Below are 122,733 nucleotides of genomic sequence, written 5' to 3'. Positions count from 1 at the left end.
CTTTCTTTCTTTCTTTCTTTCTTTCTCTCTCTCTCTCTCTCTCTCTCTCTCTCTCTCTCTCTCTCTCTCTTTCTTTCTTTCTTTCTTTCTTTCAGACAGAGTCTTGCTCTGTTGCCCAGGCTAAAGTGCAGTAGCACGATCTCTGCTCACTGCAACCTCTGTCTCCTGGGTTGAAGCAATTCTCCTGTCTCAGCCTCCTAAGTAGCTGGGATTACAGGCACCCACCACCATACCCAGCTACTTTTTGTACTTTTGGTAGAGATGGGGTTTTGCCACATTGGCCAGATTATCTCAAACTCCTGACCTCGGGTGATCCTCCCGCCTTGGCCTCCCAAAGTGCTGGCATCTCAACTTTTCATTATCAGAAGAGAGTACTAATTAAAATCACAGAGCTGAGATCAGTCGTTATTATTCATTACTATAATTGAACAGTCTTCCATTTATTTTCATTTGAAGAATTGAGACAGCATAGTTCTTTGTATTGATGCTTGTTAATCTGGGGATAATCACTGTCTAGCCTCGGGTGGTTAGATTTAGCACAACTGATTAATTTTAATAGTAATAATGTATTGTTTTTTGAAAGAATAGTTTCTGATATGGCTTCTATTGCTGAAAATTTGATGGAAATCAGAACTCATTATACTCTTTCCTTTTAGTTGCTAACGATCTGTTGACAGGAGTAGAAAAACTAGTATTACAATTATGCAGATACCTTCTATGCTAATGGATAGGGAAGCTAAGAAAGTTGTTCAAGGACACAGCTCTGTCTTCTGCTCTTCATGCTCTGAATCTCATAAGGCAATGATGAAATGCAAGTGCGATAACAAGGCATTTACCTTTTCTAGTTTCTGTGGAGCCTTGTAAGGTCTAAATAAATGTGGTGGAATTTAAATCTTGTTTGATATTCGAAACTCACTGGAAAGCACGTAGCAAAAGTGATTTTTTTATAGGACATTAGTATTATTGTGTGTTATTTTTTAAAACCATCTTTCAGCTACTTTACCATGGAAATAATGAGAGCGAATCCAGCATTAAAGTTTGAATTGTTTTTTTACAAGACCAGGTTTAAGTTTGGTCATTGCTTGCCAAGCTGCATTCAAAATTAATGTATAGTTATAAAACAAAATTTATTACTTCAGAACAAAATCCTGGTGTGCAAAGATTTCTGATAAATTGGCACAGGCTATCTTTTACTTCCCTTTCAAGCGGGTAAGCATCTGCCTGGAGGAACTGGTACAGTTAGCAGGAGGCTAAGGATAGGCCGAGGCTGGCACACCTGTAATGGATATGAAAGCGATCCATTCCTAGTTCCACCTGAAGCATATTCTCATAAAAACAAACACACCCTCAGCTCCACATTTTCATGATTTTCAGCAGAACGACCAACTTTAAAAAATAATAACATATATAATAACATTTATGTCCAATAAAAGTCACTTTCTCTACAGGCTTTCCAGTGAGTTTTGAAGATTAAACAAAATTTAAATTCTCTCACATTTATTTGGAGCTTACTATTTGCCATGCAACACTAGAAAAGTCATCTTATAGGGCAACTGAGGTGGAAGTTGCTTGCAAATGCAGTATCTTGTTTAATCATTATGGACTTTTCTTTGAAGAAGGGAGGTATTATCCTTACTTTGCAGGTGAGTACATTGGGGCTCAGAGTGTTTAAATAATATGCCCAAAGACATACAGCTTGTTAAACGTGAGAGACAGATTGGAATCCACATCTTTTGACTCCAAACCCAATCATCCTTCCAATACACATTTGAAAGAGCGAATTTGTAATTTGGGGTGTTTTTATGAACTATATCAGTAGAAATCCACAATACAGGAATATTCCCAAATAGAGCTGAATAAAGACTCAACAAAGATATGCTCATTTTTCTGCAGAATGAAGGAACATTCTATGGAAAACTAGATCCTCTTCACAGGGCAAAAATTTCACTAATATTTCACTAAGCCTCTAAGATGCATCAAGAGCAATATAGCAATATTGCAAAAATCCTAGGATGACCAGTTTTTATAACACTTAAATATTAGGAGCACTCTTAGCTACTATAATGTACAATCTGTTCTCATATCAGAGCCGGTGATAGACATTCGGCGACAAGCAAATGTAGTGATAGCCCTGGTGACAGACAGAATCTTGGTCTCCTGACTCCTTGTTCAGGAACTTTTTTAGTTTCAATCCTCAAATGTCAGTTTTGCATGTAGAAGAAATGCAGGTGTCCTGATGTGATTGAGCTGTAGAGAATCTGTGGTGGCAGAAAACTTTATCGCTATAAAACAAAAAGATTTCTTAGAAGGAAATAGATGATGAAAGCCCCTTATTTGACATCTTTCTCAGAAATATGAAATGGAAAAAAAAGTAGTTACAGCTCTTTTGAGTAGTTCTTTCTTTTGGTTTAGCCAAACGATGTGTAGCCAAAAATCTTTTTCTTGTTCTCAATTTCTCTTGAGCCATTACTGTAAATGACAGTAGTGTGTAATTTTCCTTTCCTCCAATTTCTTCCACACTGTAATCAAAGGTCCTTAAGTACCTGTTAGGTATAGGAATCTTATTTGCTAGAAGAAATAAATGAATTAAAATGTGTAACATACTCTTTTTTTGAATAGCATTAGCATATTCTTAAAAACATTGACCATTTGCCTTATTTTGCATAGAAATTATCTGAAATCTTTTATTGCTGTTTTAGCTTTGTGCTTGTAAATTTAGGTTAGTTTTATAGTCACGTGACCTGCTTTACTGTTCCTGTTTCTAGGCTAAGTGAATTCCTTTTTCTTTTTTAATATTTATGGAGATAAAATGACTGATAGGGAGCTTTAAGGATAAAGCTTCTTGGACATACAAACTGGTTTTTTATATATTAAGAGTGATTTAGACTGAATATTAAAGATATTATTAGAAAAACATAACCAAGATTTTATACTAAAAATGTTATAGTTCTTTACATTTCGTTCTTACCAATAACAGCAAGGATCTCAAAAAGGTTGTCCATTATCATCCACATATTGGCAATAAGTATCTCAAGCTTTGGAAATTACAAAAAGCCATGAGAATTGCTAATAGTAAATCAAAACTTTTTAAAGAGCATTGTGTTTTATTTGTTCACACCGATTTTTTTAAATAGAATTTTAATACCTTTGGGGAGGATATTTCTTCACTTACTCACCACAGCCCCTACCACCACTTGTCACCAATTTATGTCAGCTTCCTAACTCTGCAGGCATTTTCCCACTCTTGACTGAATCTGTTGCTCTTTTTCATCCCCTACTCAGTCAAATCACAGCAGGAACAAACCCATTCGTTCAGTGAAACACACAGACTGGCACTCAAGGCATGCTGAATGCTCACAGCTAAGGACATTCACTTATTTCTGACTCTAAAAGTTAAGTGGTAGATTTACCTAGGATCATCTTTGTTTATTCCCCTACACTATTTATGACAATTTTACTTTTTTGCCATTACATATTTAAATAAAATGTATATAAGCCGGTAATACATGAGTACCAAAGGTTAAAAAATCATTGTTTCAATACAAGCTAGTTTTAGCATCTTGGAAACATCTAGTAAAGGTTAAGTTATCAAATTTGAATTGGATATTGGTGAGGGCGAATATAAAAAAAAAGTAGTTGATTATCATAAAAACCTAAAAGCATTATGTTTTCAGATTGCTTTGTGTCTTAAAATTTTTGCTCCTTTGTAAAGAAACCAAAACTAGAATTCACCGAGGATTTATTGTGGGCCAGAAGACACATGTGGACAACCATTAATAGATCTCTCCTTAGAAAACAGCGCTTAGCAATGATGTTCACCTATATATTTTCAGTGACATTAAATTAATATGGTATTAATGTATTATTCTTCATGAGTCCCAGCTTTAGCCAATATTTTGATTAACTGACTGCCTACCTGTAGGCCTCTTATGTGATCAATAAGAAAGATTTCGCCGGGCGCGGTGGCTCAAGCCTGTAATCCTAGCACTTTGGGAGGCCGAGACGGGTGGATCACAAGGTCAGGAGATCGAGACCACCCTGGCTAATACGGTGAAACCCCGTCTCTACTAAAGAATACAAAAAACTAGCCGGGCGACGAGGCGGGCGTCTGTAGTCCCAGCTACTTGGGAGGCGGAGGCAGGAGAATGGCGTAAACCTGGGAGGAGGAGCTTGCAGTGAGCTGAGATCCGGCCACCGCACTCCAGCCTGGGCGAGAGAGCCAGACTCCGTCTCAAAAAAAAAAAAAAAAAAAGAAAGAAAGATTTCATGTATTCTTAAATGGTATAATGTCATTTTTAAAAAATTAATATAAGTGCTTTTATATCTGTAAGCATGTGAATGTACATATATATGGTTTTCAACCTATTACTTTATAGAATCTTCATTACTTATTATATATGGATACAAGGATAGTAATTTTCATGATGGTTTAATACCTGATGAGAACATTTCATCCTAAATGAATTGAACCTGGTTAACAGTTAACGTTAATTTAGTAAAGATAGTAAAATGAAACAGTTTCCAGGTAGGTGTTATGAGTTGCAAATTGCATGACCCAGAAAGAAACACATTTTATATAAATAAATATGCCTTGTCAGCTTCTAGTCCTTTCTAGCTTAAGTAAAGTTTTCATGCCTTTGATTGTATGTCAATTACATTTGGATACCTCTCAATGTGTAACGTAGACTTGACTAACATAAATGTAAACAATAGTACAATAATTCGTTGGTAATTTTTAATAAAACATTCTCAAGGTCTGTAAAACCTATTTGAGCAAACTTTGACTATCACGGGTAGTACTAACATCTTGCCCTTGAATCTGACTTTAGAAATCCAAGTATTTTAAAAGCTGTCACTAGAAATGTCGAAAAGCTCATAAAACTTTGTTTACTTCCAAGAGTAAGTTTATCTTCAAAGTTAGGTTATTTTGGAACTATGGGTTGTGTGAACTTCTGCTTAAACAATCAATAGCTTATGATTTTCACTGATGTGCTGAAATGCATCCAAGAATAGAGAACATCTTTTGGCTAAGTTAAACAGAAAGCAACAGCTGCTTCTTTAGCAGTATAGGAATTCCTAAAAAAAGAGGAAAAGAACGAGGAGGGAAGAGAAAGCAGAAGTAATCAAATGATGGAAACAAAGACATGTGTTTGCTTTTAGCTTCAGAGAATGCTCAGTCAGTTGGGTACTCTTACTTCTATGGGTTTTTTGTTTGTTTGTTTGTTTGTTTGTTTGTTTGTTTGTTTTTGAGACGGAGTTTCAGTCTTGTTGCCCAGACTGGAGTGCAATGGCGTGATCTCAGCTCACTGCAACCTCTGCCTCCCAGGTTCAAGTCATTCTCCTGCCTCAGCCTCCCCAGTAGCTGGGATTACGGGTGCACACCACCACACCCAGCTAATTTTTATAGTTTTAGTAGAGATGGGGTTTCTCCATTTTGGTCAGGCTAGTTGAAATCCTGACCTCAGGTGATCCACCGTCTCGGCCTCCCAAAGTTCTGGGATTACAGGCGTGAGCCACTATGCCTGGCCACTTCTATGGTTTTTAATTGTAAATCTTTTTGTTCTCAGAAATTATATGTGGCTATAGCTAGGGAAAGTAGTGCACACCTGTAGTCCCAACTACTCAGGAGCCTGAGGGAGGAGAATTGCTTGAGCCCAGGGGTTCAGAACTATGGTGCACTATAATGGTGCCTGTGAACAACCACTGAACTCTAGCTTGGGCAATATAGTGAGACATTGTCTCAAAAGAAAGAGACAGAGAGAGAGGGAGGGAGAAGAAGAGGGACAGGGAGAAGGAGGAAGGAAGGGAGGGAGGGAAGAAGAAAGGAAGGAAGGAAAGTAGGAAGGAAGTAAGGAAGGAAAATAAACTATTGGAAATTAAAATTATGCCCAGGATATTGACTTTTCTGATTATCACTGGTTAATATTTTTACTTCCTAAATAGAATAATAACAAATGTAAAATTCTAGCCTGGGAAAAGCCAATTTAGGAAGGAAGTACAATGTTCAGTAAACTAATTAATGTCTTTGAGACAATTTCCATCTTGTCTGTTTCCAGTGCCTCCAAGATACTATTTGTCAATTTTAAACTGTACAATATTAAGTCTGGAGATTTCCTTTGGCACATGCCATTTTTGGGGTGTTTACCACCAGAGTTCAAATAATACAATGCCATTGCCTAAGAAATATAGTTTTATGAGGTTGTATCTGTAATGTAAAAATTGTGTAGGTTAGTTTTAAAATATATTAATATTAAAATAGATCAGCATCTAATTTTATTTTATTTCAAACTTAAAATTTCATCTGTATAATTTTCAATTATGGAACAACAATAGAAGATCATGACTACAGGTCAGATGGTTTGGTGTCTAATCCTAGATCAGTCATTAATTAGCCAAGTCATTGGCTCTGTTCTCTGGACTTCTGTTTCCTCTATTGTAAAGTGATGGCATTATAATTGTTAGCGTGTTCTCCACAGTGTCAGATTCTGTGATTCCCTGATACTCCAAGACTCCATGTGTAATTTCACATATGCTTGGAAATTAGTATTTTAAAGGTAATTTTTGAAATAGTGAAAGAATATAAGACAGTTTAAAAACCTTACTACAAATTTGTTTATTAATTAAACATTTAAGACTTCATGTTTCAGAGATGAGCACTTACTGCAGTCACTCTATCAGATGGCTATCACTTGGTTTCCTCTTCAACATATTTGCAGAATTGTGTAATATCTCCAGCGTGCCATATAAACAAGACGCGCAGTTGTGCAATTTTGCATATTTAAAAGATAGCTGCACTAGTTGGTGGTCCAATTCCTTCCACAGTCCGGAAAGGCATTTGCTTTCATCTAGTAACTAGCTACCATGGTGGTAACAGATGATTTTTAAACAGCTGTCACAAGCTGAAAACAACACAAAACAAAACAAAAAGCCACCCTCCCACACTATGTATAGCCAGCTTGCCAATAGCTGAAATGAATCTTTCCTGGAGCATTTTAACAAATCTTTTTTTTTTTTTTTTTTTTTGTTTTGGTTGTTGTTATAATTAAACAGAGAGGCATGAAACTCAGACAAACTGGCTTCATGTTTCCCATGTGCCTAACTCCTAAATGTTCTAATGGGGTCACAGCAATTGGTGGCTTCCAGATGTATTTAAAATGTGTTCATTGCCTGCAGGAATTGGCTTTTAAAGCATACACAAATCTTCAAATTCTTCAATCTCAAGATTCTACTGTAAGTCCCATGAGGTACTATGTAGTCTGTATAATGTTTGTCCACAGTTTGGTGTTTAAGTTGCACCAAACTTAAGTGCAACTTAATAATAAATTTAAAAAAATGAGAAACAAATTCTGTCACAAGTACAGTTTCTTTTCTCTCTTTTTTCCGTTGTCCCATTACCACTTTCCTTGTTGCCCTGAAAATCATAGAAATAATCAATAACTCCTATTGGAGAAAAAGCTGTCATGAGCATTCTTCCTAGAAGAAAGCTGCTGGCGTCCTGGGCTCAGTAGGCACTCCTGGATAACTCATTCCTAGACTGGGGTTAATTAAACTACAAACATGTCAGTCTGACAACTTTAACCGTTCATGCTGTGCGTATTAGAATGTCTTGCTTTCTTTTACTTGCTCCTGGACAATTTCTCCCTGTCATGAGATTCTTCCTTAACTCACTGAGCCTGTGTTTACACCTAGTGTTTTACCTTTCATTGAAACTAGGCAGAAGGCAGGCTTGTGGTCTGTCTTCTCACGTCTGGCAGGGCTGAAAAGAAGACATGAGAATAAAAACATGGCTTTTGATGAAAAATGCATTTAACAGGTGGTTTTCTCCTTCGGTGACTGACATAGTTAACTTCCCTTGAGGTACATCTGAGACTCATGTCCTTCATATTTTTTTCTTTTAGATTCCATGTGGACGGCTCATAAACAAAAATGAGAAACAGGACGATAAACTGGTAATGTTCACCAATCAATCTGAAGATTCTGAAAGGTAATAACAGTTTATTTGGAGATTATATGCTTCTGATACTAATATTCTAATTAGAGCACTTCTGCTTTGCAACAATGGTAGTGTATTAAGAGTAGAAGTAGAAGCTGTCTGGATGGAGCTGTATAGAATAGAAAAGGAAAAGATGACGGGTCACAGTACGGCCCATCTATCCGAACATATTTTCTTTTATTGCTATCCACAGGGCAAAAGTCATGGTAGGTTATGAAGATTATTTGATTTTTAACGTATTTGTAAATTTCCATTGACAAGCCTTGGTAGATGGTTTCTCTGTAATTGCACAAATTTGTCTCCTAGGAAACAACTGTATTCCACCAGTAAGGTGAAGGAGTAGCTTTATCTTTTCTCCTGATTTGCTTAATCCTTAGCTCACCTGAAGGAATTTGAGAAGTTTACTAAGTTCCTTATGAAAAAAACATCCCTTACTTAGGCACTTTCCACATTCTATCAGTCTTTCAATGTTTTTTTTTTAAAGCCTCATTCTATTTGTTGGTTCATAGAGTTATTCTTTTTTTTTTTTTTTTTTTTTTTTTTTGGCACCTTTTACATAAAAGATTTTTTGCTTGCTCCTTGCAGAAGGGGAATCAGATTCAGCCCCTGTCCTCAAGCTGCTTGAAGTTTAGAAGTGAAAAGTCATGCATCATATATGGTAGGATGTTCTGCCTCATGAAAGAGGCACAGATAAACTGTTCTTAGAAATCGGAGGAAAGTGAGATTTCCAGAGATTGGGATAGAAATACATGAAGTGCTTTAACCTAATTTCTGGCAAAGAGAAACTGGGGAGAAAGATGGAAAAACAGAAGGAAAGGCTATTCCAAGCTGAAGGCAGAATGTGTGCAAAGATGTGGTGGAAGTATAGTCATGTATTTGTGTCTGGATCAACTAACGGTTTGTTTTGGCTTCCGCAGGTGGTGTGTAGTGAAAAGGAAACTCAGTTTATACTCTGTCTTGAGTGAGAGACTAAATAGCTGAGAATTTATTCTACAGGCCAATATTTCTGTTTATAAAGACAAAACTTCTATTTTATGATACCTTTCAAGTGAAAGATAATTTAAATAAATAATAATAATAAAGTTCTTAGGCCAGTGGTTCTTAAACTAGAGTTCTCAGATCCTGTGTGTCTGGAGTCATATTCTCAGATTGCCTATGAGAATCTTTTCATTAAAAGAGGCCCATCTGTACTTTCAATATGAAAATCATGACTGGACAAGGGGTAACCTTAAGAATTTTGAACCAAGGATTTCCAATAGGCTACTCTAGCAATAGTGTTAAAAATTAATTGGAAAAGCAAAAGATCTGAAGTTCAAATAAATATAGCAATATTAGTTTCTCCCATTCACCTCAATTACATTCAGTATCTTTAACAAGCATTTTAGCCTTTAATTGTATGTAATTTAGCATTTTCCTGTGCACTATACTTTATTATTCTATAACTGTGCTGGGTGTGTAAGTCTCTCCTTGTCAATATGATTTTGCCTACCTCAACGGAAAGACTTGACATGCAGCAGAATATTCCCCCCGAAGACTGTGGGTCTACAATAAGCATTGATCTATTTTATATACATTTTAATAAAATATTAGTAAAATTGAAATGTACATCACAGGAGTCATTTGAGGATGAAGTTATTATATTGACAACCTCTAAGAGACTATAGGCATTACAGAAACAAAAAATATATGATGTGATGTTGAACAACTTCTACGAAAGATGATACCCATCCTCCTTTGGTAGCAGAAGCATATGCTTGGCAAAATTTCACCATGTAGAAAAGGAAGAAAGGAAGGGAGGAATAAAGAAAGGAAGGGAGAAATCTATTATTTCTAAGACGTAGGGGCTATCCTCACCCCACCACCTCTCCACATGCACAAGCCATTTCCTTCCACGTGGAGAATTCTGGGACTTTGTGTGAGCTCCTGAGTCCCATTCTCTTGCCTCCTCTCCACAGCCAGCAATGCATTTTACTGTTTAGTTCTATTTACTGATGATGAAAATTATGTAGAATTTAGTAGCTAACATTTTTTCTACAGTGGTTAAAATTTTGTATTTTGAATAGAGAGGGTTAGTTAGGTTCTTTGATAGTAATCTAAAATGTTCAGAAGATGGTTTTCAAGTTGCCTTCTAGGGTGTATATACCCGGAAGTGCAGAATGAAGGATAAGGGATGAGGCAGTGAGGCAGTGGCCGCAGTCCATGTCTTTGCCTGAGGGAAGTGGGAAAGAAGAATAAAGAAGAGAGGTGAGAGCAAACAGGGCAGGAAGAGAATAGTGAGCACCTGAGTCATCTTTCCCTCTATCACTCCTGAACTGACTCCTTCCTCATTGAAGTGCTTTAGGGCCTACGTATTGATATTATGGTTGCCACACCAGGCTTCCTTTCAAAGGAAAATAAAGGAGTGGAAGAAATAATTTTGATTGTCAGTGTGGGGGATTATCAAAGTAAACATGATGTTTTATAGTTTTTATATTTCCCTTTAACACAGTTTTGAAACATATTGTTATTATAAAAGCAATCCCTCTCAACATGTATGATCCTGGGGTCATCCTTTTTTCGAAGTACTCTTGTAATACTAGTTCCTCATTTTAATTTTTCTAAAGCAAGTGCTTTCCTGTCCTAACAATTATTGTAAGAAGAATGTCTTTTATTTAAAAAAAAAAAAAAGGATCATGCATTCAGAAAATTATAATTATAACATCGCCAGAAAAACTACTATAATTCATTTTAGCCTGAAGTAGACCTCATCTCAAAAGAATGAGATGAATTTGTGTTCTCATGAAGTGACCCTTTTACCTGGCATTAAACTCATTCACAACTGCAGTCACTGAACCTAATATTAAACAGGATCTAATGCCATCCGTTGTTCATGCCTTCTGGTAACGATATAGTGGATTTCAGATGTACTTAAGGAGCTCTGTGTCTTTCTTCATATTCAAACCATTCAAATGTCTTTATGTAAAGCATTGGTGGACATTAAGAAAATTAAACAATACTTCTGTCTTTTTTTCTCCATGTGAGTAGCATACTCTCTTCCAGATGCAACACTGAGCAGCCAAACAGCTGCTGGCTATTAAAAGTCCCTTAAAGTTCTATTTTTTTTTTTTTTTTTTGTCTCATAAAAGGAAGAGAAGTGTAGGAATGTTTATGGAGTGACAGGCAGAGGTTTTACTTGTACTATGTATGTGGTAAACGAAAACTAAAATGATCTCTTTTATGATATCATGGGCATTTTTACAATTCTTTTGGCCTCTTTATTTTTAACCTCCTTCTTAGCTGACTCTAAATTTAACTGTTCTGAAAGGCAGAAGAAAGAACCATTTATACAGTTACTGTAAGCTAAGGTTATCTCATACCTTTTCATAAAGACAGACATCCCTGAAAATGTATCTTCTGTCCATTCATATTGTTTTGTTAGGTACAAGAGAATCTTATAGTTTGAAGAGCTAAATAAAAGTATTTTTCTTTTCACTAAATAAGCAGCAACACTGATGAATAAGTATTTTTTAATGACACACAAAACATCACAGACCAATCATAATTTTTTTCATAAATTTTACTAATTTATTTATTTGCAATTCAAATTTGTTAGTTTTTCAGAAATTACATGTCTTCAAACTGATAAACATCAAAGTCCCATTGGGTCTCTGGACAATAGACTAAGTTTCTTCTCTTTCCACATTAAGAAAGCAGTCTCTCAATCTTATTTATTTATGTGTAGCATATTAGATGAAATTACGTTTTATTGGATGGATAAATTCACAGAGATTTGAGACAAGGAGCTTTGGGACAACTTGTGCTTTGAGCCAGGCTCATAAGGCACATTTCAGAAAAGCCTCTTCCATGCAAACACCACCCATGGGATAAACACAGATTTCCATATTCTGAGGCCTACCTTATACAGAAGGTCCAAGAACATATTTACAGTATACCTTTTGTTCTGTCTGCCTTTAATACTTTATGCTTGCATACACTCTTGGATTCAATGTAGAAATCACTTGTAAGGCTATTACTGTATGCTAGAAAGTCTTTGGGAGATGTTGTTGAAAAGAATACCAAATTAGAATTTTCCCAAGAATCAACTTAGCATTTTTCTGGGAAGTACTGGTACCAGCATAAAATTTGTGTGTCTAGAGATGCGAAATCACCCAGCTTTTTTTTTTTTTTTGAGACGGAGTCTTGCTCTGTCCCCCGAGCTGGAGTGCAGTGGCCAGATCTCAGCTCACTGCAAGCTCCGCCTCCCGGGTTTACGCCATTCTCCTGCCTCAGCCTCCGGAGTAGCTGGGACTACAGGCGCCCGCCACCTCGCCCGGCTAGTTTTTTGTATTTTTAGTAGAGACGGGGTTTCACCGTGTTAGCCAGGATGGTCTCGATCTCCTGACCTCGTGATCCGCCCGTCTCGGCCTCCCAAAGTGCTGGGATTACAGGCTTGAGCCACCGCGCTGGGCCCCGGGAAATCACCCAGCTTTTACCTCAGTGGAAATGTCTTTGATAAAAGCTGTGGTGGCACGGAGCTTGCTTGGAGGTCTGTACGAGGCCCCAGGCAGGCCACAGACAACCTGCAGCCAGCTGAATGAATTGTAAGTCTGTCCTTTCTGTGTGTGGCAACTCTAAGGACTTGCTCTCTTTTTGCAGAAGGCTTCAGAGTTTATGCTGAAGCCATCTCCTCCGAGTTGATAATTCAATATACAGACCCTCCATGGCAGTACATTCCATTTCTGTGGCTTAAATTTGAAGCAGTTTCAAAGCCAGTTAATGTAATAGAAGGTATTGCATTAGCAAAATTCTAGTTTTCAGGGCAATTTGAAAATAACAAATTCACAACTCTCTCTGCTACTCTGACAGGAATTTGTGTAAATGTACTAAGTGAAGAAATAATGGGAAAAATGAAGAGACTAGAGTTTGGAAAATTCAATTTGGCTTTGGTTTGAATCTTTTTGTTTTTATTGCTTCACATAAATTGAAAATTTAAATGTAATACCCTCAGTGAGTTGGGTTTTCATCTCTCATGGGCTTCCACTTGGGATAATACTTACGTCTCTTTTCAAATATAAGTTTAGAGAGTAGGCAGGTTATATTGAAGATTTGTTTCAAATACCTTTTTATTCCTCTTTTTGGTATTTTATATCATTTGCTAGTATTTATATTGACGTAAGACTCTAGCTATCACTTCATATTCTAAATATTCTGCTCTGTTAGTTAAATTGGATCATGATTATTTAAATCACACATCACCCCTCTTTCCAAGCCAACTGAACTAGAGAATCATTTTTCAGTTTCACATCTAGGAAATATTTCTATGCCAAGGGTATTTCTGCTTTCCAAGCCTAGTTATTTTCATTGTTCTAACCATAGAAGTTCCTTTATTTTCTTTATATTACCAGATCAGGGTTTTCATTTATGACAGAAAATACCAGCGTACTAAAATGCAAAATAATATTTATTTTAAGATCCAAATCATTTGATGATTTCTCTTTTTCGTTTCATTTTTTTGCTGTGCTACATCATACTTTGTTTTAGAACACAACAGCGGGACTGAATTGTGTCCCCCTAAATTCACATGTTGAACTCCTAACCTCCAATGTGACTACATTTGGAGATAGGGCCCTTAGGAAGCAATTAAGGTTAAGTGAAGTCATAAGAGTGGGGCTCTGGTACAATAGGATTAGTGACCTCATAAAAAGAGACCAGAGAGCTTGCTGTCTCTCTCCACATGTGCACAAAGAAGAGGTCATTTGAGCACACTGCAAGACTTGAAAAGAGGTCTTAGAATGAAACCTACCTGCTCACAAACTTCCCAGCCTTCAGAACTATGAGAAACAAATACCTGTTGTTTATACCTGGTCTATGCTGTTTCCTTATGGCAACTCAAGAAGACTAAGACACCTATTTGTGCAACAGGTATTTAATAAGGATTTTATTTGCTTTTCTTATTGATCTGTAATGATTTCAAAGACTGTGTGAAGAAATTGGGCTTAAGTGGCTATTAATATCTAATAGGCATCTGGAAGTCCAAGCAATATATTAGAAGATATTCCCTTAGGGGACCACCAATACTTCTATTATTTAAGATATCATTACTAAACCTGGTGCAATTTCAGCTATTAAAAAATGTGCCAGAGAACAAGGACTTATTTTATCTCTATGTAATAGTAATTTTTCCTTTCTTTATTATAAATTATAATTCATTAAAGGATGGTGAAGTACCTTTTCATCTGTGGGCTCAGGGTACCTCACACCTACCCTTTTGAACAAAGCTGATAGCAAAAGTTCTTATTTATTTAGAAGTGAGGATTATCCACTATCTCAATGACACCATTTAAAATCTGTATTGTAGTTAAGAGTGTGGTTGCTTGAGTCAGACTCCCTGAGTTCAAATCACACTTCTTAGGTAAGTCATTTAATCTAAAGCCTTAAAAATACTTCAAATTTTAACAGTTTTCTCTTTTATTAGAAGCAGTCATGTAAAATTCAGCATAACTCTATACATTACCAAAAAAATGTGCCACCAACTAGTTTTCTACAGTAAGAAATATACTATAAGAAGTACCTAGAATAGTTCTTGGCCTGTAGTAAATCTCCATAAATATTTGCTGAGTGAGTGAATAAAAGTTGCATAACTAAAATGATCAATAAAACATCACTAAAATAATATAATGGATATTTATCTTTTTCTATCTGGAATAAAAAATAGAAGATCTTGAATCTTCTGTATTTGTTTAATGGAGCTTCACAGGTACACACATGTGTGGTATTTGTCATAACTTTATTGGTCTGAGTTTACAAGGCTAACCTGGAGCCTAATTATTTCCTCTGGGTTCACTATTCCTTCTAGGAATAATGCTGCTTGTTTGAGTTCATTTAAGCATCCACTATACCCAGTGTGACTTCTTTTTTCTGACCACAAATGCGTAGTTTCTTCCCACAACTCTCCATGCCAACTATGTGTCCAATAATTCAATTCAATGTTGACACTACCAGAAGTTAGTACAGACCCCACAGGTTAAGGTCTCAGTCCCACAAGACAGCCCGCACTTCAGAGGCCAGTTACAAGTCCAGTGACCACCCGTACTTCTGACCAACATGCTACAAATTCAGAGGTTACCACAACCCCGTCCTCAGGTTTGGTAATTCATGAGAAGGATTCACAGAACTCAGGAAACACATGTTGCCAGTTTGTTATTAACATACAACTCAGGAACAGCCAGATGAAAAGAATCCAAAGGGTGAGCCATGAAGATGCTGTCACACAGCATCCTTGCCCTTAACAAACCTGCCATCCTCCCAGCACATCAATGTGTTATACCAACCAGGAAGCTTTCCAGATCTCCTTGCTCAAGAGTATTTATATCCATACAGAACCCAGTAGACTTAAGTTTTTTTATAAGAATATTTACATCCCAATGTCCAGCTCCCTCCCCTTCCTGGAGATCAGGGAATGGTTCCTACCTTCTAATCACAAATTTGGTCTTTCTGGGGGCCCCGCCCTGAAGCTCTCCATGGAGTGCACCCTGACAGACTTCATTAGCATAAACTTAGGTGTGGTCCAGAGGACTGTATAGTTAAAATAACAAGAGACAGTCATTCCTATCACTTAAGAAATTCCAAGGATATCAGAAGCTCTGTGCCAGGAAACAGAGACAGAGTATATTTTTTATTATATCACACCCACTTGTAACAGCCCAATGGATTCTCCTTGCCTGTTGCCTAGACAAAGCCAATTTATCATGACAGAGGAATTATAATAAAGAAAACATTTATTTCAGGCATGGCCAGCTGAATAAGAGACCAGTTTTACCCTTACTCAAATCAGTCTCCCTGAAAATTCAGGGATCAGGGCTAAGGATAATTTGATGGGTAGGGGATTGGGATGTGGGTAGTGCTGATTGGTTAGGTTGGAGATGAAATCATAGAGATTTGAAGCTGCCCTCTTGTGCTGAGTCAGTTCCTGGGTGGGGTCCACAAGACCAGATGAATCAGCTTATTGATCTGGGTGGCACCAGCTGACACATTTAGTTCAGGGTCTGTAAAATATCTCCTTTTGGGTTTTACAATGGTGATGTTATCCCTAGGAGCAACTGGGGAGGTTTCAAATCTTGATGTCTCTGGCTGCATGACTCCTAAACCATAATTTCTAATTTAGTGGATAATTTATTAGTCCTATAGAGGCAGTCTGGTCCCCAGGTAGAGGGGTGTTTGTTTTGGGAAAGTGTTGTATGTTAGTTCATATTCATGCTGCTGATAAAGACATACCTGAGACTGGGAAGAAAAAGAAGTTTAATTGGACTTACGGTTCCACATTACTGGAGAGGCCTCAGAATCATGGCGGGAGGTAAAAGGCATTTATTACATGGCAGCAGCAAGAGAAAATGAGGAAGATGCAAAAGCGGAAATCCCTGATACAACCGTCAGATTTCATGAGACTTACTTACTACCACAAGAACAGTATGGGGGAAACCACCCCCATCATTCAAACTATGTCCCACTGGGACGCTACCATAAGACATGGGAATTATGGGAGTAGAATTCAAGATAAGAGTTGGGTGGGGACACAGCCAAACCATATCAGGTTGTTATCATCTTTGTTTCAAAGTTAAACTATAAACTAAGTTCTTCCCAAAGTTTGGCCTATATCCAGGAGTGAACAAGGTCAGCTTGCAGGTTAGAAGCAAGATGGAGTCAGTTAGGTCAGATCTCTTTCACTGTCATAGATTTCTCAGTTATAATTTTTGTAAAGGCAGTTTCAAATTTTTGGTCTCCTTGTCTAAATTGCCCTCCTCTGTGTGGCTGCCATGCCCAAATCTGCAGGCTGGTTGTTTTTATTAACTAATACCTTAAGTCAATGTTAAAGTGTTAAATAAAGCATCTAAACATCACTGAAATTATGAACTAATACAGAGAGTAAGATTTAAAGATATATAGCATCTACATAGACTTTATTGCCTAATCTATTAACATACAGCTATTATAAATCATTCACTGACATATCCTGGTTTCTATGAAACTTTAATAGATTTAAACTTAACGGAATTTTCTTGATTTTCCTGGGACTTGTTAGTTGCTCTTTTTAATTTAGAAGTTTCTGCTTTACAACTGTCAACACTTAATGTCTATTTTATGCTTTGAGTAAAAATATGTCATTGATCATTGTTTTTTACTGATCTTGAGGCTTTTTTTCTGTACATCTGAACAATTCTCTGAATATTCAGGGTTCCTTCTTCTTTCTTCTTCAATTTCCAGTCATTAACAGCAACAAATAAACAGCAAATAAAACAAAACAAAGAACCCCAGATCACACATACTATATTTTCACTAATATGATCTTCCATGACTGTTTTCTTCCAATGAAAACATTTCCCTCTACCTGATCACATTTTTTTGCCTTAGCTCTTTGCCCTTTGGAGTCAATATTTGAACTTATTTCTATTTTACATTGAAAAGTTGGCCTTTCAATTCATGTACAACTCCCATGAATTCAAAATTAGATAACTCTGTACCCTCAGGAACTTAGTGCAAGAAATAAAACATGGCTGGGCTCAGTGGCTCACACCTGTAATCCTAGCACTTTGGGAGGCTGAGGCAGGTGGATCCCTTGAGTCCAAGAGTTTGAGACAAGCCTGTGCAACATGGTGAAACTCCATCTCTATTAAAAGACAAAAAAAAAGAAAAAATTAGCTGAGCATGGTGACACACACCTGTAGTCCCAGCTGCTGTTGTCTCAGTTACTCAGGAGGCTGAGGTGGGAGAATCTCTTGAGTCTGGAAGGCTGAGGCTGCAGTGAGCCGTGATTACACCACTACACCCCAGCCTGTGTGACAGAGGGAGACCTCAAGAAAGAAAAGACAAGACACACACACAAACACACACACTATATATATATATATACACAAATGTAATATCTTAACACCTTTAAATACATTTATATTTTAAAAGTCAGAGCAATAAATTTATGATAAAATTCCTATGAGGATAATGAATAATTTATAGATTATTTTTAAGGAACAAGTTGATTATCATCATATTTAACTTACCTGAGGATCAGGGAATAATAGCTTCTTCCTAATTGTGCTAAGGTGAGGATTAAATGAGATAACACATGAAGAGTGTTTAGCAAAAAGTTTATTTTGATTAAGACTTGCATATTCACCTACCTAATCAACATGTCTACTTGAGAAGTCTAAAAGATATCCCAAGTAAGGGTCTCCTAAGACTAGTCTAAGTTTGCTCTTCACTTGGTCTTCCCTGTCTGATATTGTTTGGCTATGTCTCCACCCAAATCTCACCTTGAATTGTAGTTCCCATAATTCCCAGATGTTGTGGGAGGCACCCAGTGGGAGGTAATTGAATCATGGGAGTAGTTACCCCCATGCTGTTCTCATGATTTTGAGTGAGTTCTCACGAGATCTGATGATTTTACAAGGGGCCTTTGCCCTTTGCTCTGCACTTCTTCCTGCCACCCTGAGAAGAAGGTGCTTTTCTTCCCCTTCGCCTTCTGCCATGATTGTTTAAGTTTCCTGAGGCATTTCCAGTCATGCAGGATTGTGAGTCGATTAAACCTCTTTCCTTTATAAATTACCCAGTCTCAGGTACTTCTTCATAGCAGCATGAGACAGACTAGTACACGGTCTCAATAAAGGGCAACTTTATTATTTCCAGTTTCTTAATCTGAAAGAACTTGGAGCCAGGCACCCTTGAGCTTTTTCTCTCTTTCCTTTTTCCCTCCTACTGGCTGAATTCAAATTACCCCCAGAATACCACCTTTTCTCTCCACATCCCTCACTACCATTCTGTCCAAACCACAAGTATCCCTAGTCCGCATAATTTCAAGAACTTATTAAATGGTCTCGGTACCTTTACCCATGTTTCCCTACAGGCTGTTCTAAAGCCACCAACAAGAGTGATCTTTCCAAACTATGTCATATCATATCCCTCCTTTGCTGAAAACCCCCATCCACTCAGAGTAAAATGCAAAGTTTTTACAATGCCCATGAGCTTCCTTGAGCTGGCTCCCTTTTACCTTTCCAGTGTAATCTGCTACAACTCCCCTTCTCACTTCCCCCACTCCAGCCTATTTTCCTTCTTGCTGTATGTTGGAAAAACCAAGCAAGCTCTAGCCTTAGAGATTTTGCACTGTCTACCTTTACAGGGTATGCTGTTTCCCCAAGAAGCCATGTGGCCCATACTACACCTCCTTCACACCTTGCTCAATTGTCACCTTTCAATAAGTTCCACCTTTGATCACTCCATTTAAAATTGCAATTCCCATCTCCCCAGCTAACACCTCATAACCCTGATTCCAATTACATTGCTCTATATTTCTTCTATGACACCTATTACCTGTTAAAATGCTAACTAGACACAGAACTTCTACAAATGGGAAAGGGAAAAGACACACATAATGAAAAACCAGTCAAGAACCAGAGCGAACAATTATAGAAGATAAAAGCAAATGAATAATGAACATATTGAAATATGATCAATATCACTGGTAATTAGGAAAATATAAATTAAAACAATGGAATTCTTTTGGTTGGCAAAAATATCAGTAACACCTAGGACTGACTTCAGTTGCAGGAAAATAAGAATTCTTACACATAGCTGACAGAAATGAAAATTATTGTAACCAATTTAGAAAATAACCAAGAAGCACTACTAAAAGTTTTAATGTCCATACCCTTGGAACTGACAATCTAACATTGGTAAATCTATTCTATATAAACAAAATACTAGTATGTAAGAATATATCTAGACAGGTATTTTTATTGTACCTTTATTGTAGTGACACCAAGAGGAAAACGTAATTAGAAACAACTTGCTATTCCATCATAGAGAAATGATTAAGTTGTGAACTCTGAAAATCTGAGACAGGTCTCAGTTAACTGAGAAAGTTTATTTTGCTAAGGTTGAGGATGCATGCCTTAGGAGGTCCTGATGACATAAGCCCAAGCTGGTCAGAGCAGCGTTTGATCGTATACATTTTAGGAAGATATGAGACATCAATCAATATATGTAAGACAAACATTGGTTCAGTCTGAAAAAGGCAGGACAACTTGAAGCAGGGAGGGAGCTTCCAGGGCATAGGTAAATAAGAGACAAATGGTTGCATTCTTTTGACTTTCTGGTTAGCCTCTCCAAATGAGGCAATCAGATATGCATTTATCTCCATGAACAAAGGGGTGACTTTGAATAGAATGGGAGGCAGGTTTGCCCTAAGCAGTTTTCAGCTTGACTTTGCCCTTTAGCTTCGTGATTTTGGGCCCTAAGATTTATTTTCCTTTCACGAAGTAAATTTGGTCCATTCATAATTTTGAAATATTATTTGGCTATTTAAAATGATTAGAGCAATATGTATGAACTGATGGAATATTCAGAGAGTTTTGCATAAATGCAAAATAACCAAATAATTAGCAGAGTTATATATAATACAATATTTTAATATTAAATATTTAATTTATAATATATATTTATAATTTAAAAAGAAACAAAAATATCTTGTGTATTAGTATATATGGGCCGGGCACGGTGGCTCAAGCCTGTAATCCCAGCACTTTGGGAGGCCGAGACGGGCGGATCACGAAGTCAGGAGATCGAGACCATCCTGGCTAACACGGTGAAACCCCGTCTCTACTAAAAACTACAAAAAACTAGCCGGGCGAGGTAGCGGCGCCTGTAGTCCCAGCTACTGGGAGGCTGAGGCAGGAGAATGGCGTGAACCCGGGAGGCGGAGCTTGCAGTGAGCTGAGATCAGGCCACAGCACTCCAGCCTGGGCCACAGAGCCAGACTCCGTCTCAAAAAAAAAATAAATAAATAAATAAATAAATAGTATATATATATACACACATATTGTATATATACTCTACTTATTTTTGTATAAACACAGAAAAATATGGAAGAGTGATGTTAATACTAATTATCAGAGTAGAGTGGAACTGAAGGAAGCATAAGAATATTATTAACTTTTTTGTGTTCTCTAGTGTTTGCTTGTTAAAATGGGTGTATTTCTATAATGTAAAATATCCATTAAAAAATAAACGGGCTATTATTTGAAAATACATGGTCCAATAACCTGATAAATAAGTTTATGTATTATATCAGATGACCTAGATTGTTTTGAATGTTTTATTTTAATAGGTTTTTGGGGAACAGGTGGTGTTTGGTTATATGAGTAATTCTTCAATGGTGAATTCTGAGATTTTGGTGCACTATCACCTGGGCAGTGTACACTGTACCCAATGTATAGTCTTTTATCCCTCACCCCTGTCCCATTCTTTCCCCTGAGTCCCCAAAGTCCATTGTATCATTCTTATGCATTTGGGTCCTCATAGCTTAACTCCCACTTATGCGTGAGAACATATGATGTTTGTTTTTCCATTCTTGAGTTACTTCACTTAGAATAATGGTCTCCAATTCTAGCCAGGCTGCTGCAAATGCCATTATTTTGTTTGTTTTTATGGCTGAATAGTATTTCATGGTATCTATCTATCTATCTATCCATCTATACCACATTTTCTTTATCCCCTCATTGATTGATAGGTATTTGGGCTGATTTCATATTTTTGCAATTGTGAATTGTGCTGCTATAAACATGCGTGTACTAGTATCTTTTTCATATAATGACTTCCTTTTCTCTGGGTAGATACCCAGTAGTAGGATTGCTGGATCAAATGGTAGACTACTTTTAATTCTTTAAGGAATATTCACACTGTTTTCCATAGTGGTTGTAGTAGTTTACATCCCAACAGCAGTGTAAAAGTGTTTCCTTTTCACCACATCCACGCCAACATCTATTATTTCTTGATTTTTTTATTGTGGCCATTCTTGCAGTAGTAAGGTGGTTTTGCATTTTGGTTTTAACTTGCATTTCCTTATAATTAGTGATATTGAGCATTGTTTCACATTTGCTGGTCATTTGTATATCTTCTTTTGATAATTATCTATTCATGTCTTTAGTCCACTTTTTGATGGGACTATCTGTTTTTTCTTGCTGATTTCTTTGAGTTCCTGGTAGATTCTGGATATTAGTCCTTTGTTTGATGCATAGATTGTGAAGATTTTCTCCCACTCTGTGGGTTGTCTGTTTACTCTGCTGATTATTTCTTTTGCTGTGCAGAAACTTTTTAGTTTAATTAAATCCTATCTATTTATCTTGTTTTTGTTGCATTTGGCTTTGGGTTCTTGGTCATGAAGTCTTTACCTAAGCCAATGTCCAGAAGGGTTTTTCCAATGTTATCTTCTAGAGTTTTTATGGTTTCAGGTCTTATATTTAAGTCTCTGATCCATCTTGAGTTGATTTTCATATAAGGTGAGAGATGAGGATCCAGTTTCACTCTTCTATATGTAGCTTGCCAAATATGCCAGCACCATTTGTTGAATAGGGAGCAACATTTGTTTATATTTTTGTTTGCATTGTGAAAGATCAGTTGACTAAATATTTGGCCTTATTTCTGGGTTTTCTATTCTGTTCCATTGGTCTATGTGCCTATTTTTATACCAGTACCATGCTGCTTTGGTCCGGTCACTATGGCGTTACAGTGTAGTTTGGAATCGGGTATTGTGATGCCTCCAGATTCATTCTTTTTGTTTAGCTTTGCTTTGGCTATGTGGGCTCTTTTTTTGGTTCCATATGAATTTTAGGATTTTTTTTTCTAGTTCTGTGAAAAATGATGGTGGTATTTTGATTTGAATTGCATTGAATTTGTAGATTGCTTTTGGTAGAATGGTTATTTTCACAATATTTATTCTACCCATCCATGAGCATGGGATATGTTTCCATTTGTTTGTGAGTTGACCTAGATTTTTATCTCAATACTTCAAAATAATGTGACATTTAAAATAAATTATATAACTTCAATATTGGAGTTTATCTAGGCAGTTTCTTTAATTTACATATAAGGTAAATGAGATCCTCATGTACTAATACATAGCAGATTCTTGGTATATAACTGTTGAATAAATGAATGTGTGTATTAATTAATGTACAAATGAATGAGCTAAATAATTGCCCAAATCATAGCTAGTTGGTTAATCTAGAATACAACTGTTCTGATTCCAGGTCCAGGGCTCTTTCCATCATGGCACAAGCCTGGAAGAATAACATGCAGACATGTATTGCGTGAAGCTAGATAGGCTTAGCTAGAAAAGTCTTACAAACATTCTAGCACCAAATTTGCCTAAGGCAATAATCATGATGCTCATGCTGTAGAACAATATTTATGTTTTCTTCTTAGAAAACCTATTGTCTTTTATTTTGGGAGTTTTGTTTGATTTTGAGACGTACGTACAACATAATGCTTAAAAACTAATTTTAAACACATGAGATACAAAACAATGCCTAGTAACCAGATGTTCCACCCTGGAGCCTACTGCTCTGTAAGAAGCCAGCCATTGACCACACGCCATCTTGCATGGAACGCCCTCATGGTTTCTGCAGTAAGTCCTTCTGCAGTCCTTCCAAGTACTAAATAAAGCATCCGTATGGCCACCCAGTTGCCCCCTTTCATGGAACATTTGATTAGCACGTTTTCTGGACTTTCCTCACACCTCAAAACTTTCTTTCCTGTCCCCTACTCATCCAGACTCATCAGAAGCATCCATTTACATAGCTTAGAGTCCATTCATAAATTAATCATGGTTATTGCAGCCACCAAAGTTCCCCCTTGACCTTCAACTCCTACTCTCCTCCCCAGCACACAGTTCCACTTTTGCTAATATGCAGAGTATCTTACCAAAAAGTGACCTTTACTTTCACTCTCACCAAGCAGATCCAAAAAGCCAGTTTCACTTTGTGACACTTCCCTCTGGGTTTATTTCTGCCCATGATAAGTGATTTTCCAGTACAGTTTTGTTTGTTCTCTTAACAGAGCCTGAACAGAGGACTTGAAATGGCCAGCTGAGCTGGGGTTCCAGAAATCTGCTGGATAAAAATGAACAAAAAGCTCTCTGAGGAAATTAAAACAAAAATAAACAACAACAAAGAATCTGTTGAGAAAAAGATAGCCAAGGTGCCTGATTGCTGGCAGTAATTCCGGGATCATTAACCCAATAGCTTTGGCAGTAGGTGTTTGCCACAGTTCTCTTTGAACTAGATGGTTCTATCATAGGAAAAGACAGCAGTTTGTTGGTGGTTACTAAAAGCACCATGGGAGCCCACTAGTCAGGGCATGTGTGCTCCGGGGTCTCTGTGAATCCAGAGACTGCCAGGGACCCCGCAGCTGCCAACTGTCAAAGCTCTGCGTAAAGTTGAAAAACGTTGCTCAGAAGTGTGGAAAACCCCCTCAGCCTGACAAGTTCTAACTAGGTACAGTTTTGAGACATTGTGTCTAAATAAAGTCTACGGAGGGCCCTACTATAAAGTTTTTGAGAAATCTTGGACTGTAAATATTCCTCTTCTTAGTGGATTATGCAAAAGGGAATTTATAATTTTGTAGCATCTCTGTGGAAACTCTTCTGCAGTTGTCTCAGTGAACCCATTGTTCAGCATTCTCAGGTGTGGCTGATGTTACCTATTTGGGTGAGAACCAAGGCAAGAGGAAGCTCCTTTAGCATGTCTGTGCCCATTTGGGGGCAGTAAAGGAACCCAGTGAAAGTGGTCACAGTGTTGCAACATACAAAAGAAAGAAATGCCAAATGCCATCACAATATTGACAGGTAAGGCCTCTGCCTCTGACCATGGTTTTTGAGGGGACACAGTTCCCAAGGCAATGCTAGCTTGTGTAGTGCCTTTGTGTAACTGAGAAAAAGCACTCTTTCTTCTGGGCATATGCAGCCCCACACGAGGGCTCTTGACTGGGCAAGTAGAGAATGGGCTGTGTCCCAGCCTTCGCTCCTAAGCCAGGTGCTCTTACACAACAACCTACACAACCGTCCTCAGGTACCTACCCTGACAAGTTACCTACTCTGATGTCACTTGAAAAGATTAGGCTTCCTTGGTTTCCTTTCTTATCTGAGGGTATCAAAAGAATGATGTCTTTCTTCTGGGCATTGTGAATTTGTGTTTACATGATCAGCTTTCTCTTCTCCAGGCCATTCTTCTCAGGCTGTTGAAGCTTGGTGCGCACACTATTCTTAATTCCAGTGAAGAACAGAGGAATTTGGAGATAAAGATCAATTCGGTGATAAGCTTAATCTCAGATCTCTCAGCTTGTCATGGGTTGAAATCTTTAATCAACGGTTCCCAGGCGTCACTTCCTCCTCCCATTCATTGATCCCTGCTCATAACCAGGGCCTTTGAAGTCCTTGTTTTTCCTGCCCATCTACCTCTGCCAGAAAGAGGTATTTCTGGGCTAGAAATGTAGTAAGATTATTTCTTATAGACCTCATGTCCGACTTCTTTTAAGTGAAAACTGCTGCCTAAGTAACAACTAGCTTTACAGGTATATCTTGAAGCTTAGTGTGCTATAGATATTACCGGTAGTTTACTAACAGTTTCCCGGCTCTAGCATCCATCCCTTCCTGGTTCCCTGTAGTTGTATGGCCACCATTTCTGTGAGTATGTCCCTGTTTCCCTAAATGCTCTGGTTTTGTTTTTTGTTTTGCTTTATTTTTTGTTTCGAATTATCTATCCGCTCTCTCTCCTTCCTTGCTCAGTGCTTTCAACTGCACCTGCCATGTCACATCTGAGTTTTCTCTAGTCCTTTTGTTTGTTTATTTGGTTTTAGGATTTCACTAAACTTCCTCTTAATTGTTTACAACTTTGTATCTCTGGCCATCGAAGAGGATCTATACCCTTTTCAAAGATCTCTTTTAAAGGTTTACACGTTAAAGGCAGTCTCTTTCTCATTACCCTCTCTAATTCTTCATTTTTATTTAAAAATTTTAAATACCTCAGAGCTATATGTATATTTTATGACAGCTCAGACCATCATTACTTTGAAAGAACAGCTTGTTCTCATAACATATTCCATAATTTTGTTAACACTCTCTTTGAACTTATATTTTCCAGACACATAAACCAACTTTTAAAAATTTTACCTTGAGGCAACCCATCTTCTTGATCATCTTCACTAGATCTTTCAAGTCATGTTTATTAAGGAACTTGAGGGTAAATTCACTATAAGTTTGTTTAGAGGCAAAATAATGCTACAATTTTTGTTGTTTTTAACAGAAACCTTGAAATATAAGCTCCATGAAAACAAGGATTTGTTTTCTGTTTTGTTCATTGACATAATATGCTAACCACCAAGAAATGCATCTGGCCCATAATAGGTGCTGAAGTGTTATTTGCCAAATTAATGATAAAATCTAGTCATCTAGAAATTTTGCACTGTAGGCTCTGTGAGAATGATTTCATAAGCAAACAATCTAAATGCTTTGTAAATCTCTTTGCAACAGAAAGTTTAGTCTATATATATCAAATCCATATGTTTTGGGTTATTTTCTTCTCTAAATGCAATTCTTTACAATGAAGGTCATGCTCTACTTTTCAGCCTATTCCTATAAATATGTGCATTTTCTCTGTAGCTTATTCGTTTTGCTTTAGCATTTTGGTTTGAAAAGTCCTAAAAATGTCATTGCTTACTTTCTTTTACAAGTAATTTCTAAAAGAAAAAAAAAAAAAACAAGAATGAAACTTCTCCTACTCAAGGTCCTTAAGAGAGAACAAATATTTATACTCACCCAGAAACATGTCTATTATCCGCATCCTCTAGTTCTTTTCTAGGATATATTTTTAAAAACATGACGAACATTTTCATATTTACCCAATGTTTAAAATTGCCTTTGCCTGTAATATTGGTGAATCTTTCACATGCGTATTTATTCAGTCAAGCAAGATTTGTCATTACAGAAACTTTTCTTTCCATAGCGCAAAACACTTGAATAGTAGTGAACTTACACCATGACATTCCACTGCTCACTGATAAGGACTTTGACTTTCTTATATGGCTCTCCTTATTAACAAGAATAATACCAACAATCTTCATTTCTCTTTCATGGTGGCTAATGTATTTTGAGGAGGATTTCTAAATTTGCCCCCAAATTTCTTCAGAATTCTTGGGTAATTCCCAGTTTTTTGTTTATGTTTAGTTTTCCAGCTAGGTTTGGAATAGATTTACATGTTAAAGATGATCTCTTTGTCATTACTCTCTTTGATTCATCATTTTTATTTAAAAAATTTAAATACTTCAAATGTGTATTTTAGCTTGAACTTAGCTTAGGTGTTTTCTGTTTTTTGGTTTTTTTTGACTTGTTTTTCCTGTTTATTTATTTGTTCAGCATTTGTTGAGCCTTTGCTAAATATTTATAGTTATCTTTGGTATTAATGTATATTACTAAGCAATTGTTAATTTTTTCATATTCAAAGCTGTATATACTTTATATCTCAGGTAATTTATAATTCCATTAAAAAAATGTGACAAATTCTTTGGTTTTTCCAAATCTCACTGGAATTTCACATTTAATTGTTATGATTTCTATTACATAGTCAACCACATACAATTACTTCCTATACCAATTCCAGAATTTTAGCTCTTTAGAACCAAATATTATATTCATCCATTTATTTTCTTTAAAAAAAAACCTATACTTTGTTAGCGGAAAAAACTAATTAAAAAGAGCTACCTCTACCATTATCACTAGTTGATCTGTCTTAATTCTTTACCTTTAGCAATTTACAAACAAAGGTTTAAAATGGATTTTTTTTTTTTTTTGATTATTTTTTTTTTTGAGACGGAGTCTCCCTCTGTCGCCGCCCAGGCTGGAGCGCAGTGGCCGGATCTCAGCTCACTGCAAGCTCCGCCTCCCGGGTTTATGCCATTCTCCTGCCTCAGCCTCCTGAGTAGCTGGGACTACAGGCGCCCGCCACCTCGCCCCGCTAGTTTTTTGTATTTTTTTTTTTTTTTTTTTTTAGTAGAGACGGGGTTTCACCGTGTTAGCCAGGATGGTCTCATCTCGATCTCTTGACCTCGTGATCCGCCCGTCTTGGCCTCCCAAAGTGCTGGGATTACAGGCTTGAGCCACCGCGCCCGGCCAGATCACATTATTAGTTTTACACACAAAAGCTATAAAAAGAAAGTATTGTGGATCTTGTCAATTTATTTCTGAGTACAGACAAGGGATCATTTATTCCTGAGTAAATGCAGTGATTAAGAGCTCACCTTGGGCAAATTACTTCGTCTCTGTGGGTCTCCGTTCCCTCAACTCTAAGAATACTGAGACAGTTTCCACCTGAAGAGGGCCTTCTGCAGCCCGAAAAAAATCAAGCGTATGGTGTTTAATGCAGGGCCTGGCTCCGTGAATCCTGCCATCACGGTGACTAGTCTGGGCAGGAGGTCTGTTTGTTTGTATGTATTTCTACAAGCATCAGCAAGGTGAGGGTAAATGTCATTTCTTTAGCAGAATGCTACTGTTTCCTATTTATGGTATCATCACTCACAAAACCAGTTCACTTCACTCCCTGCTGGTCACTGTTCTTACTGCTGAATGCTATCAGCCCTAGTCAGTTTGTTTCTGAAATGTCAGCTACAGTGAGACTTGCTGTTGCTGTCAAGTAATCTAACTTACCCAGTTTTAGGAATTTGTCTTTGAGCCCTTGTATAGCTGCATTACCACAAATACTAGATTTGATTTTATGTCAATCATATAAAGAGGATTATGAAGAACAACAAACAATTTTATTCCAAATAACTTTTAATTTCCTGGTCTCTCACATTGTCATGACCCTTGTTAATTCCCATCTGAATTCGATTGTTTGGCATGATATAATAAACAAAGAGAACCCAATGTTTTTGGCATTTCACCTGTGAAAAAATGGTCCACTCTCTATACTCAGAAATAAATAAACAAGATCTGTAATACTTGGGTTTTATAACTTTTCTAGCCAAAGGTAATGCTGTGAAATAATTCCATTTTAATCCATGTGATGCTGTCTGATGTCAAGGCTCATACCACTGTTGTTTAAAGAATAATTTTTAAAATTCCCTTATATGCACATTTCTTCCTTCTATAATCTCATCTAAAATTATGAGCATACAGACAGTTGATTTTGAAGGTGTATGGGGGTTACACAAAGAGGTTTTTAAAAAATATCTATTGACTTAATTGAGAACTTTTTTTTTTTTTTTTTTTTTTTTTTTTTTGCTTTTTGCCCAGGCTGCAGTGAAGTGGCATGACCTTGGCTCACTGCAACCTCTGCTTATGGGGTTCAAGCAATTCTCCTGCCTCAGCCTCCTGAGTAGTTGGGATTACAGCCACCCGCCACCATGCCAGACTTTTTGTAATTTTAGTAGATATAGAGTTTCGCCATTTTGACCAGGCTGGTCTCGAACTCCTGATCTCAAGTGATATACCTACCTTGGCCTCCCAGAGTTCTAGTATTGCAGGCGTGAGCCACTGCACCCTGCTGAGAAGAAGTGTGTGTGTGTGCACTTTTTTTTTTCCTGTTGTTCATGGATGTTAGCACTGACTCACATTTCCAAAGGCAGGCTTCTATAATCTGAGGATTCTAACTGAGCCTATTTGTTTATTATGAGAAGTCCACTGGGAAGTGAAATGCCAGCCATTAAAGAGAGCAAAGATGAAGACACTGAAGGTTTAGGGGTTTTTTTGTTTCATGTTTTTTACTATTTGAATTTTGAATATTATAGTGGGAGTATTTCATTTCATTTTCTAGAATCCTTGGGCTAGAACATGCCATCACAGTAATATGATGCACACAAAAGCTCTTCCTCCACATCCTTTTAGAAAAACAAAACAAAAACTAAATCATCTTAGTTGCTCCGGTTAGCACTAATTTTGTAAACCCCAAGAAAGATTTATTGGTCTGCATCTTAGTTCCTGCTACATAATGAAATGCTAATTTCATTTTTATAAAATAATTTCTACATTGAGCAAAAGATAATTTTAAGTATCAAATCAGATCTTATTTTGTAGGTTTAATATTTTAATTGCTTTTTTGCACTTATAAAATAATTTTAAACTTATCAAAAATTTTTACAAAGTGCACAAAAATATTTTTTTCCTCAGCCATTTGGAAATAAATTACCACTGGAAGTTTAAAGTCTGTTCTATGAGAAAGAAAAAAATTTAAAAAGGTACCACTGGATGATTTAGTATGCACGTCCTATCAACAAGGACATACCCCAAAATAACCATCAAAATCAGAAAATGAACATCGATACCGTATGACATCTAACCCTCAAACCCCATTCAGGTTTTGCCAATTATCCTATTAATATCCTTTGCATAAAAAAGGCTTCAATCCAGGATCTTACATTACATTTAGTTTTCATAAATTTTAGTCTCTTACAATCTAGGTCAGTTTCTCAGTCTTGGCTTAACTTTCATGACCTGACACTAGAAGATTATAGGCTTGATCTTCTCTAGAATGTCTCTCAATATTCTTTTGGCTAATGTTTCTTTGTAATTAGATTCAGATTTTATAATTTTGGCAAGAATATCATAGATGTGAAACTTTTTTAATGCATCTTAACATATGATCATAGTTTGGCTTTTTCTCATTACAGGTGATTTTAACCTTGATCATTTGATTAAAGTGGTACTTGCCAAGATTCCTCAATGTAACGTTATTCTTTTATATTTCCCCTAGTATTCACTACATACTTGGTGGTGCGAGTATGAAATTATGTAAAGATCCCATTTCTTATCAAATTTTCAGCCACCAGTTTTAGCATCTATTGATACTTCTTACTGAGATTATTACTATGATGGTTGTCAAATAATGATTTCCTAATGGGATAACGTTCTCTACACTTATCAGTAGGCATTCTCATGTAAACAAAAGCCTTTTCTTATCCTTATTTATGTTTATTTTAACATTTGCATCAGTATAGGTTAATAATTCCTACTTTATTTGATGAGTTATAATATAATTACATATTTTGATGTTGAAAGTATGCCATATTTGATCAATTCTTTGAATTCTTCCTAATTTCTGGCACAAAAAGAAATTCCAGGCTCATCAATTTCACATCCATATGAAGATCACAAAAGAAGAGAATGAATATGAATTTTTGCAATTTTTTCTAAAAATCAGCTTACATATGACAATGTACTGTCTCTTCTCATCTCTGATAGCATGTCCCAATCCTTTTGTATAGCTGATAAAGCAGAAGTCACTTTTGGTCAGAGCCCTTGCATTAGTTTTGTTAGAGATGATAGGAAATATTCTGAATCAAATCGTGATCAGTTGTTATTATGTATAGGGTAATTCTACATATATAAAATGAGAACTTTCTGAAAAGCTTCTACAGAGCATATAGGAGGAAAGTTATTGGATATAAGTCTATTATATAAATGTCAAACAATAATTGCAACTTAAAAACCAACTTTATTAAGGAAGAAATAATTGTGCTCACTTCAGCAGCACATATACTAAAATTGGAAGAATACAGAGGTGATTAGCACAGCCTACATGCAAGGATGCAATGCAAATTTGTGAAGCATTACATATTTTTTAAAAGGAAAATAAAAGAAATAATTTTTATTAAAAGTTTTAACATAAATGAGACAAAGGAAATGAGCTATAATTATTACTCACATGTACACCACACATTCTCTATACTCATACCCCCTCTCCTGAACTCAAAATTCAAAATGAAAACCTTGGGGAAAAGTGCAAGCAACCTCAGAAACGATTTTCGACCTGAACTGAGTGCAGAGTGCCCTCTAGAGGCATCATTAAATCAATGCAATCTTTCCAACGGCAGATGAGCTGAAGCTCCACAGAAGCTTTTCAAAAGCAGTTCTCGTCAAATAGGTAGAATTACCCTACACATAATAACTGATCATGATTTGTTTCAGCATATTTTGTACCATCTCAAACAAAACTAATGCAAAGGATCTGACAAAAAGTGGCTTGGGCTTTATCAGCTACACGAAAGGATTGGGAACGTGCCATCGGAGATGAGAAGGTACGTTAAGACTGTCCTATGACATTTTGTAAGCTGTTATGACGTCTTCCAAATATTTCACGCAGAAAGAATGTCTTCAATAATTTATTCCACTATTTCTTAACATTCCTTAACATCCACAGACAGTTCAGGCGTCGATTGAGATTGGCAAACTGCTGCAGCGGTCAGACTTGACTTGGCTCGGCATCTTTGTGTATGCACAGGCGCTCAAAAGATTCTGGTGAGGTAGAATCAAAACTTGTAATCATGTCTTGAAAGGAAATTCCAATACAGATGTGAAAAGAATGCACATTTAAACTTTTGTTTCAAATAAATGTCATTTAATGATCAAATAGAAAGATAATGCATTTCTATTATAAAATTTTTAGACAGCTCTAAAGTATATGGTATCTAAATGACTTAATATGCCAGATATAGTCATAAAAATTATGTCTTTCTCACCACCTTTGTTATAATTTCTGAAGAATTTGAATAAAATTATTTTTAGCAATGGCTGTGTCTTAAAGAAAAAAGTCCTTTCAAATATTTGTCCCAATGAAACTCAGCCTTAACAATATTGGTTTGAGTTAAGAGAATAATTTTAAGATAGTAGTGTTTTGTTATATGATAATAATCTTTACTTAAATACATAGTTAATAAATAACAGCAAGATACTAGGGAAAATTATTAGATATGACTCAAAATTTAGTCTTCTCATATTCCTAGAGAATGTCACAAGTTGGAATGGTACCTGTCTAAAATTCAGGTAGAGATTTGAGAGAAACATTTTGATGAGTTAAAGGACAACTATAGTTGACGTGGGATGTGGTTACATGAGGTGAATGTGTAAGATATAACTTATATACTCTACTTCATTTTGCAACATAGACACAACTGTAAAATACATCATTTAAATGTTCTTGTTGAAATGCCTACTTCCAAGAACATTAACAATAAAATACATAATTTTTCTGTGCATGTATAGCCAGTTTAACTTTGTTCTCCTCCAGGGGTTTATCGATAGATCCATCTGAGTGTATTTCTACTGTAGAACAGTGGTGCAAAAGCACTAACAGGTGATACAAATGTTAGATCAAGTGCCAACTTTTTCTTCACCTAAATATAGGGGCTCAGCCTTGATCATAAAGTTAATTAGGAGCTATGTTTCCTATTCTCTAAATCTTTGTGCACTCCTTATAGTCTCTGCTTCTTCAAGAAAATAGAGTTTCAAATAAATAAAAATAACCTTACTAATAGCATGCCATACTAAAATAATAACAATAACAGCAACAACAACAACAACAAAAACAAGGAAGCTTTTCTCTGTTGACCCATAATGCTATTAAGCTATGTTCTTCCTGTGTCCCTATCAGAGGGTAAATTTCGTGTAATTTTCAACTTTGGAATAAACGGTAGTGAGAATAGCAGTGTTTGACCCTCTTCTTAGTTTTGTCCTTTCTCTCTACTAGGGTCCTTGCTCTCTGGATAGAAGATCACATCTTAGCATAACTTGGTCTTTCAGGCTTACCTTAACCATGAAATCTAACGTGACATCATTTTTCTTTGAGCTTTTATGAAAAAACTCTCTGAGAGTTTGTTCGGGGAGTATTGAGCTCAACACTTACCTTTGGTTAAGGTTCTACCCTTATTCATATTTCTTTCGAGTATTGGCCTGACTATAGCTTTAATACCAGGGAACTTGGGAAGGACTTCCGAACTCCAGTATACCTCCAGATCTCTGCTCACTGACATTGACATTCTATGGCTTGTAACAGACAGGTGTGTCCCCTGTTACGCTACTCAACTGTTAAGACTTTGTGAGCCTCTTTTCCCAGAAGTGGATTTACTGAGGCTGAGAAGGAAAGACATAATATGGGTAACTTAGAGTGCATCTGAAGAAGACAGGGGACCAGCTTGCACAGTATTTTTTAATGGGAGCTTCTCCTCTTCTAATTCAGATCTAGTTATTCTTGTCAATTTACTCTCTTGTCAAATACTTAATAATCACTGTGAGGCTCTGAAAAATACAATGATTAGCAGGCTAAACCTGTCTCTGCCTTCATTAGGTTTATAATCCAAAGGACAGTCAAAAAGGCCGAGATATGCATGTTTCAGAATATCTTCTGTTAAAACACTGTGTTTTCAAAAGCTCTATATTCTGTTTTAGTCTGTCACTCTGTTTTGTGAATGAGATTGTTTCACCCATGCAGAGCAGTCCCAAGAAGAAGGCCAAACCTATGACAGCAGGATGCCTGTAGGAGGATGTGGTTTCTGTAGAACTCTGTTCACTCCTAACCTCTCACTGGGGCTAGCATCAGCACCTGAAGCCACGCTCTATCTCTACTCCAAACTGGCTCCTCTGCCTGCACAGTCCTCCTAGGCACAGCCACAAGAGGTTTGGATCAGGTTTGTGGCATAAGTATAGTGACCTGGCACATCACAAAAGCAGGGAGGAAATAAACAGGAAGCCAGCCAAGAATGCAGATTGAGGGCAATAATAGTGCCCAGGTTTATAAGAAACATCCCCCACCCCATTCTCTGGGCTTTTATTTCAGACATGCAAATACAATTCTTCGATATCTATTTAAATTTTTAAACCACATAGCCTTGGGTAAAACTTTAGAAATGTTCGTTCTTGTCTGAGGACAGTGTTACTTTCAAAATTCTCTGAGCAAACCCTCTCTCTCTACTACACTCTTAAGCCACAACTGTTAATATTTCCAATTACTAAAATAATTAAGACACCTGAACTCAGGCATCTAAAACACATATACACAGAGTAATTTATGAGTCATTTATTTCTTCCCAAAATCACCAGGAGCATACTTACTAATCATAATAACAAAAAGTAAAACCTAAAAATTACTGCTTGATTAGCATCTTTTAGACAACACTTCTCATTCTGGGTCACATGGATTCCTGATGTTTGAACATCTGTAAGCATTTCCATTATAGAAGAATCTACCGTCAATTCTTCCTTTTCTCGTATTTGAAGATGAGCTCTGTTCTCCAGGGTCTTTCCTGAAAATAATGGTTTATGACATAAGATCAAAGCAGAAAATGTGACTTTGGCAATGGACTGGGAAGAAATATGGCATTTGAGGTGGGCGAGTGTGTGGAGGAAGAAAGAACACTAACATCCTAAATTCTTATTCTGACTTTGCTGTCTATCACTTAGCCCCACTGAGCCTCATTTATTTGTTATGTTAATGCAGGAGGTCAATTAAATGATTTTCAAGTTATTTCTAAGATTGTGGTTATATGTTTTTTCTATTGAATGTAATTATTTTCCTCTTGAATTTATACTTCTTGCCAATACTAACGAGGCAACCATACCATGTAACCATAAAAACCAAGTCTCGTGATTTGGGTTGCATGCTCACCAGGCATCATTAGTGTCGACTTGAAAGTCAATGGTCTTAAAGTACTGATATCCAGGGGTGTTATGGTATAATTTACAAAAAGTTAAAAATATGACACACATGTAAACCTAAAATGAACCCTTGCCCAAGGTTTTATTCAATGCATTAATTAATAAGGTATCCTGAAACATAAGACAGCTCATTTCAGAAGCATTTGAGGAGCTGGGTATTTATAGGCAATTTAGTAGAGAAGTGTTAGAATAAGATGGTTAGATACAAAACTGCCAAACAAGGCAGTAAACCATAGCCTTTTAGATTATCTTCTCCACCAGATAAGATTCTACAAGTTAATGGTATTTATGCTTTAATCAATTAGTACAATTTAAATAAACAAAATTTAGATGAACTCATTAAACAATGTCATTCAACAACATATTGGACCCTTTAGATAATTTATTGGAGACTTCTGTACTGGAGTCCTTTGAACAAGTAACAAAAATATGGGGGCTCCAAATATAGCTGAAAATCATTGATCCCTTCCTGTGTCCTCTCTGGCTGCTCACAGAGACTACAGGGCAGATCGCTATTTCCCAATGTTAGTTTGGGAAAAACAGTTCACAATAATACATAACTCAGGGGAAAGTTTTTTGTTTTTTGTTTTTTAAGTTTCATTGTCAAATTGGTGAAACCTACTATCCTATTGATAAAATCTAATTCATATTAGTATCGTTTCTATTTAATTTCTCTGTTGATTTATTCTTGTGAGTGAAGGGCAGGAAGGAAGGAAATTTCTGTCCATGTAAGTTTAAAATAAGCTGTGAAGAAGCCAACACCCAATCGGTATTTACTGAATTTCATTTATTTCTGTCACCCTCACTTCAAACTCTTAGCCTAATAATATTGCCTCCATCATTCTCTGTTCATTTATAATTTAGTAAAGAGGCCCCCTTAAATCAAGATTTTAGTAATAGTATTTGGTTCAAAGAGTCATTGCTGAATTTTTATAACTCCTGCATTGTTAAAAAAAAAAAAAAAAAAAGGAAGGAAAGAAAACATAATAAAAGTGTACTCTTAGACCCAAAAAAGTAGTCACTAGTGCAAATAACTAAAGTTGGGTCAGGGCTTTTAAGCTTTTTAGAGGTCCAGAACTTGCTAGAGACCCTATCTTCAGGAAGAGACAATAAACACATAACACACATATTATTTTGTATTTAATTTGATTGAATCCCATCCATGGACTTAGATCAAAAATATAAGATAGACCTGATCCCTATATCTGATCTCCCAAGCCTCTCCGAATGTCTGACTTTACAAATCAGCTACATTTCAGTTGGAGGGACCTATAGTTGTTTTCTTTAGAACTAGAGCAGAAATGCCTGGCAAAATGGAAAACCTAAGACAAATTCTTTAGAAATAACACAGCCCTCCATGGTCCTGCTGCATTAACAATTGCTGAGATCACTAAGATCCCAGATGTAGAGTAAAAAAGTCACAAGCTTCAGCATGAACTCTTACCCTGCTCTTCACGAGTCAAGTGAGCTGGGAGAAGGTGTCTAGCCTCACTGCTTATCCTTATTGACGCTCAAGCTTCCTATCTGAAAAATATCTGTGAGTAAGAGGTAGGGCCCAGAGCAGAGATCATTGGAGCCATAACTCTCAATCAGTTGAGCAGATTCTTGGAACAGATCCCAAGGTGGGGACAACTATGTACCCATGGAACTAATGCAAGGATTATATAGGATCTGTTCTATTGGTGTTTAAAAGTTTGGTAGGGTGTTTTTTTTTGTTGTTTTACCCTAATGCAAACCTCAGGTCATAGTGTTGTATTATGAGCACAACACTGTTGGATGTGATTATTAAGTGATTTCAAGAAAAAAGGAGGATTTTTCAACTTTAATTCTGCCTCTCAATTGTCAGAATGTTGAGCTTTATAGGAAAAAATGAACTCTGGTAAGTACTTTCTTCTGTGAAATAAATCTAGGTCAAATTGAAATTTATGAAACATAATGAATTTCACTAATGTAAAATATTTTTATGTACAAATTCCTACATTAATTAAAGAATAACCTAAAAGGTTTCCTAAGAATGTTATAAAGCCCAAGTAGGTGACATAATTCTCATTTATTTGAAGTGTGACTAAACTTCTTGAGGATATTTTGAACCCAATGAACATTTTTTGTGCTTTTCTTTTCTTTATGGTGGTATACTAAATTTATGGCTCCTGCTTGCCAAACTTATTTGTTAGAATGTTTGGTAACTATTCCAGACCCTCAGAATAATAACAATAGTATCAATCAATGAGCATCTATGGCATGCCTGGCACTGTGCTAAGCATTGTACATATGGCATCACTAAGCCTACTGACAGCCTCACAGTATTACATTGTTTTTCTCTGTTTACAAAACAGTCCAAAAAGGTTCACAGATGCTAAAGGACTTACGCTAGATCCCACTGTTGTGTTCAACTCTAAAAGTGTGTTGATTTTCTACTGCATCACAATGCTTCTTTCAGAGGGTTCATATGCAAGTTCTGAGGCATATTCATTATAGTAACAGTGACAATGTCAATCATATTGGCAATGAGAAAAGACAGTAAGTGCAAGTCCTTACTGTGCTACAATCCCCGGAGCTCCACCTCTCCTGTGTCCTTTCCGTTCCCAGCTGGATACCTGTGTGCTCGAAACCTATCCTTCCCACAGTGGTCAACACTGACACCCACTCTCTCCATAGGTGTGACCAAAGCTCCCCAACGTGTGGTCACTTCCATATGGTTCTCTTTTTCTTTGCTGCCACTTCTCCTCTTTCTGTAGTGGTGAAAGTCAGTGAAGCTAGTCACCACGCTGAGTCTCACTGTGCACCAAGCCCAGAAAACCACTACCCTCATGAGGGCCCGTCCCTCTTTGGTTGTGGTCCTGAGGGATGTGTGCTGAGCTGGGCTCACATGAGAGGACGCAGGGTCCCAGTTCTGAGGCTGACCCTTCACCACTCTGTCCAAATGAAGTGGAAACAGTAACTGCTGGCTTCTAACATGCTTGCACTGAAGTTGAAACAATTTGAACAGTGATGACTGCTTGTGATTATTTCTGTGAAAAGTCAGTATCTTGCAATAATGGATATTCAATTATTGTTTAATATCAAAGAACACATATAATACAAGTAAAAAAGAACAAGGCAGCCTTGAGGACGATACCAGCTGAGCTTGAGTGTCCATTCTGAAGCTGCTGCTAGTGATTCCTTGCTTACTGATTTGTGTTTCGACTTTATCAGTCCCATGAGTTTGAGTTTATTTACACACATTTTAGATAAACTCTTAATTTATTGGTTAGATTTTAGTTAATAATTAGGTACTTTGAGTTAAATCTCATCCTGGTGTTATACTTACTCAATAACAGATCCTTATTGACGTCCTACTGTGTGCTAAGAGACCGAGCAGTAAATAAACACAGACAAAGGCCTTTCTTCTTTCCTGGGACATAGATGGGGCAAGGGAGAAGAAAAGTAAACAAATATGACATCAAAATAATAAAAAAATTCAAAGAAGAAAATAAAACAGAATTAAGGGACAATAGTGATGGGGTTGAGAAAGCTGGTTCAGATAGGTTAGTCAGCAGAGGCTTTCATGATAAGTGACATTTGAGCTCGCACTGAATGAAGTGGGAGAGCAAGTTTTGCAGAGGAAGAGCAAACGCCAAGGCCTGGAGTGGGAACTGCTTGGCATGTTCCATAAAGTTTGACGATGCAAACGTGTCTGGAGGAAAGACAGCAGGAAGGAAGAGAGTAGAAGGTGAGATTAGAAAACAAGAAAATGAGATCATTTGAGGACTTGTAGATCATGATGAGTTTTATCTTCAAATGATCTTGCCTGAGATCGAAGTGGCTCAGTAACTTTTCTGTCACAGAGGGATGTAGTACCAGAAAGTCTTGTGGTACTCGGCAGGCAAGTCTGGTTCAGAATAGGTCTGAAAGCTGCCTCAGGAGCTTAACATTTAGACTAGTCAAATTCTGTTGCTATGTGGGAATCTAATTAACCTGAAGGATTTAGGGCAGTTACCAAACACATTTTGTGACTTTCCTCCTCACAGGTTTGTGGAAAACCCTGAAGATAGGTCCAAACTCATTGTTATGCATAAGCAACCTTTTGCACCATGAAGGATTTACCGTAGACCCAGTAGCCCATATTTTACAATGGGATCATACATGGCACATGATGTACAGACATTTCACAGCCTGAAAGAAACAATATAAATATGAAAGTCAAGGTGCAATGTAGGGATTTTTGATTTTAGATAACAGAAACCAAGCAAAGCTAGCTTTAAACATAATGCGAGAGCATTCATTATAACGACATGGAGTGTTTCCCAGAATCCAAAGGTTGGAAGGTAGTCAGACCTTAGAAGTGGCTGATTCTAAACTAGAAAATTGTCAGGATTCTTTCCATCTTTCAGCTCCACATTTCTTTACCCATATGCTTCATTCTCAGTTCACTCCAGACACGGAGGAGAATCCCACTGGCCAAACTGAGATCAGTTGTTTACTCTTGGTCCAATCAGTTATAACCAAAAGGCGAGTTCAAGTCATACCAATGGAAACATGGCTGTCAGAGCCTACTCCTGTGAGCCACTCTCAGCGAAGGTGGCGGATTGAGCAGACAACCCGAGCAACCTCTGCCATACAGGCATTTGAATAGGCCGTTCATCTAGTTATTTATTTTATTTGGAGACAACTTTGAGAAGTACTCCCGCAAGAACTCCTCCCTCGATCCAAGGGGTTATTTTCAGGGGGTGAGATATGATGAGGCAGGCAAATAAATATATATATATTATATATAATACATATTTTTATATGTAATATATATTTTATATATAATATATATTTATATATATGTTATAAATAATATACATATAAAGAAAACATCACACAATTAATGCATTTTTCCTTGTGAGTTGTGTTTTTAATGAGAAAATTTCTCCATCATACCAACATCGTATAAAGCAGTAGTCCCCAACATTTTGGCACGAGGCACTGGTTTCATGGAAGACAGTTTTTTGGTGGACTGGGGCAGGGGTAGGAGGGTTTCAAGTACTTTACATTGATTGTGCACTGTATTGGTATTATTATTATATTGTAACATATAATGAAATAATTATATAACTCACCATAATGTAGAATCAGTGGGAGCCCTGAGCTTGTTTTTCTGCAACTAGATGGTCCCATCTGGGGGTGATGGGAAACAGTGACAGATTTTCAGGCATTCGATTCTCATAAGGAGCACACAACCTAGATCCCTCACATGTGCAGTTCACAATAAGGTTCACACAACCTAGACCCCTCACATGCGCAGTTCGCAATGGGGTTTGTGCTCCTATGAGAATCTAATGCCACTGCTGGTTTGACAGGAGGTGGAGCTCAGGTGGCAATGTGAGCCATGGGGAGGGGCTGTAAATACAGATGAAGCTTTGCTCACTTGCTTGCCTCTCACCTCCTGCTATGTGGCCCAGTTCCTAACAGACCCCAGACTGGCAGTGGGGTTGGGGACCCCTGGTATAAAGGAAAAATAAAAATTTGATTTGAGTAGGAAGCTCTGCTTTAAATCTTGGTGTTATCAGCTAATGGTCATGTGACTGTGAGCAACTCCCTCTGAGAAGCAGCTGGACTAGATTCTCCTAAGGGGGCTTCCAGATACTCTTCAGCTGTAATATATTATTTCCATTTGGTGGCAAGTAGCTGCTTAGGGATTTGTTTTCAGGTTAATTGAAGACATACAGCAAAAACGGTTGAGACGGACTGTAGAATTCTATAGGTCTGAGTTTGATCTTGGCCCTGCCGATGCTTCAGTTTGATTTCACTTAAGTTAGTTAACTTCCTAAACTCAAGTTTACTTACCGGTCTAATGCAGGGGATAGTGGCTACTTTAATAGGTTGCTGTGCACATTGGATAAGAAAATGCATGAAAGAACCTAGCTCACTGTGAGTGTTCGATTCAATTCTTGCCATTTTTCTCAGACTGAAAATTTCTAAACTTGTCCGTATCTTCCTTTGTGAGAGAAAATTAAACTCTAATGCTCTTTCAAAGTGCTCTCATGGCATGCACTAATGAAAACATAATGAGATCAGAGTTTGGCAGGTTGTAGAGAAGTATCATAATAAATAACACCTCCATGTCATCCATAAGCTCACTTTACACCTGAATAATTTTTAATTACCTTTGTATAACGTAACTTTCCCATGTCTTTCTGGGCAGATGTGAAAGCATGGAGCTGGACAAAAAAATCCAGGATCTGATTGAGAGAAATGCTTCTCCTCATCCAAAAGGGTTCACCCCACAGGCCATGACAACTCACAGAAATCTGTGTTCTCCGAAGGTAAGAAAACACCTTTTTTCTCCTTATCTCGATTATCCTTCAGCAGTTTATTCACCAAGAAGAATTTGCGGGGACAGTCCCCAAGTCATTTACAGTCAGTCATGTACTTCCTTGTCAGCTGAGAGGATAAAGTAAAGCAGTATAAAACTTCTCTCACACAGCCACTTCCTGTTACTAAAGAAATTCTTCAGTAGAAGAATTTGCTGGCACTTTCCAGTTTAAAGTGTCAAGGCAGCTGTGACTACAAGAAGGTGAGGAGATCATGCTACTAGAAAGAATGTTTAATGCAGGGATAACTCTTTTCTGGGAAGAAGTAACCCATTTTAAGTAAACCTGTTTAAATTGGGTTACCAAAATCAGCACAACTTATGTCAATGATTTTTTGTAGTCGTTTTTGTTTCATTTTGTATTTTTGTAAGAAAAAGCAAGATTTTACTGATTAAAGGAGTTGTTTGACTTTGAACTTCCACTTGTTTCAGGGTATTCGTCTCTGGTGCTTTATATAAGCAAATAAAATTCAAGGGTAGGCTCAAGCTAGGAATTTTACAGATGACTTTCTTGACATACATCCTATGACAACATGAACTCTTAAACTCTAGTCCTCCCAATTAAAAACGATTTTTCATGATTCTTACTAACAAAAAAAAAAAAAAAAATCTAATGTGAGTAGTTTGAGAGCATGGCTGGCATTTTAAAAAGTAATTTCTACTTCTTTTTAACAATAACATTAGTTCTTCTTTCTAAAGAAGTTCTTACTCAGTGTAGAAAATGTATATGGATAAACACAGAAAACTGTAAAAATCATGTAGAGACAGAGATAATGGAGCATGGGCTCCCTTAAACAAATATTTACTTTTATAACTAATTTGCATCCATAAATTTGTTTCTTTTTTCCTTTAAAGGAAATCCCAGAATTGTATAGGCCTCAGGCTTCACTAAACATAGAACTGCCTCTGAAACCACCAGTAGGCTCACCACCTATAGAGACCATCTCTTAGCATTTGGGATATCTCTGTGTTTTACAGACACACACACACACATACACACACACACCTGTCTTGTTAACTTACCCTTTTCACTTAATATGCTGTGGATACTCTTGTACCTCTTTTTTTCATTCATGTCATGAACAGTGTTGTGTGCTTTCTGCATTTAGTCACTTTTTCCTCTTTAAAAACTTACTTCTTCCTTAACGGGTTGCCTTTATGTTTGGAGTTACCGATGAATGTGTACTAATGGTTAAGAGGTCAAATAAGACCTCTTTCTTCTGTTTTCTTCTGCTCTTCTCATCCCAACTCCAAGCCCTCACATATACACCTCTAACTCTCAACTAGAAATTTATTCCTTCATGAAAATGTGTGCTTTTTCCAGCCACCTTCTTGTCTAACTCCAGAAGGAAATTTCATGGTGATAATATCAATTCCCTCTGGTACCCTCATCCTCATATCCTCTCATTATCATCCTCTAAGACCCATTTGCTCATGACTGACCTCCTTGCAATTCTGTTCATTCATCTTCTTGTCGTCCTTTAGATGATAAAAACCTCTTCTACATCCTTATTACCATCCTCTTAGCTACAGGTTATGTCTCCTTTTGGGACTTCACTGAAACTTGTGTCTCTCTCTCTAAGACATTGATTCTCCTATGACCTAATTGAGGAAATTTGCTTGTTCTCCTGCAGTTCACACTTCCAGGCAAAGGGCAGCAGATTCTTAGCTAATGTTTTCTATTTTCTTTGTGAAGTATGAGGTAAAGACATCTAAAGAGACTGAGAAGGTAAGAGGTGAGACCCAAGGCTTAAGAGAATTGGGGAAGATATGAAATGACTGTTGGAAGGCAGGGAGACAGAAGAGATAAGTAAAACTAAAATGAGTTGCAGAGTAGTAGTTAGGACCGAGTTGAGTTTGAAAACCACCACTGTATGATAAGACCAATCACTTAACAGTGTGGGGGTTCCTGTATCTCCAATCTCTCCATCACCTCTCACCAGCTCAAAATATGTACCATTTTCCTTCACTTCAAACATATATGAGACCTCATCTTCTTTTATGGGTAATGTTTGAACTCACTCTTATACAACATAGCCAAGCTCATTGATCACAGCATCCAAAACTTTCCCTCTCCTATCACACCATTAATAACCTCTATCTGGATCAATCCAAAGGTCATTTTGCATTTTACTTTTCACTTGTCTTCTTATTTGCATTTGACACTACTTAGTCTTTCAATTTTCTTAAAAAGTCTTACTCCATTGACATCTATAATATTAATCCCTAGACACCCTCACCACCCCTCCCTGCTTTTTTTCTCTGGTCTCTTCTTCTCACTCACCTTCACTGACTTCCCTTACGTCACCTACTTGTGCTACATTAGTATTACTCAAGGATCTGTCCTGGGCTCATTAAACTACAAAACATATGACAATGACTCCAGACACATGTACCTACTAAACATGGAGTGCTTTTCTACATGTACTTTCTTTCCACTCAGTCTTTCCTGAAGTGAATTCAATATATTTCCTGCTATATCTGCTTGTCATCCCTCCCCTCCCCCAGCCACCACACACACATTTTCTATGCTAGTGAATGAATCACTAGGCACCCAGTCATCCAAATTTGGGGGAATCCTCAATTCCTTCAGGGCCACCATGCTGCACGACTCAGGTGGCACCATTCACAGAATAGTGCCATCTTTCCTTCACTCTGGACCTTCCCTAAGAGAAGGTCTAATCTGCCTTCATTATATCTTTGGACTTTTTTCCTTTTCTTCGTTTTATCAACATAGATCTTACTGATGTACTTAAAACCTAAAAGTGCTTAAAACTTAAAAGTAGATCTCTTTACATATATCACTGAATCCAAATGCCTTTTCATCATATATACATTCCTCCAAGATATAGCTTCTGCCACATTTAGAACAAAACATTAGAAGAACGATGTAATACTTGTTGGGGTAAATACGTATTGGGGTAGATACTTTATTTTGTTTGCTACCTACAACAACACTTAAATATGACTGTCTTTATCCACATTTTCCAGATGAGGAAACTAAAGTTCATAGACATTTTAAAACATTGCCTAAATTCACAAAGTTGTATCAGGATAGAAAGCCAAGTTTGTACATATTTTTCCTGTAGTGTTTTAGTGTCTTCTATATATTCTGCTGCTTCCCAAAGTGCACCCTGTGTTCTAGCTACCAATAAGCCTTTAACAAACCGTGAAGTTTCCTCTGCTATCATTTCACATGCTGTTTACTCTTTCTGGAAATCCTCGCTTCCTTGCCCATTTGATGAACTGCCTTTTTTTTTTTTTTTTTTTTTTTATCCCAATTCAAACCTTTCTCATTTTGAAACCTTTTCACCCTCTCTAGTCCCACATGGCATTACTCAGCCCCCTCCCTGCTTTGTCCTACATCTTTATCTTCTTTATATGTCATTTATAGACTTCATAATTTTGCTTTTGTGATCACTTGTGTATCTAAATGTTTTCTCTCATATGAATTATGAGCGACTCATGGATTCCTTGATGATGGCGTATAAGTGTTCCATGAAGGTATAAAGTATCACAACATAGAATTTTCTAGAAATCACCAGTAGTAAACAACTTGCTTGGTTTCATGAGACATGGTAACACTGAATATACAATTGATTTATCCCTACAATTCCTTTACAAATAGTTCTCAGAGTCTGCGGGGGAGTACAAAATGTACACTCAAACTCAATCTCTCAGTTCTTGTATGGAAGCTGCCATTTGGTCTTACCCATCCTGGTGTCATGAAGTTATGGACTGCTGAAAGTTTTCAGGTGCTCAAACTCCTTGCTTCTCAAAGTTTGCTGTACTACTCTCAGGAGCACCGTTGGGTACCACTCACTATGCCAAGTGTGCTCAATGTGGAATATGTCTTCTGGAACTCCAAATGCAACCAAACACTATTGCTCTTGTGACCGAGGTGAAGAGACTTCTTCTTTTCTAACATTAGCTTGCACTTCCAGTGTTTGCCGGAGGGTCACAGTCCTTTCAGTTTGTCCTTGTTCGAGTTTTAGCTGCTGTCTATTGAGCACCTGCTCTTGGCCAGCATTTTGCAAAGTATTTCTATTCATTAGCCCATTTCATCTTTACCCGTCTATGGATGGGGAAACTGGAGTTCAATGCGGCTAAACAATTTTCTCATGATTGTACAGCTAAGGGGATTTAGATTCTGGACCTAATCTCAAATCTGTGTAATGAAAACAATTGCCCTGTACTTTCTACTTTTAATTTTCCCTCCCTCACTTCAGAGTTATTTGAAGACTAGACTAGAGCTCCAGCTGGTGTCAGGAACGATACTGTCATCAGGCTAACTCTTCCTCTTTGAGCTTAAAGCACCAAACTTGGATCAAGCCACTGTGACTTGATTCTCTCTCCTGGGTAAATTCTCCCAGAACAGCCCCCAGGAGTCTTCATTCTTTATCCCAATAGACCACTGGCATATCCTCCTCAGTTGTCCTCTGCAGGTGTTTCAAATATTTGATTCTTTGAGTAAACATGGCTTAGTTTCCAGGTGGAATCTCTGCTGAACTACTGTTTACACAATAGCACTCTGCAGAAAGAAATCCTATATTCAAAACAAAACAAAGACCTTCACATTTTTGCTGAGATATTGATAGAAAGGGAAATATATAAGAAAATTTCTATTTGATTAAGACAAGGGTGAGCCAATGACAGGGACTGAAGGAGACTTCTCTCGTTTTCACACTGAATGAAGTTAGCCTAAGAACAATAAGGTAGGTTCCCTTTCCAGGAGAAGGAAATTGGTTTCTTTATGACTTTATGGGATGTGAAGGGTGTGGCTGAATAAAAGAAATATTATTTAGTGAAAGAATCTGAGATATATGTCAAGTTCCCTTTTTGTTCAGCTACTATTGCCAAGAATATGTAAAGAAGGAGAATTACTATAAGAGAAATGAACAGACTGACTCACTGCTTTGAGGAAACAGAAAACCACTATTGATGAACATAAGGAACTCCATGAGCATGAAAGTATGCTTTTATATTCTGGGACAGTTGAAGAAGTAGAGAGTTAGTAATCAAAGGTCATTTAAAGTCTTGTAGGCAAAGGAAAAATAATTACGTAAGTGAGAATGACATTAAGGTTCCAATATGAATGTTAAATGAAAGCTATATATAACCAAGTTATTGTTCAAGTACTATGAGAAAATTATGAAAATAATATATGAACCTGCAGTCATATATCTTCAAATACAAAACAAAGGGACAGGATACTCGAATTGTATTTCTTGGGTAAACAAATACAGTTCCAATAATGCTTGAAAACAAGGATGAAACCTGGGAATGAAAGGGAAAAATGCCCAAATTTTAAGCAGATCCTGCCAGGATTGAATTTACCTAAAAGCCCCATCCTGTCTTTGGATTCCATTGCTTCTGATTTTAACTTAGAGGCAGAACTAGAAATGGGCTTTTAATTACTTTTGATACAAGTTCAGGGAGGAACTCCCAGTGGCTGGGGACAAATTCTAGACCTGGACACTCTTCCCAAGGTAAAAAGCCTTGAGAAATTGCTTTGGTTGATTCCGAGATTAATATATACTCATGACACTTCAAAAGATTGTGAGGGAAAATCTTCTTGCAAACTACCGTAAATTGACACATGTTTTCTGTAACCACGCTGTTGGGGAAAAAAAATCTGGCTTTCCTTTTCTTATTTCCCTTTTTTTGAAAGCTGTTTTCTTTTTTTTTTTTTTATCAAAATCTTATTTTCTTATCTGTACAATGGGTTGTGATAATTATACAAAGTGAGTGAAAGTGCACTCTGTAAATATAAAGTGCTAAATCAATACAACACTATCATCATCATCATCATCATCATCATCATCATCATCACAATGCTAGTAGGATGAGCTTGAGCTTCAAAATTTTCTTTAATGGTTTTCTCATACAATAACTGACTTCCTCTTTGAATCTCATTATCTAATTTCAAAGGTTGTAGCTGTGGAATGTTTTGGTCTATTTTTCTGCTAGAAAAAAAAATGTTGCATTGTTGTGTGAGGATCTGTTAAGCTTTCATTGGGAAATCTTTGGATACCTGGCTGAAAAGCTCTGCCTGCAAATTCTCAGGCAGTGAGGAACCTTTCAGCTCAGCTGCTGTACCTTATCGCATTTGAAACTCGTTACTGGCAACATAGGTGAAGTTATTTAAATGAACCATGTATATTTCTATTATCTGTAAAGCTTGGCTCTTAGTGTTTAGTCTTCTGATTCTGAAAGTTTTATAAACCCTCCAAATTAAACAGATTAGCGGATAAATAGGCCATGTTGTATTTCCCAAAATATCACCATAGAGTTAATTGGATCCCATGGTTAATTTATGACATATTTCTCCTTCCATTCATTACAAGGATTTTTAAAGGATTCCACTCTACATGAATATCAGGTATACATCCAGATAAGGAGATCTTGCTGCATATGCCCAGCTTGAACTCTATATTCTAATAAAGTACACCACCAGACATCCCAGGAAAACAGAGACATAGGTCTGTGAACTAAAATTGGATCCTAAGACCAAATAATTAAAACTCATAAATATTAAGGAGAGAAAATATTTCCCTAACTTTTGAAAGCCACACACCCGTTTGGCAGAAATTTCTATACGGAACAGAAGAAGCGGTGCAATGGGGATATAAACTGAGGCTCCATTCTTGTTGATAAATAAGACACACTTTTGAGTAGGATGCTTTCTATTTACTCAGAAGTCATCTGTTCTATCACTGGGAGAATTTGTCCCATGTTCCACAAAAGAAAGAGTTACAGAAAACTGGGAGATGCAGATTGTCTTTTGGAAGATGTAAGCGTAGTTAGAAGAGGATTCTCTCTGCCTCAGTGAACACAACAGTCCGGGCAGTTCCAGTTTGGGTTAATGGGGTGGGCGGGGGAGGAGACGACAACACTGGGGGGCTTGGTGGTGGAAGTAATCAAGACTTGAAGTGAAAAGTGGCATCTGTGTGGAAATTATAAATGTTAATTAGAAGAATATAAGTCTTCCTAGAACCCTACAAAGAGAAGAAAAAGCACTGGAGGTCTCAGGGTTTCTACTGAATGGACATTTAAAGCCAAAGGTATTATTCTTACTTTTGGAATTATCACTCCACCTTTGTCTTCTTCCAGACTTGCATGACTTCAGTAAGTAAATCTGAAGAAGTTTTGGATAGGTATTCCTTTTAATGTAAGAAGAAGAACAGCATAAGCCTGTGGGTTAGGAAATGTATAAACTCATGACAATGTTAAGGAAGCAAAATATTGGGCTTGGGAGATACCATAAATAACATGTTCATAAGAGTTGTTTAACAAATGTGTTCATGATGTTCTTGATCTGTTTAGCTTTGTGACAGGATGTGGATGTCTCCTAGAGACATCTCAACCCGAGCTGGGTTTTGGAATCTAATGCATCATAAGTCTTCTTTCTCAAGTAAGCCTTCTTATTTCTAGTTTGATTGAAAATATTTTTGAATGGGTATGGGAACAGTACTAGCAAAATGGACACTGTAAGCTCTTGCTGAAGAATGTTCATGTCATTCTCATGTCCTCCTTCTAGATGAAATGTAACAAAAACGCTTTTTACTTTATTTTGTACTTGTGGTGAGAGTGAGGCATAACTCACAAAGTATGTAAATATGTTTTCTTATGGGACTCTAGAATAAGAAGCAAAAAAATAAGATCAATTATTCCTTTTTTTCCCAGTGAAGAAGATAGCTATTCTGATTTCTTTTTAAAATAAATGTTTGTCATTAAAACTGAGTTAGCAAATGTTTGCAATTTTTTAGGTTAGCATATTGGGAGATTTTTTTTTGAGTCAGCCCTATTTTCAGACAAAACACTTCTGTTATGTGTTCTTTGTATCACCCATGTTTTGAGTACTCACCATTAGCTTTTCCATTTATCTGTGTCATCTTTATATGCACATGTTCTTTCTTAATTTTTTAAAATTTTGCTTATTATTATTATTATTTTAGAGACAGAGTCTTGCTCTGTCACCCAGCAGTCTTGCTCTGTCACCACTAGTGTAGTGGTGCGATCATGGCCCACTACAGCATCAACCTTTTGGGCTCATGCGATTCCTCCATCTCAGCCTCCCAAAGTGTTGGGATTATAGGTTTCAGTCACCATGCCTAGTCTCTGAATTTTTATAATTATAACTTGCGGTATTTAAAAATAGTGTCTAAATCTATAGATACAGTGTTGAAATATATTGCCTCAGGAAAAAGGTAGTTCTCTTTCACCTGAAGTATCCAAGCTAATCTGGACAACCCCTTGGCAGGAATGATGCAGAAAAGATTCCATCATCAATGGAGTGGTCCCCATTAATGTTCAGATTTTATATTCAGAAAACAGAAAATACAACTGAGATGTGCCTTTTGCTCATCTTCATATTCTAGTACTAAGCACAATACTTGGTCCACAGACAATAATCAATAAGTATTTAATATAAGAATGCATACATTGGCTGAGTGCCATGGCTCACACCTGTAATCCCAGCACTTTGGGAGGCAGAGGTGGGTGGATCACTTGTGGTCAGGAGTTGAGACAAGCTTGGCCACAGTGGTGAAACTCTCTCTCTACTAAAAATACAAAAAAATTAGCTGGGTGTGGTGGCGCACACCTGTAATCCCAGCTGCTTGGAAAGCTGAGGCAGGAGAATTGCTTAAACTCGGGAGGCAGAGGTTTCAGTGAGCCGAGATCTCACCATTGCACTCCAGCCTGGGCAACAAGCCAGACTCCATCTCAAAGAAAAAAGTGCATACATGAATGAAGGTGAACTCAACACATGAGCAAAGTACAAGAGAAAAACAGAATGATCTGCATTGCTATAAAATGATCAGCAGCTAATTTCCTTCCAGAGAAAAGAATTTTTTTAAAAAAACTCAAACACAGATCACAGTTTTAAAAGGCTGAATTTCTCTTTTCTAACCACTACAATTTTTAAAGACTGAATTTCTCTTTTCTGACCACTAATTTCTATTTTGGAAATGGAAATTAATCTCTAGGCAAGCAGTAGTGGGAATTTGTTAAGATTTTGTTTGGATACAACATCAAAGGTCAAGCTACCTCATATCTATCCTTCAAAAAATGCTTAATTCCTGTAAAACTTCCCTGAATCATATTCCTAATGGCTTGGGCCCCCGCATTGCTTTTCCATCATTGTTAAATGATGTCTCCTGCTATAATTTTTAGGTGTGTTATTTATGTCTACCAACATAGATCAAAGGTTCTTTGGGGGAAGTAAACCAGGAAGACTAAATGAACTCTGATATGGGTTCAGCCACCCATTTGTTACATCATAATTGTGAGCAAGTCATTTGCCATCTCTAAATTCAACTTTGTCCTCATTAACATTAAAGATGCCTCTTCTTACAGGGCTGTTATGAAGTTCAGATTGAAGCAAATAAAGTATTTTAAACCACATAACTCCTTAGTACAAAATAGTAATTTTATTTGTTTTCTAAACTAAATTTAGTTCCATTCTAGGAACTGTAGCTTGTCCTTCGGAAAATAATTTATCTAGTTGACTGCAGAAAATTTCAGTCACTTCAGTGTTTTCTCAGGCAATTTATATTTTCTGTGCAGTGGTATGCAAGAATTCTACCCTATCCCTTCATGTAATGGTACCTAAGGGTTTGTGGAACAGATTTTGTGAAATAATCTGGGTGAAATAGGGTTGCCAGATGTGGCATATAGAAATATAGGATGTTCACCTAAATTTAAATTTCAGATAAATGGCAGAATATTGTATGGGACAAACATGCAAAAAACTGTTGTCTATCTGAAATTCAAATTTGACTGGATATCATGTATTTTTCTGGCAACTTTGGGCTGGAGATATCAGGGCTACAGTGATCCCCCATCTGACATTGCCATTGGCACTGATGTAGTCTATCCCTTACAGATTTTTTTCACTGGCCTATATCCTCACTGGCAATCACTAAAGCTTCCAGGTCACTCAGCACATCTCTTATCCTTAGGGTCATATGGTAAACATTACATCCTCCTCAGTTTGACTCTGAGGCCCCCTCAAACCCTCAGTTAGCCACTCTTTCATCCTTCTCAGGAGCATAGGAAATTTCTGGCTCTGCTTCCACACCACTCTAGGGTTGAGTTGTCTCAGGACCTCTCTACTTAGACAAGTTGTAAGGCCATGTCACAGCCGTGTACCATGGTGGTGTGGAGAAATTCTCTTCAAGGCTTGTACCTTCCCTGGACTTAACCCAGTGAGTAAGGCTGGAGCTGACTCTGCTCTTTGATGTTCAATGTAAGCAATTTGGAAGATGATAGATGAGTACCTAGAATTAGGGGAATAGGGGCCAGGTGTGGTGTGGCTCCTGCCTGTAATCCCAGCACTTTGGGATGCTCAGGCAGGTGGATCATTTGAGGTCAGGAGTTCAAGACCAGCCTGACCAACATGGTGAAACCCTATGTCTACCAAAAATACAAAAAAATTAGCCAGGCATGGTGGTTCATGCCTGTAGTCTCAACTACTTGGGAGGCTGAGGCAGGAGAATCGCTTGAACCTGGGAGGCAGAGGTTGCAGTAAGCCAAGATTGCATCACTGCACTCCAGCCTAGGTGACAGTGCGAGACTTCATCTCAAAAAAGAAGAAGAAGAAGAAGGAGAAGGAGAAGGAGAAGGAGAAGAAGAAGAGTAGTAGGGCTGCATTTCCTCATGAGAACTGAGAAACATCCAGGCAGTACTCTTTTTGCCTGATTCATTTTCATTTTCCTGGGGCATGAAACCTTTACTCTTCTGGGGCAGATGGTGAAAGTGGTAAGGACAGGTTACACTGACTCTTCATCTACTCATTTTTTTAATCAGTTATTCTTAGTATAAGTTTTTATGCCTTAATTCAGACTTTTCCCCTAACATTTTATCATGAACATTTCAAACACGTAGCAAAGTTGAAAGAATTGTGTGGTATACGCATATACCCACCATCAAAATTCTGCCATGAACATGAACATTTTACTCTACTTGTTCACCATTTATTCATCCATCTATCCATCCCTCTTTTAATCCATCAACTCATGTTACTTTTTGAGGCATTTCAAAATAAATTGCACAAAATAAATTAGCCTAAAATCTTTAAAAATTGTTTTGAAAACATTAGCTCTTGAAATTCAAAGATTTGATTTTCCAGATGGTATCTACAGTTTGGAGAGTCTATTTTGAAATGCAAAGCCCAAACAGGGGCTGTTCTCCTCTTTTTATTCTACGACAAACTTAATCTGACAAAAGTTATCCCTTACTGGCAAGGCATGGTGGCTCATGCCTATAATCTCAGTACTTTGGGAGGCCGAGATGGGCAGATCACCTGAGGTCAAGAGTTTGAGACCAGCCTAGCCAATGTGACGAAACCCCAACTCTACTAAAAGTACAAAAATTAGCAGGGCATGGTGGCAGGCACCTGTAATCCCAGCTACTTGAGAGGCTAAGGCAGAAGAATTTCTTGAACTCGGGAGGTGGAGGTTGCAGTGAGCTGAGATCATGCCACTGCACTCCAGCCTGAGTGACAGAGCGAGATTCCTTCTTTAAAAAAAAAAAAAAAAAATCTCTTACCGAGCAAAGAAAGAATTAGCTACATAAAACAAAAGAATAGTGTGTGTTTTGGAGGATCATCAGTTAATACTTCAATATATTAACTTATAAGATCTTAGAAAGCACCATGAAAATGTAGAAAATATCATTAAAGACAACAGTTCTGCCTTTTAAATTTTTTCCCATAGCATATCTAATTATTTATATTTTTTATTTATTAAATAGTAATCAAAATCAAGTAAAAAATTTTAAGAGGCATTTGTATGAACGCTAAAGAATATTGATCACGTAACCAAAATAGGATAAAGTAAAATATTTGCCTATAAAATGAATAAAAAGAAAATACACGGAAACAGGCCAGCTCTTTAAACATGTGTTACAGTCCTACCTGATCATTTCTGGTTTGGAGGCAAAGCCTGCAACTTTGTGTATCCCTGTGATCATTGTGTGTTCTGGACTGTGTTCTGAAAAGCAGGGATGTGCTATGATTTTGTACTATAGATTCATACATAAATGGACCCATTCAATAAAAATGTATTGTACTACTACTCTGTACCCTGAAGGTACTGTGGTAGTTCCCAAGGCTAAAATGATAAATACTGACCTCATCTTCAAGAAGCTTATAGCAACTCAGAGGAGAAAGGTACATACAATTAACAACTGCTTTACAATAAGTGCGAGAGTTAATGCTTCACAAAGCACCATGAGATCTCAGGAAGGAAGTAGCTAACTCCACTCTGGAGGACCAGGGGAGCCTTCTTAGAGGAGCTGATGGTCAAGGTGAGTCAGATTGTTTACTGCTTTGTGGGGCAGTCAGAAATCTTTAAACATGGATTTCACAAAGTCTGCAGTTTTATAGAGGCTACAGACTCGTCAACAAAAGCCGATTTGCCTTCTAATGTATCTGACGTGCCCTAAAAACTAAAAATGTATAATCAAAACAGACTGCAAACAACCTCACTATATTGCATAGGAGCATTGTTTCAGAGTTCCAACCAGGAGGGACGTGAGCATATATCCCCCAAGAGGCTGTGGAATCTGTGACACCCCATCCCCTGACTCTGCTTGTTCAAAACCAGGTTTGGGGGAACAAAGAGAGGTGATTTACTAGTTGGAAGCCAAAAAGTTGAAGTTTCTGATCTTTAGATCTCGTATCTCTTGAGAAGATACCTGATTTGAGAACATCATAAATTTGTTTCAGGGTAAAGAAGGCAATTTGTGTGTGTCTGACTCCCACGTGAACATGCGCAGGCACTAAAATGGCACTACTTTAGCCTCGAGAAATACAGAGTGAACACAATATACAAAAGTTGCTAGCATGGAGTTTACAATCTAGTGTCAGGCGGCAATCAACAAAAAGAAGAAAAAAATATAGTGCTATGGAAAAATAAAGCAGCAAAGGTGAATGGAAAGTGCTAGGGTGGAGAGCAATTTTACATTGGGAGGCCAAGTAAAGACTCAGTAAACAGATGTCACTTACACCATTACCTATCAAAGGTCGGGGGATGTACCATGTGGACATCTAGGGAAAAGATAGTTCTAGGCAAGAGAGAGCAGGTTCAAGGGGCAACACTGTGGCCAGGACATGGCACAGAATGAACTAACAGAAGGATACCAAGAATGAAGTCAGAGGGGCCTGGGCTAGATTGTGTAGGACCTTGCTAGCCACTGTAAAGAGTTCTGCTTTCACTCTGAGTGACATGGGAAGCCACTGAAAGGTTCTGAGCACAAAATGACATTTTAAAAGCCTCACATTGGCCACTGTATTAATAATGGGTCGGGGGGGGGGGGGCGAGTAGGAGCAAAAATAGAAGCAGGAAAGCCCTTAGGTTATTGCAATAATCCAGCTAAAAGATGATGGTGAGTTGGTGTGAATGCAAAAATGCCAATCATCTTGCGCAGGGTCACATAACTAGCAAGTGGTGGAACTAGGTTTGACAAACAGTCAGAGATCAGTCACTGCTGGATACGCTCTTAAAAATGTTCCTATGAATAAAATCAGGAAGCAAATATTAAAGTCCTCATTTTGAAAAAGTTATTAAAAGGCATTTTTTTTTTTTTTTGAGAAGTTGAGGTGGGAGGATTATTTCAGGCCAATAGTTCAAGACCAGTGTGGGCAATATAGTGAGGCCCCATCTCTACAAAAATTTAAAAGGTACAAATAGCCAGGTGTGGTGGTATACAACTGTAGCTACTCAAGACGCTGAGGCAGCTGGATTGCTTGAGCCCAGGAGTTGGAGCTTACAGTGAGCTATGATTTTACCAGTGTACTCCAGCCTGTACTACAGAATGTAACTCTGTCTCAAAAACAAAACAAAACAAAAAAATAGAAAACAAAAAAGAAAAAGGCTGGGTATGTTGGCTTATGCCTGTAATGCCAGCACTTGGGGAAGGCCAAGGCGGGTGGATCACAAGGTCAGGAGTTCGAGACCAGCCTGGCCAATATGGTGAAACCCTGTCTCTACAAAAAAATTAGCTGGGTGTGGTGGCACATGCCTGTAATCCCTGCTACTTGGGAGGCTGAGGCAGGAGAATTACTTGAACCCGGGAAGCAGAGGTTGCATTGAGGCGAGATTGTGCCACTGCACTCCAGCCTGGGTGACAGAGCAAGACTCTGTCTCAAAAAAAAAAAAAAAAAAGGTAAGTTGATTTCACCTTGCCACTTGCTCATTAAACTGAGAAGTCTCTAGGCTTTTGTGGTAATGTGTTCCTCCCCTGTCTGGATATATTTTCAAAAAGCCTACAAAATGTTCAGATAGATTGGATACAGGCTGTAAGAGAAAGAGGAGTCAAGGATGACTCCAAGATTTTCAATCTGGAGAATAAAAGGTGTTATTAATTGTAAGAAGGAAGGCAAGTTTTGCAGGGAAAATCATAAACAAGTTATCCTGATCAAACAGGTCAGGTAAAGAAGGAGGCAATTATTTTGCATACAAGCAGAGATGACAATTAAGCAATTAATATAGGAGTCTCGAGTCCAGGGGTATGGTCCATTCCTAGTGCCCCTGGTGAACTGATTGCTAAATATTTTGATTGTCACAAGCTGTTAAAATAAACATTTTGAATATTAGTTTTGCTAATATTATTACATTGCAATATTAACTACATTGCAGTTTCCAATCTCTCCCATTTAATACATGATGAACTAGAACCAATTAAAAAACCACTTTGATCATGTAATTCCTTTGCCCAAAGGTCTTTCGTAACTCCCTATGGCCTATAAGGTCAACATGTCTTAATCTGAAATTAAAATATTTTATGTTTTCATCCAAATCAACTTTAGAAATGCCACATGGACCCTATTCTAGTTAAACTGGATTTGTCAGAATCCTTCATACCTAGGTTTGCCCAGTTGTGTTCTGTTTCTTACTTTGCTCCCTTTACAGCATTTATAGCTCAGCTTTCACTCTCTATCAAAATCCTATCTACCCTTCAAGGCCCAGCAGAAACTGACTCTTTCCATAGCTATTGAAGGTGAGAATGAACACTCTGTCCTCTGAATTCTTACAGGCTTTATTGTCTCTATCATTTATTTCCCAGTTCTCATTTACTGTTTAGTTTTTCAAGTTTATATATTGACACACACACACAGCCACACACACGTGTGTATGTATACGTACATTTTATCATAAGCAGGGAATTTTGCTTTTGTTTTCCTTTGGAACCCACATAATGTCAAGTACAGAGTGAGTGATGCATAAATTGTGGGTTTCCCTTTCCTTTTGTCATACTATTTGTTTCATAAATAATTTGATTGATGTTCCTATCTTTAGAGTCAAATTGTTATTACTATCTAAGCTCACATAGCAACCCTAGGAAAATACTATTACTATCCCATTGTATAAAATGGAAATTGAGCCTTAGAGACCTTAAGCATCTTAGATGACCAAATTCACAAGCAGGGAGTGGTAGAGCCAAGCTGTGAATCCAGATCACATTCTAGAGCTAGATCTTCTAGTCATTACTGATCCTTTCTTTCCTACCTACATAGCACATACACTTAAAAATTCATGCAAATAGATTCAGGAAACAAACAAGATTTTTCAGCTCCCATTCTAAAAGCATACAAAGGAAAAAGCCATGTTTCTTTTACCTGCCAAAGAATGCTTCTGATTACTTATAGAAATATGGTGCTCTCCTCTTGGACTAATTTTAAGATAATTATTGTCCACTAGAATGATGGTTACAGACCAGTGACTGGTAGTCCTTGTTCCTTTACCACATTTCCCTTTCTTAATTTTAATTTTAATTTTATTTCCTCTGTATAATATTTTAGTGACTTCAGAAATGAAGACTCTTCACAATAGCCTTGGAAACATGGAATGACACCTCTGTTTCTCTGAAAATGATTTCAGCTAGCGAGACTTCTCATGAAACAAAGCTTGACTCAAAGCCAGACTCTTAAAATATGTGGCACCATGTGAGAGGGATGGAGGTGAAGTGAAGAGAGCATATGTAACAGAAAAGACCCAATTAATTCTTAGGGATGGCCTATTGAAAGTCTTGCTTTTCTGAAACCAAACTTGTGGTTCTTCAGAAGAGTTATTACTTATTCATAAATAATCATATGGCTCTCTTGAGCTAATGGAAAACCTGTTTGTTGTTTATCTGCATAGTAGAAGAGGAAAAGGAATTGTAATGAAAGATATAAAGGTATAGAATTTCCACTTAATAGAAGCCATCGCACCTAACAATGTATGTGCATCAGAATACTTTACAGGGGAGACTCAAGAGGCACAATGCCAAGGATGGTATTTCCTGGCAAGAAAATGTTCTTCCGACCCACTTTTCTGGGTCAATGTTACCACATCCCTAGTTTATTACTACCAAATACAAAGTTAAAGCTGAAGGGAACCTTAAACTGTATAAAACTGTGGAATGTGTATGTGCGTGGTATGTTTCAGAAGAAAAATATTTTTACAATAGAGTTTTCTTTTTCTTTTCTGATGAGCAGATTTTAGCGTTGATAAAGTGTCAGTTCAGGAAATCACCGCCTCTATACCCTAAAGTCAGATCTTATGTGAGTTGTAACTTTTACTTTCAGAACCCTGAATGAACAATTTGACTCCTACCTGTAGTTTTGGATTTTGCCTTAAAGCAGCGTCACTCCCTTTCACTCAAGCATAGACCAAAACATAACAAGAAACCAGAAGAAAGTACACACACACACACACACACACACAAACTAGCAAAAAGTTCATCGATTTGGTATATCATTATATAGATATTCATCCATTTATTCATGTAGCAAAATGTGTTGAACGCCTGCTGTGTGCCAGACAGCTCAGTGCCTGGCTGCTGTGGACACAGAGATGAATAGAGGAACATGGAAATATGTAATCATAATGCATGATGAAGCGCTCTTCTTAGCTGATTAGAGGAGGTCAAGAGGAGATCAGAAGGAAATAGAAGCACTGACTGTAGGTTTCTCCAGCCACAAGGTTGGATGGAGAGCACAGAGAGGAGACATCTGAAGTGGCAAGAACAGCATGCACAGAGCTCAGGGGCGTAGAACCAGCTCACTCATTTCAGGAAAGGGAGGTCAGTCAGGATGGCTGGAGCACAGGGGAGAGTTGGAGAGTAGGGGGAGATATTCAGGAGAAATGGGAGGGCCAAATGTGGGACACTCAATCACTCCCTTTTGAATTTTAGGAATTTAAGGCTTTATCCCATATATATGTGAATATCTTGTAGGCAGGTCTAATGAAGTTAAATGATTGACAATAAATTCTTTTCTCCTTTTAGTTACACATTCTTTCCCTTTTTGTATTCCTTGCCTCTTTTTTTTGTTCCAAGTCCAAAATGAGGTCTTCTGTTTCATCGCAGTTCATTTATGTAGCTCCAGGTATCTGCCATTTCCACGCTTTTATCTGTACCACCCAGTAGTGCTCCATTACCTCAAGGCCTCTAAAATGACAGCAGTCAACTAATTAAAACTAAAAAGATTCTCCATGAGAAGATTTCACTTCAAATGAGTCATGGAGAAAATCTGGACTTGATTTATAGAAAAGACAGTCTTAAACTTGAGAGGCAAGTTTAACCTTTCTGCCAATATAGAAGATTAGATTTGCAAACAATGCCCATTTTCTTTACGATGAATTATTTCCCTTTTATTTCTATAAGAATTAGTGGCACTTATAGAATTATCTATGACTCATTAAGTTCTACCAAGCTACAATCACATTTAGAAGGCATTGCCAGAAAATCTTGCCTTTAGGGAAACCGAGCTGTCAAAAAGTCAACAGTTACCTAATTGCTCTGGGAAATACAATGAATTTATAGCAGTTAGGCTACTGAGGAAACACTTGGATTGCCCAGGCTTTCTGTGGTGGAGAACTTCCTCCTCCAGTGGGAGAAACTGCCAGTAAAGGAAGAATGACGATTTACATACCATAGCAAGGCTAATCTGCCCCAGGTCTTAGTCACAGCCTGCCTATTTGAGACATCCTGGGAAATCCCTATTTGGAAGAGAAGAAAAGTTAAAATCACAGTTGCAGTGCTTATAACTTTATTCTGTGTAATTCCTATCCACAGTCACTGCTGTTCATTTTTAATGAAAACCTATTGCTGCTATTTTCTATTGAGTTAATGGTGATGTGCGTTTTTTAAATTTTGTATATTTGCTCTCACCCTAAAATATATCATAAGAGACATTTTTCCCCTCTTTTTCTTTCTGCTTTCCAAGACTCCAGGAAAAACAGCTTCCATGGCACATTTTGTACAGGGCACATCTAGAATGACTGCTGCAGAACGTTCTACAGAGCATAACGAGGTAAGAACATATTTCTAGGAGATGAGTTGATCACATCTAGCATTGATGGCATTTCTAGTGGTCAATTTTGCACTTAATAAGAATAGAAATGGCTAGTTTGCTTTCTTTAGCTAAGATTTGCTCTACAGTTTTAACCAATATTATGTAACATAGAAAAAAAAAATCTAAGTAACCAGTACATTGCTTTTAACCCACTGGGCTGAAATTCCTTTCAGCCTTCCAATTCTGTGGGTTCCTTATTTTGTTCTTGATTTAGAGGTATTTGGTTCTATATAAAATCTGAAAAGAATACTATATTGGTGTGGGTAGAAATAAAACATATTTAAACAATAGAGTATCTGTAGTAACATTTTTATATATTTACAATTGGCACCATAGATTTTGTTCAGCAACAGAGACTACTGCTAATTGAATGAATGAATTCAAATATTTTCTAGTTTTCTTTTACAGATAACCAAGGTATAATGGGAAACTAAATGGAAACTTCTGTTCATTTAAGTTTTTAATTTGGTAGCATCAGACCTTGAATATGCATTGGTAAGGATGTTATCATAGAGAAAGAAGTGCCCATATGCTTTGAACACAAATTCTACTTTATAGGGAATAATTATAGGAAATTATTTATAGGGAATAACTGTTCTGTAAGCAGCCCTTACTAGAAGCAATGACTGAAAATCTTTGTAGTTACTGCAAATCAGATGCCTTCATTAGGAACTGCAAAGCAAAGTAAATACAAAGGAAAAGGTCCCCCAAACCTTTGTATTTGATTAATTTTGCTTTATTTTATAGAAACTTGAGACATATGAACTATAGCAAAATGTTGATTAATCTCCAGAGAAAGCTCTGGTGATACATTTGTGACTTACCTGCCATTCCTATTCACTATGTTTTCTATCTTTCCTCCCTCCTATCCTCCCCCACTTATAACTGAATATTACTTATGAATTTCAAAAACTAGTACTCCTGTAGTTACAAATAGAGTCTCTTGCAGATTTGGTATCTAGATTTTCAGTAATTTTTATTTATGAAAGAAAAACCAAGGGTGAAACATATTATAATTTTCTTCCAGAGAAAATTATTTATGGAGAAACAAACAAAAAGCACACTGTCTCATTGTTCCACATCTGGGTTCCCAAAGTCAGGGACATACAAACACTTGCCAATCACAGATTTTTGTCTACATCACAAACAGAGAGGAGCCATTTTTGAGCACCCATAATTTATTCCCTAGAATGGGAATATATTGAACTTTACTGTGAATCAAGATTACCTAGGAAATATATTAGAAGTAGAGGTGCCCTGGCTGCTCTTCTAGAAATTCTGATCCAGTGTTCAGGATGCTTGACGTTTAGCAAGCTTAACGGTGATTTCATGTGCTCTTTTGGTGAGAACCACTGTTCTAAAATCCAGTCTTACTGTGGCCCTACTTTGCTGATGACCTCAAGATACACTAAGTAGGGTTGGCTCACAGCATTTTCCAGATCAAAGACGCTTAATAGTTAGTCTGTTCTAACCCAGAATGGTCCAGTTTCTTGGAAGTCTTCCCAAAAAGAAGAAGATCCAACTACGGGCCCCAACATACTTGACACTTGGGTTTCAGTGTCACTCTTGGTGCTCAGCCAGACCAGTTTCTTGAGGTCAAAAGCAAATACAATCATTCAGAATTTATTTACCCATAGAAGACTGTCTCTTTTCAAATGTGGTCTTAATTGTAACATAGGTCTAAATAGGAAGAAGCTAAGGAAACGAGAACATCTATGCTTACATAAAATACCATCAAACCCTAAAATGCCGAAACATAAATAAACAGAGAAAAGATTGAAAATACACCTTTATAAATAATTTCTGATGAAAAAAGTGCTTGAAATACCATGACGATTGCAAAATAACAATTTCCTTTACACATTTTTGGCAAAGACCACAACATGTTCTGAAAATATTTCTTAATTGTTCATGAACAACTTTAAGCAATTTAGTGGCCCACGGTAACTAATAAGCCTGAAACTGATTACAGATGTAGGAACTACTCTCATCACCCAATTCATTGTATTACTTATATGACTCTGGGATGAGATAGTAATAAGATTATTGAATTATTATAGAGGAATCAATCCTTTATTTAAGTAAATGTTGTTCTTAGTTGATTTAGGCAGATGGCAGACAGTTTCCACAGCTTTTGTGTTATCTTTAAATGAATACTCTCACTCCTGAAAAAAAATAACTGAAAAGAAAGGTGGTAAACTTTTCATTATGACAGTAATTTATTATTAATCTAAACTAGTAACCTAGTGACTTTATTCAAGGAGCTGGCTAAAATTACACAGTAATTACACAGTAATAGCTGTATGTATTTATCTTTATTCTTGATGATTCTGTCGTTCCTCTGATTTTACTGGGTCTACTTTTCAGAATATTACTGACATACGTGTTCATGGGCACAGCTACCAAAATGACTTTTTTGCAATGTTTACTATAAAAATGCCTAAAATATATCCATGAAACTTACCTGATTTCTGAATTGTCATTTGTTTGGAAAAGGATTGAAATCCAAATTCATAAAATTTTAATCTCTGACTTATCCATTATAGAATATAGATATATTTATAATTTATTACAGAATTATTATGGTAACTAATTTATATAAAGGATTCTAAAACATAATATGAAGCTGATTCCTCCACCAGCCACTGTGAAGGACTTAGGGTGTGAGGATTATTACTGCTAGAATCAGGTATTTTTATAAATCGCAACAGGAGAGTTGGCCAAATGCATGGTGTTTGTGAGGAGCAGTACTTCTGTTTATTTTGTAAACAGTTTTGTTTCAATCTTTTTTCTTTTCTTTTCTTTTTTTTTTAAGTGTGCCGAATCATCAACAAGAAAGAACTTGACAAATTCTCTTGAACAAAAGATAAGGTGTTTAGAAAAACAGAGAAAAGAGGTAACTTGGAAATATTCGCTAAAGCCACAGGTGCCATGGATTAATGCTGAGGATAAAATAATGTATTATCCGTGTGCCTTTTATTTTTGTTATCAGGTCACAGTATTTATCTTTAAGATACTGGACTGCACTATTTTGAGAGCAAATGCTTTTTTCTTATTCACCTGTATGTCTCATACTTGTCTCAGTGTCTGTGCAGTGATGAATGAAAAATGACAAAGTAATAAGTCTGGTAACATAATCCTAATTTTCTCAAATCTTAGATATTTCCTCCACACAAACCAAGTGACTTTATCCTTTATGCCTTTATCCTTTATGGCTTATGACCTTTGCCCTTTGTGCCTTGCAACTTCACACACCTTGGAACTCAAGGTTTCTTGAGTGACTTGAAAAGTCTTTAAGTATGGCTGATTTAGGTGCTATGACTTCAGGGTTTGGGCATCCAAACACATGGGAGTTAAAAAGCATTGTCATAAATAAAGTTTGTTTCTAAAATGTTCCTGTGAATTAATGGGTATTATTTTGAGTTTTATTTTTCTGAGCTTAATGAATGTTAGAACCTCTTTACTCTTCTTGACAGAGGAAGTAGTGAAAAGTATAACAATTTTAGCACTCTGTATATTGTCAGTTTCGTAATTCCTTCTTTTTTTTTTCTTTTTTTTGAGACAGTGTTGCTCTGTCACCCAGGCTGGAGTGCAGTGGCACAATCTCAGCTCACTGCAGCCTCTGCCTCTGAGGTTCAAGTGATTCTTGTGCCTCAGCCTCCCCAGTAGCTGGGATTACAGGCGTGCACGACCATGCCCAGCTAATATTTGTATTTTTAGTAGAGATACAAAATGTGGTTTCGCCATTTTGGGCAGGCTGGTCTCGAACTCCTGTCCTCAAGCGATCTGCCCACTGCAGCCTCCCAAAGTGCTGGGATTACAGGAGTTAGCCACCGTGCCCAGTCTGTAATTCCTTTTCTAATTCATTCTGTGTATTAAATCTTTCATGTTCTCTTCTGTGGTGCCTTTTACTCTTCTTTGATACTGCGAAGAATATTGTGACCTTCTGGAAAATTACTAAACTATGGCAGAGTAATATAACTATAGTATACACAATGGAATCCCTAAAATGCCAACAAAGTAACTCTCGATATAATAATATTATACAATTTCATACTAAATAATGACATGTATTTTAGGCATAAGAGTTACCTAGTAACTGCCACTCTGGATTCAGTAATTTGCTTTTTAATTAGGAGAAAGTCTTGCTAGTTTTTAGTCATTACCACTATCTTCTCAGTGTCTGTTCCATATCCCTAAGTGTTGGAATTTCTCTTAATGCAGAAAACTACAAACTTCCCCAACAAAAAGCTAACCACATATCATAGCATTTCTTCTGCCTTCTAATTAGCAGATAGTTTTAAGATCTTTAAATTATTTCCAGCCTAAAATGCATCTAAATATTGTCTTACGACAAAACTATAATTTCTTGAAACTCAAAATTTTCAAAATGGTGATATTATCTATTTGTTGAATATTTATTATAAATCATGTGTTAATCTTTTAAAGCACATTATTGCAAGAAAATCATGATCAGTTAATGGAGCCTAGGCTTTGTTAGCATAAATTCTGCTTTAAAAGAGCTGGAAAAAATATTTCATTATAATCAGTGTAAGCACATAGAAAAACACGAAAAAGTTTGGGAAAAGAACCTTCATGAATGAAGAAATCTTACAGAAAATCATTAATACTTACAAATTTTTTATCAGATTGTGGTTGGATTAAACAAAGAAAATGAAAATTCAAATAACTAAGAAAAGTTAAAAGTTACTGATAAACTGTTCAGCTGCCTTGTCAAGATACACGCACGACTTAATAGTCCCTCCCCTCCCCTCTCTTCTCCTCTCCTCTCTTTTCTTTTCTTTTCTTTTCGTTTCTTTTCTTTTTGTGAGATGGAGTCTCGCTCTGTTGCCCAGGCTGGAGTGCAGTGGCATGATCTTGGCTCACAGCAACCTCCGCCTCCTGGGTTCAAGTGATTCTCCTGCCTCAGCCTCCTGAGTTGCTGGTACTACAGGTGCATGTCACCACGTCCGGCTAATTTTTGTATTTTTAGTAGTGACGGGATTTCACCATGTTCGGCAGGTTGGTCACGAACTCTTGACCTCAAGTGATCCCACCCACCTTGGCCTCCCAGAGTGGTGGGATTACAGGCATGAGGCCATCGTGCCCGGCCAATAGTTTTTCATATAAGAAGCAGTTGTGAAAAGGTGGGAGTGTGTTCAATTTAATCATCCCAGCACAACCAGAACTTGATGAAAAAAATATTTTCTTCATCCATGGCTTCTAAAATCTTAATAAGCTCAGAAAGTAATTTCTTTTTTAAAAAATTTCCAAATGGGCAGAAATTCTTTGTTGATTCCCCAAATTTTAATAATTTCAGCTCCTGGAAGTTAACCAGCAATGGGATCAGCAATTTAGAAGTATGAAAGAGTTATATGAAAGAAAGGTAAATATCTCTCTCTATTCGGTATTTTCTTTAAATCCATTATCCTGGTGGGGCCAATTGTGTGAAAAGTCTTATTGATTTCAGCTACAAAGAGCTTTGTGGATAGCCAACTGTTGGAAAATGATGGGGGAGGGTGCTGAGTGTAGTATTGGTCTCATGGCACTGAAGATTAATGAACGGTGTCGGTGAGTCATCTTGAACAACAGCTAAAGAAAAGTGCAAAAATGGCCCCCAGTGATGTCTCAAGAGTTCTTATGCACATTTATCATGGCTCACAGAGTATCCCAGCCTTACCTTTGTCCCTAGAAGCCACAAATACACAGTTATATGTGAGGTGAGATATGGTTTAAAGTTCATACTGTTTATGCCAGGTTAGCCCTACTTCTTTAATTAGATAGCATGAGCTGTTTTCCACAAATAGAGAAACAAATGGTGGTAACAGTGAAAGTGTGAGGAAAAATGGGACAATCTCCTCTTCCATCTAAAGCACATTTACTCTTAAAAAGCTCTGGTGAGAAAGGGGCTTTTGGAAGAAAACCTCCTTTAATACATAAAAGACAATTTATAATTTAAAATTATTCTATCTTCAAAAAGAGATAAAAAGAGAAAGTACTTTCCCCTAAATAATTCAGTATTAAGAAACTTGACCATGAGTATTATAATATAGCAGCATTGTTCCTTTCCTCCTCATTTTGTTACCCAAAGGTATTGAATTTAAAAGATTCAGGATAATGTTCCCACTGCATCAGGCAATGGTCAGGCAGCCTTGCAATATCCCTGCTGGGGCAATACAGGTCTGTAAACGTTCAAGATGATGATCCCAGAGAGAATGCTTAAGCTGCTTTCTCGAATGGCTTGCAGGTGTGTGAAGACAGTGTTCATGATGGCTATAATCCTCATCTTGGAAGACGCACCCGTCTCTAAGATTCTCGCTCTGGACTGTGGTCACTCTGAGGACCTGTCACTCTGTCATCAGAGTGATTTGGCACCTAGTAGGAGTTCAAATGCTGCAAATTACTGATAAATTAAAGGCCATGTCTGTTTTTCTCTGGTGTAGGCATATTCTACCTAACCTGCTGCCCCTCATTGCCTTTTCCAGACCAGGCTAGGCTCACCTGGAGCGTTGAGACTAGGATAACAAACCTAGAGAATTTCCTGGGTGTGGTCTAAGTCTTTTATTCCCTCTGAAGTAGGGGTGGTTTAGGAGAAAAGAAGGAAGGGCTGGAGGCTGTTTTGGTGCAAGGCCAAGCTCCCTTTGAAACGCGAGTATCCCGATCTGTGTTAGGGACGGTGGGAACTAGGACCTCTCCTTAGGGGACGTCCTGGGGTGGGGCGTTTCTGTCCAAAGTTCATAGCCGGGGAATAAATTCAGGGGCTTGTGAGTTTCAGAGAAGGTATCTGCAGCTGTCTGTGAACGACCTCCTCAGGTAGCAGAGCTGAAGACGAAACTGGACGCCGCAGAAAGATTCCTCAGCCTGCGAGAGAAGGAGCGGCATGAGAGGCAGGGAGAGGACGAGAGGCAGAGAGAGGAGGAGAGGCAGAGAGAGGACGACAGGCAGCGCGACCTGACCCGGGACCGGCTGCAGCGGGAGGAGGTGGGCGGGGCCCGGGTTCTCGAGCCCAGAAGATCCAAGTAAAAGCAAAGGGGCGGGGGGGTTTCCTGTAGAAAACCTACCGTTTTATTAAAATCAACTCACTACTGAGCAAGGACTGATGTGCAAGGGTGTATGGGTTACGCAAGTCCCCAAGAGCCATGAACAAGGGTGACTTCTCTAGAACAAGAAGGAAGGAGATTCTCTGCCGGGTTCCTCCTGGTTGCATAAATAGGCAGACAGTCATCCCCCAGGCCCTTCCAGGAAGAAGAAAACCGATCCATAGATTTGCTAACTCTCTAGAGCATTTCAGCCTAAGAGAAAATTATTTTTTTCTTTTGCTTTTATTCGTATTTATTATTTTTATTAGTAGTGTTCATAATAATAATATGACAATACCTTGTATTTGTGCAGTAGCTTTTCAAGCTTACGGAGAGATTTACATATGAGGTTTTACTTCTGTAACCATAAATTTATGACATTTTTAAAAGGCTTCATCTTCATTATCTCATGTAACATTCTCGGCCCACTTTGAGCAAAATATGATTTTTGCTGTATTAAAGATGAGAAAGCTGAGATGTAAACAAATTGAATTGCCCACGTTGATAAAAAGGGTCTGGAACCCAACCTCCAGATTCTAAAGCTCCATCAGTCCCTTGCTGAGAACTGGATGGTGTTGAGATGACAGCTTTTCCTAAAAAACACTCTTTTTCTTCCTGGTTTTACTTTCCATTATTGGACTTCATGAATATTGTAGAAAATGGGAGAAAACCTTAAACTCTAATGGTCCCTTGTTATTTTAGGTATAGTAAGAAAAAACAAAGTGTAAAGACTCTGAGGGGAAGTCTTATTACTGATATCGTGAGGCATTGGCAATATTTTAAAACACGTAGAAATCTTAAGGCAATGTCTAAAATTAGCACAGACAATGCCAGTCCAGGTTTTCCTACCTTGCTGAGGATGTCTTTGTCACAGTGAGTCAGGAAAGCAGAGTTTAGCAACACTCCCTTTCTGCCATGTAGCAGTCATTTCCTTTTCCAATTACATCCTAGCCAGGAATCTGAGTAATTTTTCCCTCAATGCAGTTGGGACCATTTTCTCATTGGAATAATTTTCTCTTAAATTATGCTAACTTAGAAAATAATTGGCTTATTTTCTAAGTATATGTTCATTCTATTTAAATAAAAGCAAGTAGAAATATTTTCCCTTTTAAAGAAAATGAATTACCTAAAGTGGATTTCTTAAATTTTGTAATCATATTGGGAAATATTAGTTGCTCAAATAACACACTTTAACACATATATTAGCTATTTTTGCATGTTGAGTTACCTATTTTCTGCAATATTTATTTCACTGGGTTAAAATCTCAATCTCACTAAGAATCCAATTTACTTCACAAAATGTTTGCTATCTATTATACAAAATTAAGAGATGGGAGATATTGTCTAAATCCAGAGCCTGTTGATGTTTAAGCAGCTAACCTTCAGTTGTTTAAAACACTGCACTTCTGGATGATAATCTGAAACATGGAGAAGTGGTGGCAGTTGGACTAGGTGATTTCTCCCCTTTTAAAAATAATAATCACAACAATAGAGTGCTCTAAATAAGATCTGTAATGAAAGGTCTTATTGGCCTAAAGATTATTCTCTTTTCCCTCTTTCTAATACAGAATGATGCAGGAATGAACTTTGAGACATTTAGGATTGTTTTCTTACTATGACAGTAAGAAATAGCTGAAAGTCTTTTCTTTCTGCCATTTCAGCTATGTTTCTTAATTGCTTATCCATCACCTAGTAACAGTACATAGGCACTTGCTTATCCTGCAGACCCATTTATTTGACAATTGAAAGTAAGAATTGGGAATCCAGGACTTTGGGAGGCTGAAACGGGCGGATCACAAGGTCAGGAGTTTGAGACCAGCCTGGCCAACATAGCGAAACCCCGTCTCTACTAAAAAATATAAAAAACTAGCCAGGCGTGGTGGCAGGCACATGGAATCCCAGCTACTAGGGAGGCTGAGGCAGGAGAATCACTTGAACCCGGGAGGTGGAGGTTGCAGTGAGCCGAGATCTCACCATTGCACTCCAGCCCAGGCAACAGTGTGAGAATTCGTCTTAAAAAAAAAAAAAAAAAAAAAACAGAATTGGGAAATTTGATTTTTTTTCCCCTGGGGTCGCAAAACTTCTAAGATACTTCAGTAAATTCTGATAAAAGAAAGATTCCTTCAATCCTAATTCTAGCATTCATTCAAAGAATATCGCTCAAGTGGAACATTAAGTTAAAGTCTTGCAGATCCTGTTTTTTTTGTATTTCAGAAGGGTGACCCCTCAATCTGCCTGCCATGGCCGATATATCAGAATGCCTACAATATCATCTCATTTGACTTGTACTGATTTTTCTTTTCTTTTCTTGGTCTTTACTTCAGAAGGAAAAGGAACGCCTAAATGAAGAATTACATGAATTGAAGGAAGAGAATAAGCTTTTAAAGGAAAAAAATGCTCTTGTGAACGAGGAGAAGGAACATTACGAATGTGAAATAAAACGCCTTAATAAGGTATCAGGCAGGTCAAGCATGGGCTATTAAAATGAGAAGTCCCTGCATAAAACATTCTTACTGAGAGTCACAACAAAATCTAGGCTGCAGTGTGGGTCCCAGCCTTGGGGCACAAGAAATTTCTGTGATTTTATAAATCACTCCTAGCTGCAGCTTTCAGCCATACTTGGCTAAGGAGGTTTTAGGGAATTTTTGTCCCTACAAAGATTCATCATGAAAAAGAGAAATGAGGAAGAATTATAGAGACAGTAAGAACGTTTCTTAGTTTGAAGAACCACATAAAGCAAGTGGGTGTTTGCGAACAATAACGTATCTCTTGGTCAACCACAAAAGCTTCCTCAGGAAACAAACTGCTCTTTAAAATGATCACTATGGAGTTGGGTGTGAAACACACTCTAAGGAAGCATGCTAAATGCCGAATCCAAGGCTGAGATGGTAGCTCTCTCAAGTGCAAGCCTAAAACCTACTTTAAAGTCAGGGAGAGGAAAGGTGTGCGCATGTGCGTGCAGTGGGGTGTGTGTGTGTTGTTTTATGGACTAGTTGGTTCATATTTTGGAGGAATGGGTCGCTAAATAGTTCAGGAAAAATAATCCTATACTGTTGACTTTTCCAAGAGCCAACCCATATGTGGAACATAGGAACGCTATAGCACATGGTTGAGTTGAGATATGCATCTCTCAACTAGATATTTCCTGATAAAAGAACAGAAATTGTCTTCTGAAACAAGAGTAGGTGATTGGACTTGAAACAGATGCTCAACCCCTGTATTTTGGACCACATGCCCATGGTTCTAGTTAACTAGTGTTCAGAGATGTCATTTAAAGATCCTCAGATAATTAAGTGTGTGCCTGCATAGTTGATAGGATGCTTTGAAAATGTGATCCTGTAGTAGATCTGTTTGTGGGACAAGTTATTCTTCAGGAGAAAATTGGAAAGTGAGGATGAACTTCATAAACAATATACTTTATCCTCTAAGAGAGAAAAACCATGCTCAGACATACAAATGCAAGGCAAAAATCTATCTTTTCTCTTTTGTTCTCTTCCAGAAAATGTTGCACAAATGCATTAGAGGAACTATAAACAATTGATATTATATTTAAAATCCTCCCATTTTTGATACCATATTACAACCTTTCTTACATTGTCTCGTTTATTCCCCTAAATGTAGATACAAAGATATAAACCTTGTAGATATTAACACAGCCAAGAATGCTGTATTTTTGCTCAGGTCCATATGCACTCTTCATGTTTGTGTATCCATATTTGTAGCTCACAGAAAATTGTTTAAAGTTAGAAAAATATAATTTTTCATCATTCCAGTGATAATACAATTTAATAATTCTACATGAAATTTTACATTTTAAAATTTTATGATTTTATAATTATAAAATCTCAATGAGAAAAAATAATTTGAGTAAAATCAGATCTTTATGCAAATGTCACCTCTCAAAGATGACTTTTCTGGTTATCCTAATTAAAATTACATACTATACTACTGGTCTTTCCTGGTTTAAATTTTCCTTGGAATTTATTACTATCTAATATACATATATATGTATATATAGTCTAACTTATATGACTTTATTTGTTTTCTAGCTACTAATCTTGGTTGTAAACTCCATGAGGGTAGGATTTTCGTGCCAACTCCTCCATTGGGCACCGGAGGCACAGTGTCCAGGCCTGTAGTACTTATAGGGGCCCATAAGTATGTTTATGTTTAATTTCTCTTAAAATTAGAAGAAAAAATAAACTTTTGAGGTGAAAACACATTTTCATATATTATGTATCCATCTTTATAACAATGCATTTGTAAAATATCATTTTAACGAGTATTTTAGGGACGGAGGGACTCAGGCAATGTCATAATGTGGTTCTGAATTTTTTCTGTTTTTTTTCGCTGCTTTATCTTGAATACCTAGAACAGGACCTTGCTCAGAGTAAGATCTTAAATATTTATTGGATGAGTGAATGGATGAATTTAATTAGCTAGTATATAATATGTTTGGTAGACAATACTGGACCTAGAATTCATGCTTTAACAGGCATAATACATTACTTATGGGTAGTGAGGAAAAAATAAAAGAATGCTTAAAGCCAGAAAAGATTTCATCCCACATCTATAGTTTAAGCTGTCCCTTGAAAGTATAGATATAAAGTGATGAGTTATGACAGTAGATTTTTGTCTTATTTAAGATGGGTATTGGTACCTAATGTAAGATATTATTATTCTTCTATTTTACAATGAATATTTTTCTTTTCCTTCTTACCAATGTGATAAACAGAAGTTACTCAAAATGTTGTTTTTGGTAGCTGATTGTGCACACCATCCATCACAGCATGGAATCCAGAGCCTACCCTCTATGTACAAGCTGAATACCTGCTGACCCATATTGACTCAGCAAAAATGTGTAATATGTCAGCTTAGTAATTAACATACTGTTTTCAGAAGTTCACACAATTGTGTGTATTCAATTCAGTTTATTTGCTTTGAAGAAAATACCTGGAAGTTTGTTTTTATCAGGCTCCTAAAGGGAAGCCAGATGTTTAACCAAAGTGAAAACAATTACCTAAGGTTACTCAGCTTGTGCCACCCATGGGCAAAGTTGATTTGTCTAACATCTTGGTAGATCTGTTTAGAATATCTGTACTAATTGTAAATATTCTAGAATAGGTTATAGGTGTTTGTTTAAGGAAGTTGGGAAAACCCAAAATGGAATAAATATCTATTAGACTCATCTTTCATTTATGACTCATTTACAAAATTTCTAGGATCCCAAATAGCATGAAAAATAGATCAGAAAATGCAAATAACAAGATCTACAAAAGTAGTCTATTCCCAGGTGTAGGATAAGGAACTAGCATATTCAATTGCCATAATCCATTTGGCCCACCCCACCCTAGATTCTCTCTACTACTGTTCACCAGTTGAAGAAAAAATGAACTATTCTGACACTTCCTAGAGCTTAACACAAATCCTCACAAAACATAAATTATTAAGCTACTTTTGTGGTTTCTGTAAATTCTCCCCAAAGGATGAAGAAAGCTCTTTTTTTCTCTTACAACTTCCTGAAAAAAATGATACTCATATCAGGCGAGACAGTATCCGTATATTCTAAGACATTCTATTAGGAAATTCCCAGTCTGTCCACATACTCAAAACCATACATTTGCTTGTCTTTTCCTACCTTTGTGACCATATCATATACTAATGCAGTGGAGTTAGTTACCACTAATATCACCAAATAGACACTGTTGAAGTTACTAAAGAAATACAGAAGCAAATTATTCTTAGATCTCTGAAAATGAACCTTTTCTATTTGTACAGAGGACTCATTTGATAATGAGCAAGTAGTCATTTTGTGGTCTCTGAGGCCACACCAGGATGAGAAGTGTTCTGCCACAATATTTGGAAGTCATTTTTGTTGAACTTATCATGAACCAAAGGTCTTCAAAATAGAGGCAATGTCTTTCATATGATGTTACCAAAAATAATGTAATGATGTGATCATGATGAGCTAATGACTAAGGACTAAGGACGATCATCTTTCTAGTGAATATAGGCATTTCTTTCCTCTCCTCATGCCATGCTAAAAGCATCAACTTATACTGGATGTCAAGAAAGCAGGGCACTGTCTCCACTCGGTAGTGAGTTAATGAATGTTTTAACAGAAAACAAATAGGACTGTGGCTAGGCCAGGGCAGAAGAGTAGCACAACAGAGCTAACAGATACTGAATCTTCATGGGCTCTCATTTCTGTGGATTTCCCTTTCTCCTGTTGAGGTCATGCCATAGTTATATAGCAGAATATTACTCAAAACATTACCTGGGACCAGCAGCACCAGCTTCTGAGAAATGCAAATTCTGAAACTATACCCTCCAGCCTACTGATTCATAATCTCTGGGAGTCAGTACCAAGGGATGGGCGTGTCTGCTACCTCTGATGTTCCCTAATGTCTGAGCATCATTGATAGGGTATACATTTGACTGAAGCAGAGAATCTGGAGAAAGTCTATAGATACAGATTTTGTTTTCATAGTTGGCTAGGTGGAGGAGGAGGGTCCAACATCAAAGCCTAAATAATAATGAGGATCGATTAACATAAGCATCATCATGTAGAAAAGACAGAGATTCTGGAAAAAAAATACATATATGAGAAAATCAGAAAGAAGAAAGTTTCTCGGTTATGTCAGCAGCGTTAAACATGAAATGCATATTTGTGGGTGCATTTGAGATGATTGTAACAATTATAAAAGAATTCATTCCATGTGGTAAATCTTAGATCAACAGTGTACTTATCTTATTACATAGGTTCTTCAGGATGCCTTGAATTTCAAGTGTTCATTTTCTGAGGACTGTCTGAGGAAGTCTCGAGTGGAATTTTGCCATGAGGAGATGAGAACAGAAATGGAAGTTCTGAAGCAGCAGGTGAGAAGCTGGAAGTGGCATGATCCTGTGGAGAACATACTGCCCATTGTTCATGCTTCTTTGGGCATTTTTAGATGTCTTGCTGCTAGAAATATGTCAAAGGTTTTTGCATTTATTTTAAGTAGAATTATCTAATTTTCAAGCTTGATAGGAAGAATATAGATCAGCTAGTTCAGTCCCACCATTTAGAATATAGGGAACTGAGTTTCAGATGGATTAAATGGCTTACCCGATCACACAGTTAAAAGAGGGGCATGCCAGTTAACCTTGGGTGAGGTTGTATTAGCACTGGGGGTGGAGAGTTTCATGTAGACATGGTTTTTGTTTTTGATTTTGTTTTTGAGATGGAGTCTCCCATTGTCGCCCAGGCTGGAGTGCAGTGGCGTGATCTCAGCTCACTGCAACTTCTGCCTCCCCATTTCAAACAATTCTCCTGCCTCAGCCTCCCCAGTAGCTGGGACTACAGGCACACGCCGCCATGCCTGGCTAATTTTTTGTATTTTTAGTAGAGATGGAGTTTCACCATGTTGTCCAGGCTGGTCTCAAACTCCTGACCTCGCGATCCACCTGCCTCAGCCTCCCAAAGTGTTGGGATTACAGGCGTGAGCCACCACACCCAGCCACATGGCTTATTTTAAGAACACTATTAATCCCAACTCTGGATCTTTTCAGAAAACCGAAGCAGCTGAGTGATCATTATGTAGTTGCTAGCCTCTAGGCCTTTGCACAATAAGAGCAGTTTTAAAGAGAATACTTTGTATTTATAATAATCACTGAAACCAGGTCTGCTCAGCTAGTCCCGCACCACTTAGCAATTCACTGATGCACAATAGCATTCTCCTCTCCACTCCCCTAACCTCACTCACTATTGCCAAGTGGACAGCAAGATTAAGGATGCACTCTCTACAACTTCTGCATGTATCTATTGGCAGCATAGTGCAGAGGAGATACTGCACTGGTTAAACTGCTTGTGTCTAAACTTACTCAATCTGCTGGAATTCACTTAGCTGAGGGGCCGACCATGCATATCATGTCTCTTTTTACGTGAGAGGTTAAATAAACTAATGTAGAGAAAAATCTGGAATGGTTCATGGCAATAGTGATAAATATAGGATACATCAAGGAACCTCAATCCCTGAAGCACACATTGTCAGTAACTTATTAGCAATGGGAGACAGGGTGCCATAGAACAAAGGGCTGGAAAGCATCATTTTTCTGATGCCCCTGGGTATGATTTACTGACTGCTTTTGCCCTGAGTGAGTACTAATTACAAAGATTTTTATTGCAATACATGGAAAAATCGAGCAATTGTGTTATTATTGCTGTTATTTGTTTTACTGTTATTGCTTCATATGAAATAGCCTATCTGTGAATAGATCTAAAAATTTTATAGCATATGATGGTAAAGTTGGATTTTCTCTTCTGTCAATTTTACTTGAATAATCTGCTTCATTACATTCAGGGTAAAATACATAGCTGAAAAATAAACTCATGAAGAGAATAAGGGTAATATGCACAGTCTCAAAGCTCTGTCAAATTCTCAACCCCTAGAGTACTGTTGGTGCTAGCCAGGGTTTCTTCAGAAACCAAAAGTACTGCTTGTGTTCAAACACTTGACATCTTTGGAACTTGCATATAAGGTACATGACATGCAAGAGTCACTTTTACACATAAAGTTTATAATAATGGTTTGGTTCATATTTCTTACAGTGACAGATATTCTTTTTTCATAATCCCTGTGGGAAGACCAAAATCCATCTCCATAGTTTTGCAGTGTCTCTACTGCTGACTTTCTCCATAAATATTTTAACTGTGCATGTTTGTAATCAGGCACCCACAATCGTTACATCACCAAGTGCCATGTGAAACACTAAAGGGTTTAAATGCACAAAGAAACTGAGTGGGAATCTTGGCCCCTACCTGACTAAAGTGATGACGTTGCCAGTGTTTAATTCTAATTAAATGGGCTCCTCTCATTTAAAATGCCTCTGGTGACTGTTTACAGAGCATTAGTTTAACTGTCTCTGGAAATGAATGTCAGTTCTCAACCAAAAAAATGATCAAAATGTCAGTGTGGCTGGATATAGTTTCCCTTCAGTACTTCTAGTGAATAAAGACTTAAAAATTTAATATGTGTATCTGCATGTAGATGTATACAAAATGTTTAATTTCTTCCCTTGCATATTTTGTTCTATTGCTGTCGACTTAGAACAATAAAATTGATAAACCATTAGTTAAAGTTTGTTGCACTGTTAGTGATGAAAGTGTAACGTGCAGTAGTTTTAATAGATAAAAATTTAGCTACTAGGTTCCAATATAAGTAGTAATTTAAATCAGAGTCTTAGAGAAATGGTTTTGCTTCATTCCTTAAGTTTCATTTGTTTTCATAGCTTTATATGCCAGTCTCCTAGCCCTCAGTCAACACTGTCAGTTGAAAACAATAACAATATTTAAACCTGTTTTTGTTTTTAGTTTGGTCACTTTTCTGGAATATTTGGAGTGCCTCTCAAGAGGTGTTCCACTCAAATATTACTATTATTTATGATACACACCCAAAATAACTTATAAAGGGAAAATTTGTGAATATCTTTTAACAATCATGCTTTGCTTTTCCACATATGTAAGGGTTTTGTTTCTCTGTTGCATTCAGCTTATGCATTATGTCTGGAAACTTGGGCATGTCAGTATTTAGTGACACTTAACAGCTATTTTCAGTAAACTGTCTTTTAGAAGTTCAAGCAGTATTCATACATCAAAGTCCTTGTGTTAGGGATGGATGACTTGCTCCGACACAGTGACACTGAACACTAGTTGGGAGGGTTCTTTACAATAATGGAGTAGGCAGCAGTCATTTAACATAAAGTCATTTAAATGGCTTAAGAGAAAAGGAAGCTAACAGTAACAGCAAGTTAATATTTCTTAGGTGCAAATATACGAAGAAGACTTCAAAAAGGAACGATCAGATCGAGAGAGACTTAATCAAGAGAAGGAGGAGCTACAGCAAATTAATGAAACTTCCCAATCCCAGTTGAACAGGCTGAATTCCCAGGTACAAGTCAAAACAAAATAATCTTTGCCAGCATGTATGTATTTTTTTTCATTTAAAAAATTCAAGACTTTTTGACTTCTGTTAATTGCCATTGAATTTTTTTGAAAGGTCAGCAGTTGGGATGAAGTCATTCTTAAACAATCTTGTAAAGAGATGAAAATAACTGGAAATTTCTTTTAACTTAAGTATATTAAGGAATGGCCCAAGAAATTGGATTCCAAAGTTTTTTTTTTTATATAAAATACAGTCCTTTTGATCTTTTTCTCATAATATTTATCCTGGTAGAATGAGAGTTGAACTACCTAGTACTCAAATAAAGTGAAGTGGTTTTCAAAATTCTTGTCAGTTTCTTTGAAGGGCTATGTTGGAATGCTCCTGTCTGCCAAAAACATACATATTTCTAAATGCCATTTATATGTGAGACTGAGGATTTTGTTCAGTGGTTCCCAGATGTAATGTAACTGGAGTACTTTCAAGGAAGCCAGATAATGGTCACCGGTTTATTAAAATAGAATATATTAAATGTAAGCATACTAAAATTAAGTGTAATTGAATATATTAAAGTAGATTCAGGAAGTTGCCATGATGGGTAAAATAGTGATGTTAATGAAGAAAACTGTAGCTAACATAATTTTGCCTTAAAAAATAAAACAAACTGCATCATTTTTATTTGTAAAATATTGCAATACTTTTAAATAAATAGAAAATTGTTATGGCAATGCTGTGGCAGCTCTTAGCTTCAAGATTCTTAGTCATAAAAACATTTTAAACAGTCATTTTCTTCCAAATACAAAGTGGATTGTGAATTAAATTTAATTTTATCTCTGATTTTTTAAAGATTAACTTGAAATTCCTAATTTTACATGGAAAAAAATGTTTTTGCAGAACCATTTTCTCTGTAAGAAATTAGAAAAAATAAAATAGTAGTAAAAAAAATCAAATAATTTTATGAAAGTAATTCAGGCAACCTAATAATTCATGTAACAATAGACAAGACAATGTTCTCATTACTCTTGGTAAAAAAAAAAAAAAAAAAAAGAGAGAGAATATATATGCTTTTTTGTTTTTTGAGACGGTGTTTTGCTCTTGTTGCCCAGGCTGGAGTGCAACGGCGTGATCTCAGCTCACCGCAACCTCCACCTCCCAGGTTCAGGCGATTCTCCTGCCTCAGCCTCCCAAGTAGCTGGGACTACAGGCATGCACCACCATGCCCAGTTAATCTTTTGTATTTTTATTCTTTTAATTTGTTTCTTATATGCCTAGCTAGCCTAATTTCTTTCAAGTTGTCTCTGCACAAACTGTTTTACTTGCTGCCAGTAAAACAGTTTTAGAACAAAAAATAATTTGTTTTTTAAAGCAATTGTAAAATTTGCTGCCAGTACAACAGCAAGTGAAACAATTTTAATTTTAAAACAATTTTTAATAAATTATTTATTTTTATATGATAAATTATATATCAATATATAATTATATAATTTTGTTTATTCTACTATATTAAGATTGGTGATAGACTGGCAATGTCCTTGCCATTACAGAACTTTTAGTCTGGTCAGGAATGTACATCTATCTACTTAACGTTATATACTATAATCCACAAGTCCTTTCCTGTGTCACCTGTAAACTTGATTGGTATCAACAAAATAAATGTATTTTCTAAATGCAGTATGGTATAATTGTGCCTAGAACCTAAAGGAAAATCTTAATCATATCTAAAGTGATAGCTTAAAGCTATGAAATTTTTTCTTTAAAATAATGAAAGCCCAATCCTTTTTTTTAAAGTCTCATTTACTCAGTAGGAGAATGATAGAATTTACAGAGATGAAGTAGATGGTTTGATGATCTATGTTAAATGTATTAACAGCAGATTAAATGCTACCATATTTAAAAAAGAGCTGACGGCTGGGCCCGGTGGCTCACGCCTGTAATCCCAGCACTTTGGGAGGCCGAGGCGGGCGGATCACGAGGTCAGGAGATCCAGACCATCCTGCTGAACATGGCGAAACCCCGTCTCTACCAAAAATACAAAAAATTAGCCAGGCGTGGTGGCGGGCACCTGTAGTCCCAGCTACTCGGGAGGCTGAGGCAGGAGAATGGTGTGAACCCGGAAGGCGGAGCTTGCAATGAGTGGGGACTGCATCACTGCACTCCAGCCTGGGCGACAGAGCGAGACTCCGTCTCAAAAAAAAAAAAAAAGAACTGACACTTCCTGACATTACCTTAGTTGAATAACATATTATTTGTTGTCCAAGTGGACAAGTGGACTTTTAGAGGAATGTTCAGGTCAAATCGTTCTGGCATTCTGAGTTGCTTTCTTCCCAGAATGTATTCATTCTGTCACTAAGATGCGTTAGGCCGGTGTCAGTGGTAAAATAAGTAATGTGGTAAAGTGAAAGATGCTTAGGGTACTTAGAAATAAGAGGAATTTAGGGCAAAAAAGGCTTGGCGTTCCTGCCTGCTCTTCCATTGGTGGTAACCTTGAATAAGTTATTTAACTTTTCTATGCTTCCTTTTCTTCATCTGTACAATGATAAAGTTGAACTCGATCATCTCTAAAATGTTTCTTATGACTCTAAAACCTCTCTCTAAAAAATAAGTTATCTAACCTCTTTTAGTATACCTGCCTGTAAAATACAGATAATGAAACCTACCTTATGACTTCACTAAGTTGTTCTCAATGGTAAGTGAAAGAAGCAAAAAACAGGCCGGGCGCAGTGGCTCACACCTGTAATCCCAGCACTTTGGGAGGCCAAGGCAGGCAGATCACTGGAGATCAGGAGTTTGAGACCAGCCTGGCCAACATGGTGAAACCTCATCTCTACTAAAAACACAAAAATTAGCTGGGCATGGTGGTACGTGTCTGTAATCCCAGCTACTCACGAGGCTGAGGCAGGATAATCACTTGAACCCAGGAGGCAGAGGTTGCAGTGAGCTGAGATTGGGCCACTGCATTCCAGTCTGGGCAGCAGAGTGGGATTCTGTCTCAAAAAGAAAAGAAAAAAACAAAATACCCTTTAGAAAACATTTAGCTCAAGTCAAGTCATGGCTCAGAGGTATTTTATAAATTATTTTAGTCTGTTAGAAGAGGGGGCATGTTTAATAGTTTCATTCAGTTGTATAATTAGCATGCTACTTTTAGTCCCTTGTAATCTAATTTTGATGCTTTCTTTTTGCAAGGCATTCTGCTATATGCTGTGAGAAAACGAAAATTGGTTCTTGCTAGTAAATAACTCACAATATAGTAAAAGAGACATGTGCAGTCTATCCTCATATCACCAATTCTGCATATGTGAATTTTCCTACTCACTAAAATGCATTTGTCATCCCCAAATCAATACTTGTGGTGTTTTGTGATGCATCCTTACATATGAGCAGAGCAGCAAAGTTGTTTCCTGACATATACATATTCATAGTGTTCTTTTTGTGGTCCATTTAGTGCCATGTTTGCTGCGTTTTTGTGCTTTTTGTTGGTGATTTCATGGTTTAGAATGGCCCACACATATATGCTGACATGCTCTCTAGGATTCCTAAACACAAAGGATGTGATGTGCCTTACAGAGAAAATGTGTGTTAGAGAAGCTTCATTAAGGCATGTTATAGTACTCTTGACCATGAGTTCAGTGTTAATCAATCAACAATACATATTAAATAAGTTGTCTTTAATCAGAAACACATATGAAACAAAGTTATGTATTGATTCATTGACACAAATGTTGTGAGAAGAGGCTAGCAGAAACTTAACCCAACAATTCTCCTAGGAGCAGTGGTTCAATATTCACTAACTCAGTGTCCATGAAGACTTTATGGAATATGACTACCACAAGCAGCAAGAATTGCCTGTAAATAGTACACATTGGTCTAAAAAGTCACACAGTAAATGTACAACACTACATAAGAGGACAGAATAATTCTGATTAGTGGGACTTGGAAAGGTATCATTCAGAAGGGGATATTTGACCATCCCTTATGGGAATGTGGGACATGGAGTGTAGGAATGACAATGAAATAGTCAAGGAAAAGCCAGCTTTCTCTAAGTGTGTCTTAAGTTAAGGGAACCCAGGGTAGGTGATTCATCTAGATGAGGCTGGGCCTTAAGTAGTGAGAAGCCGTGGAATATAGCAGTGTGACTTTGAACAAATTACTCAGAATCTTATGTCTTAGTGTTCTCATCTATAAAATTGAGATAATACTAAGTATCACATAGAGGGATTGGGAGAATTCAGTGAGTTATTGCATGTAAAGAATTTAGATCAGTTTCTAACATGGATTAAATGCATATATTACTTCTAAAATTTATTATGGAAGCCTCTGAATGTCAGTTTGGCAATTCCAGTGTCATTCAGTAAGCAATGAAAATTGTTTCTGTATCTGTATCTAAATAGGTCTACCTAAAACAGAATTGTAATGGCCTCAAAAAACTGGAATAGCAATTTAAAACTATCACATTTTTCAAACTTCAATTGGAAATTTAAAGATAGAATCAATGCATATCTGGAAAAACCAACCTGTGGCTGTTTTTGTTGGTATAACTGCTGTCAATGCCTCACACTTGAGTAGGTCAAGAGTGACTTAGGAACTAATGATTTGAACTTGTCTTGATTCACAAATGCCTTTGTTTTGTCTTTAGATAAAAGCTTGTCAGATGGAGAAAGAAAAACTAGAAAAGCAATTAAAGCAGGTATGTTGTTCTAATTTTCACTCGTACATTTATTCCCATGTACAACATTTCTCATTGTCCCAATTAAAGACATATTCAAGCTCTGCTACAGATGGCCTACAACAACCCATGCTTTTTATTACCGACTACACCATCAATGGATAGACAGTGCTTAGGCACCACCAAGGCCTTTCAACCCTAACACTCATGGAAAGCATATGCTTTGTAACCAGTAGCACAAACCTTAGTGCTCCTTAGACCCATAAGCACCTGGGAAATAGATTTCACTGGTATTTCATGCAGTTGCTCACACAATTAACAATGGAAAACTAAATCAAATACTGCCTCTTTTGAAAAAATAACATGCCTTCTTGAGCACTGAAGCATTCTATCCCATGGGTTCTCTAGTTGCCTTAAAGACTGAATATTATTTGTCTTAATTCCTAATTTCCTTTCTGGACTTTAGTTTTCCCTGGCTACAATTTATGAAAACCTATTTTATGACTCAATGGATAGATTTTCTTCATTGAGGGCCCTCAATAAAGATAACTCAAAAACATAAAGTTAGCTCTATATACTTTTCAAGTGTGTCCCATTTCCTCAAAATGGAGAAATGATTATAGTTTCACCTTAGGTAAAACTTGACCAGTGAGTCTTATCTGTATCGGTCCTGAGTCTATTGACATGTTTACGGTTTTGAGTTATAATTATGCCAGATTAGGCGGAACCTTAAGATTGAAACCAAACCTTTTGTATAAAGCAATGTCAGTGCGACTCTTCAGTCTCTCCCACTGGTAGTGAACCCACAGCTTTGTTCTCCTCAGATGTATTTCCCAACCTGTAACTGCGGCTTGGTTTTCCACCTGCAAGATCCATGGCTACCAACAGGCGCTGGAGCTGTGCAGAAGCAACGGGAGCACCCAGTAAGTAAGAGTGCATTTGAAAAAGTGCTTAGTATACTGTTTTGGTAGAAATTATGTGCATCTCTGGAATTTCAGCACATTATATTATCTACAGCAAGAGCCTCTGTTTTCTCTGAGCCTCAAACTTGCAAAGTTGGAGTGGTCAGTGTACAGTAGAATTATCATTGGGACACTGAATCCACAGGACACATAGATATGAATAAATTAACTGAAAGGTACTAAATTGGGAATAATTCCTTGAACAACATATAACATTTTCAATTGGCATACCTCATTCTACCCAAAGGGTATTTTATGTGTAAAATGTATTTATGTATAAAGGAAAGTGAATATGGCAAAACAAAAAAAATGAGATGCTTTTTTTCAGTTGTAAATTTATATTGAACTACTATGGGTATTGCTACATATGTGCAAAATAGTTTTTGACATTTTCCAATTGAAAGGATTTTCTTAAAGGATCCAAGAAAAAGTGACCCACTTAAGTTGTTCTCAATGGCTGTGTCTTCCCAGACAAAATGAAATGCAGAGTTGAGCAATTATTTGTGAGGGGAATTGATTTGGACAGTCAACCTGAATAAGTCAGGCCCAAAGCACCCTTTTTTTCCTTCTCAATAGCAGTATTCCACCCACCCTCCTCTACCTTCTGTTTTGCCTATATAGATAGAACCTTTATCCAGGGGAAAAAAAATGTGTTTTTTCTGCATTTTGTATTTACCCAGGCAAATCCTTCCAAACTTTAGGTTTGTGTTTCTCATGATGAAAAAAATCTAAGATTTTTAACTGGGATTTTCCTACCAGAATGCTTACAGAAAGCATGATTCTCTTGGCTTCCTGAAAGTTCTCATACTTTTGTTTGAGTGTGACTCAAAGCCCTTTTCCCAAGGGAGGAGATAATGACTCTTTGGGTGGCAGAAGGATGTGAGGATTTAATGAGCATCTCTTATTTGACCCCGGTATGACACAGCACACTGCTAAGAATTGGTTCTTTTCATGTTATTGCTGGTTGCTAGTTCTGTCTGCTCTTCCTCCCAGGTTTCCTTTTTTGTTTGTTTTCTTTTTTTCTTTTCTCTTTCTTTTTTTTTTTTGAGACAGAGTCTCACTCTGTCACCCAGGCTGGAGTGCAGTGGTGCGATCTCAGCTCACTGCAAGCTCCGCCTCCCGGGTTCACGCCATTCTCCTGCCTCAGCCTCCTGAGTAGCTGTGACTACAGGCACCCGCCACCATGCCCGGCTAATGTTTTTTGGCATTTTTAGTAGAGATGGAGTTTCACCGTGTTAGCCAGGATGGTCTTGATCTCCTGACCTCGTGATCCTCCCGCCTCAGCTTCCCAAAATGCTGGGATTACAGGCATGAGCCACTGCGCCCGGCCTCCTTTTTTTTACTTTATCTGTTTGCTTACTTTTCAGTCTTTACCAATAACATTAAAAATATTTTGTTTTCAAGATTGTAGAAGTCAACTCAGATTGTGAGAAACACAAAGAGAAATTTACTGTAGGAATGAATTAACCTATAGAAGTTGGCTTCTACAGGTTGGGGGATTATTCTTATGAAATATTCTTATGAAAGATTAACTATGGAACCAATCAGTCATTCACATTTACCTAAGAGTACAAATTATTGTTTCTGTCAAATCTTTATTTGTGGAAAGAAGGAAGGAATTCACCTACTACAGCTCATCAAACATTCCCTGTCAATTAAAAAAGGCAAAGCAGTCCAGGTTACATAAAATTGTCACCAAATAAAGGCCTATATTTGAAAAAGGACTCCAAGCCATGTAGAATAGCCTACATTTTTTTTCTTTTTTCTTTTTGAGTAGGGGTCTTGCTCTGTTGCCCAGACTGTAGTGCAGTGGTGCGCTCTTGACTCACTGCAACCTTCACCTCCTGGGTTGAAGTGATTCTCCTACCTCAGCCTCCTGAGTAGCTGGGACTACAGGCACACAACACCACGCCTGGCTAATTTTTGTAATTTTAGTGGAGATGGGGTTTCACCATATTAGCCAGGCTGGCCTCAAATTCCTGACCTTGTGATCTGCCTGCCTTGGTCTCCCAAAGTGCTGAGATTACAGGCATAAGCCACTACGCCTGGCCAGTATGGCCTACATTTTCAAGCAGTAGTCTGATGAAAAAAATCTCAGCATAACAGTAGAATTTACAACCAAATCCTCAAAGTTAATTTAAAAATAAGATTTCATGTTTCTTGCCTATATTGAAGGCTGAATTAAGTCACATGCTATAGTGTTGGTAACATTACAGGATATTTACCTTCTTTTGGCAACCCTCCTGGAATATAAAACTGAGGCTCACGTCACTTATCCTATGTGTTATTTGAGACATCTAAAAATAAACGAGAAGATAAAAAACAGAGGTGATCTCATTTCCTCTTCTAGCTTTTTCATAAGCCAGAGGAGCCAAGGGCCTAGGTGTCTAGAGTGGGGGTACAGTGGGGTCAAACTGCACTAAAAGCAGCATTTCTCAGTGTCTTGTTGAGTAATTGAACTTTGTAGGTGACTTTCAGTGGTCTGACAGCCTTGTAAATGCTCTCTGTTGACTCATGTTAGAAAAATTTTCCTCAAGTTATTTTTAGGAGATAATTGAATTACAGAACAAAAAAATCTATATTCTCTGTGCCTTGTGGAGAAGTAGGAGGCAGGGGTGAGCATTCAGAGCAGAAAGACAGACCTGCTTTGTGGGCAGGTAAAGCTGAGATTGCTCCATTCCTAGGGGTTAAATACAGAGGTCCTGGCCTTGGAGATATCTTGATAATTTAGGCCTATGGGTTTACTATTTATTCAATGCAATCTGTTTGGCATTCAATATCTAGCTGTTCTTAACTGGTGTAAACCTAGGAGAAAATCCCAAGAGAAAAATCTTGTCTCTGTAGACTAAACTATATGAACAATTTAGAAGACAGGTTCTGCTGGATTGGTTCTTCGGAATAGAAAAAAGGGAAAGATTTGCCCTCCTTCACCATCCTGAACTTCTATCAATGCCAAGTCCCCATTTAATAGCTTAGATTTCCTTCCTTAAACCATTAGAAAACTTGTATTAAACTTTTTTTTCCCCTGGCCTTCTCATTGCCTCTAGTGTGAGGGTCTCAAAAAGAGTCTTTGTTGATGCTAAGTTGCTTTGTTTTATTGATGGGTTGTAGTAAGTTTTACAAGTGTTTATACTTCTGCAGATATTCAAAACACATCTGTTTCAGAAAAAAGAAAAGAAAGAAAACATGTCACAACCTCAAAGTAGTAGAAATTCTGGCCAAACACAGAGTGAATTTAAGAGGGGGTAGGGAGAGATGATGGCAGTGATGGGGGATAAGCAGGATGAGTGAGGCTGGCAATAAGTTTGGATAGAAATTACTTTTGTGTTACCTGCTTAATAAAAGCCACATAGCCTAATTGTATTTTTGACATGCCACTATGTTTGGTTTGAAGTCCATATTGCTATAATAATGTTTTATTGTTCCACACAGCCAGACTACCAGTGGTATGCTCTTGACCAGCTTCCGCCAGATGTACAACACAAGGCAAATGGTAAGACCACAGCTGTATTGAGCATTCTTTCATGTTTACATCTTAATGGGATCTTTTTGGGATGTTTACTCAACATACATTCATTCGTACTTGGGGAGGACTTACTATAAAGTTGTGTTACATACATAACTTTAATTTGATGCACCTGGGGTTAAATTGAACTCCTTAAGACACAGAAAATGTGCAAATACAGAAATGCATGAACTTCAATGCTGGCTTCTGTTCCTTTTTCAGTCTCAGAGTCAGAATTCCATCTGGGGTTAGAAATGAAAACTGTAAGCAGAGCTGTATTATAACAACAACAAAGTTCTGCAATTGTACTACAAAGTACACGTGCACACCCACTATTCCAAGTTGAGTTTGCTAGACAGATGTTTTAAATGTCACTGGCAGACAGACAGAGGAAACCAAAGGCTCAGAACTGTGTTCCCTTATGACTAAATGTCAGACTCCAAGGCAGGGTTCTTAGTTTAGGCCAGGGTTGCCCACAACGCCCACCTCAAAGTATGCTGGGAAAAACTAAAAGTCACTTATGAAGTACTCACAACTAAGATTACTTTTTTAAATCTTATTTTTTATTGGTTTAACATTTTCTTTTTTGTTTCTAGAATCTGCTATACTTTCTACTGCTTCTTTCTATGGTCTTATAAGGCCACCCAGAAGCAGGCTGTATATACTGAGCTATAATCAAAATCCCACTTCTATTCTCATCACGTATACATAATCAAAAGTTAGAAATGTCTGCTACATGCTTAAAGTCTCATATGACACACACCTGGGACTCTAACTTGTTAATTTCCAAAGATTTGAATCTATCTAAAAATGCTGAAGATGAGCTATATAGTCTAATTTCAGGCCATTCTTGAAATTTGATCTCATTTGAAGTCAGAGCTGAGATCACAGAAATTTAGTTTTTAATACAAGGAGTCTGTTATGGAGTGTAAATAGGAAGCCAGGGATACCACATGTAGTTTTGCAGGTTGTGAACTTTACAAGTCTAAGGGGCGCATAATGGTAGTCTATGTGAATGGAGCCTGCTGAAGTACAATATGCAATCTGGACAGGTGTACACAGCAGCAATGGGAGTGGCAAAGGCCATAGATTATAACAGCATCATAGAAAAGAAATATGAAATGTGAGAACTCCATAATAAAACGTCCAGGTATTTATCAAAACTCTATAGGACTCTCTTTTTTCTTTGCTTTCTACTACAAATATAGCCAGAGGTTTTAATGAAGTTCTTGAGTTCCAACAATAATGGAGTTCTTTTATTAGAAAGGCATACCATTAACCAGAATGAGTGTTGCATAATATATGCAATTTTAAAATCTATTATTGTATAATTGCAGAATTGCTCCCCAATTATAATTTTCCATTTTATATTGCTCTGGAATGACTATTAAAGATATTTTCTTCTGAATTGGAGTTTAATCACTAGAAGATAACAATTACTTAGTACAGAACTTAGTAATACCATAAGGTCATTTATATATCATTATTGAATTCTCCCTGGACCAATATTACACAAGCTAGTGATTACATAAAATAGAAATGAATTGTGATGACATTCAGAAACTAAATAGAAAACGCAGTAATGAAATGTTGTAGTCAGTGTATGAGACTTACTGATTTTTATCTAGCTAGGAAAAATGTAATGAGCTTTGTGATGTATAAACATACCATGTAACAGTGTCTACAGATGTAAAACTACAACAAAAAAATCTCTATGATGTACCAACCTAAGCTTTGTTTCTGGTTTTTTTTTTTTTTTTTCTGAGACAGTCTCACTGTCACCCAGGCTGGAGTAGTGCAGTGGTATGATCATAGCTCACCGTACGCTTGAACTCCTGGGCTCAAGAAATCATCCCACCTCAGTCTCATGAATAGCTAGAGCTACAGGCATGAACCACCATACCCAGCTAATTTTTATTTTTATTTTTTGTTCAGAGGGAGTCTTGCTCCATCACTAGCCTATTGCCCAGGCTGGTCTTGAACTCCTGGCCTCAATTGATCCTCCTGCCTCGGGCTCCCAAACTGCTGAAATTTCAGGTGTGAGCCACCACACCCGGCCTGTTTTTAAAGAGTTGTTTATTTCAGTCTTCACAGCAATGCTATAAAATAGGTTTTGTTTTGCACTATTTAACACACGAGGAAACTGAGGCTTAGAGAATTTACATAACACCTAAATCACACAGTTAATAAAATTTCACATAGGGATTAGATTATTTGATATATAGGATTCTAAAACCTATGGTTTGAATTATATAGTACAGCGCCCCTGTTACTGTACCCCTCTCACTTTATTAAAATTTTCTAAAATTATAGATACAAAAATGAGAATGGGTCTCTAACACAGATACTAATATGACTAGCGTTTAATCCTCAATAATCTCATCTTCGTATGAACTCACAGCATGCTACCATTTGACATTTAGAATATCACAAGTAAAAGACACAGTACTATGTAAGATTAAGTGTGTAATAAATATGTTATGAACTAACTTGTACATGGACAGACCTGGTGGAACCTGACCAGGGGTATGTTATCATTTGAAACCCATCCTTCTCCATACCAACACAACTCTGCAACTAACTATGGCTGGCCAGCAGCAGGCAAGGGGGCTGATCGTGGGTAGGGCACCACCAAAAAATTCCTTACTTAAAAATCTACCTGTTTGGGATTCCTATGCCTCCTTTACTAGCTTCCACATTTGATGTATTTCATAGCTCAAGCCATGTCATAAGAATTGGCAAGAACTCTGAAATCATTCTTGTCGCAAATGATGGATGTGTCATTATTTAATTTCAGTAGTGGTTTTTGCTGGTTTGGGGATCACGTAATTAAAAAGGTCATTTTAATCTGTTGGTGTAACTGAATTGTTCAGAATTCTCATAAAATAATTTTGTGGTATTGCTTATTAAGAAATCACTGGTTTAAGGCCAGGCATGGTGGCTCATGCCTATAATCCCAGCGCTTTGGGAGACCAACGCGGGTGGATTGCTTGAGCCTAGGAGTTCAAGCCCAGCCTGGGCAACATGGTGAAATGCCGTCTCTACAAAAAAATACAAAAATTAGCCAGGTGTAGTGGCATGTGCCTGTAGTCCCAGCTTTTTGGGAGCTAAGGTAGGAGGATCACATGAGCCCAGGAGGCCAAGTTGCAGTGAGGTGAGATCACACCACTGTGCTCAAGCCTGGGTGACAAAGAATGACTCTATCTAAAAAAAAATAAAAATAAAAATAAAAATAAAAAAAATAACTTCATGCATTTTAAAAGGTATGGCAGATAATGAGTGATTAAATTTCAATGATACCACTAAATCTTCCTCTAACATTTCTGGGGCCCGGAGCAAGAATAAGTGGAGAACTACATCCTATATGTGTAAATCTCATGAATCAAGCATAGAAACTGTTAAAGTATAATCTATCCTCCTACCTTGATAAACATACACGTAAAACCAAAGTACAATTTACAATGCTCAGATTCAAAACCAGTCTGTGACAGGACAAGGTGGCACAGGGAGACCTAAGCCCTGACCTCATGTCTGGGACCCTCCACCTTCTCTCCCCACCCTCCCATCGAAAGGACTCTTGAGTGCAAAGTTGAAGACAGCCCAGTTGGGACATCCCAACCTTGTCCATACACCCCTCACCACTCTACAAACAGCACTCTTTCGACAGCCTTCAGGCTGGGAAGAGGACCACATGAGTCTGGGAAGCAGGTCCAGAATCACCTGGGCAGGGACTTCAGGGGTGTACATTTGGGTGCCAGGAGCTTGTTCTGGAGGAAGGGTCGCTCACACTGTGAGGAAGGGTGTGGCTGGAGGAGGGCCAGAGCAGAGTCCTCTATAATGTGGGGACCCCAGTGAAGGACTTCCTGACTAGGGACTGAGGGTGGTAGGTGGTGAGTACCATGGTGCACAGTCTGCCAGTTAACTAATTTCCAGCTTTGCTCTCAGTTACTGTCTGTGTTTATTTTAGAATGCTTTGGAGACACATTGAAAATCAACCCGTCTTTCAAAAACTAAATATTTTAAATGAAGGGTTTCGAATGTTTTCAAGTCATTTGAGACTTGGCTTTCTCTTGGTATAGCATTAAATAATGGTGTTTTTAATACATTTAAGTCCACAGATATTAATGGGTTACAGTTTTTGTTTAGAAACCTGTGATTTTACAAAGAACATTTTCATCTTGTTTCATCTGTTATCAGAATGAGATGCAAAATGACTTCCATGTTTATAGAACAATTATGTCATAACAGAGTTAGTTTAACCTTAAGAAACATGTTGTTTTTTCTTCCTTTCTGAAATGTCAAAAATCTATGGTTTCTGACTGCATTGCATGCCAGTCACTTCTGTACATTCCAAATTTTTCATAGGGTACAGAGTTATGCTTTGTCTAATGAGCCAGAGCTGGATTATTAATGTATCTAGAAAGGCATAAAATGTAGGGATATGAAACTGTGTTGTGAAATTATTTCTTTACAATATAGAAGATCAAAGCCTAAGTATTATAATTAGCTTTTACTAATGTCTATTAATAACCTATTAAACAAATACTGACTGGATTTGTCTCCTAGGATTGCCATAACAAAATACCACAAACTGAATGGCTTAAAATAGAGAAACTTTTTTTTCCCCCCAGCTCTGAAGGTTAGATATCCAAAAATCAAGATGTTGGCAGGGTCAAGCTCCCTCCAAATCCTCTAGGGGAAGAGACTTCCTTGCCTCTTTCAGCTTCTAGTAGCTCCAGATATTCCTTAGCTAGTGGCAGCATCACTGCAATCTCTGCCTCGGTCTTCACATGACCATCTTCCTTCTGTGTCCAGATTTTCCTCTTCTTACATGTACACCAGTCATAGTGGACTGAGGCTCTCCTCCCACCCTCACTGTACATTTAGGGAAATTCTGCCTTCCCTTCAAGAAACTAAAGATCTATCTTTGTTTTTTGTTCAGATTTCCATTCTGCCATGGATTATCTCATGGGCCACAGCCTCTCTCCATCTAAAATATGAGGCTATTGATCTTTAATTCTATACCTGTTTCACAAGAGCACTGACCAAATTGAAGAGGAGTTAATTTTAAAATATTTAAGATACCAAGGGAGAGGTATCATTAGTGGATTAAATGTTAACTTTAGATTGGTTAGATCAATGAATTTATGCTTCTGGGTTCAAATTTATGTTCTCAACATATTAGATACCCTTTTAACATAATGACCACAGTCCTCAGCAACATAATTTTTCAGCCTGGAAAAGTAACTTATTATCTTCCTATTTGCTTTATTTTTTGTTACCAAAATGTTAGTTTAGCATGTCTTTGGTATACCAAATGAGGGCAATAAGTACAAAACATTCAGCATGTTTTTAAGTTATCATGGATAAGGATAACACTTTGTTTCTTGGCATTTCTATGATTTTTTTTTTTCCTGTTGCCATGAGTAAACTTATTTGACTTTGTCTTTCATGTAGTATTAATTATCAAATAGTATTCAATCAAAATATTCCAGATTTTTCATATTGGTCTTCATGATACACCAACAAATCTTTCTATATGATATTTTCTATAGCTTTGGCAGTAAGGTACCCAGTACCATATCTTAAAAGATCATATTTTGCAAGTTTTCTTTCTCTGGGGTAAGTACTGAAACTAACCTAAGTCATATACATGACTTACTTTCACATGCCCAAGCCAAAATGCCAGCAAGAGTGAGAATTAGCATAGAACATTGCTCTTCAGGCATAATTAGAACGAGGCCACAACTGATTTCACAAAATGGTAAGCATATGTCAATGCTTAAAATAATAACCCTCCATTTCCCATTTCTTGATTTCTCAGTGTAAACTTGTGGGGAGCTCATGAATATAACATAACTCTTTTTTTTTTTTTGCCATCCTGGAACTTTATGTCAGCCTTAAGCCAGAAGAAGAGAAATGAAATGTTAATTTTTAATCTAAAATATTTTCCTACTATTTTCCATAGGTTTCTCCTCAAAAAAGAAAGTCAATCAATAGAAGTACACACTAACAGAGAGGGACAACAGGCAACGGGGGACCGTGGCTGAGGACCCTCTTCTTTGTTTATACTGAGGCTTGTTTCTGCCACAAAGGCACATCATCTACCCTGTTATTTGTGCCTCGTCATGTTTCCCTTTGGCCTGAATACAGGAAAAGGCTTCTGACAGCTGAGATCCTGATCAAATCGGAGGAGTCCATTATTATACAACCAAATACAACTTCCGGTTTCCTTGAAATGAGACTTGGCAGATGGATGATGCACGACTCCCTGAGAATCTCTTCAGCATATTGCTGTTGGATGCACAAAAAGGATTCTATGATTTAAGCAGCTCAATGTTTGGTGCAGGGATATTGTATGTTGATTTAAAGTGCATATATACGTGCGTGTGTGTGTGTTTCCTGGGGTAAAAATTTCTGCAGTTGTAAATTTTTAACATTGCTCCCAGTCTTTTTCCACAGGGCCTTAGTTCTTTAGCCATTTGACCAGATATTGTTGACCTCAGTGAACCTAAACATAGAATTGAAGAGGTGTATAAATCTCGTTAAATTAAATAAGTGGTTCAATCTGAGTAAAATGGTAAATTGGAAGCTATTCCTTAAACAGATCATTTCTTTAAGATGATGAGAAATTGTGGGCCTGCTTCACAAGAATTGATTATGAAAGATGAAGTCTTGGGCTGGGTGCAGTGGCTCATGCCTGTAATCCCAGCACTTGCCCAGCACTTTGGGAGGCCGAGGCGGGCGGGTTGCTTGAGGCCAGGAGTTCTAGACCAGCCTGGCCAACACGGTGAAACCCCATCTCTACTATAAACACAAAAATTAGCCAGGCTCGTGGCACACACCTATAAATCCAGCTACTCGGGTGGCTTGAGGCGGAAGGATCATTTGAGCCAAGGTAGGCGGAGGTTGCGGTAAGCTGAGATCGCCACTGCACCCCAGCCTGGGAAATAGAGTGAGCAAGACTCAGTACCTCTACCCACGCACTCCACACCACAAAAAAAAAAAAAAAAAAAAAAAAAAAAAAATTGAATGTATTGAAATTTTATTGCAATTAAATCTTGTAGTGACATGACAGATGTCTAAAGACTAAGCAGATTTAGAAGTGTTAGGTTTATCCATTTAATAAGAATTCTGCTAGGACTAACTTGAGATCCTCTTTGTGATCCTCTATATACATATATACATATATATGTGTGTGTATATATATATTCTCACAAGTAGGATCTCAAATTATACATTTATTATAATTATACATTTATATGTGTATATACATATATAACAAGAAATGTGAGATCCTTGGATATCTGTGCTTTTAGAAGTAAACCTAAAGCAACGGCAAAGCTGAAAATGCAGTTGAAGAAAATAATCCAAACATACTGCTGAAATTATCCATTTCAGCTTCCAAAAATTATGCTACTTTATTCCAGCTCAAATTATTATTATTCCAGTATCTGGATACACTTGAAGCTCTGTATAATGGGAAGATGAAAGAGCCTCAAGAAAATAAATATTTTCAGGTTCGGCCTTTGCAATCCTGGAACACAGTTCTTGAGAAAGAATTATCCTTGTCTTAAACATTAATTTTCTGAAGCTTGTTTCTGCTATTTATCAAAGAGACAAATCATTCTTGGATATTACCTCACTATAAGCACAAGTGTAAGTCAGCTGCTGACTTGTTAACTGTTGTTTTCCTGATTGACTTATACAGAAGTAATACCCAGGAATTGAAACATTTTGGCATATTTCTAAATTTCCATTTCTTCAGATTAGTGAAAAGGTCATTGTAATGTCAATTTCTTGTGGGTGGATTAAATTTACCAACTGAGGTATGCCTACTGGAATAAAAACTGAATGAACACCCAAGAAAGTATTCCTTGAGAGGCCAGGACCAGGCCTATTCAGCAGCAGAAAAACGTGATTTAACTCTCCAGTCCAAACGTTGCCAATTAGCAAGTTGCCAAACGTTGGCAAGATTGTGAAAACGCTAATGTAATGGGAGAAAATCCAATTTAAGTGAGACCTAATTTAATTTGAACTCCAGTGGGGGACTACAAATGTGGAAAGAGGACCCCTTGCTCAGGGCAACAGCCATTCCCAAAAGACGGATTTCACAACCCTGTCCTGAGAGTGAGCCAGCCTCTCCTGTGTCCCTCTACCCACACCATTTGTTTGGGGACTTTTCTGCCTCAACTCATTATAAGAGTTATACCCTGAGCTGTGACTCTTACTTCATTATTATTAATACACAACTTGTGGAAATTGTGTGAAGAATAGCTATGTCCCTTTGAAAGGAGGGGAAGTTACATGATCTGTTCTTAGGAAATGTAAATCTAAGCATATATTAGGTTGCTGGTAATCATGAAGATTTTGATCTTTGATTGAAGGTCTCACATGAAGAGAAAGATGTCTTTACTTTGTCTTGGTTGTGATATGGTTAGGTGAAAACCTTCCTTCAGGGTCTGGTTTGGACTAGGAGTTAGGCCATCCTCTACTTCTCTTTGCTGTTTTGTTTTGGTCTCCACTTTTCTTACCAACAAAAAGAACATTTTGGACCATATTGCTAGCATTATTGACCATGAACTAACTTGTAGATGATCTCCCTTAGTTTATTTACTGAGCTTTCTCACCCAGCAGGAGAGGTATAAACACCGCCTTGTTACAGATGATTAATCAAGAACACAGAGATATTCAGTAATTTCCTTACGTTCTTATGGCAAGTGAATGGTAGAGCCAAGATTTAAAACTGTCTTGAACCTGGGAGCACCCAGTTTCTGGCGTGCTACAATTCTGCTTTGTAGATTACCTTGGCAAGCTCAACTTATTTTTACAATTCTTTTGGATTACTGTCAAGTAGCATTACAGGAGCACACTTCTTAGGAGAAAATATTTTTATTAAAAATACGATAAATTGAATGGGATTTGTAAGTTGCCTCCTGAATTAAGAGAAGAATTATCTCATTTAGGCTACTACACAGGAAAATAAGAATGTATACTAATGTTAAAGTGCACTAAAATAATGCAAGCATGGGCATAAATGGTGCCTTCCCGTGTCAACACTTTTAATGTGGCTAAGTCGCTAATAGAATCAAATCTAAAAGACATATGACCTCCCAAATTTGTAAATCAGTTTAACAGTTACTATTTAAATACCTACTTATTTCTAAAAATGTCTAGGCAGCCCACATCTCATACTGCCTCTGTCTCTATGCGCTATGCTTGGTCGAATCCACATTGAGAGCGGAGGACAGAGTTGTTTACCAAACATTATTCCCCTAACTTGAAGATCCCTTTGCTCTTTTTTTATTTCTGCTATTTTTCTTCCCATCTCCCCGTGGAATCCTAACAAGATTACATACTAGAGAGATAAAATCCATTGCATTTCTATTGCGGCTGCGCTATGATCCTTCAATCTCTGGCTCCAATTTGCTCAAGTCCCAATGACGCAGCTTAAAAAAAGAAAATATTTGCCGTAATGTCTACTTTTCAATAATTTTAGAATTAATTTCTTTTGCCTAATTTCTTTCCTATATATCTACCTCTTTACTTTCATCGATCTTTTGCTCCAAGACAGAAAGGTGTTATGGGGAACAGTTATGCTCATTATCTTTGTGATTCCATAGAAAAGAAAAGGAAGCTTCTGTCAGCACACACACACCCGCACACTCCACAAATTCATACACACCACAGACACAAACCACACTCACCACACATGCTCACATACTCCACATATACACATCAGGCACATACTCTTCCTCTGCCTCCCCAGTCTTGAAGGCAATGCTACACGGGTTCCTGGGTTCTCCATTTGTGACTGGGGAAATTGATTCCAATTGAAAAAATTGCATAATAAAGCTAACCTTTTCTCATTTTGTCTCAAATCCTTGTGTGTATAATGTATTGCCAAGAATACTGACTAACTCCATGCTAAGATTCCTCCAGGAAGTAATAATGTTGAGATCTAGAACCAATTAATTGGGCCAGTTATTGCTAAGTAATATGAGGGAACTTTTCATGTTTGGGGGTGCGTGTGTGTGAATCTCAGTGCTTTTTGTACTGCACTCAGAAGCTAAAACAATTTCTGTCTGCCCTCTTTCCACTTTATTCCATGCCAGTATCAGAAGGAAGAGTACGATGAATGAGACTGCTGACATATTTTGGTAAACCAAATCCAACCCTTGGGGCTTCCTAATGTACTTAACTTGTTAGTTGGGATTAATTTTCTGGAAGACTCCATCTTATTAACTGCTGTTCCTGAGTCTGCTCTTTGCTGGGTACTAGTATGCTTCGATGAAATTGAGACTCCATTTCCACATTTGTAGAGAAGCCTCTTGGCCATAGGATAATGACCCACATCCGTCCACCACAGCCACACACAGAGCCGGCAAGAATGCAGCTCCTCACTCACAGCTGCCTCTGCAGGCAGCGGGGCGGGTGGGGCTGAAGCAGAAGAAAAACGGAAAAATGAATCAAAAGAAGAAAACCTTTCCCTTAATACTTCCCTGCAAACCTGGTTCGTTGAGCATTTAAAGGAAGACAACACTCAGCTGGCACACGCAGCACCTCACAGGAACAATCAGGCTTGAGAACAAGAACGGGGGAGTGAGAATCGTTAATGCAGCACCCTGATCCTGATGTATTCATAGTTGGACAGGATTTAGGAGGCATCAGCGCTGGCTACACTGCTTCGTGGGATGCCTCTTGCACGTTTGCCACCCTCGTGTCTCCGTCCTGGCCCTGGAAAGGGAGACTGAGAAACAACGTGTGAGATCTCAGGGTCTTGCCTAAGCTGAGATATTTTGCATTTATCTCTAGGGGTTCCAAAAATTGGGCAAGATGTGGCACATAAAGAATGAGAATGGAGTCTTTTCCTCCTTTGGTGCTGTTTAAACCATGTAAGTTCTTTTCCTCTGTTCTTGGAAAGGAGGACCTAATGTCTTCTCACTTCCTGACCTCTCCTGAATTCTTTAGACCGAAACAGCATGTCTTTCCCTTTGACCTTTATTTCTTTGTTCATACTGTCCTCATATTCCTTTCAGATAGCTGAAGGTTCAAAAGGGCAAAATGGATGTCAGAATAGATGTAGACAGTATAATCTCAAAATTCTCTCAGGAGATGTGGTAACTTATTTGCGATCTCCAGATTTCCATTTCTCAATCCAGACCTCCCTTGATTCCTAATAGAGAACTCAGTGTCCCAAACGGAATTTTCCTTCTAAACCCACCCGCTCTGTTGTTTATTCACTCTTCTCATGTACACAACTACCATTTATCTATTCCTGCAAACCAGAAACCTATGAGAGAGCAGCCCCTCCACCCTCTCTGCCAGAGGGTGCCCATTCTGGCTTCCACATCTCTTGAACACCCCCCCCTGCTCCTCTCCAGAGCCCTCACCCTGAGCATGGTCCATGCCTGCACCACCTTCACCTGGCCCACAACTGTAGTCCACATGCCAGCTGGGTGCCCTGTCTTGCACCCTTGCGACTCTCTCCAGGAGTGGCTTCTAGTGTTCCAGAAGCACTGGGCCCTGAACTGCTGCTTTTGCTGAATGAGTTCAGTTTTGCAGATGATCTCAGTGCTGCTCTGGCTCCACACTGAGCTACTCCAGCTATGGAACCCAAATTCTTTTCTCGACCATCCCTCACGCAAGATATGTATATGCAGTGAAATACTTGGAGAGCTCACTATTCTAGTATACACTGAAGAAAGCCATTGCGTATAACCAAGGTTCTCTGTAATTGCTTAGGCCTTTTAAAGGGATAGTGGGCAGATACAAATCTTGTTGGTGAAAAGTAAATCCCTATACAGATGGCATACACTCACAAAGAAGAGCAAAGGATGGGGAAAATGGAAAGAACAAAATTCAAATCAAGAATCAGCTCGTTTATATTCCACACTTTGGCAGCCCAGTAAAGCTGGCAGAGGCTGACTCTTTTGTCCTCCAGCATATGTAATGAGAAGTCCCCAGAAGCAGTCCAAAGAGCCACCACCAGGGGCAATGGAGGGTTAAGTGCTCAGGGCCCTGGTCCTGTACCTAATTCACAGAGAAACTTCTCCTTTCTTTCTCTTTCTTTCTTTCTCTCTCTCTCCTTCCTTCCTTCCTTCCTTCCTTCCTTCCTTCCTTCCTTCCTTCCTGTCTTCCTTCCTTCCTTCCCTTTCTTTCTTTCTTTCTTTTCTTTCTTTCTCTTTCTTTTCTTTCTTTCCTTCTTTCTCTTTCTTCTTTCTTCTTTCTTTCTCTCTCCCTTTCTTTCTTTCCTCTTCTTTCTTCTTTCATTTTCTTTCTTTCTCTTTCTTTCCTTCTTTCTTTCCCTCCCTCCCTTCTTTTTTTTCTCTTTCCTTTTCCTTCCTTCCTTCCTTCCTTCCTTCCTTCTTTCTTTTTCTTTCTTTTCTTTCTTTTTTTTTCAAGGTCTCACTCTCTCCCAAGCTGGAGTGCAGCGGTGCAATCTTAGCTCACCGCAACCTCCACCTCCCGGGTTCAAGCAATTCTACTGCTTCAGCCTCCCAAGTAGCTGGGATTACAGGCACGCACCACCAGGCCTGGCAATTTTTTTTTTTTTTTTGAGACAGAATCTCTCTCTGTTGCCCGGGCTGGAGTGCAGTGGTGCAATCTCGGCTCATGGCAAGCTCTGCCTCCTGGGTTCATGCCATTCTCAGCCTCCCGAGTAGCTGGAACTACAGGTACCCACCACCACTCCTGGCTAATTTTTTTGTATTTTTTGTAGAGAGGAGGTTTCCCCATGTTTGCCAGGCTGGTCTTGAACCCCTGACCTCAGACAAAATGCCTCAGCCTCCCAAAGTGCTGGGATTACAGGCGTGAGCCACCACACTTAGGTAGAAGCTCCACTTTCATCTGGTTTGTAGACTAGAGCTCCATTTAAGAGTTTATCTGACAAAAAGGGATCCTGTTTTTAAGATATTAAAAACCCATAGCCTATAGAATAAAGGACACACTCCTTATTATGACTTTCAAGATATTTACAACTGGCAGCTCTCCCCAGAGCATCCTCTGCCAGTCATAGTCAGCAACCCCCTTCCTGGCCAAGTAAAGAGCTTCCTTCCTCAGAGAAGTCTTCCCCAAGCCATTTATTCATTTCCCCTCCCATGTTACCAATTACACCAACTTCATATGTTTAGTCATCATTATACCAATAACATTGTTTTATCAACTATTTTGTTTCCATGCTGTTTCCCTTGCTTATCTGTTTGCTCCTAGAGAACAGGAGCCTTATTTATTTTTATATCTCCAAGGTGCAGCACTGGAAGTAACTCTAGGTGTTTGACAAGAACACTTAATTTCTGTGAACTTCAGATTTTCCTTGAGTAAGTATCCCAGACGTTAGTTGGAAGCTTCCAGCCCCTTTGATGTGACCTGTCCTCTCTGTTTCACCATCTCACCATAACCTCCAAAGCTCATATCAATCTGGATGTAAGCTTGGATGTGAAAACCAGAGCCTTTCAGAGGTGCCACAAGTCATCTTCCCTCTGCAATGATTTTCTTGTGGTTTGTACAGTCTGTCCTAAAGATTTGTGGAGTCATTGGAAGGGGCTGCATTCATAGAATTCCACTAAAATCTCCTATCTGGTATTTGTGTATCCTGCCTTTCCCTCCACCACCACTTTGTTGTATGGTTAGTTTTATTTTTACTTTCTTGTCTGCTTATCTCCATTTAGTGCCTGGCCTCTGACCATTTTCTCTAACTTCCTATTCTTTCCTTTTCCTCAGTAGTAATAAAAATGTCTCCTTTTGTGATAAATATAGCTGCTTAATGGCCATCACTTATCTTTCAACATGTCCTTGAGGTCTTACCCTCCACCAGAAAGAATTACCAATGCAACCTATCACCAGAAGACAAACCAAAAATATTGCAGGACTCTCATTAAGATGAATTCTGATAAATTTATTTTTTTTTCAAGTGCTGAGGCTTAAAATGAAGACAATAGCTATGCATTTATAGGAGTATGTAAGGGTTCAATTATAAAATGCATATAAGCTTAACATGGCAGCTAGCACATGGCAGGGGCTCAATAAATCCTTTGGTTTCTGTATAAAGACAAAGGACAATGTTGAAAAGGCTAATAAGATGTTGTCAAGAACTGTAAAATGTCAGAGACTTTATTCTACTTAAAAGATAACCGATGAGCCCACCACGGTTTCATGGATGCTGGCAGAGGATAGAAGACTCCTGGACCAGAGACAGAGACTCTGTGACTCATAGTAATGACTGTAGTCACGGTGTCATCATTTTCTTGGGCCAGTTATCTGGCCCCGAACTTCCACAGGGTGAGTAAAGAAGGCCAAGTGATGCCCATGCAAGCAGTAGGCCGCATTACAAGAAAGGAACCCTGAGCTTAGAGAACCCAAGTCTTTGTAATGGGCAGTAAGAGGACATTATCTTCATTATACTGGTCATTTAACCTGTGTGCCATTAATTCCAGAAAGAGACACTATCTTTTAAGTCTGTTCACCACAAAATTATGTTTGCAAATATAATCTAGAACTAAGGCAGCCAATTCCTCTGCTTGTAGGACATGCAAAAGATGAGCAATTATCTCCCAACAGATAGTTATGAATAAAATCACAAATTTTTCAAATACTGTAATAAATTGTGCTATCTATGTGAGCCTGGGGTTAAAACTTGGGTTACAGATACATTAACTTCTTCATTTACAAATGGGAATACTTCCTATTAATAATTCAATCTTAGACATAATCTGAAACGCTTTGTCAGTTACAAGTTTTAAACTCATGACTAGTGTTTCTCAAAAAAAAAAAAAAAACAAGTTTTAAACTCAGTTATTAGGAATATCTTTCCTTATTTATCTTTGGTTTGTATTGTATGTGCATACTCAAAGAATGATAAAAAAGTAAGTGAGGAATTTTCCTGTTCTTTGAGGAAAGCTATTCCAATTTAATACTCCATTAAAAGCCCCCAGAGAGGCTGGTTGTTTGCTTGGTTTTTACATTCAACTCAACATCCTTTAGAAAAATTATGTTTCCCCACTGGACCCAGTTTGATCCAAAGTACTGTTTACCCTCTCCTGGTTTCCTGGGCAAAGGATAGACCATATGATCCAAATCAGGCCAACTGGACGCTCCTTTTCTGGAACTGGAACTTCCATTTGGCAGAGCACCTTGGTAAGGTAATGGTTGCTACCTAGGGCACTTAAGATGCACCTTGTCCTACAGCTTCCCTGTCATCTCTGAATCAATCAGTGTCTCTCCAATCAATTCTTTCAGTCAGAGAGTTAGTTTCTCTAGTTTTAAATGAAATGATCTTGATTAATCACAAATGTGGGAGTTAAAGTTCAGAGAGTTTCTGTCAACGGTATTGTGGGGAATATGTGTGTGTGTGTGTGTGTGTGTGTGTGTGTGTTTGAAAATGGAAAGCGGAACTGGAGGTGGCCTTAAAGAATATAATCAGATATGATATAATCAGATGAGTTAAGCAATCCAAATGCTATGATTGGCAGTCTTATGGAATATTTCCCTGGATCACAGTGCGGTAAATTTTAACATATTTTAAAGTGGAAAACACTGTAATAAAGAATAAAACAATGTTTCTTTTGAGTTTTCTCTGAAATCTAGCAAAGTCCCTTAAGAAGATATTTTAATGAAGCAAACTTAGAAAAAGTTACAGTAAAGTAAGACCACCAAAGCCCACATCTAATATCTTTATTTCTTTTTCTGAAGTGCTTACTTGCATATAGCTTACATTTGAATCAGTTATTAATAAATAAATCATAGGAAATGGAATTCCTTTGTGTAAGAACTATACCAAATGAATTCTGCTTTAAAAACCAGTGGGACGATGGTGATTATTTCCAGCAAAATTAAACTCCAGCAGTATAAACTTCCAGTTATTCTGTCATTAAATGTTAATTCAAACTCAGAGTATCTCCTTAATGCGAGGTTAAGACAAAATTCCTGATGGCTTCAGAATTTTCTGTCAATTAGTACCTTTTTGGACAGTTGGTCAATTCTACACATATCTTCTTATCTTGGTCACTTATCTATTCTGGATCTTACTGTTTGTCAATATCACTTATTAGAAATATCACTTATTTTCAGAAAACTATGCTGTATGTACAGTGATGGGTGATAAGAAAGAAATAGAGGTACTTTCTACACTTTCTATTGTCAGAGGAAAATTATTAGTAGCCATGAGATGATGCAATGAAGCAACGGGAGACTGAAGCTCCCTTTAATTTTCAATGTATTCCTTGGTCTTTCAGTTCCTCTAGTAGTCTTGCCCTCATTATATAAAACACAGTAGATAAGCTCTCACAATTTGGCAATTTAGAGAAAAGTATTACAATTACATTAAATTTATATAAATGGTGCCAAAACCTCTTAATTTATGGTAAGCAATTAGAAGTACCTTATTTCTTAGTAATGTACTTTCACTTTAAAAAAATACATCAGAGTACTACCATATCTAGGGTTAGTTAGAATGTAGTAATGGTACATTCAAGGAGTCTGCCTCTCTTAGAGTTTATCTGTCAATTTTGAAATTCTGAAGATTTACCAGTTTCATATTCTACAGGCCACAGTTCAAAGCTGAGGACCACTTGAGTCAGAAGTGTTTACTTTTGAAAGCTAAGAGCATTTTGTCTTTTGGCCATTACACAAAATCCTTTTTATAATTTTCATTTTGCAATTCTGAAGAATTTTAAGTAAAACTCTGATTCCAGTGTTTTTAAGATTATCTCCTTTAGAAAAGCAAATTATATCATTTAAGGAGAAACTAAATCACAAATGTGGTTATAGAGTTAGCAATCTAGCAGAATGACAACTTTTGATCTCATATTATAGTTTTTAGGCATCCTGATGAAGCCTAACTTACACGTTATGTAGAGAAATTTTGAAGGTCTGACAATATTTCAGAGTAAATGAGCTTCAGGAATATTCCTGATATTAAAGTCTGCAAGGCACCTACAATTTTCAGGAGACAAACAGGCTGTCAATTAGTTTTCACAAAATATGTATCTCAGATCCTAAAAAAATGGAAGTACAAACATGTCAAATTATACCTGAAATTGTTGATTAAATGACAGGAAGTTACTGATAGGAAGTGTATACTCCAAGTGTTCTTTCCTTTATAGCTAATCTGTGAAAACTTCTATAAATCTCACAATTTTAAAACAAACATTCTACTTTTTCTAGTAAATCCTGATTTCATGTATTTGTTAAATTCTAAATATAGCATAAAATAGTCAGATGGGCAATTGAAGTATTCTAACAGAAATTTAACAGTGAAAGAAGTAAGTTTATGATAAAAACAAATTTCTTCAGAGAACTTTCTGCAAGTTTTTCTGCATCTATAAACATGACATCTAACTGCATTTCAGATTCTTTATAAAAGATATCCAAATTCATTGCTAAGAATATGGTAGCTTGGAAAAGTTAGCAACAGCCAGAGAGGTCTGGCATTTTCATGTTCTTGCACCGTGGATTTCTAGAATAAGAAATTGAACTCAGAGTGTAATAAGCTTAAAAATACATTCTTTTTCTCCTCCTCTCATCTAAGCTGGTCTTTTCACAATCTCTTGTTTTCACAAGTGTCTGGAAGTAGGAGGAAGAGGTAGTAGGCAGAAAGAGGGAAGGTAGGAGGTTGATTGGTGAGGAGAAGGAAGGACGACATCAAAGAACAGTCATCACCTGTCACTCTGTGAGCAAAACCAATTAGCTTCATTCATTGGGAACCCCAGGAATATCTCAGCCAGAAGCCAGCCTCAGTGTCAATGTCTTTGAAGCATCGAAGCCATCTTTGGTAAATTAGCAGCCACTCTAGCTGCATCATGACCCTCAACCAGGCCAGCAGAGAACACTTTTCTGAAAATTGCCATCTACTATGACTTCCTGGAATAAGAGTCATTAAGTTATTTTCTTGAGTTTCTGGATCTTAGCACATAGTTCACAGCAGAAGCAGCTTCTCTGTACAGTATTCTTCAATTGCATCAGGTCAGTTCCAATAGCCCACAGTGGAAAGGAGCTGTCTTTGCTTTGTTATGCTCCTGGCATTCATCAAAATCACTGTGTTTGTTTTTTGCTCTTCACAAACTTTCCTAAGAAAACAAGCTGCTTTTCCTTCTTCCTTTTCCACTGGCAACCACTGCCTTGGGTGTTTTGAAGATTACACTTCACATAGAACTCCTCCTATTGATCCAGAGCCAGTGATGTTGGACTGCACGGCCCTCACAGGGCCGGGATGCATCACTGAGCCTTCCACTGGAAATAGTATCCCTTTGTGGCCAGACGAGGTCCCAAAAGCCAGGGAGAAGTCCCATAAGAAAAGACTATGAACCAATGTACTTGCCAAAGTCTTGTAATATATGTGAATGCTCTCTCTCTCTCTCTCTGTTACACACACACACACACACACACACGCACACACACACTGCATACTGGACATCAGAAAATATATCACTCATGAATTTCTAAAAAAAAAGTTTTGAAGATACATTGTAGTTGAAGAACATATTATACATGGACTAGATGGTAAATTAAAGATATAAAACCCTAGTAGCTCACACCTGAAATCCCAGTACTTTGGGAGGCCGAGGTGGGCGGATCACAAGGTCAGGAGTTCCAGGCCAGCCTGGTCAACATGGTGAAACGCCATCTCTACTAAAAATGCAACAACAACAAAAACAACCAGGCATGGTGGTGCACGCCTGTAATCCCAGCTACACGGGAGGAGGAGACTGAGGCAGGAGAATCGCTTGAACACCGGTGGTGGAGGTTGCAGTGAGCTGAGATGGTGCCACTGCACTCCAGCCTGGGCAACAGAGAAAGACTCCATCTCAAAAAAAAAATAGTAATAAATAAATAAATACATAAATAAATTCCTAAAAGCTATAGTTAACATAAGAAAACATCAATAAACTTGACCCACACAATGTAACATATATATGTAAATATAAACCAGAAAAATACATATGTAAACATCATAATACCTTATGTCATATTTACATGTATGCTACATGTAAATTTTTAAAAACAGTATATGGACAAGAAAAATGCATCAAATATGATAAACAATTAGCTAACATGCTTAACATGTAAATTACTTTAATCATTTTTTAACACATTTAAGAACTATTTGGTAAACATTTACTCATATCTACTATCTAAAATGAGCATGGAATTTTCATATACTGCTGATGAGAGTGTAAATTTGTTCAACTTTTCTGGAAAGCAATATATGTCACATATCATGTCTTAACATGTTTCTATTCTTTGATCTGGTAAAGTCCACTTCTAGAAATCTAAATTAAAGAGTCAATAATATGATCGAAATTTATGTAAAAGAATGTCTAGTAATATGAGAACAGCTAAGAAAATCAAGAAACATTCATGAAATGAGCTATTTTAAAATTGTTTACAAAAATTTATCATAAGAAAATGTTAACATAACTCTAAGTTTTTTAAAAAGCCAGCATTTTAAAAAATGTACTCAGGTTCACAATTTCTTATCTGCAATTCTGAAATCCAAGAAGCTTACAAAAACCAAAAGACTATTCTGTACCTAAATTAAACGGCAAAACATGACCTTAACTAATATAAAACTGTAGACTTTATTCATCTTACTTATTGTGAATAGCTGAACATTCCAATATTAATGTATTTGATTATACAGTCTAATCCCAGATTATACTGGAGGTATCATACAATATACAGCTTACCAAATCACCTTTTTATATTCAATCATTTCTCAATTCTTAATCACATTTGGTTCCAAAGGTTTCAGATAAGAGATTAAGGGTTTATTTTTCAAAAATGTCAGCCATTTGTATATAATAATCCTTAATTCTATCTAGGTAGTTAGAAGGGTGGGAAATACAAAGGCAGAGAAAGGAAAGAGTGCAGGGATAAAGAAGGGAGGAAGTATTCTAGAATATTAGTGGTGATCTATGAGAAGTGGAATTATAGGTGATTTTTATTTATTTATTTTCCAGTATTTTGAATTTTCTTAAACAAGCTTTTAGAATCAAGAAAAACAAAAACTACCATAAAAGTGTCATTTTAAAGGTCATTTTACACTATCAGAGACTCTTCATGAAAAACACAAAGAAATGCTTAACCAAGGTTGTATTTAAATTATGACAAATTCAAACTTAGTGGAAGATATATTAATGAATTTTTAGTGTAAAAAATATATATACACATATCTATTTAGTTGGTATTTAATTTCAATTTAGCTTGCACTTCTGTACCTGTGTAAATGCACACATATATGTAAATATTTACACATATAATATATATAAAACTCTCTCAATTAGGTCTAGCCTGTTCACCTCATTTAAAAAGGCAACATCTCCTGTGCTCTAGATTTTCTGAGTCTGTCCTATTTTTCCCCATTACACTTACCACCTTCTATCATAGTATGTTTGTTACTTATTTATTCATTCTTTATTTCTTTTTCAATTTTAATTGATACACACATAACAGATGTATGCATTTTGGGGGAATGTGTGATGATTTGATATATTCACATAATGTGTACAAATGAAATCAGGATAACTGGGATATCCATCACCTTAAATATTTATCTTTTCTTTAAGCTAGGAACATCTGACTTAGTCTACCTATTTTATCATAGTATATTTATTAATTTATTATGCTGATCATTTATTGTTTATCTTTCTCCCTGTAGGGTATTAGCACACAAGGACTTGAAATGTTTGTCTATTTTGCTCACAAACATCCCAGTACCCAGAACAGCTTCTGACACATATTAGGTATTCAAGAAATATCTGTTGAATTAGTGAACACATATAATTTTGAAATACTCAATAACATAAAAAAGAACATTCATTAAGTGATTCATAGAATCTCTGAATTTTCAGGATCATAGAATATCAGATCAGAAAGAAGCCTGACATCTCTTTAGTCGAACTAAATATGGTTTATCTAAATGTGACTTTAGGCCATTAATTAGTATTTGATAGGATATCCAAGTACAGTATTTCTTTTACACTAAGAAACATTTATAACCAGTTTTCTGGTAAAAAGTCTTCTCAAAGTTTGCCTTTTTAAAATGTTTTTCATTTCCAAAGAGAATATTGAGGACTCCTCTTAATTATTTTGTGATGTAATTCTGGTTTAGTGATTTATTAAAATAATATTCCTTTGATCCCTTTAATCTTGTTTGAGAAAAAATATCCTATCATCTAGTTTCTGAGGATAATGTATAACATTATAGGAATGAATATGCAACACAGATAAAATTATCTACGTAAACTTCCATCATATTATTTACATAACCTACACTGACAGGGCACTAAATTGAACTCATTGTACCTAAAGAGCTCCTGATTCCTCCTGGGAACAAATGCCTTCCATGCCCTCCGCTCACAGGATAACACAACTCCAGAATCAGCCACACAGCAAGGTTAGATACAGCCTGCATGAGTTGTGTATGTGTAAGCATAAAGAACCCACAGAGTTATGGTGGGGGAAGATGCAGTCAGAACAAAACCCTTTTGCTCTCCTAGTATTCTGCAGAGCAAGTCATTATCATTCTTATACTTTTATATACACTCCTTGTGAAAAGTGGCCTTAAGATGTTAGACTGTCATTGGTTGAAGTGGTCAGGAGTCAGAAATGAAGTTTCCAGATGCAGAAGGGATAGATGGAAGCATTCTTCTGATGTTTTCCCTTTCTTTAGCCCCTCCAAGTGTGTTTCTTTTTCATTTATACTTTCTATTTAGCATGGTGTCTTCCAGGCTAACAGTTTCTGTGTTGGCCTTTGGTGATGCCAATTTCTGTTGCTTTACATTGTGCTGTGTAGCAGACACTTGGTTTTCTTCCCGAGAGCCCCTTTCCTTATTATAGAACTTACATTTGATGCAGGTATTATTATAGTTCTCAGAGAATACCAGTCCTGCTTTAGTTTCAGCCCAGATGGAACCTTAATTATCCTCTACCAATCATAACACAGTACAGGAATTCCATTTCCCTTGCCAGTTTGAGGTTGGGTTGCAAAGAGGTTCTTGATCCAATTCTAAGTAGTAATACATGAGTGGACATTGATATATACGGGGTATTTTTTGGGGAAAGATTCCAAGTTCTTAAAAAGAGATATGAGAGAGAGAGAGCGGGAGAGAGTATCCTTTTTTTTCTTTGTTTTGTCTCTGGACATTGATGTATGAGGATATAAGGTTTGGAGATAAAGTCATTTTGCAAACATGAAAAGGGGTAACCAAAAGAGCAAGGCTGAAGACTGGTAGAACAAAAAGAATGACTGTGGATACTTAATGACATTCTTGATTTGCTGAATGAATCAATCCTGGAGCCTCCATACAACAGAAGCCCTAGTTATGTGTGACAGTAAAGCGTCCATGTTGGCCAAGTCATTTTGAGAAAAAATCAAAAGCCTGCCTCTTCAGCAATATGATAGCAACCAGTTTGCACATTTTTAAGTCAGACTTGGTTGTTTACTGTAGTAATGCATCCTTAGATGTTTTCAGTTCTTATTTTTGCCAACCTCAGTAAATGGTTTCAGTTTGAGTAATCATTTGGCATTTTTGAAGTGGTTTGCCTATTGCTAGGCTACATCTTAGTTCCTTAGACTCTCAGACCCTTAGACCCTCATCTGTGGTCTTATTTCAAAGCTATTCTTTGAACTTTAAAATTTGACCTATATTTTAGCATCTTTATTATATGAAATAAATGTATTTCAGAATGTTGACTGTGTTATAAAGCTAGTGTTGGTGATTTATCTGTTGTCTTATATGATGAAACTAATGGCATATTTGCAATCAAAATTTCCTTCAAGTAAAATTGAATTTTAAAATATTCCAGCAAAAGAGATCATCAGGTTCACCAGTGTGCCACTGGATGTCATTCATAGTTGTTTGAGAACTTGCAAAACTGTCTTAGATGGAGTATTTTATCCTAGCATTTGTATCAATTTTCAGGGTCATGGAACTTCTTACATTCCCAACATTCTTTTGAAATGTTTATCATATCCCAAATTTAACATTTTCTTCTAAGTTTCTAATTGACATTCAATAGTTGTACACAGTTGGGGTGCATGTGATATTTCAATGACTGTATACAATGTGTGATGATCAAATCAGGGTAATTGGGATATTCATCACCTCAAACATTTACCTTTCCTTTGTGTTGAGAACATTACAATTTTTCTCTTCTAGTTATTTTGAAATATATTATATAAATGAAAATCCTGTGATTAATTCTGATGAAAAAATATAAAAGTTTGAAACTCTATCTTCTCCAAATCTGTCTCTAAACCCAGACCTAGAGCTGGAAATATCATTTCCTTATCTTTCACACAGGAGAGATGAGCTAGAACCAGTATTTCTAAAAGTTTTTCACTGGAGAACCGCTAATGGCAAGATGTAAATGAATGTGTTAAGAACACAGACTCTTTTGGAAGATCTCTATCATAAATGAAAAATTCAGGCCAAGTTTTGCAGTCAAAGTCATGATATATATTTGCTTTCATACATAAATATTGAATAAAATTGAGATGCCAAAAAATGTGCCGTGCATGTTCTGTGACTACTTATACTTCAGATACACAGTATTACTATTATAATTTTATAATTTGACAGAACAATTTCTATTCTAAAATGTTAAGAATGTTTCTGATGACATTGGACTGCAATATCATGTGTCGTCAGTAGGTGCCACCACTTAACATAAATTTTCAGAATATGAACATTCCTTAGTTCAATATTCATAATTAATTAGTACATTTAACAATTAATGTCATACATATAGGAAATGCATAGTTTTATTTAAAATAGGAATACTTTCCATTAGGAATCTAAAAAAAGTTAAATTCTGTAAAAAAAAAAAAACTGCTGTAAAAAAAGAGGCTATGTGAAATTTGGTGAAATCAATGGAGAAAATGGATGCAATCCTTTGGAAAGGCATCCATTATCTTGCTGGAGTTTGAAATACCAAACTTCCTATTATAATAGATCATGCACTTGGAAGTTTTCAAAATAAAAAAATAAGTTGGCTCTCAAATATATTAAAACAATTCTCTCTTCTTCTTAAAGAAAAAAGATAATAATACTAGCAAAGAGTTATGGTGGAGAGTATGTGAGATTTGTAATTGAACAGACTTGTTTGATCCTAGCTCTTCTACTTACTATTTGGACCATCTTGTGCAATTTTACTCAATCTTTTCTCTTTTTTTAACAGAGTTTTTGAAAGATTAATAACTTTTGTAAATTACCTGGCACATAGTAGGCATTCAGAAACAGTAGCTACCAGTAGCAGTCATGTTCCAGTTAAGTGTAGCATCAGCATGAATGAAGCACTGCTAGGCATTGGTTCTCATGTTAGTTTCCTAGAAATGCTGTAATACTCTATCCAACAGTCTTCTCAGATGTCTTTGGAAATGCTTTAAAAATGGGCGGGGCATGGTGGCTCACACCTGTAATCACAGCACTTTGGGAGGCTGAAGTGGGAGGATCACCTGAGGTCAGGAGTTTGAGACCAGCCTGGCCAGCATGGTGTAACCCCACTTCTACTAAAAATACAAAATGTGGTCATGGTGACAGGCACCTGTAATCCCAGCTACTCTGGAGGCTGAGGCGGGAGAATCGCTTGAACCTGGGAGGTGGAGGTTGCAGTGAGCTGAGATCGTGCCATTGTACTCCAGCCTGGGTGACAGAGTGAGACTCTGTCTCAGAAAAAAAAAAGAAAAAAAAAAAAGCTTTAAAGATAAATTGTTAAGATCTCCATGCTTGAAGTATAATTTTGAGGCATGCAAACAAAAGCCACGTGCATGCCTTACAGGATTTTATATTGTTCTAGGTTTTGCGGAAAAAAAAAAAAAAAAGAAAGATTTTTTTGTGTTTTAAAACAAATTCTTTCTTTCTAATTCTTTCCAGAATCTTCTTATTGGAAGACTTTGTTTATTTTTAGCTCAGTATCTTGAAATCTCTCCATTCCCTGTCCAGTGTCCTGGTGGTAGCGGTGGTTGTGGTGGCAGTCCTGGTGGTGGTGATGGTACTGATGGTGGCAGATTTTGCTCTACATACACTTAGGTTTGTCTACAACACCATTAACAATTATGCCTGGGTCCTGAGAAGCAGTCCATCTGGGCAATGAATAATGTCATGATGGCTGTGACTCACTATGTTTCTTTCACAAGAGAATTGCACATACAGTTCTCGAGACTGACAAAAAAGGTTGAAGGCTGTTTACCAATTTAAATAAGCTACCTTGACAATAAGCTTTGCGTTGAAATATAGTTGAAATGAAAACAGGAGATACACTTTGGATGGCTAATGCAATCCTACCCAACAAGACCAAGATCAAGACCACAAGAGCCTTGTGAATGAATCAGATCACAGAACTTCTGGCATGAATGAAAACAAAGAGAAAAACTGTTTTACAAATGCCAAACATATGGCAAGGATTCTTGTTTGGAAAACTGAAGAGCCAGTGTTAGTGTCGATAATAGATATTCTACAAAACCAGCTGTCTTGCTTTGATGCAATAAATATATCTCTTTAGAAATCGCTTCAAAGCAAAAAATCATGAGGTTATAAAAGTAGACTCTGAAAATCTCCATCGCTGTTTCTGGTCCCCAGCATCCTTATCCTGCAGCTTTTTCTCCAGGTCCTTTCCCATTGGCTCTGCCACACTTTCAAGACATTGTTAGTCTAAAAGGGAGAATCAAATCCACGCATGACATTTTAAAACTTGCCTCATGAGAAGAGTTTTGCAATACTTCTTTTCCTTTGGCTCAAGTTATTCTCCATGTTTGGAAAGTCCCAAATACTCACAAGCACTAATACTACAAAGGTGCTGAGCTCAAAATGTGTGCTTAAAAGAACACTAGCTGCTTGAGCGAAGGGGGCTAGAGTGAGTCTTTCCTGATACTCCATCTGGGATTTGTGGTTACCTAGGTCTACTCCATATTCAGAGAGTAGAATGGAGCCATCAAAATACTGACATCATGGAAAGAGGACTAACGGAGGTTCCTTTGTGTGTATGGTTAGTGTTCCACCTTGGTCTTAACCTTTTGCATTTATATGGGCACATTCAAGATACTCACACCACACAAACATGGTATATAAGCAGAAGGGGAACAAACAGATGTTTTTTTTTTCCCCCCTGGTATGACAGTGCCTTAACTAAAGGGTGCTGTAGAAACTATATCACACTGATCTCAGCTGGTCTTTACTTTAGCATCTGCTTTTTTTCTAGGGCTCCCTCAAAAGGGATATCCCTAACTAACCCATCAGGGCCTTCTCTCCCATACATCAGTCCATGTAGAAGAACAAAGGAGGTCGATTGTGCTAGTTTTCTGTGTAAGCCCCCACACCAGGCTTGTTAGCAGAAGCCTCCTCCTTCACCCAGCCTGGCTGGCTTCCCCTTCGCAGTCAGGAGTCTTCATTTAAGTCCGTTTTAATGAGAGGAGCTGAGAGCTAACTCAATAGTCCCAACCTTCCTCTTAAAGGAATGAGCTCCTCCCTCCCACAACAGCTACTTCCAACAGCATTCCTAATAAGACTCTGTAATGTTTTCCTATGATACTTATTCAGTGCCTACACATTTCTATTTTCAGAACCAACAGTGCTATTTTTCAGAGAAACAGTGAACTTATCCCATTTGAAAGAGGACCCTGTCACCTACTGCTTTCCCAAATGAGCTTACAGGCCGAAGGTTACCTATTAATGTACCAATCTCCATGAGTAGTGTAGACTAATGAAAAGCGTGGTCACTCACAGATAAATATTGAAAACGCCTTCATCAGTTTGAACTTATTCCATCGGAATTCTGAATCCATTATTGCTTCATGAGTTGAAACCTGTTTGCTGAAGAGAGGTGTTTGGCACTCAAAGAAGGAAGGATGGCGTGCAAGGACTATTTCTGCTTCCAATTATTTCAGTGGTTTGTTTGGGGCTAAATAAGCCACTTAACCTAGAAATGCTTAAATAATTGTTTAAATGATGCCTGGGTGAGGGGTAGCTTGCTGAATCTCAGTGGTAGTTCTTTGGATTTGAGAAAGATTTGTACGGGTTCCCAGACCTGCTTGTGGACATCACCAGGAAGTCTATTCTGTGCTATTCTCTTTGTTTTTGTTTCCAACTGACAGAGTTCTTCAAATACAGAGTGGCATGTTCAAAGATATATGTAGCACAAGTATCACTTTGATTCATGAATATATGCCCTCAAATTTACCTCTAGGAAATCTTTAAAAATTATTCAATAGAAAAATTTTAAAAAGTCTATTTTTTTCACTTCCTCCATTTAATCAGCCTGACTCAGTCAGCCTTGTTTAACTTTATAATCAGCTCTCTTTCACTGAGGTAGAATTTTTGAAACACTGCTGTATTGCACCTGTCATTTTGTGTATGAAATCTTTGGTAAGCAGCAGGGGAAAAATTGGCAATATCTCTCAGACGCAGAGTGAGAGGTGCACACATTTACTTGGGTGTTGGTCTTCACTCATGGGCTTTATCACACAGCTTTGGGAATTGTCCAAAATCTGTGACTTTTGCCATTTTAAACACTGATTTCCTATTATAAGAAATGAGATGATTCATGTTTGCAAACAGTGGTTCTCAAAGCATAGTCCTCAGATCAGCAGCATCAACATCAGCTGGGAACATGTTTGAAATGCAAATCTTCAGGCCATACCCAAAATTTGAATCAGAAACTGGAAGAGTGGGGGCCTACCAATCTGTGTTGTAACAATCTTCCCAGAGCTTCATTGCACACTGAGAGTACTTAGCAGAAGAGCAGATTTTACCTGCACACTAGTTGGATAACACAGAGGAGAAGCTCTCCTGTGCTGCTGAAAGTCTTAACAAAGCACTATAACATTCACTAAACAATCCCCCACTTGCTGTGCATTCTTTTAATCACAACCCAGAAATACCATAGTCAGTATGATGTAGAAGACCTTAAATAACCAATCCTTTTAAAGCCTTTTGCCTTTACTAAAGAAATGCTGAAATTTCAATATTTTGTTGTTCTCACCCAAATCCATGTACCACATTAATCATATTCTTTGAAGTGGGAGGCCCTGTTGAAAAGAAGAGAATGAACAATTATGAGATCAGAAGGCAATAGAGACACCATAAATACGCACAGCAGGCATGGTTCCCTTGAAGTAACCCACAGGTTATGCCTGTTTTAAATATTTTTTTAAAAAAGAATCTTCATCTGTAAGATTTTTCTCTTTCTTTATTACTGAAGCTAAATCTCTTGTTCAGAACATTATTATCTTGCTTGAGAACTCTGTAGTCTTATCCTAATCGGCTTTCTTCTCAAGCAAATTTATTTTTAATCCTCTCAGGTCAACACTAAATACAGCCACTCAGGTAATCTTTTCTGTTGTTGATCGATGTGGAATGCTGGTCATTTTCTTTAATTTTTTTCCATTAATTTCTCGGTTCATATCTTGAGTACTCGTGTCTTTCAGTCATCTCCATTAGGCTTTTTGGTCCTGCGTGGTCATCTCTTTTATTCGCTCACTATCTTCTACCCATGCCATTATTTTGTTAGTTTTATTCAACCTGCCTTTTGAGTGTCCTATCTTTGCCTTTTTCTGCCATCTACTTAATGTCAGACAGTATCGCCTGGTAAATAGGTAAGCTGAGGAGCTGTCCACAGTGGCAGGGTGAAATAAGGGCAATGTCCATATAGAATCTGTCTGTGGAGGAGAATCAAGGTCCCTAAGTGCAAGAGACTACAGACAGAAGTCAGGTTGGCCAGCATAGAGTCATGTCTTTACCATCACTTGTTTGTTCTGGGCATACTGAGCCATCTCCAGTTCCACGTTAATCTTTTGTTTTACATGTCTCTTCCAGCCTCTGGCATACCCATGCCCTTGTGGAAGAGGTCAGCAGTGGGGTTTGAGAATCTGTGTTTCTTGTATGTATCTAGGTGATAGTGCTACTAGTCCAAAAACCACACTTTGAGAGGCTTTAGACAGGGCAGTAAAAACCAATGCCACAAAAAGTGGTTCCTCTGGGCAGAACAATGATAAAAAGACATACCCACAGGGCAGAAAATTTTGTAAGAGTTTCTATGGGGAGACAAAATACAGTCAGGTGGTCCTTCCCTTAAGTGGATGTAGCCCTCAAGGCTTGACAAGTGCTGTTTGGCTGAATTTCAAGCCCCATTCCCACCCCACTGCCCAGCCTAGTACCTTTGTTTCATGCCCAAACTGCACAACCTGATCCATGTTGCTACTGATCTTTCCCTCCTTTCTTACTATTCCGTCTAAAGCAATGGCTCTCAAAGCGCAGTTCTTGGGCCAATAGAACTATCACCTAGAAACATACAAGAAACACAAATTCCCAAACCCCACTACAGACCTTTTGATTCAGCAAACAACAGTCTGTTGAATCAAATCCTCCAGATGATACTGATGCATGCCAAAAAAAAAAAAAAAAAAAAAAAAAAAAGCACCTGGCATACAATAAGTCATCAGTAAATGTTTGATTGTTAAGTGAATAAATATATTTATCCTTCAAAATTAAGCTCATGCGTCATCTCCTTGAGAACAGCCCTGTTTCCAGCCCCCATCTTCTGTTCTATATCCTCTGTATGGCTATATCTTCTGTGTTCTCACAGACTCCGTATCACTGTGCAGCAAGATTTAATGCACAATGCGAAATCATTTCCTTTCTTGGCTCTTTCCATGATGCTGGCATTTCATGAGCATAGAATATGTTCATCGAACTTTATTTTTGTAGTCCCCAGCACAGTTCCTCTGCCACTGTGAATAGAGATAATTCACATGAGAGGAAGCAAAGGAAGAAGATGCAAGCAAATAAACAGGTAAAGAATAAAGTAGTCACCTTCATCTTCTTTGCATCTCCTTAGAATTTTACTTGCCCAAAGGACCATGGGCAAGCAGATTTCTTTGTATAAAATTCCAATCAATTAAAAAATCCATGCTCAGAAAAAATCTTTCATTATTGTCCATGAAATAATGTGCATTTCTTCTTGTCCAGTGTTTTGCTTACCGGTAATTTGATTACAAAGTTTATTTATTAAAATATTTAAGCAAATCATGATTGGCAAGGGCAATATTTGTGTCAATTTCTAGGTCTACATATAAACAGGATCAGGAATTGAACTTACCTGGACCTTTAAAATGCTGGTGCAGTCAGTAGCCAGGTTTCAAGCATTGAGAATTTGGCCTTATGGGGTTAAAGCCCCTGGAGAGAGGGTTTATGAACTACAGAAGATGGTCTAAGCCTTCCTCTCTAGGCAACTGCTTGTCAGGTCATACCAAAGTACCTTTTTATTAGGGTCTTACCTCTTCATTTCCCCATTAGTGTTCTTCTTCAGCACAGGATTTCAGATTTGCTGTTAAATCAATAGAGCTACTTTACCATGTAACAAGAATATCTTAAGAAACAAATGCCATACGGTGTTTTAGTTTTGTCAGACTGCCATAACAGAATATCACAGTCTAGGTGACTTGAAGAACAGAAACTAATTGTCTCACAGTTCTGGAAGTTGAAAGTCCAAGCTGAATGTGTTGGCAGGTTTGATTCTCCTAGACTTGCAGATGGCCATAATCTTACTGTGTCCTTACACGGTCTCTCCTCTATGTACGTATATCCCTGGTGTTTCTTCGTGTTTCTAAATTTTTTCTTCTTAAAGTACAACAGTCAACTGGATTAAGGCCCATCCTAACAGCATCATTTAATCACCTCTTTAAAGGAGCATCTCCAAATACAATCAAATTTTGAGGTACTGATGTTAGGACTTTAACATATGAATTGGGGGTGAGGGAAATGCAATTTAATCCATAACATATCAGAAAGCAAAATAACATGTCTCCTGCTTCTAAGTGGAGTTGGGAACAGGTGTGACCATTAATCAGGATATTAACATGAAAATGCTCTTCTTCAGGTGGCTAATATGCTTTCAGTCTACCTTATTTCCTTGATTATCTCTGCCTGGACTTGGCTGAACCCCTGGATCCAAACCAAATCATAGAAATATCCAGCATTTGTCTTTTTACTTTTCTGTATATACAAGCCACAGTTAACTCCCCTCCAGTGCTCCTGATAGTATCCAGAATCTTTGAATCATTCCTCTAATCTCACTCATCTGTAGTAAAGTTTTCTCTTTTTTACTGTGGTAAAATATACATAGCATAAAATTTTGAATTTTAACCATTTTAAATTATACCATACAGTGTTGTTAATTACATTCACAATGATGTGTAACAATCATTACTATTCTTCGAATTTTTCATCATCCAAACAGAAACTCTGTACTCATTAAACAATAACTCTCCACTTCTCTCTAAACTTCTATCCCCTGGTAACCTCTAGTCTAGCTCAGTGCTATGAATTTGCCCATTCTAGATACCTCACATAATTACTTCATATAAGTGGAACTAGACAATATTTGTCCTTTTGTGTCTGGCATATTTCACTTAGAATCCCCACACTTGGTCAGCAAAATGGTGGAATAACAGGTCTCCACCTTGTGTTCCCATACAGAAGCAATAATCTGGCAGTCATTCATAGACATGTGTCTTTGTGGGTGCTTTGGGATCTAGATGGAGGATGCAAAGTGCTGGTGAAGCCCAAGACCAAGGAAAAACACTCTGAGAAGGCAGGCCAACACCCAGGTGACAGGCTTACCAAATGTGGTCCTGCTTTAAGATAGAAAGCAGCTTCTTCCCCCAAGGATTCAGCTCTATCTCCCCTTGGCTGTGATCCTGCATCCAGCTCCATCTACCAAAAGACCTGGAAGGAGCCACTCCTACCCATGGTCCCCAGTAACAAGCCCACTGACCTCTGACCTGATTTTGGACCCTGAAGCAGCTCTGTGACCAGCTCCAGACCCATTCTACCTGGTCTAGGATCAGCCTTATCCAACCTGGGCCCAGTGATGTCCATCTGTGCCCCTGGTAGCAGGACCATTAACCTCAGTCCCATTTGTGGACCCCGAAGCAGCTTTGGGGCTGTTTTAGCCCTACTGTGCCATGGTCCATGGAAAGTCATACCCACTCAGGGAAAGGCAGGAGATATACCAGTTCAAGTCCCCCAGTGGCAGGCCTGTTGACCTCTATCCTGACTACAGATCCTAAAGCAACCCTATGACCTGGCTCCAGCTCCACTCTACTGGAGTACCAGAAGCATTTGTACCTGCCCAAGGACCTGTCCAAGGACCCATGAGAGTCCTGCCAGGGCATGTACAAGGACCAATGGGAACCCACTCAGGGATCTGGTGGAAGCCATATCTGTCTGTCCCCTTGTAAAATGCCCACCATCTGTGGTCTTGACTGGGAACCAGAAGCATCCACATAACCTGGCTCCAGCCTTGCTCTACCATAATTCTAAAAGTAGTCCCATTCACCAGGGAATCCAACAGAAACCATGTGTGTCCGTGCCTGTGCCCCCAATAACAGGCCTGCCAACTGTGGAGTCAGTTATGATATCGCAGCAGCTACATGAGTCAGCTCTAGCACTATTCAACTGAATTCATGGAGGTAGTCCCATTAGTTCAGGGACCAGACAGGAGAAGAACTATACCTGTAAAGAGAGGAAACAGTGGTTGCTCTTTCAAATCCACAGTCATCAACTCAAAGCTGCATAGATTACAGAGAATCAGGCAAACATTATGGCATCAAAAGGAACTAATAAAGATTCAGTAGCCAAACCCAAAGAAATTATGATCTACAAATTGCCTAGAAAATAATTCAAAATAATTGTTTTAGGGAAGCTCTGTGAGCTACAAAAGAATATAGACAACTCAACAATACCAGAAAAACAACATATGAACAAAATGAGAAGTTCAATAAAGACAAATTATGAAAGAACCAAACAGAAATTCTCGAGATGAAGGAAGCAATGAATGAAATGAAAAATGCAATAGAGAGCTTCAGTAGAAGACTCAGTCAAACCAAAGAAAGGATCTGTAAACTTGAAGACATATTATATGAAAATATCCAATCAGAAGGAAAAAAGAATGTCAAAGAGAAGACAGTCCATAGAATTTATGGGACACCATCAAGGAAATCAATATATGCACGATCAGAATCTCAAAAAATAGAAGACAGAGAAAGGAAAAAAAATTATTTAAAGAAAAAAATTGAGAAAAACTTCTCAAATCATGGGAGAGATATAAACAATCAGATCCATGAAGTTCAGAGGTTCCCAAATAGAATCAACCCAAAGAAGATGACACCAAGATACATTATAATTAAAATATGAAAAGCCAAAACCAAAGAGAGAATTTTGAAAGCAGCAAGAGAGAGGCAATTCATCACATACAATGGAACCCCCATACAGCCATGAGTAAATTTCTCAATAGAAAACTGGTGAGCCAGGGGAAAGTGGAATGATATATTTTAAATGCTGGAAAAAATTGCCATTCAAGAAAATTATATTCAGCAATACTGTCCTTCAGAAATGGAGACATAAAGACTTTTTCAGATAAACAAAAGCTGAAGCAGTTCATAACTGTTAGATCTGCCTTACGAGCAATGCTAAAGGGAGTTCTTCAAGTTCAAATGAAAAACTGCTAATTAGTAACATGAAAACATATAAAAACATAAAACTCATTGGTGTATGAGTGTATAGTCAAATTCAGAATATTCAGAATATTCCAATACTGTAATTATGGTGCACAAATTACTTTTAAACTCTAGTATAAAAGTTAAAAAACAAAGGTAGTAAAAATAACTATGGATACAGTAATTTGTTAATAGATACACAGTATAAAAAGATGTAAATCGTGACATCAATAACATGAAATATGAGGGGGGAGATACAAAAGTGTAGAGTTTTTGTATCTAATTGAAGTTAAATTCTTATCAGCTTAAAATAGGCAATTATAATTAAAAGATGTTATATGTAAGCCTTATGGTAACTATGAAAAAAAAGCTAGTAAATATTCAAAAGAGGAAGAGAAAGGAATCAAAGCATGTCACCAACAAAAATTCCTCAAATCACGAAGACGGAAAGAGAGCAAGAAGGAACAAAGGAAATATACAACAGTCAGTAAAGAATTCAAAAACTGGCAACAATAAGTTCTTACCTATCAATAAATACTTTAAACATAAATAGATTAAATCCTCTAATCAAAAAATATGGAGTAGCTTAAGGGACTTAAAAAGAAGCAAGATCTAGCTTTCTAGTGACTCCCTTTAACTTTAAGAACACATAGTCTGAAAGTGAAGCGTTGGAAAAAAAAAATGAACTCCATACAAATGGTAAGCAAAAGAGAGCAGAAGTGGTTATACTTAAATCAAGGAAAGTAAATTTTAAGTCAAAAAATGTCATAAGAGATGAAGAAGGTCATTACATAAAAGTAAAAGTGTCAATTCAAGAGGAAGAGATAAGAAGTATAAAATATATGCACCCAATAGCAAAGTACTTAAATACAAGCAAGCATTAACAGATTTGAAGAGATAAATAAAGAGCAATACAATAATAGTAGGAGACTTTAATAACCCAATCTGTGTAGCAGATAGATCGTCCAGGCAGAAAATCAATAAGCAGCAGAACTAAACAACACTATATACACCAAAACAGACCTCCCAGACATATATACAACTTTCCACCAAAGCAGAAGAAGCACATAATCTTTTTTTAAAAATTGTATATTTAGTTGTAAAATGATAAATTATAATTGAATGTATTTATGGGTAACAAAGTGATGCTATGAATACAATGTGGAATAATTAAAGCAAGCTAATTAACACGTCCGTTAACCTAAATACTTATTTTTTTCTGGTGAAAACGTTTGATATTTATGTCTTAGCAATTTTGAGATGTACAATTCATTTTTAAAACTTTTTTCCACCATGCTGTGCAATATATCTCAAAGAAAAAAAAACATCTTTATTTCTCCACTGGGTGTGAGAATGCCTATTATCCCAGCACTTTGGGAGGCTAAGGTGGGAGGATCGCTTGAGCCCAGGAGTTCAAGACCAACCTGGATAACATGGCAAAACCTCTCCACAAAAACACAAAAATTAGCTGGGAGTGGTGGCAGGCACCTGTAGTCCCAGGTACTCACCTACTTGAGAGGCTGAGGTGGGAGGATCACTTGCACTGAGGAAGTTAAGTCTGCAGTGAGTAGTGATTGTGCCACTACACTCTAACTTCGGTGACAGAATAAGACCCTATCTCAAGAAAACAAACAAACAAACAAAAACCTTATTTCTCATTTTTCAGGATAGATCACATGTTTGGTCACACAGCAAATCTTAGCAATTTTAAGAATATTGAAGTTATTCCAAGTATCCTTTCTAACAAAATTAAAATGAAACTAGAAATCAATGACAATTAGGGATGAAAAAATTCACAAATCCGTGAAAATTAAACAACATATTCTCAAATAACCGTGGAGTCAAAAAAGAAATCAAAGAGGATTTTTAAAAAAATCTCACAATTGGCTGCACGTGGTGGCTTGTGCCTGTAATCCCAGCACTTCAGGAGGCCCAGGAGGGAGGGTCACTTGAGGTCCGGAGCTCGAGACCATCCTGGTCAACATGGCAAAACCCCATCTCTACTAAAAATACAAAAATTAGCCAGGTGTGTTGGCGCACACTGTAATCACAGCTACTCGGGAGGCTGAGGCAGGAGAATTGCTTGAACCTGGGAGACAGAGGTTGCAGTAAGCCGAAACTGTGTCATTGCACTCTAGCCTGGGCTACAAAGTGAGACTCTGTCAAAACAAAAAGAAAAAAAGAAAAAAATCTCACAACAAATGAAAACAAAAATACAGCATATCAAAACATATAGGATAAAACAAAAGCAGTACTAAAGGTGAAGCTTATAGCAATAAATGGCTACATTAAAAAGGAAGAAATATCTCAAACAAACAACCAAACTTTACATTACAAGGAGTTAGAAAAACAAAAACAAACTGAGCTCTAAGTTAGCAGAGTAAAAGAATTAATAAAGACTAAATCAGAAATAACTCAAACAGGAAATACAAAAACAATAGAAAAATCAGCAAAGCTAAGAGTTGGTGTTCAAAAAAATAAACAAAATGGACAAACCCTTAGCTAGATCAACTAAGAAAAAAAGAGAGAAGATTCACATAAATAAAACATGAATGAAAGAGGAGACACTACAATGCATGGCTTAGAAATAAAAAGGATCAAAAAGGACTATAGTGAAAAATTATACACCAAAAAATTAGATGATCTAGAAGAAATGGATACCTTCCTAGTAACATACAATCTTGCAAAACTGACTCAAGAAAAAATAGAAAACACAAACAGACTAATAACAAATAAGGAGATTGGATCAGTGATCAAAACCCTCCCAATGAAGGAAAACCCAGGACCAGAGGGCCTCACAGGTGAATTCCATCAAACATTCAACGATGAATTAATACCAATCCATCTTAAACTCTTCCAAAAATAGAGAGAGAAATAACATTTCCAAATTAATTTATGTGACTAGGATCAACCTGATACCAAAACCAGACCAAGACTGTGAGATAAGAAAAATATGGAATAGTATCCCTGATTAACATAGATGCAAACATCTTGAATAAAATATTAGCAGACAAAATTCAACAGCACATTAAAAGGATTATACAACATGACCAAGTGGAATTTACACCTGCAATGAAAGAATGGTTACAAATATGCAAATTAATCAATGTGATATACCACATTAACAAAATGAAATAATAAAATCACACTTTCTG

General features: G+C 37.4%; 1 protein-coding gene and 1 non-coding gene across 2 annotated transcripts; both read left to right on the top strand.

Annotated features, from left to right (window-relative positions):
- Positions 1-7,920: 7,920 nt before the first annotated feature.
- TNIP3 (TNFAIP3 interacting protein 3) lies at positions 7,921-93,082 on the top strand. The gene is made up of 13 exons (XM_023219906.1): positions 7,921-7,984; positions 41,443-41,563; positions 59,828-59,914; positions 62,772-62,852; positions 65,277-65,342; positions 66,770-66,937; positions 69,360-69,488; positions 73,798-73,914; positions 76,839-76,964; positions 81,589-81,639; positions 82,443-82,541; positions 86,013-86,073; positions 92,054-93,082. The coding sequence occupies exons 1-13, from the start codon at positions 7,953-7,955 to the stop codon at positions 92,083-92,085; spliced, it is 1,170 nt and encodes a 389-aa protein (XP_023075674.1). The 5' UTR covers positions 7,921-7,952; the 3' UTR covers positions 92,086-93,082.
- Positions 31,299-31,405, top strand: LOC111547943. The gene has a single exon (XR_002733273.1). It is a non-coding gene; the product is annotated as a U6 spliceosomal RNA (small nuclear RNA).
- Positions 93,083-122,733: the final 29,651 nt, after the last annotated feature.

This window comes from Piliocolobus tephrosceles, chromosome 3 (assembly GCF_002776525.5).
Source record: "Piliocolobus tephrosceles isolate RC106 chromosome 3, ASM277652v3, whole genome shotgun sequence".
Lineage (NCBI taxonomy): Eukaryota > Metazoa > Chordata > Mammalia > Primates > Cercopithecidae > Piliocolobus > Piliocolobus tephrosceles.
The sequence above is the reverse complement of the archived record's forward strand: the minus strand, read 5'-3'. Positions and strand labels throughout refer to the sequence as shown.

Bases quoted from the DNA above. Each gene is read 5' to 3' on its own strand.
- TNIP3 (XM_023219906.1), top strand. From the start codon at position 7,953: ATGTTCACCAATCAATCTGAAGATTCTGAAAG. The intron at 7,985-41,442 runs GTAATAACAGTT...CTTTCTGGGCAG, and splicing joins CAATCTGAAGATTCTGAAAG to ATGTGAAAGCATGGAGCTGG. The intron at 73,915-76,838 runs GTGAGAAGCTGG...AATATTTCTTAG, and splicing joins TGGAAGTTCTGAAGCAGCAG to GTGCAAATATACGAAGAAGA.